Source organism: Solanum verrucosum, unplaced genomic scaffold (genome assembly GCF_900185275.1).
Source record: "Solanum verrucosum unplaced genomic scaffold, falcon-dt-bn FXZP01000125.1, whole genome shotgun sequence".
In the NCBI taxonomy this organism is placed as follows: domain Eukaryota; kingdom Viridiplantae; phylum Streptophyta; class Magnoliopsida; order Solanales; family Solanaceae; genus Solanum; species Solanum verrucosum.
In genome coordinates, this window is record NW_026019923.1 from 1,493,701 (window position 1) to 1,617,919 (window position 124,219).

A 124,219-nucleotide genomic window follows, 5' to 3' on the forward strand; every position below is an offset into this window, starting at 1 on the left:
CAAAAATTGTGTGTATTTTGGTGGAGTGTTAGAACAAGAACAACAATTAATATTGCAGCATACATGCTTCACAAAAGGCAATTTACCTTTTAGGTATCTCGGAGTCCATTAAGCTCCAAAAAATTGTCAATAAACTAATGTCAACCACAGCTAGACAGGATGCTAGGAAGAATCAACACATGAACTGTGAAATTTCTATCTTATGCATGGAGGCTCCAGCTGGTGTAAAGTGTGCTAACTTCCATTCAAGCATTTTGGGCACAAATATTTTTACACCCAAAGAAAGTGTTGCAGCAGGTAGAAGCTATATGCAAGAGATTCCAATGGAATGGTGATACACAAACTAAAAGGAAAGTTCTTGTAGCATGGGATACAATTTGTTGTCCAAAAGTTGTTGGAGGCCTGAATATTACAGATGTGTATATGTGGAATAAAGAAGCAATACTCAAGTATCTGTGGGATTTGGCTAAGAAAAGGGATAAGTTATGAATTGTATGGGTTCATACTTACTACATCAAAAATAGGAGACCATGGGAAGTACAAGCTAATCAGGCTTCTTAGGTTGTGAGGAAAATACTACAAGCAGGACATTGGATCTCAGAAGCTGGCTTACAAGTGACAGAGGTGATGGAGGCAGAAACTTTTGCAATCAAGGATATGTACAAAAAACTTAGAGGTGAACTAAGCAAGGTGTCATGGAGAAGAATGATTTGCAATAACCAAGGTAGTCCTAAATGGACCTTCATCCTGTATTTGGCTATACCAAGGAGATTGTACACAAAAAACAGGCTAGACAAATGGGGGATTCACACTGACTCAATTTGCTCACTGTGTAAAGCAGAATCAGAAACACATTAGCACCTATTTTTTGTATGTAATATGGAAAATGTGATATGGCAAAGGTTACTTCATTGGTTGTCCATCAACAAATGTAGTGCAGGGTGGAATGAAGAGCTAGAATGGACTACACTGTATGCTAATAGGAAAACTATACAAGATGAAGCATACATAATGACATTGGCTGCAACTGTTTACTACATTTGGCAAGAGAGGAATTACAGAATTTTCTTCCAACAAAGGGAGAGGACCATAGAGGAGATTACAAAACAAATCATTCAGGAAATTCATTGTAGAAGTAGCATGATTCTTAGAATGGCTAATGCAATGCAGAATTTAAATTTCTATCCTTAGTAGATTTTCTAGCATAAGAGCGTGGTTAAGGCAAGGGTGATGGGCTTTGAGACTTGGGAATATGTCCATGTCATTGTTTTCTCTTGAGTTGCTGGTATGCTTTTACAATAGATTTGTGTACTGTGATACAAGCTAGCTATTGATTATTAGGTTCTGTATTACTTAATTTTAGAATAGCTATTGATTATTGGGTTCTGTATTTACTCAATTTTAGAATAACTATTGATTATTGAGTTCTGTATTTACTCAATTTTAGAATAGATCTCTATATTGTGATACTAGCAAGCTATTAGTTATTGGGTTATGTATTCACTCGATTATAGAATTGATCTCTCTATTGTGATACTAGACAACTATTGATTCTTGGGTTCTGTATTTACACAATTGTAGAATAGATCTTTGTATTGTGATACTAGCCAGCTGTTGATTGATTATTGGGTTATATATTTACTCGATTATAGAATTGATCTCTGTATTGTGATACTAGCCAACTATTGATTATTGGGTTTTGTATTTAATACGAGATTTAATCATTAATTACTGACTGCATTATTGACTTTGACATAGGAAATATACCTATCAATAATTGATTATTGTGTATTTCTCAGCTTACGATTGATTTTAACAGTTGATCGTCAAATTTCTTACAGTTTGAACTTGAAACATGACATTGTAAATTTACCTATCAATAATTGATTATTGTGTATTTCTCAGCTTACAATTGATTTTAACAGCTGATTGTCAAATTTCTTGCAGTTTGAAATTGAAAGATGACATAGGAAATTTACCTATCAATAATTGATTATTGTGTATTTCTCAGCTTACGATTGATTTTAACGATTGATCGTCAAATTTCTTGCAGTTTGAAATTGAAAGATGACATAGCAAATTTACCTATCAATAATTGATTATTGTGTATTTCTCAACTTACGATTGATTTTAACAGCTGATTGTCAAATTTCTTGCAGTTTGAAATTGAAATATGACATAGGAAATTTACCTATCAATAATTGATTATTGTGTATTTCTCAGCTTACGATTGATTTTAACAGCTGATTGTCAAATTTCTTGCAGTTTGAAATTGAAAGATGACATAGGAAATTTACCTATCAATAATTGATTATTGTGTATTTCTCAGCTTACGATTGATTTTAACAATTGATCGTCAAATTTCTTGCAGTTAGATATGGGACAAGTTTAAATCAAACAAAAGATGGTGTCTTTTGTTGGAGGGATTTTCTCAAGTTGGTTTGTGACCCTCTTCCTCAAATCCTTCCTTATTGACATTCTTCTCCCACTGATTTTAGGTAAGATGAAAAGTTCTTTTAGTTTATGCTATTAGGGTCGTTTGGTTTGGAACAAGTTATTCCAGGATAACTTATCTCATTATGTATATATATGGATAACTTATCATATCACTATGGTGTAAATGGTGGAATAAGTTATACCAAACATGACAGCCAAACAAGATACCAAAATTTTATCCTTGAACTATTTTTTTTTATCCCAAGACTATTTATTTTTATCTCTTACACGAAACGACCCCTTAATGTATATAAATTGAGCTCAAGTTTTGCAGCAACGGTAATATAATCTTCATTTGATTTATAAATCACGAGTTTGAGTAATGGAACCAGTCATTGAAATTTGCGTTAAGATAGATTGTTAACATATATCATGTCCCTCTAGCTAGGATATAACCATATGTAATTGTAGGGATACTTCGTGCATCGGATTGTCTCTTTTTGTTTGAAATAAATTAAGTTGGAGTCTTGGAGTAACGGTAAATTTATCTTCATGTGATCTATAGGCCACGATGTTAAGCTGTAGAATCATCTTTTCACCCTTACATCAAAATAGGTTTCGTATAAACATCCTCTAGGATGGGGCCCTTCCTCAAACCCGATGTAAACTCACAATACTTCATACACCGGACTGTCTTCTAAACATATAAATTATACTCCCCCTATCAATTCTTCCATTATATATTCTTCTTGCATGGTTATCACTATAAGCAAAGGGTTACAATCCCTAGTCTTAACAACAAACCATGTACTAGATAATTTGATCATGATGTGATTGTATTATATTATATTGTAATTGTCATAATCATTATACTCTCTGTTTTAATCTATTAGTATTTTTTTTCCCTTTTTAGTCCATTTAAAAAGAATGGTTTGTTTTTTCGATTATTTTTTAGTTTCAACTTTTTACATGATATAATTAATACCATAAGATTAAAAGATATTTTGATACAGTCTACATGGTGTATCTTTTAGTTTAAACCACATAATTCAAAAATATTTTTTATTTTCTTAAACTCTGAATCGTGTCAAAATCAGACAAATAAATTAAAATGAAGAGAGTATAACTAAACAAGATTATATAATTCTTTTTAACATTTTGTATTGAATTTTAAACAGGGAAATGGCAGTCACATACTCAAAAGAGACCAAAATCTTATTTATAAAGTTAGTGAAAGCCATCCTAGAAAGCCTTGGAACTAATGTTGCAACAAAAAACAAGACACAACAAAATGATGATGAAGATGAAATGTTAAAAGAATTTGAAGATGGAAGCCAGCTAATGGCTGTTAATTTTTATCCACCTTGTCCTAAATCCTGATTTGACACTTGGAACGCCACCTCATTCTGATTATGGATTCTAACTCTTCTACTCCAAAATGAAGTTAAAAGGTTTACAAGTGAAGTGCAATGATGATTGGGTCACTATTCAACCTATCCCTAATGCTTTTGTGGTCAATGTTGGTGACCACCTCGAGGTACGCGATATTTTTTTGAGTTTAATTTTTATATGTTGACGTGACATCTGACGTATATTAAAGGTCTTATAATTACAATTTGATTGCTTAATAGAGAGATTAAAGATTTAAATTATATAAGTTTTGTCTTTAGGTAGCTAGGTTTTTGTTGCTGAACTCGTTAGATGTTAGACCACCTTGAGGTACGAGATGTTTTGAAATTTAACTTCTATATACTGATAACATGTGAAAATTTATAAATCATCAAACTGCTCAACAAATAACTACAGTTTATATATACAGAAGTGAATTTAGAATTTAAATTTCATAAGTTTATCGTTTAAGTTCTTAATGTTGAACAAATTTGACGTTTGAAATTATGGGTTCAAGATTTCAAAAATGCCTCCATAATATTTTGATAACTCTTTGATTTCAATATTTCACGTGATAGATTTAAGATTAATTCAAAATCTTCGTAATTACTTCTTCTAATCCAAAATAATTTGACACAAAATCAAGAATGTATTTGTCAATTCTTTTTGTCAAATTTTCCCTAGACATATTCCTACTTCAATAAACAAATTTCATTATGCCAACTTAAAGAAGAAATCATAATTAAGAATATTTTAACAAAACTCCTATTAATTTTTGGAGTAAGTGAATCCTATAATTCATGTGCTCAAGCCTAAAACATCAATTATTTTAGATGGGAAGGAGTATTATCTTCTATTTCATCGTCAGTCAAATCAAATGGAGTACTATTACAAACAATAAACTATTAACTCCAACAATTTTTTTGAACTTTAATTTTCATTTAAAGTTCCAATTTCATAATTTTTTGACATGATTTTTTTATTTTATTTTCTTGCAGATATTTAGCAATGGGAAGTACGAAAGTGTGTTACACAGAGTTCTTGTGAACTCTTTAAAGTAAAGAATTTCAGTGGCTTCTTTGCATAGTCTTCCATTCAATAGCATAATAAATCCATCACCTAAATTAATTAGTGAAACAAATCCAAGTCTTTACAAAGACACAAATTTTGCTGCATTTCTTGAGTACTTAAAATCTTGTGATTCCACCAACAAAAGTTTCCTTGAGACAAGAAAGTTAACATGAAAAAAAATAAAATCAAACACTACTAGACAAGTTCGATTTTATCCGAATCTTCATAGAAAAAGAAGAAGTGATTCACCAGTCACTACATTCTAAATTCCATCAAATCATTAAACATGATGGTTGCTCGCTCTTGGATGATCAGTGATTAATCGACTACCAGATCGATGAAGAGTCTCTCTAAAATCTGCTCTTTGATCAGAATTCTTTTGTTGCAATTTTGACAGTTGACCTTTTAGAGGAAGGTTACGACAAGACGAACTATTTATCATAAGGATAGGTGTCAAATGAAAGTACAGTGAAAGAACTAGAAGAATTTGGACAAGTTTTGTGTATTTTGACTTTTTCATTATTAGTTACTATTTTTCTTTTGATTGGTTAGATCAATTATTATTAGATATTATTGGTTTGGTATATAGTTCACATCAAGTTAACGACATATTTGTATTGAGAATATTATAAACGCATATACAATAGCTCTAGCTTCTTCCAAATTATATTGTATTTACGAGGAATCTTCCCTCTTCATTAATTTCCTTTGTAATTGGTGCATGCTATTTTATTACTTCTTGTTCATGTATTTTGAAATTTATCAACCATATATTTATAATTCGAGAATCCTAAAATAAAGCACTTTCCTTAATTGGTCTTATATATCGGTGCGTGTTTGGATATATTAATATAAATCATAGTTGTTTTTGAATTTTTATGAGTGAGTTGGAATGAAAATTATAAACTTGAAGTCGAATTTCCACTTAACCCGAGGGTATATCAGAGGAGGGGGTAAAGATTGCGTACATACTATCTTCTCCATATTAAACTTGTGAGATTACACTAGGTTTGTTGTCGTCCAATTTAAAGTTGAATTTATAAAAATTATAACAATTCCATGTTCAAGCAGGTTTTCGAGAATAAACAAAGGAAAAAAATTCAAGCCAAACGGGCACAAACGTCCATTTGGCAATATATTAAGAAATTGAAAATTCGAGTTTTTGAGAACTTGAAAATATTTGAATATAAACTATTCAAAATTTGATCAAATTTCATAATTAAACAGATATTTGAAGATATTTTTTTCAAAATTATTTTCAAAATTGATAACCAAATGCTAGATTGTATTTGGTTTTTAATACAAATTGAAGTTGTTTTTTACTTTTTGTGAGTAAAATGGAATAAAAAAGTTGAAAACATCTTTTAAGTATTATTTTTCAAATTCTTAAACATTCTGAAATGCAATCTTAATATGTTTTCCGGAGTTTTTTAAAAAAATCATAGTAAAACCCTTCACTTTTTAAGTTTTCAGTGCCTGTTGAAGAGGATTTTGTCATTTTACTATTGGATCACATTTCAACTGAGTTGGACACAACAAAGTGACGTGGAATATCAAAAAGTGTTCTAAATTTGTTCTTGTTATTTATCCGTTTAATATAAAATAATTTTAATTTTCAAATATTGTTTTTCACTTTATAAATAAAAATTATTTTTTAAGCAAAATTCACCATGAAACATGACCAATCGCTTCAAGCTCTATGTCAATTTTGGAAACTTTAAAAGAATATTTTGTCCTTATATATGTTCACAAAGCAAAAGAATGATCAAGAAGCTTTGAATAGAACTCTCCATTTAAACCCAATAAAAACATTATAATAGTGGTTATATATATTTATTTTTTGGTATAAGCCATCACACTTTTTCATGTTTGAAAATCATGTTTAGATATTTATTTGGATCAAAATGAATATATTTGAAAGACATCACACATGTTCATTGTATTTTGTATCATTTGGAGATAGTGTATACACATACAAAAGTGGACAAAATATTCACAATTACATGTATCTTCAAACAAGTTTAATTAAATTATATACACTATCACGTCATCTAAAATACTGGCAAAAACATAATTATAAGTTATAACAAGAAGTTTTGATATATATATATATATATTAAAATTAAAACGAGTAATTTTGTATATGCAATGTAATTTTTCGAGTAGCCCAATTGGGAACTTTTATGATTTAGTACTAATAAACTGATTAATTATGTAATTAATTATGATTGAGTTAACCCACGTGTGATGTTCATTTCACTTGGTTAGTGTGAAAATAAGAACACGACCAAGTACTTCACCTTATTTTTCCTCGTCAAATATTTGTTTTTTTTTTACAATTATTTATCCTTAATCAGTATCACGTTCAATTCTTAAAAATAAAGAATTTTTAAATATTAAGTTTTTGAGTGTTTTATCTCCCCTAGCTCTCTTCACGAGTTGAATTTAATAGTTAAAGTTTATGAAATCCTACATCAACCTTGCGGGGTCATTTGATAAGAAATAAGTTATTCATGTATTTATTTTTGTATAACTTATACGACATTTGGTAGGTAGATAGGAAATACGTTATTCATGTATGAAATTAACACAATGTTTGGTTTTTACAATTTAGAACGTGCATAACTGATATATGTATAAGTTATGAAGGAATTTATGTATTATTTTATGAGGATATTAGATATATAATGAAATAACTAATATATACATGTATAACTAATACATGAACAACTAATCCCTCATAAAATAATAAATAGATTTAATTATAATTAATTAATTAATTTATATATTTCTAATATTAGCATAACTCTAACCAACTACCAAATGACCCCTAATTAGTTAATATACAATACAACTGGATTAACAATCTAATATTAGTGTAATATATGGACACAAATTACTCGATTCACATGAACCCATAAATGATACTCTAAATCCGTTCTTGCTCCAGTCGCCCTCCTAGCGGCAAAAGCAAATCCAGGATTTGGACATTAAACTTTCGAGTTTTGAATCCTGCTACAATTCATTTTAAATAAATAAAGACACAATATCACATATTGCAATACACAAACACAAATTTTATTTTATTTTCTTCATGATTCAACAAAATTATTAGCCATGGAAAATATAGGAGCTCCTCTTGCTTTTTCATCAAAATCTTTCAAAGTCTCTCTTATTATTTCTATATTTTGCACTGCCTTTGCCATAGTTATTTACCACTTTATTTATTTAAGATTTTTCCAAAGGAGAAGATCAAATATTAGAAACAATAATATTGGTCAATCATATAATTTAACCATTGGAATAGACCAAAAAATTATTGAATCAATCCATCTTTATGTTTATTCAATTCATAAAGAACTCTTGGTATGCCAACAATAACATTGGACCTAAAAAGTATATATACTCACAAACAACTTCATAATTAAAATAATATATATATATATTTTATTTTTATTTTTTTTTTAAAAAGTAAAGACTAACCAGGCCAATGGCTCACATTTTATCTTTCAATCCAAATGCAGCATCTTGGTCGGGACAAGTTATAATAATTGGAACTTGACAAAGGGTTTTTTAGAAAGTAATCAAAAGAGTAGTATCTGCGAGTGGCCAAACAATAAAAGACTCCCTTGTCTTTGTCATGATACATTGGGAAATATATCTTGTTTTCTAAACCACGTGCAACACATGGTTTCAAATAGGAACCTTCAAAGCTTACAAACAATGTTGTATTTGTTGGGTTATGAAGGATGATTAGGGCGTCATGCGGAAACTTGCAATTTGCAAATCATATGGTTGATAAATCAGATAACAAAAACTTATACTAAAAATCAAAATATTATTATATTAAAACTAATATAAAGAAAAACATTGAAACTTTAGAGAGAATAAATCTCCCCATAAACAAGAATCTTAAACGACTACATTGTGGATGTTATTGTTATTGTGTTAGAAGAAACAAACCTATATTTATAGAGTCCTAAAAACCTTTTCTTACTAGAAAAAGAGTCCTAAAACCTTTTCTTATTAGAAAAAGAGTCCTAAAAGGAGAGAATAAACCAAATATGAAAGAAAATTATTTTTCCTTTCAGGAAAAGTAAAAACATTTATGTTAATGTTTTGTCTTTTCTTTAAGGAAAAATAAATCTTAAATTATGGTAAGAAAATCAAGGTAAAACCCTAACAAATCTCCCCTTTTGGCTGGATTTTCTTGACAAAGCTTGATCTGTCTTTTTCATTGCATGATAATCTTGTTCTTCACAAAATCTTCATCACTGTTGCTCACCATGGTTAAAACTAAAATTTAACTTCAAAATTTTATTTTTTCTGCCCGATCCTCCACCCCCCCCCCTCCCCACTACCATCCCCCCATCCCCCCCAAAAAAAAATTTGAGTTTGTTTTTAAAAAATATTTTCAACTTCAAATTTTCATTTTTTCACCCCTACCCTCGACCCCCCACCCACCCCCTACCAGCCCCCCCCCCCAAAAAAAAAATTTAAGTTTGATTTTAAAAACTACTATCAACTTCAAAATTTCATTTTTTCACCCCTACCCTCGACCCCCCATCCCCTACCACCCCCCCTCACCCTCCAAAAAAAAATTTAAGTTTGTTTTCAAAAAATATTTTCAACTTCAAAATTTTATTTTTTCACCCCTACCCTCGACATAAATTGTGGTCAAATTGTATTCCATCTGACATACTCGAATTAATATCATCGCGTATCTCCTCGGATTAATATCATCACGTATCACATCTTGTTGTTGATGAATACTTTGTTTTTCGTGCCATTTGTAAACATTGGCACTACGCGCTCTAATGCCGCCTCCTCCACCACAATCATTTTCGGCATTGCCTTGTTTAATGAACTTGCAAAAAGAAGCAGGCATGGTAGAATTCTTTGATCCGGTGTACAATGGTGACCTACTCAGAAAGTGGATATTCCAAAATTTAGGGATGCCCAAATTCGTAGCTCAAAAGCTAATTGGTTGCTCATGAGTCATGGCAACCGCGGCATGTTCTTTTTCAATACTATTAGCAATGACATAATTGAACTCCCTGATCTACTAGAAGAGAATGAAAATTCTTGCTCTACTTGGACATTTTCGTTTCCTCCTGACTCATCATCATCATATTGTTTTGTTGTTGGTTTTGAAACCGGTGGTTATGTCCCAGATTTATACATTATCAAATTGGAGATATTGAATGGACGTATCACTACTTCAGGAATCATCGAGCAAAATTTCAAGCCACGGAGTGCAATAATTTATTATTTTTCAAAAACAATACTATCTACGTACTGGGAGATAAAGGTAATTTGAGAACATTAAGCATAGAGGAAAACTCAGCTGCAAAAGAGACCTAAATGGAAATTTTATGGGAAACACTTTTCGCGTTCAAAACAAAGATCAATTCGAAAGGCATACACAACAGAAGATGTCGATAATGAAGGAATGTTAGTTGTGTTTTTGAGTCGTGTAGAAGGGGATGTAGAGGTTTGGAGATACAAATTGAACGGGGAAGTACTGGAATGGAAAAAAATAACAAGTTTGGAAAATAATAAAACATTGTTTGTGAGCTTTGGAGGATCGTACTTGAGAACTTATGTTGACAAGGGGCAAGGAAACAAGATATATTTGTCAATGTTTCACGACAACAAGGGTGTTATCTATTGTTTGGTCAATCACAAATATTACTCTTTCGATTACTCTGCCATCAAAGCTTACTCAAATTCAAATATTTTTAACTTAGTTCAGTCAAGATCCTACATTTGGATCGAAAAAGAGAGTGATTAATCATTCTCTTTCTTTTGTTGTTTATTTTTTCATTAGTTAGCAATGCTTTTTCTAATTATCAATGCCTCTTAACAATAAGTAAAATATGTCTATACACTGTATATATTTTGCATATTAATATAAAGTAAATACTTATACACTGCATAGATATTTATACATATTTTTTGTACACAAGGTCTCTATATAGTTATTAAATGTTTCTTCCGGTTGGAATTAGTCATTTATCCACAATGTATATTTGTACACATAATTAGATGGATTCAAATTTTTTAATACGATTTTCCATAATCATTAAGAAAAAAATCATTTGGAGTATAATAATAATGATGATGATGATAAGAACAACAATAATAATAATATGGGGAGATTTTCTCTACTATAGGTTAGTACTAGGCTAGAACTTATTTAGCGTTTATTTAATTTTGGGGACTTTAAATTTTTTCTATTGAGGATCCAAGCTACCATAAGTGTTTTCAATAGAAATTAATAAACGAAACTTATTTACGGAAATTCGATTTCAAATTTTGAAGCTTCAATCTTCTATTGAGGCCAAGCTATCATAGGTGTTTTAAGTAGACATTAATAAACAAAACTTATTAACGGAAATTCGATTTTCAAATTTTGAAGCTTCAACCTTCAGCAATGACTGCATATAGTTTCAATGAAATGTCTAGCACATCATAGTAACTCCAATATCAAAGAAAAAAGGGATATGACACAAGTACCCCCTAGATTGTCATCGAAATCTCAAAGTCACACCTTAACTAAACTAAGGTTCTATTACCTCTGAACTCATTTTTCTTTTGTAATTTTACATACCTTTTGGTTTACGTGACACACTCCGTGACTCCACGTAGTTGAGGTGCGTAAGAGATGTTTGGATGTCATGTAAATCAAAAAGGTGTACAAAATTAAAAAAAATGGATCGTGTGTGTGGGGGGGGGGGGGATAGGACCTTAGTTTTGTTAAGGTGTGTCTCAGGGATTTCGTTCACAGTCTAGAAGTACTTTTACATTATCCCACATAATATATAGATTTCTCCGTAAATAGGGGAGATTACCAATCACTCAACTATAAATACATATGAGACCATTTGTTTCACTTTGAACATGTAAAGAAAACACATTAGTTAATTACCGCCATCAAATCGCTACAATAGTCAGCTCCATCAAAAAAAAAAAATCAGCTAATAAAATCACATCTGAAAATTTCAAAGAATAAAATGTGAAGGAGAGTGTGTATGGTGTAGGAAAGAGAGAGGAAGAAGAAATATATATCAATACATTAGTGGTTAAATTTTTAATAATTTTGATCCATTTTAGTAATATATTTGAACCATTATTAAATCCAAAAGTTGAACAAGAGTTGAAAAAACACTCAAAATAATGACAAGGTACATAAGAACTTATTGGGAAAAAGGTAAAAAAAATAAAAACAAAATAATAATAATAATAATATATTTGAACCAATTGTACTTAAAATAATTATCTATTTAATTGAATAACGATCCTAACAATGTATATTAAATATTAATGCTCTTGCCCGATATTAGTTGGCAGTTCAAATTTCAAATGCCTGGTGAAAAAAATTTCAATCTGGTCAATATATATGAGCTCTTTCCCATTGAGCCTTCTATTGCCAAATAAAATGAAAAAAAAATTAAGTTTTGATAAATTATTCTACAACAAAACATATTTACAATAACACTTCTATAGAAACTAATCTAGTGTTGAGATAAGTTCAAATGGTCCAAGAAAGTGGCCATATGGGAAAGGGGATTTCAAACTTTTTGCCATATAAGTGTTGCCTTGTAAGTGGATAGGTCAATGGGTGGTAGCTACTCTGAGTTTTCTGTAGAATGATCCGCTGGGATTTTATCGTTCTGAATATGTAATTAAAAATGTACATGAAAAATTGTTGTACTAAAACTTGATTTTCTATTTAGTTAAAAAGAAGAATCTTGACAGTCTTACTCCACAATTTTCTAGTAAAAAATTCAAACTATTAACAGAAAAATTATAGGAATGACTACTTCATATTAAAGCAACATGATAAGATCAAAAGATATCATCATGAAGATAGTTTGCATAGGAAGTACTTTTATTGCTAGAGTAACCATAAGTAGCATATGGAAAAAGATTTTATATTCAAATCAACCTTTCAAATAACCAAAACTAACCCTTAGATTGAATAGTCTTTCTCTTTCCAAGATTTTGTTAACCATCGTGATAATGCCAAACAGATTCTCCCACTTATGTAGACTGCAGTGGGAGAGCCAGCTAATTCAAACCCAATTACAAAACAATTTGACAAATTCGGCGAACTCGTAAATGTCCAATTTGTGCAGTAGTTATCCGTGTAATCTTCTGTCTGGAAGAGAAATTACACATTGGTTCTAACATTAAAAAAAATAATGTTAAATCGCTGACACATAAAAACCCAGTGTCCCTAGCGCTCAAAAGCTCTAATCCACCAATTTTGGAATATGTGGGTTGAAAGAAATAGGTATGGTGTTTAGAAGAAGATCGAGATTTGATGGCGCCAAGAATATCTTTGGGAGTACTTGCCCACAACTCGTTAACATCCACCTTTCTCATCATCTCTGGACCATGCCTCAGATTCAAAGGGTGATACAAGGTGTCTATATAGTTATTAAATGTTTACGTGTGGTTCGAATTAGTCATTTATTCATAATGTATATTAGTGCACATAATTAGATGGATTCAATTTTTTTTAATACGATTTTGCATAATCATTAGGAAAAAAATAATCTTTTGGAGTGTAATTTAGTTAATATACCTCTTGTTAATCTTTTAACCATTGTTTATTTATGTGTTAAGAATAAAATTTAAAATGAACATTAATTTTTTTCTTGATTTTTTAAATGGACAAACAATTGAAAAAAATTAGTTTAATATTTATGACAACTAAATAAGAACTAAGTGGTGTTAAATTTCATTCAAAGATACAAATGTTGACGACGAAAATACTTGATATTACACGGAATGAAATTCATAACCTTCCCTGGGATAAATGGTTACAAGAAGTTAATTAGAAGAAATTGAACTTCATCATCAATGGAGGAATATATATATATATAGTAATAAAGATGCTTAAATAATAATAATAATAATAATAATAATAATAATAATATGGGGAGAATAAGTTAGTACTAGGCTAGAACTTATTTAGGTTTAATTAGTTTTGGGGACTTTAAATTTTTTCTATAGTGGATCCAAGCCATCATAGGTGTTTTCAATAGAGATTAATAAACAGAACTTGTTAAGAAATTCGATTTTCAATTTTTGAAGCTTCGACCTTCAACAGAGAGTCCCTACAGACGTTGAGGTGCGAAAGCATGGGGAGCGATAGATACCCTGGTAGTCCATGTCGTAAATGATGAGTGTTTGTCCTTGGTCTACGTGGATCAGGGGCCAGCGAACGCGTGAAACACTCCGCCTGGGGAGTACGGTCGCAAGACCAAAACTCAAAGGAATTGACGGGGGCATGCACAAGCAGTGGAGCATGTGGTTTAATTCGATACAACGCCCAAAACCTTACCAGCCCTTGACATATGAACAAGAAAACCTTGGCTGCATATAGTTTTAACGAAATGTCAATAGTACTTCATAGTAACTCCAATAACAAATAAAAGAAGGATAAGACACAAGTACGCCTAAACTATTATTCAAAATCTCAGAGACACACATTAACTATACTAAGATAAACTCTAGTAAACTCACTGAGTCAAAGTCACTGAGTAGAGAATTAATATGATTTTTTAAACCTAGTGTTACAAGACGATTTGGAGTGTATTTGAACCGATCAAATAAGTTGAATGCATAAATAGGTTATTGTTTGTGGGGAAGTCACACAGATGGCCGTAGGGACAAAAAATATTCACAAACTCTCGTCAATATACATATATTATACATTTGTCCTTAAATTTTTGAATGGACAATTTTTTATGTTAATTCTGAAAGTTTAATAGGTTAAAATGAGATAAACTATAGGTCATAATAAACTTGCACAACTATTACAAAATTTTAATTTGTCTGTATTATAGCAATATATTGGGCAAGCGCTACTTGAGGTAAGTAAAAATTATCTCTACATATTTTTGCAATAATCTTGCAAGTCATTATTATATCAACAAACAAATGAATACGAATTGTGCAACAAAAAAATTGAATACTTCAGTTAATTTAAAAGAGTCTGAACAACTTTATATGTCTTTAATTAATTGTCAATATCTAAATCAAGGATATATTTAATTGATATTGAACAAAACAGGTTGGTTAGAGGTACGTGGAACAACTTTATATGTCTTTAATAAACATAGAAAACTCTTTTGTGCTAAATAAACAATTTACTAATTTTATGATCAAATTATTAATGAAAAAAGGTCGTTAGTTTGTACATATACCTAATCCATTTTACAAAGCAGATTTAATGTCCCTATTAAGTATGATTGATGTCATAAGGTGCATTTCTTTCCTATACCGGCCACACCAAAAGTACTTCCCCCAATTTCTTCCTTTTTAGCTCATTGTTTAATTTTTACGATAATCAATAATGTTTTCACTTATCCTTGTAATACCTTTGATGATTGTTTTTTATTCCATGTCACTAACATCTTTTCTGTACTTATGAGCTATGAAAGTTGATCGTTTCACTTAAGTTATGAGTGTTTGTGTATGTCTTATTGTATCTTTAGCAAGAATGTTAGTTCTGAATGTTTATTGAGGGTTGAATTAGTATATGATTGATAAAATTAACTTTGATTTGACATTTTAGTCCAGTCAGCTAAATGCACATTTGTAAGCAGGATACCTAAGTCAATTTTTATATATTGACGGTTACTCTAATACACTCTATTAAGGCATCTATCGCACGCCAATCATTTCACTTATATGGTATTCATCTGCTAATGGTCTAGCATCAACTCAGTTATCTTTATATTTTTTGGTGTGTTAGTTTTTCGTTTTTTTCTACTGTCCTTCATGATCAAATGACTATGCAAATCATTCAAAATTAACCATTGGTAAAAGTATAAAATGTTGGGCATTTACTCACCATGGATGCCTCTTTGGTATATATATACTAGGCTAAACCCATCGGTAGCCCCTTAAAGTTGGCACCAACTTTCACTTAAACACCTTAATTAAGCTTTGTTCATTTTAGACACCTCATGTCATGGTCCATTGTGATATTTGGACACTTTTTTAATTATCAATCAAATATATAAAGTGATTGTAATACACTCGCTGATGACGTGTCAAAATGACGAATTAAATAAAGACACGTGGCAGACATATAAAAAATAATTCTCAAATAATGATTTTTAGAATGAGTGAATGACATGTGGAATTTTGGCCAAAAGACTTTAAACATAAAAAAACCAAACCCCACCCAGATCATCTTCTCCACCCCACCCACCCCGAGTCCTGCGTTTTCTCCACCTCTACCCACCCTAACCCCAACCCCTTCCCCACCCACATCATCTTCTTGAATAGAATAACAAACCCACACATATCACTACTCAAATCTAATTTGAGATTATTCATGAATTCATGACTTTCCATTTTTCTTCTTCTTACGATAGCAGGGGTCTTCACATTGTTTTCTTTTAATTCTTATTATATCATTATAGTATAAGTCCATGGGTTCAAATTCATTTTTTTTTTTGTCTGTAGCATTATCAAATTTATTTCTCCATAAAATGAGTTTAAGTTTTGGGAGATGATGGCTGAAAAATGAGGAAGAAGATGAAAAAAAACGATTAAATAAGCCTTTCACGCGCTGGTAATGAGTGTATTACACTCTCTATGACATGTAAGCAAAAAGTGTCAAAATGACATAGTGGGATATGACATAAGGTTTTTAAAATGAACAAAGCCGAGTTGAGGTGTCTAAGTGAAAATTGGTACCAAATTAAGGGGGCCACCGATGGGTTCCCCATTTTATATAACAATCAATTAATCATCATCCATACAATAATTTTAAAAAGATAAACATGTACTATATCTTGAGCATTTATTGTGTGCTAATTAAAATGTAAAATCTTGGAGGATATAACAAGACTCCATTAAAAAATTTCGTTGCCATGAGAGAAAAAAAATGTAACAAAATGCTTCAGCGAGAACGAGATATGTCCTTTAATTAAAAAAAAAATGAGAACGAAATATTGAAAAAAAAAAATAGACAGAAATTCTCTATTAACAATCACAGTATGTTGAGTCGCTCTCATCCCAAAAACATAAACACACTCTCCCATTATAACCTGTCGTAGTTTCCAGAACTTATGAGCAACCAATTAGCTTTTGAGCAACTACTCCTTAATTTTGGATATCATTGTTTTAAGTAGTTAGATTATCGAACAAAAAAAAAAATTACAATGTCGATTTCTCTAAGTAAGGTCATCTAAAATCAGTGAGTGGCAAATAAAATGAAACATGAATCTTATTAATCTAGATTTTTGTAGTATGATTTCTAACACTTATATTTTATTTATCCCACTAGATTAGTTTCAATAAAAGTATAATTATAAATTTATTTTATTTTAATTTTGTTTTAGAATGATTCACAAATTCTTTTAAATATATATAACATTATTTTCCAACGAAGAGTGTCGCTTGACCACCCTTTAGGTAAGGATGGGTCCGCCCCTGCACGTTACATATGCACACGAATCTCTATGTATGTTATTGATTTAAATAAAGTCAAAATAAGTAAAATAAAACAATGCTTTTGAGCAAATTTTGATTGTTCATCGTATGTTTAAATGTCACCAAATCAGACTTACAAAGCAAACATAAATTTTCATACACAAAAACATGGTTTATAGAAAGTATTAGGTGAAAAATAAAAGCTTGTGCCACACCACTCTACATCCACATGCAACACACGTTTCGTGAAATTAATTTTACTAAACATGTAAAAAAAATAGAATACTTGAGTTAGTTTGAAGAGCCTGAGCAATATAGATAATAAGAATATCTTCGGTTACCAATTGTTTCCAACTTTAAATACAAAGCAGTTCGAGCCTCCTGTACTTGTGCTTCTTTCTTTTCAATTAGTTGCTTATTCTCTGTGGTGTCTTTAATTTTTTTACTCTTTTTTTTTGCTTAGAACGGAGGAATTTTATTTATGATAATTAAGAATTATCCATACGAAAGGGAACTAATTTGTATAAACAGTTCCAACGCAAGATCCTCCATCCGCTGGAGTAATGACCTGCAATCAGTTCGAATATGTGAGTATAAAGAGTTATTACTATATAGGGAGTTTAGTAATACCAGCGAATCAGTTTCCACCTTTTGGCAAGATTTAGGCCATGTAGTAGAGCCATCAATTCCGCATGATAGGCCATCACGCTATCCGCTTTTATTTTACAAGCAAAACCTATTATTCATTCTTTGAGTTACTTTCTATGTTGGTGAGTGTTTGATTCTCTACCTGATAATCCTTTCTGATCAGGGCCGACTCAACAACATTGGGGGCCTAAAGCGAAACTTAAGAGAGGGGCCCTAATTTATCCTTTTTCATCATATGTACTTTTATTTAAAATCTACTTTTCTAGCTATTTTAGATGCAAAGTTATTAAGTATTGTTTTATAATCAATTTATTTTAATAATTCCTTTTCAAATGATAATATAGTTAATTCATTCAATGTATCTTTGAGACATTATTGATATTTAAGAAGATCTAATCAATTTTAATTTCGAAAAAAAAAAATCGGTTGAGGCAATGATTACAGGAACTGTTAACATTATCCTATAAACAATATGTGTATTTGGAAAAGAATCAAGTCTTTTTATTTGATTGAGTATTTTCATTACATCATTATCTTCTACTTGTATTATTTCTCTTTAACACTTTTAATTCAAAAAATAAATCTAAACCATCAATATCAGAATAACTATTATGTGTTAAAGAAAGTTCAAGATTAAGACAATATTTTTTTAAAAAAAAAATCATCATCTAGTAATCTCAATATTTTACCACTAAATAAGAAATCAAAAATACTTTTATGTGCTTCAATAGGTTCAAATCTATTTTGAAGTGAAAAATAGTTTGATCTACTCGACATATATAAAGTAATCAACTCTAAAGATTCTTCAAGGGACTTAGTGATTTCGTTTTATCAAATTGTTTCTTACGAAAATCAGATTTATATTCATGTCATATGCAATTTTAGTAGAAATCATAGCACTAATAATACATATAAATTTTTTTTAAAAAAAAAAACAAAACATACATAAGATTGTTTTTTAAAAATGGGGGGCCCCATGAGGCCCCAAGCGATGACTTTATTAGTGGCCTAGAAGTTAAGACGGCCCTGCGGCTTTCTCTCATTTTTGATCTTTCCTTACCCTCTCCCCTCCCCCAATTTTTTTTTATTATTTTCTTTTTTTTTAAAAAGTCGGAAGTTGAAAAAAAAGTTTCTCCCTATAAACACTTTTTAGAAGTTTGACTAAACGGACGAAAGTTATACTATGATACAAACAAAAGTACTTTTCTAATGAGTAATTTTCATATGCCCCAAGCTTGCTGCAAATGTTTTTGCAAGATGTGCAAAAATAAAAACAAATGTTATATGCTTTTTTAAAAATTTCAATAAAGACAAATACAAGTAAAAATTGTATAAGTAGAGACAAATCAGCAACAGAATCCAATCAAGTCGCCCTACTAAAAAAAATGTAATTTATCAGTTTGCGGCCATGAGCGTTAACCAATATGAGTGTGGATTTGTCATAGAAATATGTGGGCAAGGAAGGGATACCGATATACTCTGCGTTTCCAAATTGAAATGATAGAGATAACAGCCCTTAGTGAAGTAGATAGATTCTTTTTTAAGATTTGTACCTCTTGTACAACAAGTTGTTCCTGCAGAATAAGGACCTGTTCCTCCAGAATAAGGACCTAAGAAAATTACAGTTTCACCAATGCTTTTCACCTCTTCCCACACTTGATTTACAAAATCAAATCGGAATACTATAATTTTGTAAACATCCTCAAGCTCCCTTCCGTAGAACAAGATGTAAACGTATAACAGCTCGTCTTCAGATTGAATGAGGTAATTCTCAAAGCGTGGCATGTCTAAGTGTTCTGTGAAGTAAGTATATGGAGGTTGGTTAGTCATTGGTGTAGCTGATATTGTTCCTGATGAATCATCTACATCCAAACGGAGTAGAATACTTGTCTGCATTGTTAATACATAAAAATCTCCTTTGAATACTGTCCATCCCAAAAATACGTTATCTCCAATAATTGATTTCAGATCTTGCTTATGAAATTCTTCATTATAACCTGGCTTGCACAAGTAAAGTGCAGGCAGAGGCGCAGTCTCATCATCATCACCATCAAGATTGTCATCGTTTGCAACATCATCAAGATTCTCATTGTCTATGTCATCATCATTAGAATCTGTGTTGTCATCATCATAGGGATTCTCATCATCACTGGGATCCGTGTCAGCATCATCATCATCTTCGGGATTCTCATTGTCCGTGTCATCATCATTGGTTTATGTGTAATCATCGGGATTCTCATTATCATTGGTATCTATGTCATCATCAGGAGGAGTAGTCTCATTGTGTACGTCATCATTAGAATTCTCATCCTCGTCATCATCAGGAGGAGTTGTCTCATGAATTAGGAAGAGAACGCAACATTGAGGATCATTGGGTGGTGCAGACAAGAGACACAAAAGATTGTGGTTATAAGGGAGTGGTGGGAGCTGAATTTTGTCGTTTGAAATAGGATTCCAAAGGTAACAATTAGTAAAATCAAAGTCTTCTAACACGAGCCACTCTTGAGCAGAAGCACGTATTGTTGTGTTTCCAAGCTCGTGTATACTTCTTTCATAACATCGATCTTCTGATATGCTGAAAAAAGTTTGTGTTTTCCCTGACGGACATATAACAAGCCAAGGGTGTGGTTGTAAAGGAAGAGGTGGCTTTTTGTTCTTGTTCTCTTCCGATCTCATCATCATGAGTTCTACAGAATTCAACAACTTAGCCTAGATACAAATTACAAACTAAAGTTTAGCTAGTATGTCTAACGTGTAGTTAAAAGAATCAACTTCAAATTAAATATAACAATAATAATAAGGAAAAGGAATTAGAGTTGCTCTAGGCCCACGAAATTTGTTTTCCTTTCCTTTCTCGTAAATAATTGGGATTCCATAAATAAATAAAATAATTGGGATTTCCATAAATAAATTATGGTAAAAAAACAGTTACAATTCTATTTCTATTTAAATAGGGTAATAACAAGTCCTTTTTCCGATACAATTAATAGTAATTTCCACACTTTTTAATCTCTCAACTTCGAAGCAAAATTTTCTTATTCTAAATAATGGAGGAGACACATTATGATAAATTGTGGTCACATGGTATTCCATCAGACATACTCGGATTAATATCATCACGTCTTGTTGCTGCTGAATATTTTGTTTTTCTTGCCGTTTGTAAACACTGGCGCTACTCTCCCTTAACACCTCCTTCTCTTCCACCTCGTTTGATGACATATTCACCAACACCTCGTTTGATGACCTTGCGGGGAGAGACAGGCATTGTAGAATTCTTTGATCCACTGTACAATGTCGTAACTATCCAAAAGATGGATATTCCAAAATTAAGGGGTGCCCGAATTCGGAGCTCAAAAGCTAATTGGTTGCTCATGAGTAGTGGCAGCCGCGGCATGTTCTTTTTCAATCCTATTAGCAATGACATAATTGAACTCCTTGATCTACTAGAGGAGCACGAAAATTCTTGCTCTGCTTGGACATTTTCATGTCCTCCTGACTCCTCATCATCAGATTGTTTTGTTGTTGGTTTTGAAACCGGTATTTATGTCCCAGCCGTATATATCATCAAAGTTGGAGATACTGAATGGACGCATCACTACTTCTTTAACGCATGAGTGTTTGCTACATCAGATTGCAATAATCCGTTATTTTTCAAAAACAATACTATCTACTTACTGGGAGATAAAGGTAATTTGGGAACACTATGTATCAAGGGAAACTCAGCAACACAGAGACCTAATTGGAAATTTTATGGGAGACATTTTCCGAGTTCAAAACAAACATCAATTCGAAAGGCATACACAGCCGAAGACGTAGATAATGGAGGAATGTTAGTTGTGTTTTTAAGTCGTGAAGAAGGGGATGTAGAGGTTTGGAGATACAAACTGAAAGGAAAAGTGTTGGAGAGGGAACAACTAGCAAGTTTGGACAATAATAAAACATTGTTTGTGAGCTCTGGATGATCGTATTTGAAAACATGTGTTGCACAGGGGCTAGGAAACAAGATATACTTCCCAATGTTTCACGATAACAACAAGGGTGTTTTCTATTGTTTGGCCAATCACAAATATTACTCTTTCGATTACTCTGTCATCAAAGCTTACTCAAGTTCAAATATTTTTAACTTAATTCAACCAAGGTCCTGCATTTGGATCGAACAAGAGGATGATTAGTCGTTCTCTTATATATTTTTTCATTAGTTAGCCATGTTTGAGGCTTGAAACTTGATATTTGCCTATTATCAATGCCTCTAACTATAAGTAAAATTTCTCTCTCTATATAAATATATATAATTATTTATTTTCTTGAAAAGATTCTCTATATATTGTGTACATATTTTGCCTATTAGGATAAAACAAATATTATTTATACTGTGTTTACACATTTTGTGAATGGATGTGAAACGTATTGTGCAGGATGAACACGTCAGCATAAATTATTATCAATGCTAGTTACTAAATGCTCGAACTAGTCATATATCCATCATGTATATTTGTACGGGTAATATTTATTTAAATACGATTTTGCATAATTAGATCTTATTTAGCGTTTAATTAGTTTTGGGGACTTAAAATTTTGTCTGTTGAGGATCCAAGCTATCATAGCTGTTTTCAACCGATATTAATTAAAGGAAAATTTTTAAAAATATACAATTAGCTAACTTATATTATAAAAATGAAAAATTATCTAATTATACAATCTTTTTTCACTATATTTTCTAAAATTTCTTACCATTTGAGAAAAATACAAAAATTCTTATTTTTCCCTCCCTCTATGCTGGATCATCATTGGAATTGTCATTGTTTGCGTCATCATCACTGGGATCCGTGTCGTCGTCATCATCATCATCATCTGGATTGTCATCGGCATCATCATCTTCGGGATTCTCATTGTCCGTGTCATCATCATTAGTATCTGTGTAATCATCGGGATTCTCATTGTCATTGATATCTATGTCATCATCGGGATTGTCATTGTGTACGTCATCATTAGAATTCTCATCCTCATCATCATCATCAGGAGGAGTAATCCCATGAATTAGGAAGAGAGCGCGTCATCAGGAGGAGTAGTCTCATGAATTAGGAAGAAAACGTGACATTGAGGATCATTGGGTAGTGCAGACAAGAGACATTCAAGATTGTCATTATAAGGAAGTGGTGGGAGCTGAATTTTGTCGTTTGAAATAGGATTCCAAAGGTAACAATCAGTAGAATCAAAGTCTTCTAACACGAGCCACTCTTGAGCAGAAGCACGTATTATTGCGTTACAAAGCTCATGTATACTTCTTTTATAAAATCGATCTTCTGATATGTTGAAAAAAGTTTGTGTTTTTCTTGACGGACATATAACAAACCAAGGGTATGGTTGTGAAGAAAGGGGTGGTCCATCGTATTCCGAGTTTTCCTTCTTCTTCTCTTCCAACCTCATCTCCTCTAACAGATTGCCAACATACAAATTACAAATTAAATAGTAGTATCGCCTAATGTGTAGTTAAAAGAATCAACTTCAAATTAAATATAACAATAATAATGAGTTCAAATACGATAAGGAAAAGGAATTAGAGTAGCCTCTATAGGACAAGCAAATTAAATAATTGGGATTTCCATAAATAAATAGTATAACTTACATAAATTCCATAATGTAAAACTTAAATTATATTTTATCCCTAATTTTTTCTACTTTACAAAAAGTCATTTGGATACATAAGTTTCGTTTGGATACATCATGTGTGATACATTGCAAAAGCTGGCAGTTGCACCTAATAAGGGAAATAGTTGGTTGTTGCGCTTTATTAGGAAAATTAATCTAAAATTGATTCTAAATTCCACGATTCAAGCATAAGTGATTGCTATCAATCCATCTCAATCTTTAACAGATTCACATCTTTCAAAATTCAAATTTCCATCATCTCCATCAAGCCGCCATTGCAGTCCAAATCATGAAGAATTCAAATTACTCAACAAAATTGGCTGATACAATATGAATATATTGATTTTGTTGAGAGATTCAAGAATTTAGGTGAGCGGGATGAGTTATGAAGGATACAAAAGTGATGAAATTGTTGTTGGACAATCGATTTCATTTATGAATCTTAAAGCCGCCATTTCAGTCGAGTTGGAGATCGGTGAGATCATGTAAAACTTGGAAATTAGATATATCGTAGAAGGTAATACTCATCTCCATTGAAAATTAAGAACTACATGAGTGTAAAACTGTATTAAAGATGAAAAAACGAGCCTGAATTTGCAATATATAAGTCAGGGATACATTGCAAATTTTGATGTATCAAACATCTGATAATGTATCATAGTATTAAATTTCTTGTTGATTCTTGTTAGTATTAAGAATATTTTCATATGTGAGTTAGAGTTCTAAAACATCCTCCATTTCTTGCTGATTCTTGATAGCATCATCAATTTGTATTTGTAGTTTTAGAACAAACAATTGTAGCAAATATATTAATGAGTACCGTTAAATTAGTAACTTGCAGTGTATCTTATGTGTGTTCTGATGCATTCTAGTAAATTTTGTGTATCTGATACACATTGAATAATACATGTTTTGAATGATACACCAATGAACATTATTTTTGTATCAATAATTTCACAAAATTACAACAACTCCACACATGATACAAAAATGCCCACCAGTTGAACATGATACAAAAATTGTCCAATTCTTAAACATGATACAAAGAAAGGAGTACAGTTAACTTAGTAAATTGTCATTTATCTTATGTTTGACACATGATACAAAAATGCCTACCAGTTGAACATGATACAAAAGACTGTGCTGGTCTAGCCTTGAAATCCTTCGAATTCTGGCCATTAAATTCACCTCTGTATCTGGGTGCAGGTGCTCTAGCAGATGATGGAGCAGGTCCCTTTTGCCTTTGCTGAAAGGATGAACGATTCGCATTACCTTTCTGCTGCCCGGTCTCATTACCGGTCTTCGCTCTCTTATTTCTGAACTACTCTCTGTCCCTTAGCTTCTCTTCCTCAACCTGCTGCACATAGACCATCAACCTAGATATGTCCATGTCCCCAATAAACATTGCAGCCCTACCTTCCTTGCTTGACAACCAAGACAGCCCAACAACAAACAAACTCATTCTATTCCTCATGTCCGCAACCATCTCCGGAGCATAGTGGGATAGTTGTGTGAACTTCAGATTATACTCATGAACACTCAAAGACTCCTGCTTAAGTGTGAGGAACTCACGTACCTTGGCCTCTTTCAATTCTCGGAGAAAGAAACGCCCCAAGAAAGCTTCCTCAAAACAGACCCAATTCGCAGGTGGTGCATTCTCAGCTCTGCCCCCTTTTCACTGGTCGAACCAAGTTCTAGCAACATCCTTCAATTAATACGTAGCTAGTTCAACCCGCTCAATATCTGCCACATGTATCACATCGAAAATCTTCTTCAACTCCTCAATGAAGTTCTCTGGATCCTCAGTAGTGCTCGAACCCATGAAACTCGAAGGATTCATCCCCAAAAACTCACGAATCATTGACGTGTCAGCTCCTTCATGTCGAGCTCCCCTTTGCTGACCAATCTGATTAGTTACAGCTTGACTCAAAATTCTAATTGCCTCTCTGAACTCGGCATTAGAAACTTCCCCTTGCGGTTGCACTCCCGGGGCATAAGGTAACTCTTGCTCATCAACATAACGTCTAGGAAGATGCTATCTGCCAACTTTTCGTGGAGGCATGATTAACTAAAAACTCGCGCAAGCACGGATTAGAAAGAAACTTTTTAGAGATAAACTCTAACGCACGAGATGAGTATGAAAGAAGTGAGAAATCTTCCGAAATATTATAGCCTCCCAATTATAGATGTGCGCGCTTCACACCGATAACTAGGACTCTACATACACGGCTTCATATACTCCCTAAGACTATTGAACTCTGTGCTCTGATACCAAGTTTGTCACGCCCCGAGCCTACACCCTGGGCGGGACCGGCACTCGAAGACCATTGTTGGCCCCAAGCGAACCCTTGGTCTGACTTTCTTAACTCAGCGGAAACCTAACTCAACATAATAACTCCATGCAATGAAAGGGTCATAAAACAACTTAACTGATAAAATCTGGCCAAAAAAGGCAACTCGAGTCCCAAAATAGAATATTTACATATATACATAGATGAGAGACTCAAAACTAACTGACTGACTGACTGTCTATGAAGCCTCTATAACACTGAGATGGATGTTGGGACAAACCCCGCAACATCCTAATAAAACAAAACTAAGAGAACAAAATAATTAAGTCCTCCGGAATGCAAAGAGGCTCACCACTGACTCTGGAGTGCTCAGCTGGATCAACGGCGTGCTGGATGCTGATCCTGAGTACCTGTGTCTGCATCGTCATAAGATGCAGGCCAACTGGCATCAGTACATTGAATGTACGAGTATGCGAGCTGGAAAACTAAGCAACAACTTAAGCTTGAAAGGAGTACAAGTGAACACTTACCTTAGCTCTGTTCGACTCATGAATAACTGAACTCAAATGTAAAGCAATAAGACACATGCAATACATAAATAGCTTGAAAAACAATATAAACAACTTAGCTTGTTAATGATTAAACAATAACAAACTCAACTTTACTTATATAAAAGTAATATAACTTTAGTGGGAGATTCTATAACCGACAACCACCACTATGAGCCTTAGTGATGATACAACGTTTTACCTCACGTTGCCCAAGGAACATCCTATACCTTGCCGTGATATAGGACCTTACTTAACTTAGTGGATCCACTAGCTTAATCTTACGTGATCATCTCCCGTTAATTCTCATGTTTGGCTATATGGTTCTTATGGAGAGTTGAGTTAATATGAACTCGCATCCCCAATTTGGTGCTCAATACTACTCCCAAAATACTTTAGCTCATAAGTGTTTAAAACACATCTTTCTTTAGTTTGAGATAATTGCTCAAAATCTAGCCCAAAGGCTCACTTGGAATCGATGTTCCCTTTTCTTGAAAACTAGCCCAAAGGCTCTTTTGGAATCATAGTTCCTCTCTTACTCAAATGTGAAAACATTTATAAACTTCTTTGGGGAATACTTAGTTCCGTAATACTTTTGAGAAATGAACTCAACTTTAAACTCTTGACTTAACTTGAAACTCGATACTCTTTACTTAGCTTGAAACTTTATACTCTTTGCTTGACTTGAAACTTGAAACTTGAACCTTAAAACGAAGTTAAAACGTTCAATAAAGACTCTTGAACAACTTTGAAAACTTGTTTTGACTTACTTCTTAACTTCTAGACTTGACTCTAACTTCACTTGACTTTCATCCGAACTCACCTTGAATTGGATTATGGATTCAAGGTATATGATCACACGTTATTGGATGAGTTCTTGACGTTTAGACGTACCTTGGAGTGTTGGAAACAACTATGAAGCATAGACACAATGCCAAGGAACATGCATGAAAAAATGGGGAAAGAATGGGAAAGGTTGGCGCCCTTGGCGCTCTGAGAAGCGCGGGGCGCTAGACCACAAAGCTCAGAAGGGGACTGCTGGAGCTCTGCTAAGCGCGCCGCCCCAAGGGCTGGACTTCAGAGTCCCTTTTGGGGCGCGCTGGTAGGCACGACACGCCACCCCTTTTCCCCAAAAGCTCGACTTTTCTTCCTCCTTTGACCAACTCTAAACCACCCTAACTTCAAGGGTTTCAACTCCAAACACTAAGAATCATACAATCCCTCAACAAACAAGAGATTCAACTCAAAAACACAACCAAATCATGTACTAAACCAACAAGAACTTCAACAACACAACCAAGAACTTCAACAACACAACCAACAACTTCAACAACACAACCAATCTTTTCTCGGAAATAAAACGAGTTTGGCGTGTGGGGAAAAGAGCCAACCCAACACTATGAACTCACATGCCTAGTAGGGATCACCCCTGACGATATCCACGACGATCTTTGACGAAACCTTGCTTGATCTTCTCTTTCTCCTCTTCTTCTCCTCTTCACTCACAAACCCTCACTCTCACTCTTTTAAAAAGGGAAGAACTGATAAAAAAAAATCAGTCTAACACACTAATATAACCAAAAGAATTGGTTAGGGAAAAGACCAAAATATCCTTAAAATTTTCGGACTAATTTCCCTGCCAACTGCCCAACTTCCAAAGGGCATAACTCACTCATACGAACTCGGAATCGAGCAAACTCGGTGGCGTTGGAAAGATAATTCCACGAGCTTCGAAAACATAACTAGAACTACACCTAATTCTTACTGATATAGGAGTTATGACTGTTCAAAGTTGGCCAAAAACTCATTTTTTTTTCCCATACTTAACAAATTTCCAGATTTTTGAATTCTTTCCAAGAATGACTATTTCCACTTCTAAGCCTCTTCATAGATATTTCAAATTGCCGGATGTTACACGCGGCATGTTCTTTTTCAATACTATTAGCAATGACATAATTGAACTCCCTGATCTACTAGATGAGAATGGAAATTCTTGCTCTGCTTGGACATTTTCGTGTCCTCCTGACTCATCATCATCAGATTGTTTTATTGTTGGTTTAGAAACCGGTGGTTATGTCCCAGATGTGTACATCATCAAACTTGGAGATACTGAATGGACGTATCACTACTTCTTCAATCATCGAGCAAAATTTAAGGCAACGGGGTGCAATAATCCGTTGTTTTTCAAAAATAATACTATTTACGCACTGGGAGATAAAGGTAATTTGGGAACATTAAGCATCAAGGAAAACTAAGTTGCACAGAGACCTAAATGGAAATTTTATGGGAAATACTTTTCGTGTTCAAAACAAAGATCAATTCGAAAGGCATAGACAATAGAAGATGTCGATAATGAAGGAATGTTTGTTGTGTTTTTAAGTCGTGAAGAAGGAGATGTAGAGGTTTGGATATACAAATTGAATGGAGAAGTGCTGGAAAGGGAAAAAATAACAAGTTTGGAAAATAATAAAATATTGTTTGTGAGCTTTGGAGGATCGTACTTGAGAACTTATGTTGCACAGGGGCTAGGAAACAAGATATATTTCCCAATGTTTCACGACAACAACAAGGGTGTTTTCTATTGTTTGGCCAATCGTAAATATTACTCGTTCGATTACTCTAGCATCAAAGTTTACTCAAGTTCAAATATTTTTAACTTAGTTCAACCAAGGTCCTGCATTTGGATCGAATAAGAGAATGATTAATCATTCTCTTTCTGTTGTTGTTTATTTTTTCATTACTTAGCAATGCTTTTTCTTATTATCAGTGCCTCTTAACAATAAGTAAAATATATCTATACACTGTGTATATATTTTGCATATTAATATAAAGTAAATATTCATACACTGCATATATATTTTGTAAATAAATGGAAAATCTATTTATCCATAGTGTATATTTGTACACATAATTAGATGGATTCAATTTTTTAAAATACGATTTTGCATAATCATTAAGAAAAAAATTCATTTGGAGTGTAATTTAGTTAATACATCTCTTGTTAATCTTTTAACCATTGTTAATATATCCCTGGAATAAATGATTACAAGAAGTTAATTAGAAAAAAATGAAATTCATCATCAATGGAGGAATTAATCAACAAACAACTAAGGGAATTAAGTAATTTAGTTAATACATCTCTTGTTAATCTTTTAACCATTGTTAATATATCCCTGGAATAAATGATTACAAGAAGTTAATTAGAAAAAAATGAAATTCATCATCAATGGAGGAATTAATCAACAAACAACTAAGGGAATTAAGTCAACTTATTCCCTAATCATTTAATTAGTTTTTTTTTCTGTCAATTCTTAAACTTAAAATAGTAAAATTGTGTCCCTTTTTTATGCCCGGATATACACTCGTCCCTTCTGTCGGCGATGCCCTCCTGGCCTTAATTGGCCGGGTCGTGCCTCCGGCGTTGTTGCTTTGAAGAAAGTACCGAACAACAACAAAAAAGTACCATACTATATAGGCTTATGCTTTATTAGCAGCTAACATTAAAGCTAAGGCAATGTTGCAGTCTATTTGCTTGGCATCTCCACTTCACTCTCCAAAACTCAAAGACTCCATTAATGGCACTTCAGAAATCCCCAAATTCATTCGAGCTCAAACAAGTTGTTGCCTGGTAATGCTTTCTATGTAATATAGAAAATTAACTTTCTTTTATCAGAAAGTCAAATGTTTCTGGATTTGAAACAAGCAATTATATGCTTTTATCATGGTTGGTTATTGTCATTTGAGTACAAGAAAATTGCATCAATTAAAGAACTACCTTCAACAAGATTTCTCAAACAGCTATTCCATATAGCAACTTCTTGCTGATCAACAGAGCTGAAAATCTCTCCCAAAAGTTAAAAACGATTTGATGAACTTTTAATTCAATCCAAACAAGCTCTAAATTATGGCGCTTTATATTGGTCTTTTGTGACATGAGTTCTCAATTAGTAATTGATTATGGAATATGTTAGTGTAGGTGAATTAAGTTCATTGAACAAGGTATAAGTTACCCAAGAAAATAGGAGTAGTGAGAGAGGTTTATTGGTTTTGATGAGAAAGGCAACAACTTGTTTGAGCTCGAATGGATTTGAACATCATATCCCTTTTTTTTCTTGGACAAGTCAGAACAACAATAAAGTTTTGAGCAAACATTCACACACAGATCAAATTTGGAACTTCGACTTTGATGAAAAGAAAGATAGCACCAAAAAAAAACTCAATTGAAACATGAAAGAGCCTTACTTGTAGAATGCTGAAGAGAAGAACTGAACTTTGATGTGCACAGACGGTGGAGCATAAATGAAGAAGATACAAACAGAGTAATGTATACATTGATAACACGGGAGGAAGTCACGTAGGGAACTGAAAAGACAAAATTGATAACACTAGGAAGAAGACACGTAGTCATTAGGTGTACATAGGTTTGTTTGATTTGATTTTCTCATTAAAAAAAAAATCTAAATCAATTATATCGATTTATTAAATCTAAAAATCAAATTAAACCACGCAAAGTCAATTTTTTCGATTTCAATTTTAGTCTGTTCTTTTGAGTTTTTTTTTTTTGTTTTTTGGCTTTTTCGGCTTTTTACAACTATACGATGTTTGAAAAAGAGATCAAATATACTTTTCACTTAAATGAAATGTTAAATGAATAGAAATTTTCGTAAAGTCAGAAAAATTCACATGAATAAAACTCGCTGCCATGAGATCGAGATTAAAAAATAACAATAAAATAATATAACAAAACGGCTCAATGTATGTGAGTTTATTGAGAAAAAATTGACAGCTTTTACGATTTGTTAAATCAAAACACAAATAGCCCAAAGTTAGAGAGATTTGTTTGTTTTGATTTGATTAGAAAAAAAGGGGAAAATAACATTTCTATATTGAAAAAAGGGAAATTATTATAAGCGGCTATCCTTATTTTCATATCTTTCTAACTATTAAACAAATTAATTACAGAAAATGTCCCATTTCCTTGTAATTTTAGTTATTTAGCTTCTTTGTAATTCTTTTGCTTTTTATTCTCTACTTCTTCTTTTTTTCTTTCTATATTTTTTTGTTCATTTAATTTTTTTCGAATTAGTTTATTCTTTATTTTGTAGCCCATAATCTGACTTATTCTCACTATTTATTTTATGTACTTTTTCTCTCATTTGTTTATTTATTCGTTTATTTTTTCTCTACTTTTCTTTTCTCGTTTTTTTTTTTTTTTTATGAATTGTTGTTCATTTATTGTTTTTTCAAATTATTTTATTTTTTCTTTTCTTTTTATACCATAATCTAATTCATACTCAAATTTTATTTTATATACTTCTTTTCTCCTTTTTATTTTTCCTTCCTTTTCTATATTTCTTTATTCGTTTCTTTATTTATTTTTATTTTTTTACTTTTTTTTCCCTCTCCACCCCCCCCCCCACATTTTTTTTCCTCCTTTATTGATTTCTTTTCTCTCTTTTTTTTAAATCTTATTCTCTTTATTTTTTTGATTTGTGTATTTTTATGTTTCTTTTCTCTTTCTCTTTTTTTTCTAATTATTTTTTATTATTATTCTTCTTTTTTTATTCATTTTTTCTCAAAAAACCATAATATTCTTTATTTTTTCACCATAATTTAGTTCCATATTTTTGGTTTAATAATATATATATAGAGAGAGAGAGCGCATCTTTTAAATCTATAATACATATATGTCGAAAATTCCATGAGTATCTTTTACCATAAGTATTCAGACATCTTTACATAAGTTAAATGCTATGCCTAGAGCCTGTTTGACATTAATGTTGAGAGGCCAGAAGCGTTTTTTCTGTGATAAAAGCACTATTTTGAAAAAAATAGTGTTTGAAAGATTCTCGAAATTACTTTTAAATGAAAGCAGAAACAATTTTTTTGTTGTTGGGAAGAAACTAAATATTTCTGTTTCTAAAAAAAAAACAGAAGTAGAAGCAGAAAATTATTTTCTTGAATACTAACGTATCCCTCCCATATATATACATATTTACCAATATATCCCTTATTAATTAATTAACATATTCATAAATTTGGTTAAGTTTAAGAATTTATTTTTTATTTTTATATAATAAATTATTTTATTTTATGTTTATATACTATCATTATTATTATTTATATATTTATATATTATTTTACGTTTTATTCAGAGAATTCGAAATAAATGTAACAATAACATTTTTGTAGGATTAAAAATATGAATGCCTTTATTTATTTTTGTGGTGAATTTTTCGTATATAGTGGTCTAATTTGTGGAATGATTTTTAAATTTATTTTTCTTGATATTTTGAATTATATTTAAGTCATCATGGTAATCATATTACTATTTATTTATGAATAATATTGATTGAAAATTTCAATATGCATATTTTTATTTTAAAACATTTAATAGACATTGAAAATAGTTTTTATCTATAAAATATCTTTAATATTAAAAGTACATTTGATACTTACCCTTTTTCGTAATTTGACTATCAAAAAAAATTTTAAAAAAAGATTAGTCAAACACGATTTGCTTATCAAAAACACTTTTTAAATGAAATAGTCAAACATAAATTACTTTTTTCAAAAACACTTTTTTAAAGTCATTTAAAAAAAGTGTTTTGAGAAATAGGCAATTTTAGCCGCAATACAAGCTCTTAGTCTGATGGTTAAGGAATTCAAAAAAAAAATAAAAATCTGATGGTTAAGGTTGCGAAAATTAGTTGTTATATGGTTGCGTGTTCCAGTCCTTCTAGCCATATGACAATGATTGTCACGGAATACTGCGTTAAATTAGGGGGGTAAAAAATAGCGTATTTTTTCCTTTTGTAAGTTAAAAACCATTAATTAATATTATAGGTAAAGGAATACTCTGTTTTTCTTCTATAAATATAAACCTAAACCCTCCGCAGTCCAGTCATTGTGGAAATCAAAATTTTGTGTCTCTTGTATAAACATAAATTTTAATCCTTTCTGCTAATATGTTAGATATAAATCTTTTCAGAAATCATCCGGAAATTATTCGTGAATCTCAACGTCGTCGATTTGCCAATGTCGACGTTGTAGATGAAGTTATTCAACTTGACAAACAATGGCGTCAGCGTAATTTAACTTTCTTTTGAAATTTAGACCTTCTTTTTTTACTTTCGAAATTTGTGTTATTGGCAGAGGAATTAAACATATGAGTATTTCAGGGCAGTTTGAGCTTGATAATTTGCGGAAAGATTTCAAAAAGATCACCAGAGAAGTTGGCAAGCTAAAAAACGTGAGACTCTTTTATTTAGTTTTCCTTTTACATATATAATATAATATTTGTGACCTCGAAAACTAAATCATCGATTGATTAATAAAGTCTGGTGCGGATGCGAGTCATAAAATTAAAGACACTGCAGAGAAGAAGCAATTAATTGAAAAGAAAGAGACACAAGTAGAAGAGGCACGAACTGCTTTGTATTCAAAGTTGGAAATCATTGGTAACCTTGTGCACGATTCAGTCCCAGTTAGTAATGATGAGGTATGGCATATATGTCGATTTTGCTGCTTTGTAGTCACATATGCCAGCATGTTCTGAAAAGATTATTTTTGTAGGCAAATAATGCTATAGTTCGGTTCTGGGGAGAGAAGCGGACTGAGAAGGGTCTTAAGAGTCATGTTGATCTCGTCAAAGCTCTTGGAATGGCAGATATAATAAAGGGTAAACCGAATTCTTCAAATTAACTCAACTATTCTATTTTTTTTTACATACTAGGAGTCAGCGGTAATCACAAAAGGCCGATGGTTCATTCTTTGTCTTCACTTTGGATTTACATCAACGCAAATTTCTCTGATGGGAAATGCAATACATGAAAATTTGTTTGCTTTTCGTTCAACCCAGTGGAAGAAATTTGAGGTTGAATGTGGTCTGAATATTTGTTTGCTTTTCATTCAACCCAGAACCCAATGGAAGAAATTTGAGTTTCCATTAATGTCCATCTATTTAAGAAATTTGTGAAATTGAAACTAATCTAGTGGGATATATAAAATAGAAGTGTTAGAAATCATACTACAAAAATCTAGATTAATAAGACTCATGTTTCATTTTATTTTCCATTCACTGATTTTAGATGACCTTACCTGGACATTCTAGAATAATATCCTAACTAGTTCTGGAAACCACGACAGGTTGTTTTTGGGATGAGAGCGATCTTGAAAGCCTAACCTTAAAGTGTTCTATTTTTTCCTTGTTGAAAATGTTGTTGCTCAATTCGTATTTATTTGTTGGTTGATATAATGACTTGCAAGATTAATGCAAAATATATAGGAGCAAATGTCGCTGGAGGAAGAGGTTACTATCTGAAAGGAGCTGGTGTACGTCTTAATCAAGCGTTGATTAATTTTGCTCTTGATTTCTTGGAGAATAGGGGATATACTCCATTGCAAACTCCGTTCTTCATGAGGAAAGATATTATGGCAAAGTGTGCTCAATTAGCTCAGTTTGATGAAGAACTTTACAAGGTATATCTCTCTCAATATGTTTTGATATATTTTGGTAAATGGAGTTAATAGACACATATGGATAAGATAGAACCTCCGACGATTTAAGGGAGCGTTAATTATGCATTCTTGATGTTTTTTGATTTAAAATTATTGAAGGCAAGACGTACCTCATTTATCTTATGTGTTTGATTGATAGGTGAGTGGTGAGGGAGATGACAAATATCTTATTGCCACTGCTGAACAACCTCTGTGTGCTTATCATTTGAATGATTGGATTCATCCTTCACAACTTCCGTTAAGGTATTATTACTGTAACGGAACCAATCAACAGTATTGTATCCTCTATTGCCAGTTAGCTTTTATGGACTAATCTATGTCATCCACCAGGTATGCTGGATATTCTTCATGCTTCCGCAAGGAAGCTGGTTCTCATGGTCGCGATACACTTGGAATTTTTAGAGTCCACCAGTTTGAGAAAGTGGAACAGTTTTGTTTGACTAGTCCAAATGACAATGACTCCTGGGCCATGCATGAGGAGATGATTAAAAACTCAGAGGAATTCTTTCAGCAGGTAGATCTAATGGATTAACAACATTCATCTCACTCACTTTTACTATCTGTTATTAGACTAATCTCACTATCTCAAACTTGGCTTGACATATACAACTCTTTTTATTTTCACAGCTAGAACTTCCTTACCAAATTGTGGCTGTTGTTTCTGGCGCACTCAATGATGCAGCAGCAAAGAAGTACGATTTGGAAGGGTGGTACCCTGCATCATCAACTTATAGAGAGCTTGTGTCCTGCTCAAACTGCACAGACTATCAGTCCAGGAAATTAGAAATTCGATTTGGACACAAGGTACATATATAGTTTTGTTAAAATTGTTAGTTAACCGTGCAATTCAGCTTCATTTCTCAATGTTTCAGTTATTTGGTTTAACATGATTTTTTCCTTAGGGTAATGATCAAGTGAAGAAGTATGTGCATCTATTGAACTCCACCCTTACCGCGACAGAGAGGACTATGTGTTGTATACTTGAGAACTACCAAAGGGAGGACGGAGTTGAGATTCCTCAAGTTCTACGGCCATATATGGGTGGCAAGACATTCATGCCTTTCTCTAGCAAAGGGAATTGAGTTCAACTTAAACAAGTCAATTGATTGTTTTAACACAATAGATAAAAAAGGAATAGGTTCTGAGTTTTAATTTTTCCGCTTTGTTTGTTAGTTTGATACATTTTCTTACTTTTCATTTTTTTCTGCTTTCTTTGTTAGTTTGATACATTCTCTTGCTTTTCAATGATAATAACATTTAGCCATATATCGAAGCTAAACATAATTTAGAGCTCATACATTTGCTATCTAATTTACAAAATATGTAAGCAGCCTATAATAATAGGCAAAATATCTACACAATGTAGAGATAGTTTTTACTTTTTTTTTCCCCAAAAACTCCATTGATCATTGAAGATGTGAAAAAACTTACGAGTTGAGTTTGGCATACCAAACTGTTTACATGATCATTGAGGGGAATTAACTAAGCTATTCCTAGCCAAAAGTGTGACTATATAAACAAAACCTATGGAGAATCATAGTTAATACCATATTGACTAGTCCCCTTACTTGACTGGGAAGATTGTCATGAGAGTTGAAAACATGGATTGACTCAAAATTACGGCTCATTCTTGCCAACTTATCAGCAGGTCTATTGACTTCTTGAAAACAATGATTGATTTCACATTCATGCTCTTCAACTAACTCTGGCTTCTCGAAAACAATGATTGATTTCACATCCATGCTCTTCAACTAACTCTTGGATTCCATTGATGATGTTTATAATTGGCCAATGCACTTTCCATTCCCTTCTAATACATTTGGTAACGAGGAGAGAGTCAGTTTCTCTCATGATCACACTATGTCCATTATTTACACACCATTTTATGTCAAACAACATTGAAGCCACCTCTGCCATGTTAGATGTTCCTGGTTCCAGTGGTAATTTTTTCTTCTTATTTTATTGAGACTTGACAGTCTCTAAACAAGGCCTATCAATAGCCAACTGAAATGAGCAAATACAATAAGGCAATAAAGTTATTGGACTGAGTAAATACAATAAGCAATAAAGCTACTTTCCGTTACAAAGAGAATAATATTTCCGTTCCAAAACAAAAAGGAGAGTTTATGTAGAATGTGATGTAATGGCCTGTAATGCTATTAACATTCACAATACATTATACAAATTAACTCTTCACTTTGAAACTCCTCTTGTGCAAATCCTATATAAGCATTGCCTTTTGTGAACATGAATACACAACCAACAAAAGAAAAGAAAACATTTTCCTTCTTTCTTTTTATTCTTAAAATATTTTTTGGACAATTGGTTTTGGGCAACCTCCAAACTTTCAGCCAAGAGTGTATGTGTTTGAGAGTGTTGGTGTTTTTTTTTAAATGGGGCAGCACAAAAAGATTGAAAATTTCTCTCAATGGATTGAAATGACTTTCAATAGCTTTCAAATAATTTTCTTAAGCGTTGAGGGGCTTTATAGAGCCAACAAGAAATACATAATCTGCATAATTTAAAATTTAAACAACCTAAAATATCTCAACAACATAAACAAACTAACTAAAATTCAAAATTCAAATTTATTTCAAACTAAATAACTTATTTTGCTAAAAACTACTGCAGTAACTAAAAGCAAACTTCAACACTCCTCCTTTGTTTTAGATACTGCAATTTAAAAAAGTTGCTCCTGTCGATTTTTGCTTCTACAACTTGTCCTTGAAGATTGTTCTTCAGCTTGCATACTTTTGTAACATGACCGGCTTGTTTGCAATTTCCACATATTGCATCAGGTCTCCACCAACAAAAAATTTCCAAGTGTGTTTTTCTTTTGCAGTATTTGCAAAGAGGATAATTACCTTTTCTTTTCTGTTTTGTGCATAAAAGGCACCCTCAGTAACATTATCTTGCCTGAATGCTATTCTCTGCTCTTGTGCTTGAAGAGCACTTATTAGTTCTTCAAGATAAATTGTAGAGAGATCTTTAGACTCTTCCAGAGATGAAATTTTAGATTCGAATCTCTCTGGAATTGTCACAAGAATTTTTTCTACTATTCTGTCATCTTTGATATCCTTGCCAAGCAACCTAATTTTATTAACAATAAAAGAAATCTTGTCAGAATACTTAACAAAGTTTCATCCTCTTGCATCCTAAGAGATTCAAAATCTCTTTTCAAATTCAAAATTTGCATTTGCCTGACTCAGTCACTTCCTTGATATTCTTTTTTTAATTTTTCCCAAGCTTCTTTTTCCATCTCACAAGCAATGATTTTAGAAAAAAATGAATTCGCAACTGAATTTTGAATTACAGTTTTGGCTTTGAATTTTTTCATCCGAATGAGATTTTATTTGAACAAGGGTAGGATTTGCAGGGAGAGGTTGTAAGGGTACATCTTCCATTACAACTTCCCACAAATCATAGGCTTCAAGATATGATTTCATTTTCACTGACCAAATCTGATAGTTTTCACTATTTGGGGAATTAAAGAGAGACTGTTGCTTGCCATTATTTTGGTTAAAAATGATTTAGAAAAGCCTGTACGTTGAAAAAAAGCACCGGTTGAAAAGGTAGACTTGATGAGTTAATATGGGTAGCCCTGATGGGTTAAAAAGGTAGCCCTTACGAGTTAAAAATGTATGGTAGTTCTATGTAAGATTTCACAGATCCCTTAAGATCAATGAAGCTCTTGATACCACTGTTGGTGTTTTTAAAAAAAATGGGGAAGCACAAAAAGATTGAAAATTTATCTCAATGGATTGAAATGACTTTCAATAGCTTTCAAATTTTCTTAAGCATTGAGGGGCTTTATATAGCCAACAAGAAATACATAATCTACATAATTTGAAATTTAAAAAACCTAAAATATCTCAACAACATAAACATAATAACTAAAATTCAAAATTCAAATTTATTTCAAACTAAATAACTTATTTTGCTAAAAACTACTGCAATAACTAAAAGCAAACTTCAACAGAGAGTAACTGTGGAACCTTGGGGAGCAACCGGCTACTATGATTTGCACCGGAGTTGGGCCGAAGTCGCTTTCAAGGCAGTGGCTTGCCACGACACAGTATTTGTACTAAGTTATTCACTACTTTGTAATCCAATCCAATATCAATATTGTAGTATTTTTTTCCCAACAATCTGAAAACGATTTTACTAACATACAATATTGATAATGACTTTCTTTGAACAAAACTTTTTCTGATTTGTCAAAACTTGAGCCTTTGTGGATAGAATCAATTTTAAACGTTGGTCACAAAAAAAATTAATTTTCTTTGAACAATTAGAAGTTGATTATGGTTTATTTGACGAACATTCTATGAAAGGTTCTAATACTTCTATTGATTCTAGCAATGTTATGATTGTTGATGATGTTGCTAAAAAGAAGTTTGAAAAGGATAACAGAACTATGAGAGGACATTTTCTAAATGAAATAACTAATCCTTTATTTGATATTTGTTACCAATAAATCTGCTAAAGAAATATGAGATAGTTTGGAAAAGGAATATGGTGTTGATGATGCAGGAAAGAAAAAATATTGTCGGTCAGTGAATTAAATTTCAAATGGTTGATAATAAACCAATAATGAAACAAGTTCATGAATATGAGAACCTGACTGCTGATATACTCAACGAGAACATGAAGATGTGTGAGATTTTCAGGCTAATGTTTTACTAGAAAATTTTCCGTCATCTTAGATAACTTATAGAAATCAATTGAAACATAAGATAAAGAATTTAACTCTCCAAGAACTTATTAGTCATATAAGGACTGAAGAGGCAAACCATCTCAAAGATAAGATGGAAACACTTTCTCTTAATTCTTCTAAAGCTAATCTTGTTGAATCTTTTGATATTGTTGTGAAAGACAGGTTCAAAGGCAAATAAAAGAAAGTCTTGAAAAAGGAACATATGAAGAAGAAAAATCAACGGAGAGACAAATTCAAAAATTAAGTGCCCTTGTTTTGTCTGTGGAAAACTTGGTCATTTATAGGGTTGCCAAGTGCTATCAAAGAAAGGGGAGGGAGTCAAAGCAGGAAGGACAAAGTGATGTCCAAGCTCATCTTGATGAGGGTAATGAAATGATTGTTGTTGTAGTCGTTGAGTCAAATATGGTGGCTAACAAAACTGACTGGGTGCTAGACACAGACGCTTAAAGGCATTTTTGTGCCAATAAAAATTTATTCCATGACTTTGAGGAGTCCACTGATGGAGAGTTTGTTTACATGTGTAACTCCACTTCTGCTGGAGTTATGGGTAAAGGAATTTTTTTACTTAAATTAACTTCTGGATAAAGCTTATCTTTGAACAATGTTTTATATGTTCCCTCCCTCCGTAGAAACTTAATTTCCGGAGCATTTCTCAACAAAGTAGGCCTTAAGCTTGTTTTTGAAGCCGATGAAATAATTATTTCTCGTGGAGAAGACTTTGTTAGGAAGTGATATCTTAGTGGATGCTTATTTGTACTGATCATTGTTCAAGAGATTGTCAATAATGTAAATATTTCAAATTCTGCTTATATTATTGAGTCTATTAATTTGTGACATGGTAGACTAGGTCATGTTAATAATGCTTCTATTAACAGATTTAGAAAAATGAAACTTATTCCTATGATAAAAACTTATGACTTTTCTAAATGCACTGTGTGTAGAAGCAAAGCACGCCAAGAAACCTTTCAAATATGTTATTAGTAGAAAGACTAAATTGCTTGAACTAATACATTCAGATTTAGCAGATTTCAAAAACATTGTTAACAAAGGTGGAAAAAAGTATTACATTACTTTTGTTGATGACTTTTCTAGATACACTAAGGTATATCTTCTTAAGTCTACAGATGAGGCTGAAAGCATGTTTTTGAAATTCAAAGCAGAAGTGAAAAATCAATTAGCCAAAAAAATTAAGAGATTGTAATGACCCTCCTGGTCATTTTTGTGTCTTGCCTTTTGTGTGTCGTTTAGAGCGTTCCAGTAGCGACCCCAAGTCATTTAGGGCTTGCTGGGACTGACAGTTCGGTCACCTGGTCGTTCGTTTGGTTTTGGTGCGAGTGTTTGTGTTTTGGAGCTTATCAACATTGAACGATCATTTTTTATCAAAGTTCAAGAAGATGACATCAGAATCCATTTCTGACGATTCCATCGGCTCCAGAAGGGTCATTTTAGGCTAGTAGCATGGTCAACATGACTCCCGAGGTTTTCAGTGTGAGTCGATGCGATTAGGCATTTTAACTTTAAGTTTAGGCCTAAGTTTGACTTTGGTCAACATTCTGAGTAAACGTTCTCGGATGAGAATTCCATCAGCGCGGTTAGCTCCGGAATGTCAAGTTTGGTCTAAATTGACCTTTCTTTTGTGTCTCGAGATTTTCAATAATTTTTTAAGCTCTTTTGTGATTTTTGACTTAAAATGGCATTTGGGTGTGAGACCCACTTTTTGTCAAGATGAGCTTGTATGGAAATTTTGATTGTGCAGTTGAGTCCAGAATGTCAATTTTAGTAGGGTAGTATATCTGTTTTATTTTTATCAGGTTCCGAACGAATTTCGAGCACCCCGTCAGAGACTTTGAAGAATTTAGCCAAAGCTAAGATCTGGTGCAGCTCTTTAGCGACCAGAGTTTGGTCCTTTAACGACTAGTTATAGGGTTTTAGCGACCGGTTTCGCCCTTTTTAAAACCCCAACTTAGCTTTATTCCTCATTTTAAAAGTGTGATACCTTGAGGTATACAGGTCCGATCTGGCAATTCAAATGGCAAAGTTGTGAGATCTTTCGAGGAAAACTGGTTGGTGAACTCGGAATCTGATTTGGAGTCCCCGTTCGAGGTAAAAAATCACAAAATACCAGCTGCCACGACCCTTTTTGTGAGCTTGATTTTGGAAATTTTTTATACCTGTTTTCTCAACCATTTTAGGTCCGATTTCAGTGATTTTTGAGGCTATCTTGAGTGGTTTTTCGAGGACAACATCGTGGTGTTGTCGCAATTCACGGTAGACCTCCAGTTTCTGTTAAATTTACTGATTCAGCTGCTGTCCCATTTCTAGTTCTTGAGAAAAATTGGGTTTTGGTTGCATGTTGATATTGTGTGATTTCCGAGCCCCGAATTGTGTCCCATTTTGGAACACAAGTTTGGGGAGCTGTTAAGAACCTAATTTTTGGGTAATTCTGGAATTTTCAGCGCGGGTCCCACGATTCCCGTTTTGACCCCAAAATTGACTCGTCTCCGTTTGTTGTGATTTTGGTGTCTAAACGACCGTAATAATGTTGTGACTCTATTTTTGATAGCGGGGCAGCGTTTCGAGGACTTTCGGAAAGAGAAAGCTACGGATAAGTGATTTTGGAGCGCGTGTGATCGGCCTACAGGTAGGCTACGATTTTCCTCTTTTAGATTGAGCTTGAGAGTGTGAATGTATGTTGATTAGTTGGGATTTGGTTTGGTAGTTATTGAATCATGCGTAGGTGTTTAGAAATCATATTTTCGGCCTATTTCGAGAATTATCGGGTAACTGTGAGCATGCTTTGTGTTATTAATTGACCCTCCTCACTATGTGAAGTGCTTGCATGTTTAATTACTGTTTATTTGAAGAATGTTGGGCCTTAGTTTAGGTTTGACTAGGGCTTGCCTTAGAAATACATGATTTGGATTCGATAGGCCTTAGTTTTACCCCGACGTCACTCGGCCGGCTTAGATCCCTGTAAACTGGAGTAGCAGACTTGAGTCTGATAGTTTGGACCTTAGCTAGGCGATACGCTTTCTCCGACTATAGTTATCTTTATTTTCCCCGATGTTACGGCTTCACGAGTTACGTCGGCGACGCTAATTCTGCTTTGCGATTTGAATTTGATTTTCGATTCGATTCCAAGGACTTACATTGATTGTGTCACGCCCCGAGCCTACACCCTGGGTGGGACCGGCACCCGGAGACCATTGATGTCCCCAAGCGAACCCTTGGTCTGGCTTTCTTAACTCAGTGGAAACTAAACTCAACAGCACAACTCAATACAATGAAAAGTCATAAAATAGCTTAACTGATGCATAACATGCCAAAAGGCAACTCGAGTCTCAAAATAGAATATTTACATATATACATAGATAAGAGACTCAATACTAACTGACTGACTGTCTATGAAGCCTCTAAAGTACTGAGATGGATGTTGGGACAGACCCCACAACATCCTAGTAAAACAAAACTAAGAATACAAAACAACTGAGTCCTCCGGAAAGCAAGGAGGCTCATCACTGACTCTGAATTGCTCAACTGGATCAACGACGTGCAGGATGCTGATCTGGGGTACCTGTATCTGCATCATAAAACGATGCAGGCCAACTGGCATCAGTACATGGAATGTACGAGTATGCGAGTTGGAAAAGCTAAACCACAACTTAAGCTTGAAGGGAAAACAAGAGAGAATACTTACCTTGACTTTGTTCGACTCATGAATAATCGAACTCAAAAATAGAAAGCAATAAGACACATGCAATATATATATATTTATCTTACAAAACAATATAGACAACTTAGTTCGTTAAGGATAAAACGATAACAAACTCAACTTTACTTATATAAAAATAAGATAGCTTTTGTGGGAGGTTTTTTAACCGACAACCACCACTATGAGCCCTAGTGATGATACAACGTCTTACCTCACATTGCCCGAGGACCATCCTATACTTTGCCGTGATATAGGACCTTACTTTTGCTTAGTGGATCCACTAGCCTAATCTTACGTGATCATCTAAAAAGAATGATACGTCAAGTCCCATGTTGGCGCATGGTTCTTATGGAAAGTTGAGTTAATATGAACTCGTGTCCCCAATTCGGTGCTCAATACTACTCCCAACTCGGTTGGGGACGTGAGTTCATATTAACTCAACTCTCCATAAAAACCATGTAGCCAAGCATGGGAATTAACGGGTCATTCTTTTTAGATGATCACGTAAGATTAATCTAGTGGATCCACTAAGTTAAATAAGGTCATATATCACGGCAAGGTATAGGATGGTCCTTGGGCAACGTGAGGTAAAACGTTGTATCATCACTAAGGCTCATAGTGGTGGTTGTCGGTTATAGAATTTCCCACTAAAGTTATATTACTTTTATATAAGTAAAGTTGAGTTTGTTATTGTTTTATCATTAACGAGCTAAGTTGTTTATAGTGTTTTTCAAGCTATTTATGTATTGCATGTGTCTTATTGTTTTACATTTGAGTTTAGTTATTCATGAGTCGAACAGAGCTAAGGTAAGTGTTCACTTGTACTCCTTTCAAGCTTAAGTTGTTGCTTAGTTTTTCAGCTCGCATACTCGTACATTCAATGTACTGATGCCAGTTGGCCTGCATCTTATGACGATGCAGACACGGGTACCCAGGATCAGCATCCAGCACGCCGTTGATCCAACTGAGCACTCCAAAGTCAGTGGTGAGCCTCTTTGCATTCCGGAGGACTCGGCTATTTTGTTCTCTTAGTTTTGTTTTATTAGGATGTTGTGGGGTCTATCCCAACATCCATCTCAGTGTTATAGAGGCTTCATAGACAGTCAGTCAGTTAGTTAGTTTTGAGTCTCTCATCTATATATATATATATATGTAAATATTTTATTTTGGGACTCAAGTTGCCTTTTTGGCCAGATTTTATCAGTTAAGTTGTTTTATGACCCTTTCATTGCATGGAATTATTCTGTTGAGTTAGGTTTCCGCTGAATTAAGAAAGCCAGGCCAAGGGTTCGCTTAGGGCCAGCAATGGTCTTCGAGTGCCGGTCCCGCCCAGGGTGTAGGCTCGGGGCGTGACAAACTTGGTATCAGAGCACAGAGTTCAAGAGTCCTAGGGAGTCTATGAAGTCGTGTCTGTAGAGTCCTAGTTATCGGTGTGAAGCGCGCTACATCTATCATTGGGAGGCTACAATATTTAGGAAGATTTATCATTTCTTTCATACTCATCTCGTGCGTTAGAGCTTATCTCTAAAAAGTTTCTTTCTAATCCGTGCTTGTGCATGTTTTCAGTTAATCATGCCTCCACGAAGAGTTGGCAGAGGGCGTCTTTCTAGACGTTATGTTGATGAGCAAGAGTTACCTTATGCCCCGGGAGTGCAACCGTAAGGGGAAGTTTCTAATGCCGAGTTCAGAGGTTCGAGCACTACTGAGGATCCAAAGAACTTCATTGAGGAGTTGAAGAAGATTTTTGATGTGATACATGTGGCAGATATTGAGCTGATTGAACTAGCTGCGTATCAATTGAAGGATGTTGCTAGAACTTGGTTCGACTAGTGGAAAGGGGACAGAGCTGAGAATGCACCACCTGCGAATTGGGCCTATTTTGAGGAAGCTTTCTTGGGGCGTTTCTTTCCCCGAGAATTGAAAGATGCCAAGGTACGTGAGTTCCTCACACTTAAGCAGGAGTCTTTGAGTGTTCATGAGTACAGTCTGAAGTTCACACAACTATCCCGCTATGCTCCGGAGATGGTTGCGGACATGAGACATAGAGCACCTGAACCCAGATACAGAGGTGAATTTAATGGGCAGAATTCGAAGGATTTCAAGGCTAGACCAGCACAGTCTTCGGGTAGTGTGGCACAAGGAGGTAGTTCGATTCCTGCATGTGCTAGGTGTGGTAGAACCCATCCCGATAAATGTCGTGATGGCTAGACAGGGTGAATTAAGTGTGGACAAGAGGGTCACTTCATGAAAGAGTGCCTTAAGAATAAGCAAGGTAGTGGAAATCTTGGCAGTAGAGCCCAATCTTCATCAGTTGCTCCCCCAGACAGGACGACACCTAGAGGAGCCACTTCTAGTACCTGCGGAGGGTCAAACCACCTCTATTCAATCACCAGTCGCCATGAGCAAGAGAAGTCTCCAAATGTTATCACTGGTATGATCAAAGTCTTTGCTTTTGATGTGTATGTTTTGCTAGTCCCATGAGAAAGTTTATCTTTTGTAACCCCTTATGTTTCAAATAAGTTCGATGTTCTTCCTGAAAGACTTTGTGAACCCTTTTGTGTTTCTACACCTGTTGGGGAGTCTATTCTAGCAGAAAGAGTTTATCGTGATTGTCTTGTTTCTATCAATCACAAAAACACCATGGCTGATTTGGTTGAGTTAGACATGGTAGATTTCGATGTTATTCTAGGTATGGATTGGCTTCATGCCTGTTATGCATCATTAGACTGTAGAACTCGAGTGGTCAAGTTTCAGTTTCCAAATGAGCCAGCCTTAGAGTGGAGTAGTAGTTCAGCAGTGCCTAAGGGTCGTTTCATTTCATACTTTAAGGTGAGAAAGTTAGTTTCAAAGGGTTGTATCTATCACTTAGTCTGAGTTAATGACTCTAGTGTTGAGATACCTCATTTTCAGTCAGTTTCTATAGTTAGAGAGTTTCTAGAAGTTTTTCCTGATGATCTACCCGAAATTCCTCCTGAGAGAAAGATAGATTTCGGCATAGACCTTATTCCAGATACTCGTCCTATCTCTATTCCGCCATATAGAATGGCACCAGCAGAGTTGAAAGAGTTGAAGGAGCAGTTGAAAGACCTCCTAGATAAGGGTTTCATTCGACCAAGTGTCTCACCTTGGGGTGCTCCGGTCTTGTTTGTGAGAAAGAAGGATGGTTCCTTTAGGATGTGTATAGATTACCGCCAGTTGAACAAGGTTACCATCAAGAATAAGTACCCTCTTCCGAGGATTGATGATTTTTTCGATCATCTTCAAGGTGCCACTTGCTTTTCGAAGATTGACCTCAGATCAGGCTATCACCAGTTAAGAGTAAGGGAATGTGATATTCCAAAGACAGCTTTCAGAACCAGATACGGTCATTACGAGTTTTTGGTTATGTCGTTTTGTTTTACCAATGCACCGGCAGCTTTCATGGACCTTATGAATAGAGTCTTTAAACCTTATTTGGATTTGTTTGTTATCGTCTTCATTGATGACATACTAATCTATTCAAGGAATGAAGAAAATCGTACTAGCCATCTCAGAATAGTTCTTCAGACTTTGAAAAACAAGGAGTTGTATGCCAAGTTCTCTAAGTGTGAGTTGTGGCTTAAGTCTGTGGCATTCCTAGGCCACGTTGTATCTGGAGATGGAATTAAAGTTGATACTCAGAAAATTGAAGCAGTGCAGAATTGGCCTAGACCCACATCTCCAACTAATATTAGGAGTTTCTTGGGTTTAGTTGGCTATTATAGAAGGTTTGTAGAGGTGTTCTCGTCTATTGCATCTCCTTTGACCAAGTTGACTCAGAAGACAATGAAATTTCAATGGTCTGAAGCTTGTGAGAAAAACTTTCTGGAATTGAAAAAGAGGTTGATTACTGCTCCAGTTTTGACTTTACCAGAAGGTACTCAAGGTTTTGTGGTGTCTTGTGATGCATCTAGAGTTGGTTTGGGTTGTGTCTTAATGCAGAATGGCAAGGTTATAGCTTATGCCACCAGACAGTTGAAAGTTTATGAGAAGAACTACCCAACCCATGACTTAGAGTTGGTTGTTGTAGTATTCGCTTTGAAGATATGACGTCATTACTTGTATGGTGTGCATGTTGATGTTTTAATTGATCACAAGAGTCTTCAATATGTGTTCACCCAGAAAGAGCTTAATCTCAGACAGATGAGGTGGTTAGAATTACTCAAGGATTATGACCTGAGTATTCTTTACCACTCAGGTAAGGCTAATGTTGTTGCTGATTCTTTAAGCAGGTTGTATATGGGTAGCACCACCCATATTGAAGAAGGGAAGAGAGAGTTAGCAAAAGATGGGCACAGACTGGCACGCCTGGGAGTCAGACTTATGGATTCCACAGAAGAAGGTATAGCGGTGACGAACGGGGTCGAGTCATCATTAATGTCAGAAGTGAAAGAGAAACAAGATCAAGATCCCATTTTTCTTGAGTTAAAGGCAAATGTTCAAAAGCAGAGAGTATTAGCTTTTGAACAAGGGGGAGATGGTGTTTTGAGGTATTAAGGTAGATTGTGTGTACCTATGGTAGATGGACTCCAAGAGAGGATTATGGAGGAAGCTCATAGCTCCATATATTCCATTCATCCAGGTTCCACAAAGATGTATCGTGACTTGAGAGAAGTTTATTGGTGGAATAGCATGAAGAAATGCATTGTTGAATTTGTTGCTAAGTGTCTAAATTGCCAACAAGTGAAAGTTGAACACCAAAGGCCCGGTGGTTTGGCTTAGAGGATAGAACTTCCGGAATGGAAGTGGGAGATGATCTATATGGATTTCATTACAGGGTTGCCAAGGTCTCGTAGACAACATGATTCCATTTGGGTAATTATTCAAAGAATGACAAAGTCAGCCCATTTTCTACCAGTAAAGACTACCCATTCAGCAGAAGATTATGCCAAGTTATATATCAAAGAGATAGTGAGATTTCATGGAGTTCCAGTCTCCATCATTTCAGATAGAGGTGCACAGTTTACTGCACAATTCTGGAAATCTTTTCAGAAAGGCTTAGGTTCAAATGTGAATTTAAGTACTGCCTTTTATCCTCAGACAGATGGTCAAGCAGAGCACATTATTCAGACTTTAGAGGATATGTTGAGGGCTTGTGTGATCGATTTCAAAGGTAATTGGGATGATCACCTACCTCTCATTGAGTTTGCCTACAACAACAGTTATCACTATAGCATCCAGATGGCCCCATATGAAGCTCTCTATGGGAGAAGATGTAGATCTCTTATTGGATAGTTTGAATTTGGTGAAGCAGGGTTGATAGGACCAGATTTAGTTCACCAAGCTATGGAGAAGGTGAAAGTGACTCAAGAGAGGTTGAAAACGGTACAGAGTCGTCAGAAATCCTACACTGATGTTAGGATAAAGGCGTTAGAGTTTGAAATAGACGATTAGGTATATTTGAAAGTTTCACCCATGAAAGGGGTTATGAGGTTTGGTAAGAAGGGTAAACTCAGTCCCCAGTATATTGGACCTTACCGCATAGCCAAGAGAGTTGGCAATGTTGCTTATGAGTTGGAGCTACCACAGGAACTAGCAGCGGTTCATCCGGTATTCCACATCACCATGTTGAAGAAGTGCATAGGCGATCCTTCATTGATCCTACCAACTGAAAGTAATAGGATCTAGGATAACTTATCCTATGAGAAGGTTCCTGTTCAGATTTTAGATCGCCAAGTTCGTAGATTGAGAACGAAGGATGTAGCATCAGTCAAGGTCCTTTGGAAGAACCAATTTGTTGAGGAAGCTATTTGGGAAGTCGAAGAGGACATGAAGAAGAGATATTCACGTCTCTTTGAATCCGGGGAAAATGCAAATTTAGGTATCAATTTCCTTCTTAGTGCTCTTTAATTTATAATAAGCATGTTGTTGTTATTGTTGTGTTTGCATGGTTGTTTGTTGGGTGTTTGAATTGATGTTACACCCTTAGCCTAGTAAGAGTAACCTCAATCGAGGACGAATGTTCCCAAAGGGGAGATATTTTAACATCCGGCAATTTCAAATATCTATGAAGAGGCTTAGAAGTGGAAATAGTCATTCTTGGAAAGAATTCAAAAATCTGGAAATTTGTTAAGTATGGAAAAAAAATGAGTTTTTGGCCAACTTTGAACAGTCATAACTCCTATCTCAGGATGATTTAAGTATAGTTCCAGTTATGTTTGCGAATCTGATGGAATGATCTTTCCAACGCCACTGAGTTTGCTCGATTCTGAGTTCGTATGAGTGAGTTATGCCCTTTGGAAGTTGGGCAGTTGGCAGGGAAATTAGTCTGAAAATTTTAAGGGTATTTTGGTCTTTTCCCTAACCAATTCTTTTGGTTATATTAGTGTGTTAGACTGATTTTTTTTTTTGATCAGATCTTCCCTTTTTAAAAGAGTGAGAGTGAGGGTTTGTGAGTGAAGAGGAGAAGAAGAGGAGAAAGAAAAAATCAAGCAAGGTTTCGTCAAAGATCGTCGTGGATATGAGTGATAAGGACCTTAAATGGGTGGAATTCGTACGACAAGGCCTACAAACCCAGGGACTTTCACCCAGGGAGTACGAGGTCCCCTCCGTAAGTAACTCAGTGAGAAGTAGCTCAGCGACTACTTTCTATGCCTATCAAAGAAAAGGGATAGACCAATGTGGGTTCCCAAAGTTGATTTACCGTTTTGACCCTACAATATTACTTAAATATTAATTTATTTTAAAAAACTTGCTGATAATCTCAGCCCTAATTTATTTCTCCAGAAACGTATAGTTTCTGTTCAGCGTCCCTCGATCAGTGTAGCAGCCTTTTTCCAACGCTCAGCGTCCCTCGATAGCCTTTTTCGAACGCTCAAGTTCCATTCCTTTGATTATCAGTTGATCCAAAAACTTTTCAGATTCTTCACTCATCTATTTAAATGTCTCCAGCAACATGTGATTATCCATTAATCTGTGCCTCATTCAAATACATTAGGTAAATGTTTTTTTCTTCTCTTTATTTATCAAGACTTGCTCTGTTTTCCTATTTACTTAGTGTGTATGTCTTTATCTAGCTTATTTTGTTTCGTTCTCTTTGTATCATGTCTCTTGTTGATATATTTATTTCTGTGATATAGTTATTTAAGCCTAGAAGCTATAGCTAGAGGCAAACTGCATTTATGGTTTTATGAACTCTCCTTGGTGCTTGAAACCTTTGTGTCTTGCTAATTCTCTGCTTGACTACCCTCAATGGCCTTTTCGACTGAGGGCTGAGCAAAGGCATAATACACATCAAATTATTTAATTTATTTTCATAAACTTGCACTATTATATATTTTTATTTAACAACTCAAGACGTTTACAAATATTAAGTGATTTTCTCCATTAGTATGGGATACACGTGCATCAATTTCAGCTCAATTATCCAACAATATATAAATAAACAAAGAAACAAGTGAATACCCCCTATAAGTTCCTTGTCTAGATGAAGGGAGTAATATTGTTATTTCTATTATGTCACGTAAATAGATTAGTTCTTATTTATTTCAACCTTCAAGTACTATTAAAAATAATTCATCACACATTTTGTTGTTATTTTTAAACCAACCTTTGCAAAAAATTGTTAAAAGTTGAATTACCAAATTATTCTTTACAAGTTAAATAGTCATATTTAAATCATTTGTAATACTTGATATGAGACTCAAATATTGTATTCATTAAAACGAATATTAGGTGAAGCTCCTCCAAAAACGTGTGAGTGAGAAGACTTAGCGGAACTATCTAAAACAATTGCTGATGGATGAGATAGATTTGGGTGACAGGTCTGATAAATAGGATCCAAAAAGCCTTTGTGTTTATCAAAAGAACCGATCGAGGAATAAACAAGGCTTTAAACAAGGTTGGAACTTAGAGCAAGAACCAATTGCCACAAAGGGATAACAAAGACATCCAATTCATGCTATTTTGTTTGAAAAATGAACTGAAATTGTTGTTCCATCGGACTGGAAATAAATAAAAAATAGAGGTGTGAAAAACATCCCCACTTTGGTATTAATCCGAATATGTTGGATGAAATACAATTTGTTATTATTCACAATAAGAAAATTTTGCTTTGAACTTGAGAGATTCAATTATTGTGAAAATTACTATTAATAGAATCTCAAAAATAACTCGTTATTACCCTTTTTAAGTAGAACTAGAATTAGGTGCGTGTAACTGTACCATTAATTACCTATATACACATCTTTATGTTCCATAATTCCCATTATTCCCTACCATTTCTAAAAATTTCCAAAATCCCTTATTTTACTCCCAAAATCAAAATTCTGGATACATAACTACCCACTCCCCAAACCCACATTTATCACTTTCTATTTTCACTCCACAAATCTCTCCCAATTTTTATTTCCATGATCTTTTCAGTTAATTGCTCCATTAGTTTGAAATTTCAAATCAGTCTCTTTCCTTTCTAACAATTTCTCTCAAAACTTTAACTGCTCATATCCCCTCTTTTGAGCAATCACAGTATTGTGTCAATGAATACCGACGCCAGTTTATATTGAAATTCAACAACCAAATCTATGTTGCTACCGGAGATTGGGTTCATGCTATCGATGCCAGTTCAAATCGGAATGTGATAGATAAACTTGTGTTGCTACTGGAGATCGGGTTCATCATTTGTTTTCAATTTTTTTCTTCTTCAACCTGGAAAGCAAAGGTTGTTAAAACCACCAAAAAAAGGGGTCAAAATTTCTGAAATTATTGATACAAAAATAATGTTCGATAGTGTATCATTCGAAAAATGTATTTTTTCAATATGCATCAGATACAAAAGTTTGCTAAAATGTATCAGATACAAACATAAGATAAATGACAATTACTAAGTTAACTGTACTCCTTTCTTTGTATCATGTTTAAGGATTGGACAATTTTTGTATCATGTTCAACTGGTGGGCATTTTTGTATCATTTGTGGAGTTGTTGTAATTATGTGAAATTATTGATACAAAAATAATGTTCATTGGTGTATCATTCAAAACATGTATTATTCAGTGTGTATCAGATATACAAAATTTACTACAATGTATCAGAACACACATAAGATACACTGCAAGTTACTAATTTAACGGTACTCATTAATATATTTGCTACAACTGTTTGTTCTAAAACTACAAATACAGACTGATGATGCTATCAAGAATCAACAAGAAACGGAGGATGTTTCATAACTCTAACCCACATATGAAAATATTCTTAATACTAACAAGAATCAACAAGAAATTTAATACTATGATACATTATCAGATGTTTGATACATCAAAATTTGCAATGTATCCCTGACTTATATATTGCAAATTCAAGCTCATTTTTTTCATCTTTAATACAGTTTTACACTCATGTAGTTCTTAATTTTCAATGGAGATGAGTTATTACCTTCTACGATGTATCTGATTTCCAAGTTTTACATAATCTCATCGATCTCCAACTCGATTGAAATGGCAGCTTTAAGATTCATAAATGAAATCGATTGTCCAACAACAATTTCATCACTTTTGTAACCTTAATAACTCATCTAAATTCTTGAATCTCTCAACAAAATCGATATATTCATATTGTATCAGCCAATTTTGTCGAGTAGTTTGAATTCTTCATGATTTGGACTGCAATGGCGGCTTGATGGAGATGATGGAAATTTGAATTTTGAAAGATGTGAATTTGTTAAAGATTGAGATGGATTGATAACAATCACTTATGCTTGAATCGAGGAATTTAGAATCAATTTTAGATTAATTTTCCTAATAAAGCGCAACAACCAACTATTTTCCTTACTAGGTGCAACTGCCAACTTTTGCAATGTATCACACATAATGTATCCAGACGAAACTTATGTATCCAAAAGACTTTTATTTTAATCGATTTTTGTAAAATAGAAAAAAGTAGGGATAAAATATAATTTAAGTTTTACACTATGGATTTGTGTAAGTTATACTTTATAGGAAAAACTACTTAATTAGACATACACCACTATCATATATACTAATTTTATCTCTACTTTTAAACAATTACATATATTACCACTTTTAATATTGTATACCATATATTTTAAAAGATACAATCAAATAAACAATTCCATAAAACTAGGATTTATTAATACCAAATTTGGAGTAAAATACATTGAGATCAATCACTTTAAAATTAACATAAAATAGAGTCCTCAATTATTTACTCACTTAATTCTCTCCATAATTTATACCTTGACACCAAATTAATTATTTCTCTTCCACATTTTTTCTCCTAGCGTCACTAACACTCCGATGGCCATCCCAACAGAGAAGCTAGCAAGACCACAAGTAAGATCGGAGGAAAGGTGAGGATATCTATCAAAAAGATACTAGGAATTGATTTTAGGGTTAACCCATGTACTAATTAATAATCACAACTATGATTAATTCATAAATATCCAAAAATCCAGTCATAGCAACCAACACAATTGACTTCATTATCAACTATGGCGCACAACATCGAGGAAGTCGAAGAAGGGAGCCATTTCATTGCCGCTAAAATTGGACATTTTTTTGTTGGTTATAAGATAAATAGAAAAACAGTTTAGGTGCATAGAATGGACAGATCAATACATCTAATCATTAAATATATATTAGATACATAGAAGAAACGTCAGATACATAAAAGAATAATTTAGATACATATAATGAACATATCATATACACAAAAATTCAAATTTTAAAATATTTTCTTATGAGCCTTATATACACCAAAGATGTTATACGTGTGATTTCCTCCTTAATTTATGTATTTCAGTTACATTCCTTATTTAAATAAACTTAATTATATGTATCTGATTAATTAACATGTATTCGAGATACATGTATCAGTTACATTCCTTATTTAGAAACAATTATCGAGATACATGTATCAGTTACCTTCCTTATTTAGATGCAATTATCAAGATACATGTATTTGAGATACATGTATCTAGGGGCATTAGATACGTATATCCGCAGAACAAATTATGATAGGCTTGATAATACTGCAAACTCATGGGAAAGAAGGTAATTAGCTCCTAAACTAGTGGGATTTGTGTTGTTTTCCCTTTTTATACATGATATAGGGATCAAAATTTAATTAAAATCCTGAGCGAGGTTCAAATATTGTTTTTCCCTATGGAATTATGAGTCAATTTTAAAGTTTTAAGTAAGATTCGAAATCTAATTTCATATATATTTTGGAATTTTTTTGGATATTTTTGGTAATTCGAAATCTACTGTTACATTTGAAAAATATGAATCTTATGTTATATGTATAGATTTTTTTTCTCCATAGGAAAAAAATTTTAAAAAAAATTATCACAGGCTTTTGAAATACCATCTCTTTCATTCTGCATTAATCTGTCTATTTCATATATATTTTTTATTTTGTTTAATAAATATAATAAGAGTAATTTGTTTTGAATATTTCCAAGTAAATAGCGACAAAGACGTGCAATAATTTCTCGATCAAAATTTATCTAATAAATAGTAAAATATGCTACAACCCATTATTAAAAAGAAAAAAAAAAAAAACTGATTTTCTTTCCCATGACATCCTTTTCAATTTCTCAAAAATCAGCACATCAAGTATGGTGATTAGTTATTATTTTACAATCCGACATAAATAAAATAAGTATGAGTTAATTTATGTATTATTAATTTTTAGGAGTAAAAATAGAATATCTAATCTCCGAATATACTAATTTCTAAATAACTCTAACCAGTGAGAGACCGAACACTTATAAACGGAGAACTTCAGATTTTTAATTGATGGGTTGTTTGAATTTCAAAAATTTGACTCCACATCTTATAATTTCTTAATTCATTTTTCGTTATAAGATTCAAGTGATATTTTTGATATATTATACATATGATATATTTTTAATTTAAAATTACAAAATTTAAAAGTCATTTTTACTAATATTTTAACCTTTTAAGCACCAAACATGTTTTAACTTTATACATTGTGTTACACTTTACTAGCAGAGTTTTGTATTCTTAATAAATAATAAGCAGTCTCTACCCTGATATATGCCGCTTTCCTATAATCAAAAGATATGAAAGCATCATTTTCCTCAAGTTACTAGGTTATTTTGTTGAATTCCACCATCAAAACAGAGATATTCAATAATCATAGAAAAGATAAATTAAATATTATTTGGGTGAAGAATACATATAAAAGAAATCTTTAATTACTACTTTTTAGAAGAATATTGGACGTTGAAAGTGTATGATTACGACTTCATTACAAACTTCTAATGGTATCATTTCATGACAACTAAAGTTAAAATCACTATAATTTTAAACTGCTCCTACATTTTTAATTTTTAATTTTTAACTTTTAACTTTTCATTAAGTATTACTTATTTTGAAATTTGAATAATTTAGAATTATATAGAAAAAAATTGTTTGAAAGATAACACTCTCTGTTTTCTAACAAATACGATTTATTTTTCAAGATTCAATCATGCAATTTTGAGTTGGGTGAAACTATAAGAACACATGCAAAATTAATTAGACGAATCCTTTAAACCTCAATTTTGTCCCTATCGTAACATAGATTTCACCGTAACTTATGATTTCACCGATGAGAGCAATGGAAAGAAAAATAACAAACTAAAGACAACACATATCATTAAGGTTAAAAGAAATCATCATTTTAATTTAATAAAGGCATTAAGTTACTACATGCTTGATTCTTCAATAATATTAATCTTATTTCATTTCTAATCGAGGCATATTATCGATTACAATAGAGTATGATGAAATGAATGAGATTTTCCACTTTAAAGCAGAGACACAAACTCAAGTTCTAAACACAAGAAATCTTATAGACAGGGTAGAGGTTAACTCAGAGATACAAATCTAAACCACTAAAGACATAGGAGTATATAATAATTAACATGTTAAAATTGTATTACATCTCTATAATTTAGAATAAAATATTTAATAATTAACATGTTAAAATTGTACTATAACTCTATAATTTAGAATAGAGTATTTAATAATTAATATGTTAAAATTGTACTATTACTCTATAATTTAAAATAATAATTTCAAAAATTTAATCATTTTAAACCAATTTGATAAGAACCAAAAGAAGTAGCTATCAATAATTTATGGACCAAAGGTCCAATATTATCCCCTTGCGATTATATTCGATTTCCTTCAATCTTTTTGGTTCATATTGGATTTTTACTAGCCATAACTTCTCTTCATTCACACAATAACAACTCCTCTTCTCTTACTTTTCTATCGACCTGAATTATGATGAGATAATTCGAAATCTCTCCATCCTTAATAAGAAATTTCGGATTGGAATCTTTGGAAATGATAAAAAATTATTAGACCCAACTTTTCAAAATGAAATATATAATGGTTGAATTCGAATTTAATAAGATCTAAATGTAATTATTGGACACAAAATAAACAAAGAACTTTATAATTTTATGTATTTCCTTTTTTATTTAAGAAAAAATTATTCCAAGGACCACATGTAATATCTTGAAAACTAGTAAGCTTAACTAGAGAGTTCTAGAGCCTAGTTTGAGAGTTTTAGAGTTTGATAGGAGGGTTAAGTTCGTAAAATGAGTTCCCGAACTTAGAATGGAGGTTTTTTAGGGGTTAAACTTCAAGGTACGACTCCCCAATGACCAACCAAATGGGTCCTTGAGGAGGACCCCAAAACAACCCCTAAAACTGCCCAATAAGAGCCACATATGGTTGGGACTCACGCCCCGTAGGTGGGGGTCGTGGGTCAAGGCCTGAAATGTACACCCCCAGAACCCATCCACACTTGACCAGCACGATCCGCGGGCCGTGGTCTCATGGGTGGGGGCAGTTTGAGAAATTTTATTTTAAATTGGGGACTTAGGGGTTAGTTGGTAATTAGTTTGGGGTTATGTGGGGACATTTTAATAGTAATAAGACCCCTTATAAATATCTAATAGACCTCTAATTAGATCATTATTTTAATTCATCTAAGAACTCAACTTCCTCTCAAGAAATTCTCTCTCTAGAAGAAAAGAAGAAGAAGAAGAGAAGCAAAACCTAGGTCGAAATTCCTTCATTGTTGCAAGTTTTGTGAAAGCTTTGAGTCAAGGTATGTTTAGCTCATTCATCTATCGATTATTACATCCATAGAACCCCGCAAATTTCCCCTATTTGTGAAGAAGAACCCCAATCTAAGCTAGGGACGTTTCTTTCAATGTATGGATTTAGTAGGGTATGATTCCAATTGGTTGGATAATACTTGGTTATGGTCGATTTAGTATTGAATTGTGATATTATGATGAATTTATGTGATTTCCATGGTTAACCTTAGTTTAATTGATGAATTTGAGTTATGTGGGTTTATGCCAGGAAAGATGGAATTGAAGGTTAATAAGTGATCATCTAAGACTGATGTTATGAGTAGTAATTATTAAAGAATATAAGCATACAAACATGAATTGAACTAGATCTTAATAAACATGATGGATCTTGAGTAGTAATGATTGAGAATAGGGCTTGTGGTTATGAAGGGGAATCATTAGGGCTTTTAAGAGTAAAGCTAATGTGATGACTAGAGTCTAATAGGTAGAATTGTGGTGAAAGACCTATACTCACCTAACCTACCTTATAAATGCTTGAATGTATAAAGTGATGAGATCACTTGAACATGGATGAATTGTCAAGGACACTCTTCCATGAAACATGAATGTTAAGTAAGGCTTAATAGTGAAATCTTGGAGGTATATGCTTAGCCCCAAGTGGATATTGACAATGAGATGGAGTGGTAGGGTCCGGGCTCCAAGTTGAAAGCAGAACCACACCTAATTGATGTGAGGACTATCCAAGGTAAAGGGGAACTCTTACGTAGTAAAGTGTGGGTTTTCCCAAAGCTAGGTCTTATGAGATGGAAACTTTCACATAGTTAAGTTAAGCATTTTAGTAGCAATCTCCATATCCAATGAACTAAGACATACCTAAAGAAGTATCTCCAAGTGTTCAAAAAGCATTAAATGGACTTAGATATGCTTAAAGAGGTATCTCATAGGGTCCATCTAAATTAATGAATTTAGACATGCTTAAAGAAGTGTCTCATAGGGTTCAACCTACTAATGGACTAAGATGTGCCTAAGGAAGTACCTCATAGTGTTCCAAGGTTTAAAGAGAGAGATTAGATCAATTTCCAACCAAAAAGTAAGAGTATAAGAACCTAAAGGTTGTACTTAGTATGATTGGTAGTATGGGCTGTCATTCAAGCATCGCACAAGTATGAATTAGGGTTAATCAAGAAAGTGTCCTCTTATAAAATTTATGTTTAGATATGGTTGTACTATAGTTGCCTTCCAAATTGTTAGCATTGACTAAAAGTGAGAGATTCCTAAAGTCATGAGAGTTAAGCTAAATGACAAGATCCTAAGGTGATTAGTATGATGGCCAAAAGTATTACTTAGTGTGGATAGTATTATGGGATGTCATTCCTGCATTGCACAAGTATGACTTGAAGTTACTTATGAAAGCCTAAGACTTGACTAGGTATAGAGACTATGTTTGAGCTGACCAAAAAGGGATGCTTAGCTTGGTGGTATTATGGAATGTCATTCATGCATTGCACAAGTGTATCTTGAGGTTACTTTGGAGCATAGTGTTCTTATGATATGAAAACCTAAGTCTTGATTATGAATGTGGACTATGCCCAAGAATAACTAAAAAGGGGTACTTAGCTTGAATGGTATTATGGGATGTAATTCATGCATTGCACAAGTATGCTTTGAGGTGGCTTGTGAAGTAGTTCTCTTATAATACGAAAGACTAAGGGTTGAAGAATGTTAATAAGAAGGTCCAAGTAAAGACTATGCCAGGAACATGTTGTATCTCTTATGCTCATTAATTATGCCTTATGATGCTTATGTTAGAGATTATGCACATGACCATTTATTATCTCTTATGCTTATGTCTTATGTTGACTAACCATTTTTGAGATACTCTTATGATGTTGTGCTAGCTAGCATATTTAGTACATTTTGTACTAACACATACTTTGCCTACATTCTAATCAAATGTAAGGTTTGGAGATTGAGTTTCATTCTTGAGGATAGGTTTTCAAGGAGCACGGAGTAGAAGACTTTGCGAGTCGTCATAGCTTCGAGGACAAAACCACTATTTCCATTATGTCTTTTACTTGCATGTTTTCAGACCATTGTATGGGTTGTGACCCAAGAGTTTATTCATAGTTGTATTAGATGGTTTGAGACAAAGTGTAGTAAGACTTCCACTTGCATTTTAAAGGGAAAAGGCATAAATTTACGCTGAACTTGTCTCAAAAAGTCAGTTACACGGTTAAACTAATGTGGTAACCTATTACACACCTCTACTACTAAATAGTGAAATTTTTACCCCTAAGACGTGTTGCATCACTTTCACAATGGGAGGTGTATCACACTTGTGTCATGTCTAATTTTGACTAAAATTCTCCATACCATTCAATTGTTTCTTCTTCAATGAACACCACCATAAAACCACTATCATCTGTAGACAACAAACTAAAGATCATTCTAAATGCCTATACTAACATGTAGTTTAAAATAATAAATGTTGCAAAAACCTTAAAAACTTAAAATTAATCATGCGTTTAAAATAATTATTGTTACAGACACATTTAAAGTAATTACTGTTATTATCAAGCACAAACTAGAAGTAACAAGTATTAGCAGAAACCCTAAAGTTAAAAATTAATCATGCGTTTAAAATAATTAATGTTATTATCAAGCACAAACTAGAAATATTAAGTGTTGCAGAAACCCTGAAACTCAAAATTAATCATGCATTTAAAGTAGTTTCTGTTATTATCAAAAACAAACTAGAAATAATGTGTTGCAGAATCCAAAAACTCAAAATTAATCATGCATTTAAAGTAATTACTGTTATTATATAAATTTATATGTATATATTTGACTCAAATAATGTGATATTTTGAATTTCAGCCAGAGTTCCATAATACATATGAGGATATAAACGGAACAAAACACAGAATTCACCACAACAGAGATGGAGATATAGACGCAACTAAACAGAATTCAGCAATTTCCATCGAGTAACATGTCACCTTAACCATTATACATACTTTTAAAGTAATTATTGGTACAGAAAGCGTTAAACACATAATTAACCCTGCATTTAAGGTAACTATTGTTTAAGAGACGGTCGAATACAATTAAACAAATATGCCACAGAAACCATTATACACATAATTAACCTGCATTTAAATTAATTATTGTTATAGAGACGGTCAACCACATTTAAACAATTATTGTTACAAAATTAAACACAATCATGCCTTTTTAAGTTTTCTTACAAAATCAATCAAACTCAAATTGAAGTTGCAAAAACCCTAAAACTCAAAATTAATCATGCATTTGAAGTAATTAATATTTCAGATATTATAAAGCACATTATTTAACACGCATATAAAGTAATTCCTGTTATTATCAAGCACAATGTTCAACAAGTTACAAAATCTATCAAACTCATTTGAAGTTGCAGAAACCCCAAAACACAATTAATCATGCGTTTAAAGTAATTAATGTTACAGATATAAGCAAGCACAATATTTAACACGCATTTAATGTAATTATTGTTATTATCAAGCACAATATCCAACGAACATTAAAGCAATTACTGTTACGAAAATCAATTAAATCAATGCATTTAGCGATTGAATATATATCCAACAAGCATTTAAAGCAATTACTGTTACGAAAAACAATTAAATCATTGCATTTAGCGATTGATTATATATCCAACAAGCATTTAAAGAATTTACTGTTACAAAATCCAATTAAATCAAGGGTCGAATGAGAGGGATGAAGACACCTATTGTGGATTTGGATTTTTTCTCACCACGCCGCATGTTGTTTTGGTATTCACCGCCTAGAATTAGGGTTCTTTTACTGTTGATAAACCCAATGTAATTGTTTCAGATTGGTCCTTAGGGTTCAGGTTATTTACTGTTTAGGATATGTACTTGTAATAATTGACGAATTTGGCCTATATATTATAAATTAATATTTTAACTTTTATAAAAATAAAATGGTATTAAATGGATTATATATATTAATTGCTAATACTAGTTATGGCTGGAAAATAATAGTCATTTTTTAATTTCAAAAACTCTTTATGAAGTTGTTTTGCACTGCAATCAATAAACATTGTAGAATAATTTGAATTGTGTCTATATCTCCATCTCTGTTGTGGTGAATTCCGTGTTTTGTTGCATTTATATCTCCATCTGTGTTATGGAACTCTAGCTGAAATTCAAAATATCGCATTATTTGAATCAGACATATACTTATAAATTTATATAATTACTTCAAATGCATGAATAATTTTGAGTTTTGGATTTTTGCAACACATTATTTCTAATTTATTTTTGATAATAACAGTAACTACTTTAAATGCATGATTAATTTTGAGTTTCAGGGTGTCTGCAACACTTAATATTTCTAGTTTGTGCTTTGATAATAACAACAGTAATTACTTTAAACGCATGATTAGTTTTGAGCTTTAAGATTTCTGCTAATACTTGTTACTTCTAGTTTGTGCATGATAATAACAGTAATTACTTTAAATGTGTCTGTAACAATAATTATTTTAAACGCATGATTAATTTTAAGTTTTTAAGATTTCTGCAACATTTATTATTTTAAACTACATATTAGTATAGGCATTTAGAATGATCTTTAGTTTGTTGTCTACAGATGACATACCTGTGTGAGAACTACAAAAAGAGATTTGACTCAACCACAAGTTATGAACAATTTAAGGAGCACAAGACGGCCTGCAAGGTAAAATAAAAATGTTAAGTTAATGCGAGCATGAAAAATGCTACATAGTTCTTAGAAGGGTACCCCACAATCTTCTTCATGTTGGGACACAACAAAACAACTTTTGCACTCTATTACAAGTACCCAACTGCCCTGAGTGACCGCCCAACGGAGATTGATGTAGGGCATCCAAAATGAGGGATCTAAGTTGTGCAAATCTGCCCGCAAAAATTTTCTGGTCCTTTCTGATAATACCTTGATGTAACAAGTAGTTGAGTAGTCGGGAAGGGTTGGTAATAAACTCCAATAAAAGTGTATTAGCTATAAGGTCTTCCTCATAGCTAGAAGCAATTTGCTGCATCCAAATAGGATCAGCAGTGGTGATATAAAGAGGTATCCTCACCCCTTCTAGATAAAAGGGTCAGCTACTCTATTTTCAGTTCCCTTCTTTTATTAGACTTTATAGTCCAATCCCAGTAATAGTAAGCCCTTAGTAGAGTAGTGATTTTTTGTTCAAGGAGATTGATGGTCAATCCTAATAATGAAGTGACCCACTTGTAGGTAGTGTATTCATGTCCACAGCAGCCAAAACAGCCATAATCTCAATTTCATATATATGTGTATTGTTGGTAATCCTTACAGTTCAATTGTTTCAGAAACTCTTTTTCATATATATGCGTATTGTTGATAATTCTAATAGTTCAATTTGTTTCAGTTGAAGACAGAAAAAGAAAAGGCGGCAAGGGAAGAAAAAAGGAGACAGATGAAGGAGGAGCATAAGAAACTCAGCAAGCATCAGAAGAACAACAACCATCAGAAGATGACCAAAAAGAATTTCATGAACTACCACTAGAGTTCAAGTATGTTTTGGTTAAGACTGATTCTGGATTACTAAAATAATTGTAATGTTTTGGATTCTGAATTACTCTTTACAGTATTTACAGACTCATGAACTACCACTAGAGTTCAAGTATGTTTTGGTTAAGACTGATTCTGGATTACAAAAATAATTGTAATGTTTTGGATTCTGAATTACTCTTTAGAGTATTTACAGACTTGTGAAGTGAAGTGAATTCCTGTATAGACATGTGTTAGGAACTATTTACATAACTATTTCGATTTCATTCTGAATTAATCTTTACAGTATTTACAGTCTTGTGAAGTGAATGCCTGTGTAGACATGTGTTAACAACACAGTAGACTGTGAAGTGAATTCATGTGTTTGTGTCTGCAAGTAAGGAAGTGAATTCCATCTATATTGATTTCTTAGTTTTAAATTGCAAACAAGTTTGGATCCAAAACAAAACAAATCTCAACAACCGACTAATTATTTCAAATATAAAAAAATTAGATTCAATCTTTATGGTAGTAAGTATGCATCAAAAATTAAACAAAAAAAATTGGTACTTCGTCGGAGAATTAAAAATTGACTCTTGTTTTGGTTAAAAAAAAACACTTTCTTGTTTCTTTTTCTTTTTGAAATTCCAGAAACATTCATTGGATTTGAGAAGAAGCAAAAAATTAAAAGATCAAAAACAATAATAAACAGAGAATCAACCATTAAAATCAAAAGAAAATTAGAGATTAACAATGGACATACCGTGGATTGTTTTTGCTTGTCAATGGAAAACATCAGCGTTCATCTAGATCTATTAATTGGCTAGATCTGGGAGAGAAAAGATGTGTTTTTTTGAGAGAAAGAGAGGGAGAGAGAGAGACAAGTAAGATGAAGAGATTAGGTTTACAAATAGTCTACGGCTTGTGATTGTACTTCTTTTCTGAACTTAACCTACAATACTTCCGTGCGTTTTATTATTTATTTATTTTGCACTACTTTTCTTTTTCTAAAAATTAACTTAAGCCCACCCCGCCTTTATGTATATGTATTAAGTACTTTTTTATTTTAATACCTAGTTAACTTCGTAGTATTTTAAAACTATTTTGTTCGTTTACCGTAAAAAACGCCTCGTTAAAAACAAACTTTTTATGTGATTGGACCTAACATGACTACTTTAATTTTGATTGAAATTAACTACGCAGCTTTTTCAGAAAAAACAGAGAATCCAAGAAGATGGATTTTGGGAATAGGTAGGTAGGTAGGTAGGGTTTTATTTTATTATGGGCTTCAGAATTTTGAAGCCCAAAATATTTCTTTTTCATTGAAAAATATTTTTACTATATTTTCTTATTATTATTATTATTATTATATTACATATATAGTATGTATATAGAAGAGAGACGGAAAAAATTGGTTGACTCTCAAAAATTCACATGTATAAAATTTTTTAGACAGAAAAAATAACTTAATAAATTAGGTCATTTTTAAAAAAAATCAAAGGAGTATATATTTTAAGTGCAGCAATATTTAAGACCCGTTTATTCGTATATATTTTCATCTCACCTTCACTCAACGGTAAAAGAGAAAAAACCAATTTAATTTTGATTGGACCAGAAATGTCTCTTTCAAAAAAAACTGAAGTTTAAAAGTCCTATCTAATTTCTTATTTATTCCCTAAAAAACCTTACCTTCAGTAAATCTACATTATTGGATTCTCTGCAATCTTTACATTTTATTGATTATATATTGACCAATATCAGCATATAAAAACCTGGATGTCTTCAATTATACTTTTGTTTATTTTTTATGGTATTATTTTACTTGAAAAAGAATAAATTGAAATTCAGAGTTTAAAATACTCTCTTAGTTTATTTTTACTTATCATTTAGAAGCCGTCTGGATCTATTTAAAAAATATAATTTTTAAGTCAACCTCACATTTATATCTACTAACCATTTGTTTCATATGTAAATAAAATTTATGATCACATCATTACTTTTTAAAATTTATTATTCTCACCGACATAAAATTTATTATTCTCACCCACATATAGTCATTTTAACTCACACCTCACGATTGTGAACTTTTCAACATTCACTTGAAACAATTAACCGGCATATTAAAATAGTTGCCGAGGCTATTAGTAAGATAGCACCAACATTTATACAACCAAAAACTATGACTTGTGTACATTCCAAAATTCGACATAATACTTGATTTTGGCCTTGGTTTAAGCTAAAATTTCAATCACATTAATAAATTTATTTTATGGCCTTAATAAGTGCACATTTATATTTTATGTGTAAGTTATTAGTATTTAGTTACATATTTCCGCCACATGGTAACTTTAAATTACATCCTTAAAATAAATATTATTTATTTACACAAAACTGTCTCATTTACGTCACATGTGCTTTTTGTAATTCTTTATAAAATGTTTTTTGGTAGATAAATATTATGTTGTTGATGCTGGTTTCCGAAACACAAAAGAATTTTTAGTTTCATACAAAGGACTACGCTATCATTTGCAAGATTATCGAGAAAGTGAAAGAGAGTCTCAACATGTCAAAGAACTATTTAATTATAGGCATTCATCTCTACGCAATGTGATTGAACAGACTTTTGGAGCTTGAAAAAATAGATTTAGAATACTGAAACAAAGCATGAATCATTAAGATATTGATACACAAGTGAAAATTGTCATAGCTTGTGCAGTGTTACATAATTATTTGCGAAAATATCAAAGTAGTGATGAAATATTTATGGTCTATGAACATGAAGATATAGTTGCGGAGGATATTGACCAACAAATGGCTCAAAGTAACAATGTTGGTTCGTCTTGTCGGTCACATGATCGAGAAATGCAAGTTTAACGTGAGAAAATTGTTTGTACTATGTGGGAGGATTATATTAAAGACTAGTACGCTACAATTTATGTTCAATTTTTTTTATTAAATTAAAGTTAGATAAAACAATTACTTAAGTGGAGAACAAATAATTTTGTAATAATTTATTATGCAATTTTATAATTTTTTATTTATTTGATAAGATTGAATAAAAAATTGGGGTTATTTTAATAGTTTTACAATTTATGGGATTTTTTTGTTTATAAGAAAATATACAACACAAAAATTATATATCGCATGTCCAAACAAACCTTCAATTTCATCTCATGATTCCATATCATAATACCATATCATGATACCATATCGCATGGCCAACGGGCCCTAAGTGATAAATATTGGTTGTTACGTTAGAAAAGCACCAAACCTAACATTGGAACTAGAATTTAGGGACGACAACAATATTGTGGCGGCTCTACAGCTTTGAAAAAAAAGTACCGCAGCCTCAAAATTTGAGCGGCCTCATTTTTTAAAAATACAATAGGTTATACATATTATTTTTTTTAAATATCGCGTATAATTTGTAGAAAATATATTTTTTTCATAAAAAAGCAAAGAAGTAATAGAAGTTTGACAAATTATGAGTACTATGTCTCAAGAAAGATTAAATAATTGGCTATAATAAACTTCATAAAAAATATATATTCGAATTTAAGGCCTCCATTCGGATTTTGCTTTAGGCCACCGATTTATTAGAGCCGCCCCTACAACAACATATAAACATTAGAGACGTATGTAATACGTATTATTCTACCATATATATACGTATTATGATAAAATGCTCTTTGAGGACATTACTTACAAATTGAAATTGTGATGTATTTTTATTGGGTTTTTAAAAGTAAATAATAGATTAATTAGTAGATTTCATCTCACAAATAATATTTTACATCATATTCATAAATAAATAAGTTTTAGAAAGAACATTGAATATATGAAATTTGAAAAATATTAAATTTTTGTACAGTATATAAAGATGTTAGTTGGTTTGCCCGGAAGATTAAGTGGAAGACGTAGATCTTTTGCATATAAGTGTGCACGATTATTTTAATATTTTATCAATCATAATTTTAAAAATTTAATATTACTTTCCGAGATAGGGCAACACAAATTAGTATCACTCTCTTTCTATTGCGATATTCTTTCTTTTCGATATAAATTCTCAATTTATTACTATTATTTGTATTTTTGTGAACACCGTGCGTATATGATTATATGAACATCTTCTTATCGGCTAAACTAAAAGTTGAATCGTGAAGGATCAAAAATCAATTAACTAAAAATCGATAATAGATATCTTATTGATTTGATTATCGATTTAGCTTATTCACAAATCAAAAACCAATAATTGATCCATGTTGCTCAAGTTCTCCAATAAATGTTATCAAACTCGTGTTGGATCCTTCAAATGGTGCGTCCGCGTTGTCTAAGTTGATTTCACTTTGACCTCTCCTGGAATTACTTTCTAGTTGGCCGAACAACAGTCATAAGTTTGCTGCAGAATTTAACCAACTTAGAGGTACTGTTGTTTGACAACGCGGACGCACCATTTGAGTTACCTAAGAATTTCCTTTTTCACATTTTCCTTAAAGATATTCGCTTCAATAATATGCTTTAAGGAAAGAAAAAACATAATTCGAAATATTTATCTTTCAGTATTAAGTTATTTTGCTCAGACTTTTTAAAAATATCAAAGGATGTGTGTTTGGAATTGAATCCTTTAAAAATAATACATTTTTTGGAGGATCCAACACAATGCGTCAACATTTTTAAGAGTTCCGACAAATAGATATTAAGAATATCTTCCACACTAAGTAATAAATATTTGTTGTTACGTTAGAAAAGCACCAAACCTAACATTGGAACTGGAATTTAGGGCCGACAACATATAAACATTAGAGAGACGTATATAATACGTATTATTCTACCATATATCTACGGCTTCAAACTTACCATTTGCCTAACTTGTACACTCCAATTGACCAATTTCTTAGGTTTCTGCTTTCAATTAGGTATAAATTAAACTGGTATGCAGACTAAAGTATCTCAAGATTATAGTCCTGAATATTTGATTGGCGGTATAATTTATACGGCTAAACAAACATGGTATAAATGAGATAACAAATTTAATTTTGGATGTACCACGTTATTGTGCGTAGCAATACCAAACGAGATTACAAATTATCAAGCTTAAACTGCCCTAAAAATTATATATTGTTGGGGAATAAGAGTACATATTTATCTTTTTAATGATTGACAAAGTGTTTTGATGATTAACAAAATAAAGAGAATGAAAAGCAAACAAATATTCACAGAACATTCAACCTCAACTTTTCTGTCAATCATGTTATGTTGCTAGTTGTTGCTCTCATCTTCTTTTTTTCTAATATATAGTTTTTTTTCTAGAAATTCTTTAATAAAAAAGCGCGTAGCAATACCAAACGAGATCACAAATTATCAAGCTTAAACTGTCTTGAAAATTATATATTGTTGAGGCATAAGAGTACATATTTATCGTTTTAATGATTGATAAAGAGTTTTAATGATTAACAAAAATAAACTAAGAGAATGAAAAGCAAATAAATATTCACACCACATTCAACCTCAACTTCTTGTCAATCATGCTATGTTGCTAGTTGTTGTTCCTCATCTTTTTTTTAATATATTGTTTTTTCTAGAAATTCTTTAATAAAGAATATATATAGTTGAAACTAAGAGAGACTTTATAATTAAAACTTATATATGTCCTTTGCACGTAATTAATAGTACAAAATAAAATTATCAACTCATCCAACATAGATAAATTGTTATTTTCCATTTGCAAAATGGGAAATTTAAAACAAACATTAAAATTTTAAAAAAAAATCTAGAACTTAGTTTAATAGTTGTTTTGATTTTTATCATCATTAGTCTCCAAATTATCATCATCATTAATATTAGGTTCATCACACATGGGAGTTGTGTAGTAGAAAGGGCTAAGCACATATTTGAGCAAGTCCCGGTAAACCACCGTCGGACGGTGGAGCTTTACACCGGATTTTCCTCCGGCGAAGTCGGTGGCAATATTGCAAACAGGGTCAGGTGAAGAAACCAATCTCACAAAGCAATTTTGTGGCTTAATTGTTTTGCCATGACAAGTTTGGTTAACAATTAAGTCAAAAATTCCAGCTTCATCCGTGAGGTCACTTCCGTAATACATCACTCTTCTTCTCTCATCCAGACACGTCAGAGATACTATGCTACCTGCATAAGATTCGATGCAAGTTACAAAATGAATGTGATCTTATATGTTAAGTGTGACAAGACGGGTCAAAATGGGTCGAATTTATAAATAAGTTATTGTATGTCGTTGCTCAAGCATTAAGGGGTTGGTTGTTCGGCCAAAAATATTTATAACCTCTCGCCGATATACATAATATATACATATATTATACATTTGCCGATAATTTTTTGAGTGAACAACTATTTATATTAAATTTTCAAATTTTAATATAATAAGTAAAAATAAGTTAACCAATGGGTCATAATACAATTCACACAACTCTAATGTTATGCACTTCAATTCATCCCCATAGCATAAATTGATATTTTCAATCCGCCCAGGGCCAGCTCTATGCTTTGGGAAATAAGGCTTTTGCCTTAGGCCTCAAATTTTAGGGGCCCAAATTTTTATTAAGAATAAACTATGTGTTAAAATTTTTATAGAAAAAATTAATTATTTATTATAAAAAGTATATTTTAAAAAATATATTATTTTATCCACTTTTGCATTTTTTGTACTTTGTTAAAAATAACAATCAATAGTGAAGAGTGTTGAACGAAGTGAATTACAAATTCTTTTTTATTTCTTTTTAAACTTTAGTTTCAAGCATTACTACAAGCATATTAAAATGGGGTATACCAAGTCATCAACTTTTTGAGTCAAATTTTATGGTTCTAACTCTTATCTTTATTTAATATTTGTCAACTTATTACTTATAGAATTATGTTAACAATTCATATAATAATTGCCTCACTGAAAGGATGTTTTTTAATGTTGAATTGATAAAATCTTACCTAAAACTAATAACTGAAAAAACAATTTAAATACTAATAATTTTCATCTAAATAGTGTAAGAAAAATATATTTTTTTGAATAAATACATATATGAAGTTTGTTTATAATTTAGGCCTCAAACTAAAATTTTGCTTTAGGCCCCCAATAACATTGAGCCGCCCCTGAATTTATCCGCCCCATATAGATAATGTTTAATTTTATATTTTGCGTTCGCCCCACATAGATAGTGTTAAGAAAATCACGTAGACGATAGAGTTAAATATACACTTATGATTTATGTACCTATTCTTTGAATTAATTCAAAATTCGTAACGTCTAAATTCAGAATCTATCACGATAAATTACATACCTTTGATGGCTTTGGCACCATCAACCCATTCATTCCATCCTTGAGTACAATCTTGGCAAAGAACTTTGCCAGCAATATGCATAACATCCATTCCATCTGAGGCTTCAATAAAATTAGAAAACACCAAAATCAATGAGGCTATGAAAACAATCTTCATTTTCATAATTCTCACTTAATTTCTCTAAAGAATATTTGTTCAAAGATAAAAGATAACATGTATGTTTATGAATTTATATATATATATAGTGGTATTTACATAATTTTTAAAAGAATTTTTTAATAAGAGTTATATATGTCATGGAAGGTCACTACTTATGACGTGCAAACCATAATTTTGCATTACACCTAAACGCTTCTTTCTATGTGAATGGTGTATTAATTTAATATTCTGGTATTTCAATTTATGTGATATTTATTTTTTTATTAGTATATTTTTTTTAAAATAGTTATAATACATTTTTATATTTGAAAATAATTTAATTTTAAATTTTTATTTTATTTTTAATGAATGTTTTTAAGTCATACAAATATTATGTCATGTAATCATAGGGGAGCTAGCTAGAGTGTAGGTTACGAGTTCAGTTGAATGGAATAGGTTTGAAAGGTTTAAACTTTGCATTCGTCTTAAAAAGTTCATTATTGATCTGATTAACTTATTAATTTAGAACTTAATAACTTAAAATGATGAAAATCTCGATTGAAACCATAATCTTCACTCATGACTCCGCCAATGATCATGACTTCGCTTATTAATTAACTCATTTAATTTATAGAGCGTTTAAGATCCCACAAGTTTTAAGAGATAAGTTTTAAATTTTAAAACTTTGTATCGTTTAATTATATTACATAAATTGAAATAAAAGAAACAGCTAACAACATAAATTATTGCTGTTTCTAGAGGTATATTAAAAGAATAACTCTTAGATATTTGGTAATTTTTTTATCCCACAGATAATTTTAATTATTTGATTATAATTTGGATTATCAAAAAAAATAAAAGTAATTAAACTCACACAAAAGAATAAACCATGAGTGACTCTCACGATCTAAGTCAACCGTCTTTTATTCTAGTTTATTGGATTCTAAAATTTAGACAAAATAATTTTAACTAAAACTTCGGACAAGCTAAAATTTTAATTATGAATTTAGATGAACTCAATAATCTGCATTTGTCTTAAAAATTAAAATGTTCATTTAATATGCATATTATTAATTTAGGATTTGAGATCTTACAAAGACAAAAATTCCGACCGCATAAATTTGAATTTTTTGTCTATGCTTCCCAAATAATATTTGCGGGGAAATTTGGCAAATAGTGTTTGTCCATATAATTTGTCATTTTTTGGCAAATATTTTTGGCAAATATCCCAAATTTTCAAATACTAGTTTTTTCTAGTATTTGGGCCAAATCTCATTATTTGGGATCTTTTGAAAATTGAAATTTTACACCAAACTTTTATCTTTTACAAAAACACCATCTATAGTAGTTGTTTGTGTTGTATTACATAATTTTTTACGTGAACACCAAAGTAGTGATGAAATATTTAGTGAATATGAAAGTGATGATATGGTTGTTGATGAAAATGATGAACAATCGGTTAAGGGTAACAAAGTCATGTGCTTTGTCTACTTCACGATGTATGGAATGATGCTTGTTGCACTCACTCCAAACTACCACATTGCTCTAGTGTCATGGACACTACTTGTTATTTGTTGCAACGAAGATCCAATTGACTTGTAATACAATCTTATGGTTAGTTTTGATAGTTTTTACAACTTATGGGTATAAATCATATTTTTCTAAAAAGTGAAATATATTTCCCAAATACTATGACCAAACACATGGTGAAATTTCACCCAAATTTTCAACCAAATAATATTTGCCAAGAATATTTGGAAATCTATGGCCAAACGCTAGCTTAGAATGTTCATATCTTATAAGTGAGCATTACTTTCTCCGTTTAATTTTATGTATCATACCTTTTTTAGTTTATTTCAAGAAGAATGTTATACTTTTTATTAAAAACTAATTTACCAAGTTTAAATTTAAAAAAAAAAAATTGTTCCAAAATACTTAATGTTTTAGATTTCTATAAGTCATTTGTAACTTTCCTTTTATTTTATTTTTCAAATTTAACATTGTTGATCGCTGATGGTTAATTAAGTGAAACGTTAAAGAAAATAAAATGATAATATACTTAAATACCCTTATAATAAACACGATTTATCTCAAGAAAAAAGGAATGAAGTTTAAAAATTAGGCAAAGTACTGTGGGACAACAAACAAAAGCAAAAAGGAAATATGTCTCAATATATTAATTAAATACAATTCATAAGGTGCAACGTGAAGTCATAGTAATTTGATAATCTTTCCTTGATTTATTATCAATATTTTTTTATCGTTCACAATCGATATCTATTTTAGATGTCGAATAATATGAATTCGCGCTAAGAAATTTTACTTTAAAGATAAAATATTTTCTATCAAAAATGATTTTATATTTAGAATTTAAATCAGAGACCTCTTTTTAAGATGATTTGATAAAAAATTATTATTTATATTATGAGTAGAAGAAACTCTTTTTCACCTTGATTTATGATAATTATTATGCAAAATTGTGGGACAGGAAAGCACTTTTTTCAACCATTGGAATGTACTTCACATGAAGAAATTAGAAAGTGGACCATGGTTTTCAAAAAGTGTATATGATTAATAGAATAAAGTCTGTTTTTGGAAACAGTTAATTAATTATCAGTTAACAAAAAAAGAAAAAGGCCCAAATAAAAAGAAGAAGAAGAAGAAGAAATAACTCAATTAGTATTAATGTCAAAGGATTTAGTCGATTTCAAGAATTTCTTTATGGGTTTTTTTACTAATTAAATTTTTTTCTTAATAAGGCAGGCATTCTCGATTCATCAAGAAAATTCAATGAATTTTTCAATCACTATTAGTTACTATATTGCAACAAATCTTCTTTTTCTGCAACATTGCTTTTATGATCATAGGAGCACGGACCGAGATGGCTCAAACGGAAGTTACATTAAAAATTGCTTTCACATGATAGAATTTTCTCAAAAAATATCAAATTTTATGACCTTGATATTGAATCGTGAATCGAGCGTAAATTCAATTTTTAAAAAAAATATAATCATGTGAATTAGTGAGATCAATACTTTGCCAACTCATCAAAATCAAACTAACTAACTTAAAAAATGCCAGCAAATTTCAAGCACTTTAATTTTTTATTCATGGAAAAGTTGGTAGGGGAACATGATAGTTGAAACTCTAACAAGAAGTTAAAATAAAGTAAAACAAATTGAAGAAATAAACTTTTATTAACAATATAATCTCGTATGTTACAGATATTGCTATTTTTTCATATTATTTTCTTTTCTTTTTTTTTCTACAAAGGTAAATAAAACATAGTATTAAAGACCGCAAGGATAAAGTTGAATCTTGCTGAATTGAAGAACATATTCAAATTCATAGACAGTGCAACTATTCACAAAAAATTCCAAATTCTTCGTGTCTCGAATTATAATATCTTCTTGAAAATCATCGATGAATCGCTTGAAAAAAGAAGAAGACAAATATTTTCTTTGAACCTCGTATTTCAACTTCTCTTCGCCCACGTACACAATAAAAATTGTGTTCTTGCATTTCTTTTGTAATTTCTTGGCACTTATATGTTTTTTCTTGTTCTTATTCATGAACATCTCTTGAAACTTTTTGCATAAACCAAAAATTTCCATTGAATCTTTTTTAACGATGAGAAGAAAAATATTTTCTAAGTATTTTTTTCTAAAATTTAAGAGGGCATGTATATATAATGAGTTAAAAATTATAATCCTAATAAAATTAGGATCAGTTAATTAGACCGTCTACGTACATTCCAAATTCTTTTTGGTAATTTTTCTAATTACTTTTTTTTAAAATGTGGTTAACAAGTTAATCCCTTTTTTTTTGTCTAATTGTTATTATGGAAACAAGTATCCTAAAAAATAAAATAAACTATCCTTTTCGATTTGATATTTTTTATTAAAATTAGTTGGGTTTAAAAAATACTTTTCGATTTGGGTGACTTTTTTTAGTCAAATAGAAAAGATAAGTGACTTTCCTTATATACATATATATACAAAAAAAAAAAAAAACTAACTTTTCTCACTTATTTCACAACAAACTCGGGAAATTTTTGAAAGAATGTTGAACAATTATTACTTCAAATTTCTTATTTTGTTTTTATTTATTGTTGAAATGACTGATATGCACCTTGACTTTTAGATTTTTGTTCTTTCTTTTGCACTTGTCTCCTTGGATCATTTCGATTGCAACGATTCTCCGTACACACGTATTTACGTGTTATAACTTTAATTTACTATGACCTAGCATGATAAAATGCTCTTTGAGGACATTACTTATAAATCGAAATTGTAATGTGTTTTTAATGGGTTTTTTAAAGTAAATAATAGATTAATTAGTAGATTTCATTTCACAAATAGTATTCTACATCATATTCATAAATAAATAAGTTTTAGAAAAACATTGAATATATGAAATTTGAAAAATATTAAAATCTTGTACATTATATAAAGATGTGAGCTGGTTTGCCCAAAACTAAAAGATCTTTTGCATATAAGTGTGCATGATTTTAGCATTTTAGTATTACTTTCGCGATATGCAACAGAAACTAGCATCACTATTTTTTATTTCGATATTTTTTTTTCTCGATATAAATTAGTATTATCTTTTATTTTATAATTTTAAATTTGATTATGATAAAGACAAACAATAAATGTTGTTTTCTCAACTTATTGCATGAGTCTTTAGAAGGAATTTGAACAATTATGTCTTAAACAAAATTGATCAATGTAGAAATTTGTGTTGGACCTTTATTCTTGTTGTTATTTCTATTTTTGTGAACATCGTGCATATATGATCATATGAACATTTTCTTATCGGTTAAACTAAAAATTAAATCGTTAAGGATCAAAACCCGATTAAACAAAAATCGATAATAAATATCTTATTGGTTTGATTATCGGTTTAGCTTATTCATAAATCGAAAACTGGTAATTGATCCATGTTGCTCAAGTTATCCAATAAATATTGCCGAACTCGTGTTAAATCCTCTAAAAGTAATACGAAACACACTAAGCGATATAATCTTTCATTAAATAGAATAAAATAAATTGAAGAAATAAACTTTTATTAACAATATAATCTCGTATGTTACAAATATTGCTATTTTTTCTTACGCATATCTCTTAGTTTTTGCTTTTTCTTTTTCCCCATAAAAAAGGGGTGGGGGGTGGGGTAAAGTTGAATCTTGCTTAATTGAAGAACATATTCAAATTCATAGACAGTGCAATTATTTACGAAAAATTCTAAATTCTTCGTGTCTCGAATTATAATTTCTTCTTGAAAATCATCAACGAATTGCTTGAAAAAAAAAGAGCACAAATATTTCTTTGGAACCTCGTATTTCAACTTCTTTTCGCCCACGTACACAATAAATTTTTTGTTCTTGCATCTCTTTTGTAATTTCTTGGCACTTACAATATTCTTCTTATTTTTATAAATGAACATCTCTTGAAACCTTTTGCATAAACCAAAAATTTCCATTGTAATTTTTATAATGATTAGAAGAAAAAATAATTTTTTGAGTATTTTTCTAAAACTTTAGAGAGAGCGTATATATTATAAAGAGTTATTAAAATTCTAATCCTAATAGAAGTAGGATTAATTAAGTTTCCAAATTGTGTTTTTTGGGGTGGTCTAATTTTTCTAATTACTTTTTTTAAAGCGTGGCGTGGGTAACAAGTTAAATTATCCCCTCGGAATTTAATTAAGATTTTCGGACATTTAATTACCATATAAAAGGATTTTACTATTTTTTGGACAAAAAGATCAAGTGGCATATCATTAAAAAAAGAAACTTTCCTATTTGCTTGGCTCTTTGAGTGAAATAGTAAAAATAAAGTTACTTTTTTTTATATCCCTTGAGAAAAAAATAGAAAAGAAAAACTAAGTTTATTCACTTATTTTCAATAATTTGATAATCATTTAAACAATAAATTCGAAATTTTTGGAAGAATTTTGAAAATAAGCTGCTTCAAATTTCTTATTTTGTATTTATTTTTTTTTGGAAAAGACACTTTTGATTTTTTGTCCTTTCTTCTACACTCATCTTCTCGGCTCACTTTGAAGGCAAAGAATTTTCCTTAGGCGCACGTCTCAGCAATACAAAATGAATATTTTGCGTGATATAAGACGTTACAATGATCTAGCATGATAAAGTGCTCTCTAACAACATTATAAAAATGAAATTGTAATCTGTTTCTAATGATTATTTAAAAGTAGATTATTTAAATGTAAAAGTAAAGTAATAATTTAATTAGTATATTAATTTATACCCATTCATAAACAAAATAGATTATATAGTTTATGTATGATTAATTGAACATTAAGCTGGTTTGCCCGAGAGGTTAAGGGGGAAGACTTAAGATCTTCTGCACATAAGTGCGCATGGGTTCGAACCCCATAGCCAGCAAACTTTTATCACTTTTCTTTTTGATACGTTTAGTTAGTTTTTATTTTATTCATATTGAGGTCCACAAAGGTGATTTTATATTTGAGCTCGAACCAAATCTCTAGTTAAGAATGAAAAGTTAAGGTACTTACTATTCCACCAGATTACCAGAACCTTAATTTGTTAATTTGTTTGTCATATTTAGACTTCTCTGCTATAGAAATGACAAGACACAAAGATATATAATACATAGCTAGCAAATTAAATTTATCACTTTTTTTTATACGTTTAGTTAGTTTTTATTTTATTTGTATTGAGGTTCACAAATGTGACTTTATATTTGAACTATCTCTAGTTAAGGATGAAAAATTAAGGCACTTACTACTCCACCAGAACCTTAATTTGTTTGTCATATTTAGACTTCTCTGCTATAGAAATGACAAGACACAAAGATATATAATACATAGCTAGCAAAACTTTTATCACTTTTTTTTTATACGTTTAGTTAGTTTTTATTTTATTTGTATTGAGGTTCACAAAGGTGACTTTATATTTGAACGCGAACATGATATCTCTAGTTAAGGATGAAAAATTAAGGTACTTACTGCTCATTTGTTTGTTTGTCACATTTAGACTTCTCTGCTATAGAAATGAGAAGACACAAAGATAATAATAATAAAAAAACGCTCTTGGTCTCCTTTTGTCCTGACTAGGATGAAGAACTAACAAGGAATCTTTATATTTAACCATTCAAAATCAAGTGAGCGACTAAATTGAAAAAACATTTTGAAAAAAATTAATTGTTCATGCAATATACGATCAAACTAGTTACAATGATAACATTTGCTTGGAAATTTCATGGCTACTAATTACTATATTGATACGTTGGTATATATGTTACTGATATTTGACATTTAAATCTCATTTAGCTTGTTATAAAAAATAGATATGCTAAAAAAATGGTTGAGTGAATTTGTGAATCAAGAAGAAGGAATATATTTGTTAACCAATTTAACCTAGAACAAAAAGAGTGGATTATAATAAGCTATAATGAAATAATTTTATTACAAATAACTATTTTAACGAGGTCTGATTGTAGTCCCTATAATAGAAATAAGCTACCTCACTATTTACCCATTGTTTGAATAAGTTGTTGGTATACCTTGAGCATTTAACTTTCCTATATACAAAAAGAAGTCAAGCTAACATAAATAAATATATTCGTAATCATTAATCAGATTAGATAAACAAGATACTCATAATTCAAAACTTCATTATTACGATTCAAATCTAGAAGTGTATTGCTAATTAGCCTGTGATGATAGTATTTAATTTGAATAAGTTGGGAAATTAAGTCTAAATTGGATGTATTAAATTATGGGACAAGTAATCTTTTGAAAACTCAAAATTTTGTTCACTTGATCATGTTTGTCAAAACTTATACTCAAATTATGGAAAATGTTTTGGAAAATAGGCTCTACTTAATTTTGAAGCCACGTAGATTATATGAAAGAATGGTGAATGTATAAGTGTTTTCTTTTTTCATACAAAATATCCCTTCCAAATAATTAGTTGGATTGGTTTATATATTTAACAAAACATATAATCACTGTATTTTTTATAATAAAGAAGAAAGAGAACTTGGAATTCGAGATAGAGCCAAAATTTAAAATTTATGAAATCTGAATTGTTATATTTCATTTTAGTTATTGAGTTCGTGATTAAAATATTTGTGCATATTTACAAATAGATTTTCTAATACACATTATCAATGTCTCGTTATATGCTTAATTGAAAAAATAGTGCAAGTTTTGTTATATCGAAACCTAAATGTTATGTTAACAACTTTCAAATGTTATTTTTCCAACGCATTATCTTCTGAGAAATATAGTCATAAAGATGCACGTATTAAAAGGAAAAAAAATTTGCTCGAAAATAACACTCGAAAGTAAAAAAGTGAAATTCATTTGAAAGAGTTTAATGGTCTTAAAAATAATTCAGGTAGAGTACTCTCTTATGAAATAACTAAAATAGAAAATTTAGGATTTGAACAAAGTTATTAAATTAATCTTAAATTTCTAATTCGTAAGTGATACTCTATAAATTACAAATATTAAAGAATATTACTGTCCTTTTAATAAAAATGAGTACTAAATATTTTTTTAAAACTTGAAAAATCATAAATAGTAGAAAGTTGGTCTTTGCCTTCTCATTAATTGTTTATTACGAGGATATATATATATATATATATATATATATATATATATTTCTACAACTTTGAAAGAATATAAAAAAATATTTGTAGATCTTGCAAAAAATATTTTTATTCTGAATGTTGGTCTTTGCCTTCTAATAAATTAGTCAACTGTCAACATTGTGTCTCCTGCCTATTGTTATTTTATATTTTTCACATAATATTTTTTAAATTTTATTTTATATGCAGTTAAATGAGATGTGATTGTGATCTAACAAATAAAATAATCTTAAGGTAATATGGTGCCCAAAGTACTACGGATTTACATAAATTTGGAAAATAATTAATAGGTAGGGTGGTCAACTTAGAGGGCGTCCGCCTTCAATTTAGAATTTATATGTGTCTTTGAAAATTTGATGGTTTTTCGCCTCAATCTAGTTTCAACAACTCTCGTTCGTCCACATCTTCTCTTTGTTTTTCGTGCCTTTAACAAGTTAGAAACAACGTTCGAAAATATCAAATATTTGATTATTCTATCATATCTATAATTGAACTGTGTTACATCTTTTAAGGAAGTGTGATATAGACAATCCATCTTAACACGAACATTAATGACCTCTTTTACGACTCAACTTTGTAACTTATAAATTACACGAAAATAATTTTACTTTTATTTCAAAACTCATCTCGACTAACAAATTAAATGTGCATTTTGAATAACTCCAAAATCCAATTAAAATGTAGGGCCAAAATTTACTCCCTTTTACTGTTTTGTACATGTCCTCGTGCCTATTGTTGTCTGCCCACTTAATTTTTTATTTGTTAAAATAAAATAATATAGATTTTCAACATTTTCTTTATAAAATTTTGTGACTTATGTAAATGTTTTTATACTATTTCATTTTCAAAGCTAGAACACGAAATTAGATTGTTAATTTATTTGTTTGACTAATTTAAATTTACGTTAACTTACATAATATTAGTTAAAAATGAAAAATATAGTCCCAATTAAAATATCTTCATTTTCGATGGTCGAATATGAAATTAATTAAAAGACAGATTTGTTTTTCTTCGTATTAAACCTTTATCCATAATTAACTTTATGCTAGTATTATACTATCAAACAATATTCCTCAAATCAATGATTCGTAAAAGAAAAAGGACGCAAAAAAAGGGAAAAAGAGATTTCATTTACTCGCAAAAATTGAAACTCAAATAATTTTATTCGTGATTGATTTGAATTTGTAGTGCATATGATTCATTAAAAGAGAAAATGCTCTGTATTAAAAGTTTTTCACTTTTAAAGCACAAATGCAAGACTAGTTAACTTATTTTTTTATTTTTAATTCAGTGTTTGATATCTACATTGAAATTCGATTAAATTCAAATTTACCCCAAAAAGTTCCATATTTGAAGTAAAAATGTTACCTAACAAAGACAACTTTACATTAAAAGGGACTCAAACCCGAAACTTCCAATTAAGAATTAAGAAATACTTACGCCTCTGTCACAAAGTCGTGATGGTAGCCTTATCCATAATCAACTTTATGCTATTGCCTATGTATCACATAGTATTCCACAAATCAATTATTTCATAAAAAAGAGGGGGGAAGAAGTTTCAATTTACTTGTAAAGTATAAACTCAAAATAGTTTCTCAACTTTTTCCTACGTAATTTCATAAGGTTAGCACACGGCAAAAAAAGCGTATGAAATACGCACTCATCTTTTGACATTGATCCCACTCATGACCTCTATCCACATTATCAAGAGCGGAGAGTCCGATAAAATCGAGGGGTTCATTCAATTTTTTCGTAACAAACTATTTTATTTATTATGATTAAAATTATGTCTTTGTGTATATATAATAAATATTAAATCTCTTTCAATTTTTCATGTGTTTACTTGTTCATATTTTGAACCTCCTATATGAAAATTCTAACTCTATCACTGTCCATTTTGACATTCTGCTTCACTTCATGACTAATTTTTACTTGTGTATGTTCTCAAGTAAAAATTACATAAATAAGTTAACCACTTCAAATATATCTTTTTTTAAAAAAAATAATATATTTTAGTCCGTGTAAACTATAAAATTTGCTTAGTCTAAAGGTTGATGTGTATAACTAAGATGTATTTTATATAGTTAATTTATTTATGTAATGAGTGTTTTTTTTCAAAATTTGAGTTTGAGTCTAAAGTATTTAGTACGAGTACTGTATTATGTACTTAGATGCTCAATAGAAACGAGACGTAATTGAGGTGAAATTTACATGAACAAGATTTTATGTAATGAGTGTTCTTTTTCAAAATTTGAGTTTTGAGTCTAAAGTATTTAATACGAGTATTGTATTATGTGCTGAGATTTTCAATAAAAACGAGATGTAATTGAAGTGAAATTTACATGAACATGAACGATGAAAAACAAAATTCCCAATATACCCTTGTAACAACTCTCTAATCAAGCATGCACACAAGCCCCATTTTTGACAGTTCAGTGGCTCCACCATTTGATTACTCACTGTCTTTATACACTAATAATAACAGTATATATTTATTTATTTTTACCGTGGTTTCCGGGCGTCGCTTTGCGAACCCGACTAATAATAACAGTATATAAAGTGTTGTTGTTCATGTAATTTGCATTTTTTTTCAGTACTCACATAAACAAAAACATAAAAACAAGACAGCCTCTTTTCTCTCTCTTGAAAGCACAAATCCCAAATAAAGATTACTGTTTTTGTTCTTGTTCTTGTTCATCCATTTTGTTGTTAAAAATCCAATCTTTTTAGTGTTTCTTGAAGTGGGTTGTACTTATATTTGTATAATTTGTAGAATTTCATACATATTTTAGCTTTTTTCAAGAACTTGTTTTTTTTTTATGGGATGTCTGGCATGAAGTTGTTGACTGTTGTTTTGGTGGTGGCTGCCGCCGCCGCCTCTTTGGTGGACGCCGGAGCTGAGAAATTGCCGGCGGGGGTGCTTAGTTTGGAGAGGATTTTTCCGGTGAATGGGAAAGTGGAGCTGGAGGAACTTAGAGCTAGGGATAAAGCTAGACATGCTCGAATGTTGCAGAGTTTTGGTGGTGGTATTGTTGATTTTCCTGTTGTCGGTTCCTCTGACCCTTATCTTGTCGGGTAATTGTTTCACCATGTTTCTTGATTTTGAGAGTTTTGGTTGGTTGATATTGAAAGTTTTGATGGGGAAGTTTGGTTCTTTATGAAGTTTAAACTTGAACTTTCTGTGAAATGTGTGGAAATCATGGCCTATAGTGTGTTTTGTGTTATTTGCTTTGTGAATTTGGTGTCATGAAGTGTGAGGTAAATTGTCTGTTCTTTGGTTTGAGGATTTAAGGATTTGAGAATTGAACTTACATCTCTATGAATTCTGTTTGAGATATTGATATTCAATCTAAAGTACTAGTAGGTGAGTTCTTCCTGTTTATCCTAGAGTTACCCGTTACTTGCGCTGGTGGGAGGTAGTAGAGGTGTGGAAAAGCTGGTCAGAAAATCATGGTTATGGGAAATTTTTCAGTGTATTGAAGTACCCGTAGTGCAACGAATTGTATCATGCTGTTTTTCTTTTCTAGGTGGTTGTCAATTGGATGTTGATGTTAATGTTGATGTAGTAGTGATAGTACTGTTTGCTTCAAATTGTGTTGTTTCCTATTCTGATGTAAGATATTGAAGTAAGAATGATAAATTTTGTGTTGCTAAAAGCCTAAAAATACGAACATTAGCTATATCGTTTCAGTCTTGGCATTTGCCTTCTGCTATTTAAGGATGACGGGCAATGCTATTGATTTTGAGGGCTTACTATACTATGTAGATGTATATGTCGTTCTACACTATCAGTTTTGTTGACCATCATCTCTCTTTCTCTCGTTTTATACTTTTGTTGTGTTTGTAGCCTTTATTTTACAAAAGTGAGACTGGGAACTCCGCCAAGAGAATATAATGTGCAGATTGATACTGGCAGTGATATCCTGTGGGTCACCTGCAGTTCCTGTGACGATTGTCCTCGAACAAGTGGACTTGGGGTAACTCATCCTCCCTTCATCTTGTTATGAATGTTTACTCCCATAAAAAAGTGTGGTAAAAAGAATTACCTTCTGTTACAAGCTTCTGACAGTGTTATGTGCACGCAGGTTGAACTCAACTTCTATGATGCTACAGTCTCATCAACTGCTTCTCCCATTTCTTGTGGGGACCAAGTGTGCGCCTCTATAGTTCAAACTACCTCTGCTGAGTGCTCTACAGAAACCAATCAGTGTGGTTACACCTTTCAGTATGGAGATGGGAGTGGCACCACTGGTCATTATGTAGCCGATTTATTATATTTCGATACAGTCCTGGGAACCTCGTTGATTGCCAACTCTTCAGCACCAATTGTTTTTGGGTGAGCAGCTATTTCTTAGATAAGACTGTAAGCACGTCTACTCGTGTGAACCAAATCATCAATATCTATTTTTGTTTTTAGAATATCAATCAACAATATCTATTACTGAACGAAGAAAAGATCCTGGAGTACTAGATAGGTATAATTAGAAGAATAAGCTATGGATAAGTTAGAAGTAATCGAAGTTAGACATGTGATGGAAATCTGTTGTTAGATATACCATATGTTGCATATAAAACGAGTATCAACAGACTTCTCATGTATAACTTAATTGGGTTTGCATTTATTAAAAAATCTTCTATTTCCTTCATTCTTTTTGATTTATTTAATTATTTTTCTTTATCTGATGAGCTCAGTTTTGTTTGATCATTGAGATGCAAAAGAAGGATCGTCTCAATCTCATAACTGATCAAGTTTTGTAACTAGGTATCACCTTAGTTCACTCCAACACACCTCATCTTCACCTCACCCACCATAGCCCCCACCGCTACACCCCACCTCCACCTCTCATAATAATTATCTAAATTGTATACAAATGCTTTTAGGATTATATTTTTTTGCTTACGTACTGAATACAAGAAAATAAGAAAGAAATCCACTTATTTTCCTCAACATTTTCCATGGAAAACTTTTCCCTTTGTACCGAACACACCCTTGATGTAATGCTTTTGACGTGCTTCGGTGCTTGTATCCTTTAGATCATCATTATTCTATCATGGCCTTAGCTTCTACTCTTTTGCTTTTTTATCTTTCTCTTATAGATGTGGCTTTAGCTGAATGCATATTCCTTTTACCCAAAGCTTATACTTGTATCTGAATCAAAACAGGTGCAGCACCTCTCAGTCTGGGGACTTGACCAAGACGGACAGAGCAATTGATGGGATTTTTGGGTTTGGTCAACAGGGACTTTCAGTAATATCTCAATTGTCTTCTCGTGGGATTACTCCTAAAGTATTTTCACATTGCTTGAAAGGAGAGGGAAATGGTGGAGGTATACTAGTCCTTGGTGAGATTTTGGATCCGAGAATCGTATATAGTCCCCTTGTTCCGTCACAGTACGTATTGTTACAGTACAATGAAGTTTCTATTCTTGCTTATGACGGATATAGAGATTCTAATAGTTTCATCTTTAATGTGCCTTGTGCTACATGATCTAGCAGTTGTGTTCTTGATAGTTTATGATTCATCTTGAGCATGTGAATTGTACCAAAATCATTTCATGCTTTCTACATCCTGAGTTTTATGTTACTTTATCCATATATTTTTTTTTCCGCATATATAGATTCATAGTCTTGGGTTCTTGCGAAGATGATACCAATGAAGCTTTACTATGTACACATATAACTCAAAAATTATGTGAGATCCTTATTCAGTGTTCTCATTGTTATTTTCTCTCTATTCTCCACAAATAGAATAGTCGATGTATGGACACACATGTTCCCTAATTAATATTAAACAGCACTCACTTTCAACCATTTACTTAAAATAAGCATGTCAGGTTAAACTAGGACTATCAAACTGAGAAGGAGGGACCGGAGTATCATATCCTGGTTCTGTGTATTTTTATGTTTTTTCTACATTATTCGTTTTTCAACTATAAGAACGGAAAAAAACAACAAAAAAAGCTATAAGCACGGGGATGGGATGGGCACCAGGAAAGAAAATGGTCTTTAGCTAGCTTTATTTATCCGCTCTCCACTCTTGCAGAGCGCATTACAATGTATATCTGCAGAGCATTGCTGTTAATGGACAGTTGGTGCCTGTTGATCCATCAGTGTTTGCAACATCTGGCAATCGAGGAACTATTGTGGATTCTGGTACAACTTTGTCTTATATTGCCGCAGAAGCTTATGATCCCTTTGTCAGTGCTGTAAGTTCTGCAATTACTCTCTCCTTCTCAACTTGAATGTCCAACTGCTCTCTATATCTATACCAAAATTATATCCACATCTCTTAATTGGGATAATCTGACCACATACTTGTCAACAAAATCTGACTGCATATTTTTTAGAGAACAAAGTTGTGCAGGTCCATAGTGTACATTATAATGTATTCACTTCTAATCTCTTCAACTAGAGAACAAAAATAAAACCAACATTCACGCCATTGTTATTAAACGGTTCATATCCTGAACTCTACTATTAACTCTTGTTCCAATTCAAAAGGACAATAAAGTAGCAATAAACTGTGTTGTCCGTTTTATTGTGGATTGTGTATATCTTTTATAAGTTTGTATAATATTCTATATGAAAGGATAACCTGCAACCATACAGTGTTTGTTACCTTTTACTTCTGGGGATAAAAATAACATTTTGACTTGATGACCTTCAATTAAAGTCTACTCCAACTCCAAAAAGGGCAGCCCAGTGCACTTAGCTCCTGCTACGCGCAGGGTCCGGGGAAGGGCCGGACCGCAAGGGTCTAATGTACGTAGCCTAACCCTGCATAAGTCTACTCCAACTCCACTTATGTTAAACGTGATATGGATTTAGGCTCAAGTATCCACATAATAATATAATGTTTTCTTTTACTGGACTATGGAAGAGTAGATTAAACTTTGTTTTTTCGTTTATCCTGATCAAAATAGTTCATAACCCTACTTAAGTCAACACTGGGGAATGTGCCTTTACTAAGAAGGTTATAGCTGATTTAGCATTTATCCTGAAAATTGTTTTTATCATATATCTGCAGATAACTGCTGCTGTTTCACAATCAACTAGGCCAATCATCTCACGAACAAAACCGTGCTTTCTAGTGTCCTCAAGGTTCATTCTTCTATAGTTGAATAGATATTTACTTTGAGGCTTGATTTCTTAACAACAAAAATACCTTTACCCAACTGCTTTGGTGACTCGAATGTGACAACCTTTTTCTTTCTGAAACAGCATAGCTGAGATATTTCCCCCAGTTTCTTTGAACTTCGATGGTGGCGCATCAATGGCTTTAAGACCAGCAGACTACCTTGTGCATATGGGCTTTGTTGTGAGTACCGGTATCTGTATTTGTGTTTGAATGTCTTCTTGAAATATCATCTGAGACTATATCAACAATGCTATAATGCTGCCCTATTGTCTTTTTAATGAATTACAAATCTAAACAGTAAGTGACTCAATTGAATGTTTCTAACAGGAAGGCGCTGCTATGTGGTGCATAGGCTTTGAAAAACAAGATCAAGGTGTAACAATTTTAGGAGGTTGGTTCCTTATTTACTATAACATCTATGCCTAAACCGTGAGCTGGTTTCATGATTAATTTATCAACAAATCTGCTAGGATTATGGTTACTTCTCATATATTCTGCATCATTCCGTGCGTTAGTGTCTTTGTGGGTGCTTAAGCATTCCATCACTCAACCAACTAAAATATAACTTGGTGATTGTCTGCTTAAACAGAATCGTGTACCTTGTTAATTGTATGCTTGGATAAAATCATCATTCGTGCAGTATTGATGTTGATGAAACATGGCCATCCATTTTCTATTAGATATTAGGACATAATTTTGCAATTTGAAAGTTTGTAGCTAGAAAATTTCAGTCCCTTGGTCTTTTCCTTTTTAGCATCAGTTCTTTTATTATGGTTGATCAGAAGATAGGTATACTTGCGGTACCAGTGATTGGGTTAGATATGTTCCAAAGTATGATGCGAAATTCATATATCCAGTTTTGCCTAGTCTTCCGTTTTTTATGTCAAATTTACTTGCTTTGGGTTCATTTGCTATTGGTTAGAACGCTCAAAGGTGGATCCAGGATTTGAAGTTTTTTATGGGTTCTGGATTCTAGTCCTTTTGAGTCACTCACTGGGTTCGAAATTATATATCTGTACGTATTAAATGAATTTTAAGACAAATATATGATTAGGACCAAAGCTTCTAGGTTCTGCTAAACCCTTACTTTCTACTCTACCTCCGCCTCTTAGAATGCTACATTGTTTTTGTTGATCCCAAGTGTTCTAAACATCTCGGAGCATTACAAAGATATCTATTGTAGCTTATTAAACTGAAAGGTGGGTGTGGGACGGTTCTAAATCTTTCAAAGGCCGTGATTGCTACTTTGATGTTGAAGACATCAGATGTGGAATTCATTGAAAGTTAATACATTGAAAGGTGTGTTCGACTGGATACATGACTGCACTCCTAAACTAAGGTTGGAGTTGCATCAAATGGGCCTATTTCTAAAGGACATTCTCATTCATGACCTCAAGATTTTATGTTTAGAACACGTTTACTAGACAGGGTGCACTGTTCTCATTCATCTTTAGTAATCATGCTGGTTGAAAAATAATTTAAGGGGTGGGTGAGTTTGTTGGCAATCAGAGGCTTCTGGTTGAAAACTAGATTTAAGGGGTAGGCAAGAGTTTTGACCATCAAATGTGTGGAGCACTTGTGAAAGTAGAAATAAGTCAAGTCTATTACGTAGTTATAAACAACTTCGATAACACATTTTTTTTTTTAATCAGCACAAAAAGCATACTTCTTAGACATCCAAACTAGGAACCTTCTGTATGATCTGTTGTTCCTGGTCGATTTTGACTTTTAACTCGTCTGAAATGGGTGCCATAGGCACTAGGATTAAGTTAACCACGAGTTTCGAGTTGTGTTATGTTCTTTCTTTTTCCTTCCCCTGCTGGCTAAAACAACTTGAAGAGCTGAGTTCCAAACTGCTTCAAGGTGTAGCTCTATTATTCATGCCTGCTAACTTCTTAGTGAGTGTTCGATCCCTAATCCTCTCTCTTTCCAACTTGCACATGCACACTCACACACATATATGCAAGACATCTACAGTAACATAATTTATGAGAAAATTTAAGTGAAAGGTATTAAACACTGTCTATTTCTTGTTTGCGTGTATATATAAAGTCTAAACCGAGCACAATGTTATGCCAACGTTAAGTGAACTATGTATTGATCTTCTATTTTTGTTTAGGTTGCGGGGTGTGGGTGTGGGGGGGGGGGTGTGTGTGTGTGGTTATGTCCGTGTTATGTGTGAGTCTTTACTTAGTTATCTGGTAGGATAAATGGTGAGGTTTCATGATGCATGCTAACTGCAGATGACAGTGTTAATTAGCAAAATTAATCAAATCTCCATGGTGAAGTACTCTATATAGCAAGTTTTTAGAATAAGTACATGCAAGACACTATCTAGAAAATGCAAGTTCACTTTGCATCCCTGCCTAAAAAGTATTAAATGTGAAGCGATAGTAGATAGAATTATGGTGCCTTGATGCAGACAATCAAGTTATCTGCGCTCAAATCTTCCAGTAGAATAGCGAAATTTCGAGGAGGAAAGGACACAAAAAACTAAAACATGTTGGTTGAGATGAAAGAGTGTTGCGTGATTGTTCATTGTTGGTTGAGGATAGAATGATTCCCAGCAAATTGAAAATAAGTTAGTATAACAGTTTTGGGACCAATAATAATAATATATAATGAGTGGACATGTAAAGAGTGAACATTACATGTCCACTAATTGAGTGTCGTAAAAATGTGGATGTTAGATGGTCCTGCAATCATACAAATTAGTTGAAAAGGCTTGATTTTGTACTACTGAGTCCAGTGTTTGTCAGGAGTCTTTATAATTTCATTAGAGATACTTTTGTTAGTGTTGGTATAAGTTTGATGTAGAGTACTCCTAATTTGTCTTAAACTAAAAATGTGTTAAATGTGCTAAAATGTCCTCTGAATCCGGTGGTCTTAAAAATGCCAGGTAGGATGTTGGAATTAAGGTGTTACTAAATGTAGAAGTGACATTCTTTTTGAAGTAGACTTCCGTAAGACACATAAGTTGAAATAGGGGGAGTATCTACTATTGGAATGAAATAGGTCAAACAGAGCAGAATGGTCACATATGATTTATATATTAGACCTTAACTAGCTTGGAACAGAGACATAATTGAGTAACTAGTTTGGAACAGAGTGAAATTGATCTATTGATATGTGTCCTGAGTGCAAGATTTATTTGTCATGCATATGCCTTTGAGCTTTCTTCCTCTTCCCTCGTAGACATTCTTCTAAATTTGGCTATTCAATTGATCTTCTGGTTTATCGGTATAAAATCCCATGTTAGCTTAAGTTAGGAGATTTAACCTTTTAACACCACTAGCCCAAGGTGAACCGTTTCCACGAATCAACTTTTCTATATGATCTAAAAGTATAAATGCTCAAAAAATTTCCATTTATTCTTTGGCATTTGAACCTTTTATTCCTTGTGAGTTGACTTATTGCATTGCCCTGCTTCTTCATTTCTCCAAGTATTCCGTATCTATAGATAAACAAGAAATCTAGGTTGAACTTACTGTATTTTTTATTATTTTTTTCAGATCTTGTTCTGAAAGACAAAATCATTGTGTATGACTTGGCTCGGCAAAGGATTGGGTGGACAGATTATGATTGTAAGTACCCTCTTCTCATATCTGATGTTTATTATTTTTCCACTCTACTTTTTTTGTGGGGTTTTTTCTCTTTGTGCGGCATGGCTTGCTTCCTCGGTTCTTCCCTCTGAATTTGTTCTTTATTCTTGATGTTTCTCATGACTAATGTCTTTGTCATAGGTTCCTCATCTGTGAATGTGTCCATAACCTCTGGCAAGGGTGAATTTATCAACGCTGGACAGTTGAGCATGAACGGTGCATCAGGCTGTGCAATGTTCAGTCTGCAGCACACGAGAGCTAGTGCTCTTCTGCTATTAGTGGTGCTTATGATTGGTTCCTCATTTTTAACTTAATTCAGTTTTGACCACCTTTGGTAATTTATTAGTTTGCCAACTAATATTACTGTAGTTGGCTAGGAATTGTGTCATTACTAAATTCCTCCCTGAGCTTATTCCTGTCTCATTGAGGCCTCTACCTTCATTCTGACCTCAAAAAGATTCGTCCTTTAGATGTCTCTGTCCTGACTTGCACATGTATAGAAGAAGAGGCCTCTACGTTCGTTCTGACCTCAAAAAGATATTTCCTTTAGATGTCTCTATCGTGACTCGCCATGTAAATAACCTCTTAGTGAAGGAGGGTAAAGTGAAGATGCGTGACTAGAGGCGAGACGAGAGCAATTTGTGCTTTTTGCTTCATATTGGTCAAGCTATTGTAGAAGTATTATTTTTTCTTTCAAGGCCTGGACTTCTTGTCAAACACTGGTTTCTCTGTATGCACATTGCATCATTGTAAAAGCAATTTGCTGCTTGTTAAAATTTTCAGTTCTTATTTGTCTTATTGGCAGTGTAACACATTTTAGAATGTTTCAGTATAATGGAAATTGTTGAGTACTATACTAATCTGCTCCCCCACCCAACCCTCCAGGGCTCTCGTATAACTTTGTGGACTCATTATTTATACTCCATTTCAGTTTAGATGCATTTAACTATAAATGTTTCGCTTTACCTTTAACGAGAAGTCTTATAATCACACAAATGTAATGACATGTTTAATGTTTGTGCGAGTAAAATAATGTTCTTCTTAACATCTTTTTTGAAAGCTCAACTGTGTATATACATGTGTGCAGGTGGTTGTGCTTAGTGGTCAAATGTTTACTACAACTAGAGCACTAATGAAAAGAAAAACACAATTTAATGAGCAAAGCATAATGTAGCATATTGGAAAGTTGATAAATTATTACTGTTGTCAAGCTACTTGTGTGTGAAATTTTGTATCTCTTGCCACCAAAATGAAATATCAATGTCACAAATTTTCTTCCATGTAGAAAAAACTAAACGAGGGCCAATTTTACAAAATTACTAAAAGTACAACTTAGCCTAACTCCCTAATCTAAGAAGATTGTGTTAAAGTGCCAAAAACAATTGGTTGAGTACTAAAACAATACAACGGTTGAAGGAAGTGTAATGGCTTTGGACTCGCCTCCACTTTGTTGATTGAAAGGCTCACCTCCACTTCTCCTGTAAATCTTTCCTCTCAGACCAAATCCACGTTACGAAAATTGATATAACTAGGGCAACTATGGTAAGGAGAAGCAAAGCATAATTGAAATCATCGGTGAGAGAGTCGTATGTCTTTGAAGGAGCAAGCCGAGTGAAAAAGAGATCAACTCCGTGAGCAAAGATGAGGGTGGTTGACTCTAGCTTTGCCGGTATAGCTATTATGCTTCTAAGGCCTTCCACTTTAAGGGCGTGTGTAACGAAAGCCTGCGAGAGCAACCATCAAATCAATATGAAGAACCAACTGTTAATAGTTGTCCCATATAGAATACAAGACTTGGATGACGATTTATGATATGCCTTTTGTTCTTAAGAGTTAGCAGTTCCTGAATTCTGTAAGCATGCAATTCAAATATCTCGAAGGACAACTCAGTTTTCCAGACCAACATATGATGTAAGAGAGAGAGATGTATTTTCTCATTTCTTATTCCTATCTAAAAAATTGTAAGATGCATGTAAAACATTACCATGAAATAAATCCAGAGAAATGAGAAGAATAACATAAGTTCTGAAGAAACACATGCAAATGAGTCTCTGTTTGATCAAAGAAACTTATACTAGCATATAAGATATCCCATCAAAACTTAGTTTAACTAGTTTCAACTCGTATTCATGTGAGTATGTGACCCGATATAAAAATTTAAAATGGTAATGAGAGCTACACAAAGAACAAAGACATGAGAATACAAATCTCTGTTTGATCAAAGACCTTTCATATATCAGCATAAAAGATCACCTATGTGCCAACTGACAAATGAGACTCAACCTACCCTCAATCCTAGCCAAAAAAAGCGCCAATAAAGGCGTAAAAGTGTAACAAGGTCTAAAAATTTAAAAGAGTGAAAGCATCACCAAGACCAAACAAGTTTCATGATCTAGAGTGGAAAAGATGTCAGGTTCCTTCAAATGATGTGATTATTTCTCTCCATAGAGAAACTAACTCGGAGTAGATTCCTACACGTTCTTGATGTGCAATATGGTACTACACATTAGTATTCCTAGTCTAGAAGTAGATTTAATATCAAAAGCTTCAAAAAACTAGCTCATATGTTCTAGAAGTAGATTTAATATTAAATGCTTCAAAAAACCAGCTCATATGTTCTAGAAGTAGATTTAATATTAAATGCTTCAAAAAACTAGCTCATATGTTCTAGAAGTAGATTTAATATCAAATGCTCTTATCTTAGAAACAACACTGACTAGGATTATTATGATCACTAAGGCCTATTGACTGGCCCCGTTTTGAGATTCTAGCCAAAAGGCTCTATAAAGAAAATATGCTAATAAATTTGGTTACCAAACTCTACGTTTCTGAGTAGAACTGCCACTTGATGGTTAGCATCAGTTTGATCTCTAGCTTTTATCAGACATGGTTGGACAACAAAATAAACATTATTTATTAGCCAAAGCAAAACATAATCGCTTAATCTTTGGTTTCTAAATGGGAGGAGAGAGGAAATGATTTACTTCCCCTTGGTGAATTATTGATGATTTTCTTTGCGGTATTTTGGTAAAGTTGCAATTGAACTATTGAAGCAAATATAATATACTCCCTTCCCATTCAGTTATTGAAAAATCTGACATAAAAGAGTACCCAACTCTTTAACGAGAAAAAAAAGAAGGTACCCAATCATTTACTCTCTTACCCTATACTGAAATGGCCCATACCCACCACTTTTAGCCCTCCTCCTGCCCCTCCTGTTTTTACTCCAATCAAACAAAGGCATACATAGATCAATAAATACAGATTCGCCGAATTTATCACTTCAATCAAGCAGCTATATTTCTCTATGCATATAAATGCACATAATGGAAATATTTCGTGACTATGCTGTTCCATCCATCAAAACTCTTGTTAGAATAGTTCCATCCATCAAAACTCTTGTTAGAATAGAAAAGGAAAACACAATCCTACACAAACTAGGAATAGTTTATAGTCTCCTATTTGATAAGGAATTGTATTATATAGTGTCTATAAATAGGGTTCTCTATGTAATTATTAGAACAACAATTCAATAATAATTTCTCCATATATATTTCTCACATGGTATCAGAGCATTGGTGAAAAAGAAAAAAGAAGTCGGAATCCGGTGACTGTCAATGGCTGGTTTGCATTGTTGTCTTGTTTTCCAAGTGTAGTGCGACAACCCACACCACCATGAGGTGCGGAACACTCAGGCGATAAAACCCCAGTGAGCTCCTCTGAGTTTCACCGAGTCACGCGCCCTCACGCGCCGCCAGGAGTTCCTGGGTCGCGTCACCACGCGCATCACACGCCGGCGCGTGCGACACTTTCCGGCCAGTTTTTTCGACCAATTTTTTTTTTCATTGAGGTCGCCTCTCCATTCCGAGGCAGACTGTATATTTATTTTCTTATTCCGACCAATTTCGGGCAGTCAGACCTAATTCCCGGCGACTGCACCCTTCTTTTCTTTTTTTCCAGATTCTGACCAGCCTTATTTTTTTTAATTTTTTTCCTCTCTCTAAATTCATAATATGTCTTTAGGGATTGATATTTTTGGCTCCAAGATTATAGGTAGTTCAAGTGTTATGATCACTTCAAAACCATTAATGGGAAGCTCAAACTATTTAGCCTGGGCTTCCTCGGTTGAGTTATGGTGCAAGGGGCAAGGCGTTCATGATTCACTTAACCAACAATACTTGTGTGGTAGATGAAAAGGCAAAGGCTAGTGAGACAGATAATAACGTCAAAGCACAATGGGAGAAGGTTGATGCTCAATTATGTAGTCTCCTATGGCGATCTATCGATTCCAAGTTGATGCCCTTGTTTCGCTCATCCCAAACATGTTATTCAGTTTGGGAAAAGGCTCATGCTTTATATACTAATGATATATCTCGATTCTATGATGTGATATCTAGAATGACTAGCTTAAAGAAACAAGAATCCGATATGTCTACTTACTTGGGTCAGGTGCAATCAGTCATGGAGGAATTTGACACGTTGATGCCAATCACTACAAATGTGGACAAACAACAAGAACACAGACAGACGTTGTTTCTAGTTCTTACACTTGCTGGACTTTCTACTGACCATGATTCAGTGCGTGATCAGATTTTAGCTAGTCCTACAATTCCTACAGTTGATGATTATTCTCTTGTCTACTTCATATTGCCGCGCCTCCCAGCCACAAAGTAGTTTCATCACCGACCTTTGATTTATCTGCTCTCGCATCTCAAACCATAGAAAAACGAGTATATCAATCTATGGAGAATCGACGAGGAGGAGGTCGTCTTGGAAAACCTCGATCCAAGTGTAGTTATTGTCATAAGTCTGGACATATGTCATAATTTGCATGGTCCACCACCCAGTTATGATTATGCTACTCTAAAGGAGTATAATGAGTTCCTTCGTAATCGTGCAAGTAAGCATACATCTTCACAAAAAGCATTTGTTGCTCCGCCTGATCGACCATCCCATAATGCTCATATTGCTCAATCAGAATATGATGAGTTCCTTCAATATCGAGCAAGTAAGCAAACGTCTCCACAAGTAGCTTCGGTTGTTCAACATGATGTTGCTGTTGCGGGTAATTCTTTTGCTTGTGTTTCACAGTCTAATACTCATGGATCATGGGTCATGGACTCAGGCGCTTCTGATCATGTTTCTGGTAACAAATCACTTCTGTTAGATATTGTTTATTCACAATCTCTTCCTGCTATTACTTTGGCCAATGGGATACAAACAAAACCAAAAGGAGTTGGAAAAGCCACACCCTTATCTTCTGTCACTCTAGACTATGTTCTTTATGTCCCTGGTTCCCCTTTTAATCTGGCATTTGTTAGTCGTTTGACACGTGCCCTACATTGTGGCATAACCTTTTTTGATGATTTTTTTCACATGCAGGACCGCAGTACGGGACAGACGATTGGCACAGGACAGAATCACAAGGCCTTTACTATCTTACCTCTTCAAATTCCTTCACAGCATGCTCTGTTACAGATCCTCCGGACCTCATTCACAAACGTTTGGGACATCCGAGTCTATCTAAACTGCAACAGATGGTGCCTAGTTTATCTAGTTTGTCCAAATTAGATTGTGAGTCGTGTCAACTTGGGAAACACACTCGTGCCACATTTTCACGTGGTACTGAGGGTCGTTCAGAGTCTATTTTTTCATTAGTTCATTCTAATGTTTGGGGTCCTAGTAGAGTCAGTTCCACCTTAGGATTTCGTTATTTTGTTAGTTTCATTGATGATTATTCGAGATGTACTTGGGTTTTCTTAATGAAAGATCGTTCTGAGTTATTTTCTATATTCAAAAGTTTCTTTGCTGAAATAAAAAATCAGTTTGGTGTTTCTATTCGTACTTTTCGTAGTGATAATGCCTTAGAATACTTATCATCCCAGTTTCAGGAGTTTATGTCTCACCAAGGAATTATTCACCAAACATCTTGTCCATACACTCCTCAACAAAATGGTGTAGCGGAAAGAAAGAATAGGCATCTTATTGAGACTGCTCGCACTCTCCTCATTGAACCCCATGTTCCGTTGCGTTTTTGGGGTGATGCAGTCCTTTCATCTTGCTATTTAATTAATAGAATGCCCTCATCTTCTATTTCGAATTAGGTTCCACATTTCATACTATATCCACAGTCACATCTCTATTCTATCCCTCCTCGTGTATTTGGGAGCACATGTTTTGTTCATAACTTAGCCCCAGGAAAAGATAAATTAGACCCTCGTGCTCTTAAATGTGTCTTTCTTGGTTACTCTCGAGTTCAAAAAGGGTATCGTTGCTATTCACATGATCTCCGCCGATATTTTATGTCTACCGATGTAACATTCTTTGAATCTCAACCTTACTACACATCTTCTGATCATCTTGATATCTCTGAGGTCTTACCCATACCTCAGGTCTTACCTGTATCGACTTTTGAGGGACCTACGGTATCTTCTCCATCTCCAGTTACAGTGCCACCACTCCTAATTTATCATCGACGTCCTCGTCCAGCACTAGTCTCAAATGATTCATGTCATGCGCCGGACTCTGCTCCCACTGTGGCCTTGCCCCCTGCTAGCCAATCGATTGCACTTCAAAAAGGTATACAATCTACTCGAAATACTAATCCCCATTATACTTTCTTGAGTTATCATCGTTTATCTTCACCCCATTATACCTTTGTATTATCTTTGTCCTCTATTTCCATCCCTAAGACTACAGGAGAAGCACTTTCTCATTCTGGATGGAGGCAGGCTATGATTGATGAGATGTCTGCTTTACATTCGAGTGGTACTTGGGAGCTTGTCTCCCTTCCTACAGGTAAGTCTACTGTTGGTTGTCGTTGGGTTTATGCGGTCAAAATTGGTCCAGATAAGTCGATCGGCTTAAGGCTCGCCTTGTTGCTAAAGGGTATACTCATATATTTGGGCTAGATTATAGTGACACTTTCGCTCATGTGGCCAAAATAGCATCAGTCCGTCTTTTTCTATCTATGGCTGTCGTTCGTCATTGGCCTCTTCATCAGTTGGACATTAAAAATGCTTTTCTGCATGGTGATCTTAAGGAAGAAGTCTATATGGAGCAACCACCTGGTTTTGTTGCTCAGGGAGAGTCTACTAGCCTTGTATGTCGATTGCGTCGGTCACTATATGGTCTGAAACAGTCTCCTCGAGCTTGGTTTGGAAAGTTCAGCACAACAATTCAGAAGTTTGGCATGACTCGTAGTGGCGCTGATCACTCTGTGTTTTATCGGCATTCAGCACCAAATCTGTGTATTTATTTGGTTGTTTACGTTGATAATACCGTTATCACCGGTAATGATCAAGTTGGTATCACTAATTTGAAGCAGTATCTCTTTCAGCATTTCCAAACTAAAGACCTTGGCAGATTGAAGTATTTTCTTGGTATTGAGGTTGCTCAGTCTAGATCAGGTATTGTTATTTCTCAACGCAAGTATGCTTTAGACATTCTTGAGGAGACAGGAATGATGGGATGTAAACCCATTGGCACTCCTATGGATCCGAATGTTAAACTCCTTCCAGGACAGGGGAGCAACTCAGTAATCCTGAAAGGTATAGACGGTTGGTTGGAAAGTTGAATTACCTCAGTGTGACTAGACCGGACATCTCTTTTCCTGTGAGTGTTGTAAGTCAGTTTATGACTTCTCCTTGTGATAGTCATTGGGATGTAGTTGTTCGTATTCTGCGATATATAAAGTCAACTCCTGGTAAAGGACTACTCTTCGAGGATCAAGGCCATGAGCATATCACCGGATATACAGACGCTGATTGGGCAGGATCACCCTTTGATAGACGTTCTACATCCGGATATTGTGTTTTAGTTGGAGGTAATTTGGTGTCATGGAAGAGTATGAAACAAAGTGTGGTTGCTCGATCCAGTGCAGAAGCAGAATATCGAGCAATGGCTGTAGCAACTTGTGAGCTAGTTTGGATCAAACAGTTGCTTGGAGAATTGAAGTTTGGAGAAACCGGTCATATGGAACTTGTGTGTGATAATCAAGCGGCCCTTCATATCACATCAAATCCAGTGTTTCATGAGAGGACTAAGCACATTGAGATTGATTGTCACTTTGTAAGAGAAAAGATACTCTCAGGAGATATTGTTACCAAATTTGTGAAGTCAAATGATCAACTTGCAGATATCTTCACCAAGTCTCTTACTAGTCCTCGTATTAATTACATTTGTAACAAGCTAGGTACATATAATTTGTATGCACCAGCTTGAGGGGGAGTGTTAGAATAGAATAGGAAAACACAATCCTACACAAACTAGGAATAGTTTATAGTCTCCTATTTGGTAAGGAATTGTATTATATAGTGTCTATAAATAGGGTTCTCTATGTAATTATTAGAACAACAATTCAATAATAATTTTTCCATATATATTTCTCACAACTCTCCCTTGGTGTAAAGGACTATTTCTTTTATCAACAAAATGTAATGTGTTTTTCCTTTGCGGCAAGCTTAGAAAGGAAGTTCTCACCTGTGGCATGATTGGCAATGTATCAGTAAGAGGCATAATCCCTTCCTCCTTTTCAGCTTGAGTAGGGTTCAGTGTTCGACGAGGATCAAGAAAACGCTTGTCAAGGGCCAAAACCTGCATTATACCAACATATGGAGCATGATATGTCTAAGATACACGCCAAATAACAAATGACAACTCCAATTAACCAAGAGAAGATAGCATGAAAGTAAAACTAAAAGTGTTTGGACAAGAGATAGCAAATCTGACCTGATCACCAATTGTGCCAATAAGCAGTTGTTTAGAAGTGATGCCTTTTGCTGTTGAGGTAACTGCTACTGCTTTCACACTGTGTGTGAAAAAGTAAGATTGAGACTTGGTCATGATTTCAGGACGCGAGTAGGAAGAGACAGGCGCACTAAGATTATGCTTTCCAAGAACAAGCTTCAAGACATCTTTGTTGTCCTACAAATATTTAAGTATGGTAAACAAGGGTTACAGAAAGAAAAATAAGGGCTACAGAGAACAAACTGAAAGATAACAATTGGTGAAAAAATGTACCGCGCGAGACTGGTCGTAGATCTCAACAACAGACATCTCATATCTGTGTGCACGCAGGTTGAAGTAGTGATAGACAACCCAATTTTCGCTAAATACCTTCACACAGAGAGGCATGTCACGATACTTGGTAACTTATCAGTAGAAAAGAACATCAAGATAAAAGACTATTATCTTTACAAGCAAAAATTATTTTAGTATTACAGGGTTTGAGTCAAGGAACACTTACTGCATGTACAGGTCCCTGACAGCCATGATGAGACATACGGAGCAGCACTCGGCCAGTTATTGTGTCAACAAGATAAACAAAAAGCCAGGAATCGTCAGGGGTCACTGATCCAATGTCACCCATTGCTTTAGGAGTAACAGTGGCCAGAAACAACAAATTCTTAGATATATATTTATACAATACATCCTGGTCAGCGTTAACTTTAGCTTGCGTATGAACCACCTGAAAAGAACGAGATGCAGAAAAAAGAAGAATATAAAACTACAATATCAAGGTTCAGCAGCACAATCTGTGGTAACTTTAACCAAGACACCTCTCTTAATTTTCTTTGCTTAAGTTGCAATGATCTTTTAAAGAAGAGCAAAAGATTACCTCACTTAATTTTCTGGTTGAAGTTGCAATGATCTTTTCGGAATCTGAGGGGAATATAACAGACCAAAGGTCACTGGATTCAAAACAGTAGTCATCAGCTATCTCCTTTTTGCAATTTTTCTTCACCACATGCCCCTTTAAGAGATTATTGTTTATATCAACTGAATACCAATATATGTTTCCCAACTCCTTTTGAAAAATGTCAACTGCCTCAGGAGTTCTAGGGTACAGGTGGCCATACCCCTCAGCATCTATTATTAGATGTAGACGTTGCTCAGTTGAATCAGTAAATGGCAGAGGAATAACTTGTGTAATGGAATGAACAGGAGCTAAGTAATTAAGCTCCTCTCCTTTGTATGCATCAACAAAGGAGAGAATACCAGATGCATCTGAATTATGTCCACAAGTTCCAACTACAAGAACTGATGGGTTCTCATCTAATGCATGATGATGGGGCACCTGCCACTGATGTAACTTGATCCCCCTTGGACTTTCACAAGTTCCTGATTTATGGAAAGCATTCAGTAGTCGAGACCAAACAATTCGGCCATCTCCTGTGTGAAGTGCAAAAAGTTTCCCTGCTCGTGTAAGTACAATGAGTAGCTTCCTAAATCCATTGTGGTCTCGGGTCATCTTACTTTTCTCAGCACTTTGTAACCTTATTCTCTGAACTGCTGCTACATCATCAGGAGTTGCAAGCATTAAAGTAGCTTTTAGTTTCAGCAAATGTCCCTTCCAACAAAATAATATAGAAGTGAAACGAATCAGGTACTAAACAAAATAGAAAGATAACAACACCAAAGTAATTATCAAATCGAACAACACAAGTTCACACTTTTTTTTGATAAAGCACAAGTTCGCACTTCAATGTTTACTATCCAGCTATGCCTATTGTAAGCAAACACCAAGGATGACACACTAAAATTCTTATACCAGATATTATGACCTCATGTATACAGAAAACTGATTACATAAACTTTCATGAACTGCCACAAAACAGAGTTTCACATGAGGTCCATAATAAAAGCAGAAAAGAAAGTAAATAAACGAAAAATCATTATATGTTTTTTTTCTTAGAACAGTAATAAAGAGATCTGCATAAATTACAAGATAGATTATAAATTTGGGCAAATCATGATTCTTTTGTGATTTATCAAATTCAAACTTTTTCACATGCTTCATACCTTAAGCCACTCAAAGAGGTTGTGCTCCACTTTTGCAACAGAGACACCATCCTTTTGTATGGGCAACTCTGAGGTTGTTACATCTATAATAGATGCAAGTGCATCTTCTCTATTCCAGACAACGGCACCTTGTTGTAACAACAATAGTGAATGGTCTTCCATGACAATCAATGCCCTAAATCCATAAGTTCGATCTGTTCGGACATAGATGTTGATGAAGACCTTGTGCACAAGTCCCCTTTGTTGGTCGAATTCAATACTTTCCTTGAGAAAATGGCTCTTCCAATCATTACTAGACTTAACAGAAAGTTGAATTTTACGGCCATCTTGCTGAATCAGCCCAAAAGCGGTCTGGCCTTCAGCAAAAGACAAAGAATCACTTACAGCTTCAACATGAGGGACTGTGTCAACTACCTCCAGTGTGCCTTCATCTTTCAATTTAACCAACAACAAAGATCTGTCGATTTTTATGGCAACCATTCCTGCAAGTTTGGAAGGTAATAATACTGCTTCTCCTGAGTAACCCTGAAGATCAGAAATCTGGAACTCTTGAAATTTAATTTCTCCACCAACAAAGCTTACAGAGACTAAACTTGACTCAGATGAATCAAGCACGACTGCTTTGTCACTTGTAGGTAATGACAAATCACCAGAAAATCCACCAGGAAACCCCTTGCTACTGTGCTTCAGCAGTTCTCCATTTCTAACATTGATTACATATGCTTCAAACTGGGATGCCTCACCAATTCCTAAAGCGTATATTGTGTCACTTTCTTCAGGATGAACCAAATGTTGAACGTCAATGCTGCACTTTGAGAAACTACAGATTAGATGGACCTTTTCATAAACTTAGGTCAAAAGAACGGTAAAATAGTTTTATAAGGTTCCCTAACCCGTTCTCTGCTAACTCCTTCTTCCAGAGGATGTCACCGTCAATGCTGGAAACAGCATGCAGGCAACCATTGCCATAAGCCAGAATAACATTGTCCTTGTCAGCTCCGAAATTTGTCTGAAAAGAGAAAATAACAAATTTGTATATCGGTCTCACTGACTTCTCAGCCTCTTCATCGACATGACAAATGACATTTTCTTCAAGTATGTTCGGAAATTACTAAACTTAAAATCATCTCTAAGTTGAAACATGCAAAGGATAGGTTTTTGGTGTCGTACACATTTCACAAATTTGTAATAGGGATAAATAGTAAATCAGAAATCTTTGCACTTACTGGAGTCAACAACAATGATCTTGAGGGCTTTGATCCAAGAAGGAATGACTCCCACACCATCTGTCCATCAGGAAGGTTCCAAGCTCTTAAGACACTTCCTCCCGATGATAGGGTGACAACGTCTGAAAAGAAATAATAAGTCCAGTAGCTATAAGCATTCAGTACCAAATAATATTATAATATTACAACTTATAGAGTTTATTGTGAATATTTGCTCCACCAACAAATTAGGATGCACGCCCTTCCCTCCAAAGATTAAGGTGCATCAAGCTAGGAAAATTTTCATAAGAATCAACTGAATTGAAGTTTTAGGATAGATGAACAGATTAAACATACTGACCCATCAAAAGTAACAGTAAAATAAATTACTGATGGAAAAAAGGACAATTATTTCATTTTTTTCCCGAGAGTCCATGATGTCAAGACTCCGATTCTTAAACATTGAACAGAAAACCTTTTTTTTTATGAAGTAAGGATATTTCATTAGAAGGCATCAAGAAGATGCAAGGCAAAAAATTACAGCAAAAGAAGGGGTCTGCTCATGTACAAGAATTTACTAAATAACTAAAGAGCAGACATAGTCCAAAAAAAATTCATCAGTGGTTACAGGGGCCTGGTTGAACCAGCTATATAATAAGACCAAACAGTTGGATTTAAGAATGTGGTAGGAATTGAAATCCCATCAAAACATCTCCGATTACTTCATTCCAGATGCACCAAAAGATAGCAGCAGGCACCATACACCATGTTTTTTTGATGGGTTTCCCAACTCTCATAGGCTTCTTTAATGGTAATGGTATTTGAACAGAAAACTATTCCGGTGAGTTCTCTAATAAAAGAGAATTAGTCAGTGGTAAGGATATAGATATCTTTCTTTCTCCAAAGCAGGGACACTAACAGATTAAAGCTGCTTACTAATGTCTAATAACAGATATAGAGAGAGAATTCAAGTAACATGAACGATTATAGACCTAATTGTCCTTCTAACTCTATCCACATAAAAGGTCTTCGACATTGTCCCTCATTAATGATTCAGAGGCATCATATTCAACTATCTCAAGTTGTTTACTTTTTGCATAATCCTAAATAAAACCACTTAGATTACCATATAAAAGGAGCATATACTTGTAACTCTTCATAATTGTGTCTAGAGCACACAGTTGAGTATGCAGACAAACTTTATACCAAACAAAAAGATACTAGCAACCTAGGCTCAGTAAGTAATCCAAGTAGCATGAAACAAACATAGCAAAAGAGTAAATCTACTCGCTCAAAATTCAATTTTCCACTAGCTCAAACTAATAAGATAAACAAAAAAAAAAGTAATAGTACATTTTCCCAAGGCGATATCGATTTCATCAATGACATCATTGACTCCCAAAATCTGCCTCCAAACTGCAAAAAACACAAATCCATTTCAACAAATTCGCATCGGAGGATAAAACATAACAAAATCACTTAATTTCAACAAACAGAATCCGATAATAACTCACAAATCTCGCCGTGACGAAGATCGAGAGCAGCGATTGCATTCTCTTCAGTAGATACCACAACACGCTTCCTACCTGCCTTCTGTGTTTGAAACACTGCCTTCTTCACTTTTCCAATATACTGCTGATGCCTACACAAATCAAATCACTCAAATACTTATTTAAGCACATAATTGAACATCGTTTACCAAGTATAATGATAAAAATTGCAAAAAATTACCAGTCCATGAGTCCGACTTGATCTTCATAGAGAGCGAAAGACGTGTAAGACGATGAAAACAATATGATACAGAGAAGAAAAGCTCTAATCGCCATAGCTAATGGCGATTAAATTTAGATCTGAGAGAAGATTTTTTGTAGTAGTTTTGTTCCAGCTCTTTTGGGGGCGGAATGAGAGTTCAGAATGGGTTTAACTATAGCCGGCCTTCAGTAATCACTACTCCTTTTTTTTTCTTTTTTTTTTTACGTCATAAAAATATTATATTATGGGGAAAATATGATTTATGTGGCGGATTACGGTAGAAAGTTAATAAACAGCAGGGAAGTGTTTAAATAATTTAAGACTATCTAATACTTTCAATTAAACGTAATTAAACGTGAGATAAAATAATTCTACATTTTACTTTGGAATTTTTATATCTTATACATCACACCAAATGATTCCTTAGTGTTTGGCTTCAAGTTTCCAAATATTCTTGGCGAATAATATTTTTGCCAAGTTTGGAGTGAAATTACACCATGTGTTTGTCCCCAAGTTTTACCAAGAATATTTGTCTATTTTAAAAAAATATGATCTATATCCATAAATCCTAAAACTATTTACCCATAAATTTGTAGTATCTCAGTTAAAAAATAACTTTATAACATAATTGATAACAATCAACAACAACAAAATAGCAATATATGCAAGAGCAATACATTAATTGCATATCAAACTTGTCATTGATTCGGTTATAATTATAATCCATTAAAACAAATTGCTCTTTTTTATTATTTTTATCATTCAATTTAGAACTTTAACATTTTCGGAGGAGGTAGTAACAAATATTAGTTAGGCTTAATAAATAATGAGTATTTTTTTTATAAAATATAAAAGTTTGGGGTAATTTTCAAAAAATTTAAAATTTTCAAATATTATAACTTGGGCCAAATACTAGTTTTTCTAGTATTTGGGAACTTGAGATATTTGACAAATTTGTCAAGTTATATGACCAAACTCCATTTCCCAAGTATTCTTGGGGCCAAACGAGTCTTAATGTCTTGCTTTTGCTTTCTACCCCAATTACTTTTACGGTGTTTTGTCATTATTTTGATATTATTTGCTATATTTTCTGCTCAATCACTTTTCTATACTCGAGTCGAAGAATCTTCTGAAAATATTCTTTCTTCCTTATGGTCTTTTAGAAACAACCAATCTACCTCGCAAGATATGCAAACACTCCACCCGTATATTGTTGTTATCGTACTTCACGTATCTCATAGGTCATATTTATGTAATATAAAAATTTATTATACACTTTATAAATGGTATACATTATTGATTATACACTCTATACATTTGATACATTATATATAATAATTTTTCTTTAGATAAAATATTATATAATTGAACAACTTTCACATATAGCAAACACAAAATTCATATTTGTATGTTATAACAAAGTTTGCATAATTGCGCTTCATAGCAAACATATATATGTATAATTCGCTATACATATATATAAAAAAACAGTTGTATAATTTGCTATACATATACAAAGAAAACAGTTGTATAATTCGCCATGCATATACAAAAGAAAGCAGTTATATACAAAAGATCAATTATATAATCTGTGTATGTATAAAACGAGAAAGAGAGAAAGGCAAAAGAAAACTGGGCAGAAAAACATTTTTATTGTATAATTATAAGTGTATAGGACGAAGATATATGTATTTGCATGTGTATATATAATTTTCTCTCGCTTTATACAAACAGAAGCGCAATTTATACATTTCGTTTCTGTTTGTATAAGCGAGAGAGGCGAGGGTGGCGAGCGAGATTTGGGAGAGTGGCGAGCGAGATCTGGGAGAGGGGAGATAGGGGAACGAAAATATATGTATATATACAATTTCCTCTCGCTTTATACACACAAATGCATTTTATATATTGTGTTTGTATAAAAGCGAGAGAGGCGAGCGAGACTGCCACCAAACGAGAGTGGCGAGCGAGATTCCACCAAAGAGAGTGGCGAAAATAGCAATAGTTTGCTATAGGATACAATTAAATCAAAGTATATTTATATCATTTAATTTGAATTAATAGTTTGCTATTATATATAATTTTTCCTATATAATATTATACATTTAGTTGCGAGGTGTAAATACTTTTGAAAAATTATTTATATATAGTAGTAATATTTATTTCAGACTCCAATTTTTGTAAAAAAATATTCATTATTATTCAACAACTTTTTGCTTAATAAAGAGGCGTTTTCCATTCTTGAATTTTGTGCAAAATAACTTAGGGCCGTTTGGTTACTGGTTAGAGTTATGCAAGTATTAGTTATATATGTATTAGTTATGCAGGTATTAGTTATATAGGTATTAGTTATGCAAGTATTAGTAATGTAGGTATTAGTTATGCAAATATTAGTTATGTAGGTATTAGTTATGCATGTATTAGTTATGTATGTATTAGGTATGCATGTATTAGTTATGTAAGTATTAATTATGCAGATATTGGTTATGCATGTATTAGTTATGCATGTATTGATTATGTAGGTATTAATTATACAAATATTAGTTATGTAGGCATTATTTATGTAGGATTTAGTTATGTAGAAATTATAATACATATATTATTACTTATTGATTGTTTAATTTATTGTAAATTAATATACGTTTTTTTTAAAAATAGAAAATTATAAAGCTTGTATCCAAGATAAAATGCAACAGGGGGGGGGGGGGGGGGGGGCGAGAAATCTATAGTGTGATGCGCTGCAGAAATCTATAATATGATGCGCACAAATAATAAAATGGAACAGTTCGGGTCGAAGTCGGGGTTAAACGCCAAACAGTTTTGGGTTTGTTTGTGTGTGGTGTGTGTGGGTGGGTGCGGGGTTGGGGGGATCACGAAACTAAAAAAATTTGAGTTAGGCCAGTCCTTTTTTAAAAAAAGAAAAAATTACTCATTAATCTTGTGAATTAATATTAATATACATTATTATTTAGAAATAAATAATTAAGTAAACAAATTAAGGGTAAATATGTAATTTTATTATTTTAATCCATGTATAACTAATACCCTCATAACTTATTCCATCTTCTATCCCGCATAAAATTATACATAGATTTTATCACAAGTTATGTGAGTATTAGTTATGTAGAATTACAAAAATGCAACCAAACACCACATAAATCAATACATGAATAATTTTTATACAACATTTGGAGACACACCAACCAAACATTGTATAAAATTTATACATGAATAATTTTGATTCTATTTACAAACCAAACATGGTATAAAATTAATAGATGAATAACCAAATTATTCATGTATTAACTTTGCCCTTATCCAGTAACCAAATTGCCCCTTAGTACTCTCTCCATCCATTTTTATTTGTCATGTAGCACTTTTCGAAAGTAAATTTCACTAATTTTCAAAGTTAAATTAGATTACATTAATTCGATATCTTAAACAAAAAAAAATAGATATTTAAAAACTATACGAAAAATACTATAAATTGCAATTTTTTGTATATCAATATGATGAAAAAATACATCGTAAAATGTTAGTCAATTTTTTTATAATTTGACCCTAAAAAAGGAAACTATGACAATATAAAATAGACGAAGGTAGAATCAGATAAGATAATTCCACTTTCCTACGATGTATAACGAGGAAAATAAGAACACACCATTTTTTATTTTATTTTTATTTTTGTAAATAGTTATGCTATTGATAACAAACAATAATAAGTATTTAAAAGTGAACAACTCAATTCACATAATCACTTTATAATGTAAGAATTTTGTTGGGATTAGACCTCTAAGCACTTAGGGGTCGTTTGGTTTGAAAATGAGTTATGATGGGATAAATTATGTTGGGATAAGTTATGTTGGGATTAGTTATGATGGGATAAGTTGTGTTGGAATTATTTTTTATTGAGTGTTTGGTTTGTTGTATTCAAAATAATAAATTTTAAGAACAATTTATTTGTTTACAAAAATGCCCTTCATTAATGTAAAAAGTGATATAACAAAAGGGTTGAAAGAGACATTTTTGTCATTTACCTATTTTATCCCGGGATAAGTTATCCCGGGATTACTATACCACCCCAAGAGAGGGATAACTTATCCCGGTATTAATTATTAATCCCGGGATAAGTTATCCCGAACTTGCCAACCAAACAACAAAATAAGCGGTACTATAATTTAATCCCGGGATTATTTGGTATTATCCCTCACACCAAACGACCCCTTAATGACACATTAAAGATTGAACAAAACTCCTACTATATCTATACATTAATTAATGATATTTATCGTAAGCTGAGCTTGAAATTTGATAGGTTTTGCAAAATTGTTAATGACTTAAGTTATCTGCGGCCCTTTAAAGTTATTCGCATAATTCATTTAGACACCTTATTTGAGACTCTTACCTATTAGACACTTTAATATTAACGAATATTTATCTATTGAACATAAAATGACAACTAGCATTAAAAATATTGTGCATGTAATTCACACACATTATCTTGACAAAATCACGAATAAAATTACGATACGTGGCACATGGGCCCATAATTTTAATTTTGAAAAATAAAAAATAATTTTCAGCCTTTAATAATATAGAAAATTAAATTGACAAGAAAAAAATTCTCCCCCACTCCCACCTAACCCCCCACCCCATCTAACCTATTGCCCTTTCTCCTTCGTCTTCTTCTCTGTCACTCCGCCATCGCCATTCACCATCGATTTCTCCGGCGATAAAAAAAATATATATCTCCCCCACCCCTTCCTGAATACACCCACCAAATCCTTTCCTCTTTCTTTTTCTTCCCGTGTTACTCAAAATAAGAATAATCGACATCGATAAATTATTTCGAAATTGAAAACGAAGAGAAATCAGAATTATAGCAAAAAAATTTATAACATTTTTAATAAGTTTAATGAATGGTGATGGTTGCTCGATCGAAGTTATTGAAAATAAAGATGCACAAATATTGGTCGACTTTTTAACTCCAATGGTCGATTTTTTTTCTTCTTCTTGCAAATTCAACAGACAGTTTGTTTGCAAATTTAGCAGGCATTTTGTTTACCAAAAATGAAGAAAAAAAAAAGCCAAAACAAAAGACAGAGAAATTTGAAGTCTTGAAAATGATGGGTTGAAGAGGAAGAGGACTTGTACATGGGTATGAGGGTGGGTTTTTTTTTTTTTTTTATGAATTAAAAGATTAATGTTTAATTAAATTAATTTTTCATTTATTTAATCAATGCATGCCAAGTGTCAAGAAAGTAGGTACAAATTTACTTTAAAAAAACAAAAAAAACATGTATTCACGTGCTCACCAGCAGTGAGATACACTTATTTTGCCATATCAGCGTTTTGTGTTTAATAGGTACATGTCTTGAACAATTTAGGTGTTCAATAGGTACAAGTCTTAGTTCACGTGTCCAAATGAATTATGCAGACAACTTTAAGGGGTCGTGAATGACTTAAGCCATTGTTAATTGTATGGAGCATACATATGTTGTTATAATAGTCCCTTTAGGAGAGTTTATATCTTAATTTTGATAATGTTTAGTGAAAATTTAAGATAATTTTAAAGAAAATTGAAATTTATACTCAGGTGTATATTCAAATTTAAAAATAACCTATAATTTATACTCTCTTCGTTTCATTTTATGTGAGGTAATTTGACTTGGCATGGAGTTTAAGAAAGAAATGAAGACTTTTAAAACTTGTGGTCCAAAATGAATGATAGAAATTTGTGTGACGATAAATCATTTCATTAAGGGTAAAATAAACATTTTATAGTTAAATTGTTACTTAATATAAAAATGTGTCATTCTTTTTGAAATCACTAAAAAGGAAAGTAAGTCGCATAAATTGGGATAGTGGGAGTACTAAATTGATGCATTATATTATCTATATCTTCTAAAAGAACTTAAAGAACTTGAAAGAATCAATTGAGAGATTATTATTTATTTCAATGCAGTGTTATTGTAATAGATTGACTCCTTTCGAAAGAGTTTATATTTCATTTCAATTAATTCGAGGAAGTTTGGCGAAGAAATAAAATAATATAGGATGAATTTTTATATTTGCGTTTTAGGTTGAGTAACTTATAAATCTCATATTTATGTTTAAACTTGGGTTTATAACAAGCTTATATAGCTATATTAAACCATATGAATATACTAAATGCTAATTTATATAAATTCTAATTCAGTTTATATAAACATTTTGAATGTGCTTATATTATCTTCCTTTTAGGTAAAACAACACCTTATAAATTGTTCATGATCACATTTTTTTTCGATTGTCAAAAGTGCATCGTGATCTATAATATATTTTAACCCAGAAAAGGAAAAAATTAACAATTTGTCATTACCAGTAACAAAAAAGTATATATTAGATTTATGTAATTTGTGAATTTCCATCCAAATCCCACCATCTAAACTGTTTTTTCACAGTATATATAAAGCACGATTTTCCGCCCCACTCACTATCTCTCTACTATCAGAATTCGCTAACGCACTTTCTCTCTCTATAATTTTCAGTTTGCTGCAGCTGCATTCCTTTGTTATACAAAAACGTAACTGAATTTTCCGGCGTCGTTCTTTGCCCGGACAATGGCGTCGCTATACGTCGGCGACCTTCACGACTCTGTGACCGACGGCCAACTCTACGAAGCATTCTCAGAGTTCAAAAACCTCGTTGACGTTCGCGTCTGTCGCGACTCTTCTACCGGCCGTTCGCTCTGTTACGGCTACGTTAACTTCATTTCTTCTGAAGACGGTATATACTGTATCTTTCAGTATCTCTTGCACTGTTAATTTTTCTGTTCGGTTTTCTTCGTTCGGTGCGAAATTCAGTTTGACATTTGTTTGCATGGCGGATTCCGATGAGAATTTCGTGTTTTGGATTTTCTATATGACTGATTAATGCGGAATTTGAGACTGAGATATGTATTTACGGAGTAGAACTATATTTTATTCCTAAGCTGAAGTTTTACCAAGACGGTGTATACTGTATTGTTTTGTATCGCTTGTACTGTTAATTTTCCGTTCGGTTTTCTTCGTTGGAAGTTCGTGCGGGATTGAGTTTGACATTTGTTTTCATGGTGAATTCATATAAAAACTGTGTTTTGATTTCTTATATAACTGATCAATGCGGAAATTCAAGACTGAGATATGTATTTACGGAGTTGAACTAAATTTTATTCCTAAGAAATTGTGTGAAATGCAGTTTTTCTTGTTTACTTATATTTTCGTGTTTCTGTATCTGCCTATGTGTATCCTATATGTGTAATGTGTGTATGAATTTGTTCCTTGGGGCTAATTGTGGAATTGACTCGAGAACCTATTGGTTTAGGTAAATATGTTATCCACTCGGTTGTGAATATACAGTTATAAAACGAAAAGGACAGGGTTAGATTCCTTTATTATGGAAAAATAAGGAGAAGTTGGCGGTTTTTTGTTTAAGTATATGAAATATGAAGGACAACGACGGGATTGGATTTCCACTCGTATGTAAGGAATGTAAGATTTCATTGATGGAGTTGTATTTAGTGGTAATAGGATGGTGTTCAGACTCCAGAAATGAAGTTTTGATAGTGAGCCCTCCCCTGTCTGGCTGGATTAATTTCATTCTGAATCATTGAGAATAATCAATAAAACACAGTTTGTCCGAGAGTGAGAGGAAGAAGCTATAGTGCTGGTTGGCGAGTTCTTTGATTGGTACTAGTATTTGTTTATTTTGTTGTGGTTACTCCTGCATGCTATTTTTTCAAGCTATGCGTCTACTTATATAATTGTTATATCTTGCACTCGAGGGAAGATATAACTGAAAATCTTGAGGATTTTATGATGTTGATTAGTAATGGAATGATCTTCTCTGCTGTGAGTCATTTCAGTGGACTATTGCTGAAGTTATTTTTACTATGGATTAGTTGATGATGTGGTTAAGGGAATAATTAATTGTAATTTGAGATTTTGTTGCTATAATTGATCAAATTGTTTGTTTTGTGGTGTGAGTCATCTGTGTAGTTCTTTCAATGAAGTCCATCAGTGAGTAGTGTGGTCTTTTGATGAATTGTTACTTCAGCCTTGATGTTTTATGGAACCCTGGCGAATTCATTAAATGAAGGTTATCTGAATGATTTGCCTTGGTCTTATTTATTTTAATTTGATTGATTTGTCGTCTAGTTTCTGTTTTGTGGAATGTTGAGGACCAGTGAGTTGCTCATTTTGTCACTTAATGTTGTTTCCGTTCACGAAACATTGTCCGTATGATCTGATCTGTGATTTGTTATCATAAGTATGAGCTAACCTTTTAAAATTGTACAAGTTGTATCATCTTTTTTCTTAATTGCCTGAGAAAGCTGTGGTTTTTCCTGCTCTGTGAGCGCAACAGATCAGCTCATGACTTTTTTTGCGGTTAGCATTTATTAAGCTTCATGCTCTGGACCAGTGACTCAAGGGACAATGATTGCAAATGCAGAACTTTTGTCTATTTCTTTGGTTGCTTATGGTTTGTTATTGTGTACGTCTGACTTTCTTTTCCTCGAAATTCTGTGTGAGTTTATTTTTCACTTGGAAAGATTCTACTGTCTTTTAAACTGTGAACAGCTGTGCGTGCTATTGAGGTGAAAAATCATTCCACCCTCAATGGAAAAGCTATAAGGGTTAGTTGGTCCCGTCGTGATTCTGATGTGAGAAGAAGCGGAACTGGAAATGTATTCATCAAGGTACTTTTTAAGGACTGGATAGCTGTCATTCATTTTGAGATCTTAATAGGTTTTCTTTTTTCCTTATTGCTTTGATCCTTATGTGAAACTGATTTGGGATTTTACTGCAGAATCTAAATGATACAATTGACAGCACGAAGCTTGAAGAAATATTCCAGAAGTTTGGAAATATCTTATCCTGTAAAGTTGCCGTTTCTGAGGATGGAAGGAGTAAAGGATTTGGCTTTGTCCAGTTTGAGACTCAGGACAGTGCAAACACTGCTATTGAGGAGCTCAATGGATCTGCTGTTGGAGGAAAGGAGATGTATGTGAAATTCTCTCAGTTATAATTTATAGTGATCCCGATGAACTTTGATAGAGTATATAGAAAAAACTGTTTCTCTTGCACACTTTTAACCTTATTTTGTCCCCAATATTTTTACATCCATTATGGATAGGTATGTAGGAAAGTTCGTCAAAAAGAGTGACCGGATTCTGCCCAGCCCTGATGAGAAATATACAAATTTGTTCATCAAGAACCTGGGTCTGGACATCTCAGAAGAGCATCTTAGAGAGAAGTTCTCTGAATTTGGGAAAATTATCAGCTTGGTCATTACGAAAGATGAGAATGGATGTTCAAAAGGTTTTGGTTATGTGAACTTTGAGAATCCAGATGATGCTAGGAGAGCAAGGGAAGCTATGAATGGATCAAAACTTGGTAGGTTTTGACTTTATCTTGCTGTTGTATTCTCAGATGTAACTAACAGCTACAGTGTTCAAGAGTCTTTATATGACCTGTATGCATTGGGCAGGCTGCAAGATCTTGTATGTAGCAAGAGCACAAAAGAAAACAGAACGCGAACAGATATTGAGGCGTTTGTTTGAGGAGAGAAGGAAGGAGCGACTTATTAAGTACCAGGTATCTTTGTTTCTCATTTCCTCATTTAAAAGATATATGTTACTGTAGAAAAAATGTGTTACTGTATTGTATTGTCCATTTTTTTATCACGATTAATGTCATCATAGGGTTCAAATGTGTACGTCAAAAATATCGATGGTGATGTCAAGGATCACGAGTTGCGTGAATTATTCAGTCAATGTGGCAAAATCACTTCTGCAAAACTTATGCTAGATGAAAAAGGAGTCAGCAGGGGCTTTGGATTTGTATGTTTTTCCAGACCAGAGGAGGCCAATAAAGCGGTGAATACTTTTCATGGTAAGTTATATATCTTTTTACTCGGTCTAGATCATGGTGAATGCCAAGGCACTGAATGTTGTTTCACATGAGCTAGAACTTGCAATAAATTTTGGTGCTATCTAACATCTTCTTTCTTATTACGTTTTTGAGCACAGATATCCCAGCTTAAGTAAATAAGTAGTACTACTTTACACTGTTTTCTTTCTAAAGGAGGTGTCAGAAATAATGAAGTGTTACAGCATGGATAGAGTTCCTGATGAATGACTCTATCAATATGGATATACTCATGAAATTCAGGGTTAAGGGGTTATAGAACTCCAGAACTTTAATGCAGAAATGCATGTCTCTGTCAAATGCCTCAGGCCCTAACTTTAGATTCCGTAATGCCTATATGGGTATCATGTCAGGCAAGCAACTTTTTGTTTGGTTGGTCTAGTTGAGTTTAGGCTAATTGTCCCACATATGGTTCAGTTATAGTGCTTGCTGCACTTTGCCAATAGACAAGACCTTTCAATCATGTTAAATTCCAAACCTAGTTTTTCTTCTTTTATGGCTCCTTTTCCCATCTTTTCTCTGCGTGCACACTGGATTTTTGGTCTCTGCTTCCTTTTAATACCTCTGCACTAAAGGGTTTAACCTCTGACTAAGCTCGTGGATGGTACATATATTCTTCGTCATGGCATTTTCTAAGCTCTTATTTTTAATTACTATTCTGAAATCTGTGATCAATGTGTTTTCTAGTGTTGTAGCATTTTAATTTAGTTGTAAGTGAACTTTTGTGTGGAATAGTAAAACGAGGAATGAACACAGAGATCTTAGAAAAAACGAAAGCTGTTCCAAGACAATGCAAACAATAAACTTAATTTCTTAAAAATAGATCACTGCCAGGCTTCCCTAGATTAGTTAGTCAAGTACGTAGTGATACACCGGATTATGTTTTTATGCCATGTCATGCTTGCATCAACAACAATCGTCTCTCATGAACAAAATTCCTTACTGTTATTTTATGTGTCTTAATTGAACACAGAAAATAAAGGTATTCATTGAAAGAAAATTAACAGATGCCTTTCCATTTCGTTTTCCCTTCAATTTTCTCTCATATTATTCATATGTTCTTCAGTTTGACGGCTTATATTCTTCCAATGTTATATTAGAAGGTTTCTCTTAAGGTCCCTATTAAGTATATTGACGTTGTTAGACATTCCACAGGATTTATGTTTGGCCAAAAGCCATTGTATGTGGCTATTGCTCAAAGGAAAGAGGAAAGGCAAACTCAATTACTGCTTAAGCATGCACAAGGAATTGCAGGTCTCACCGGATCTTCCGCTTTTTTCCCGGGTGGATATCCCCCTCTGTACTACCCAGCCCCTGGTGATCTACAAGTATCTGAACAACCAGGGCTGCTGTATCAGCCTCTGATTATGAGGCATGGTTGGATGGCCAATGGATTTGCAAACTCTATTAGACCTTCTTATCAAACTTCCTTGGTTAGTCCAACTGTAAATTTTCATAATACTTCGGCAATTTTACTACTTCATAGAGTTGGATAACAGAATCTTGAACTTTTCAGCAGTAGTCCGGAGGCACTAAATTGCATGGGCATGTTTCAGGTTTAAACCTATGATGAAATTTCTTACCACTTTCGTCTCATTTTTCAGATTCCTAGTGCTTCACAATATAGGCAGCTTAGGGGAAAGAAGAACGGACATATGCCAGAGGTGCCTTACTGGCAGCAATCAGTCCAATCAGTGGCATCATCAAAGCAATCTAGCTATACTCAAAAGGTTAAACTTTTTGCTATCCTTTTTTCATAAATTGGAATTTTGATTGACTGAGTTTTGTATTTGTTGATCTGCACAGCGTAGTAGTTCAATATTCCATTTTAGAATGCTGAAGTTGAATGTTTTTTCTGAGACTCCTCCCTTGAAAATGTGTGACTTTGCCTTTTTACCTCAATGGAAAAAGATAATGTCTTCAAATGCCTATTCAGAATAGTGATTAATCATTTTGCTAGGATGAGGATAAATGTTGTTTTATTTGATTTTCAAGTTCGTGTACTGATTTATGTTTCCTTTTTTGGTGTTCTTCATATATTCTTTTTATCTGAATCTTCTGATCATTATTCATATATTTGAAAAACTAGGCCTTCACTTAACTAGTGTTAAGTATGTGATTTTTAGCCGGAAATTGTTTGATTGATTTGAATTATTGTTTCAACTGTAAGTCTGTAACTACAAGAATTACAGTATCATAAATCATTCAGCCCATATTTACTCTATCTTTTAACTCAAGCATTTTTTTTGGTTTTCTTAGCTTATATGATGCAAAATTGTTAATCTCACGTGCAGATTACTTAGTATGTGTATTTTAAAAGTTGAGATATTTTTCCATAATTCGGTTATCATCTTGTTACTAAACTTCTGCCTGCACTGATTCTTCTTACGATCCTGTCATGGAAAGAAATTGTAGTCTATTTCAAATTGTTGTAACCCATAACAAAGTGCTTCTTTTTTCATTCACTAATATGTGTACATTGATGAGCTTCATTGCTTCAAGTTTCCTACTTTTGGTGCATGCCTTCACCTAGGTGAGAAGTATCCTGGGAAAATTAAAATTTCCTTTTGCATGATGGATCACAGTTAAGCATCCCTGTTTTAGTAACCACACAATTTATGTATGCTTTGTAGGTCAAATATGCACCAAATGGTTGTGGTATGAAGAAAGGATGTGTTTTCTCTGCTGGCACCAGTACAAAAGGATCATTGTCTGAGGTTTCAGACAACCTGAGTACTATGCTTACCACTGCACCTCCTAAGCAGCAGAAACAGATACTTGGAGACCACCTTTATCCTCTAATTAGTCAACACAAGGTGAGCTTTTTCTCTATCCTTTATAATTGTCCTTTTCTCTTCTATAATAGCTACCCTATGCACTAATGCAGAATAATTTGTCTGCTGCAATTGTTTTGGTTCTTCATGGAGAATCCAAGGGGTAGATAAACACTTGAAAGAAGACTTGATCCATCTCTGACAATTTTACTGATGTTGGTGTGGGTGATCTGTCAAGAAGCTTTTTGAAGCCATTTAGTTTTGAGCTTCGTTATCCGTTGGTTATATAGAGCTGGTCTAGCTTCTGTATCGGTCTTGCTGTTACCCTGAGAATTAACAAAACTAATATGCTTTTTGTAGCCCCATCTTGCTGCAAAGGTTACAGGAATGCTCTTGGAAATGGACAACTCAGAGCTTTTATCATTGTTCAAGTCACCAGAATCTCTGGCAGCAATGGTGCAAAAAGCAGTTGAGATGCTCAACCTCCCCAAGACTGAAGTTTCCCCTCGAGATTCATGTCTTCCAAATCTTCTCTCTGCTAAGTTGCAGTCAACTTAGCAACGAATTATGCACAATGTTAGAGGTTTCCATCAAGTTTGTGTCACTAGGAAATAAATCTAGCTAAGTGTTGTTTGTATGGTGGCTACTTGTATCATGATTTTGTGGCTGTTATTACTTCTCCGATATGACATGATAGAAACAAAATCGTTGTACTTAATGATACTGCTATAACATTTGGGGTCGACAATGTTATGTTTGACAATGTGTTTGGAATTTCTCATTTCTTTACATGTTATAGTTGTATTCCATTTCATATTGACTTTGTCAGATGATATTTGAGAAAGAAGATTGATTCGAAGAATAAGATTGAAGTCTACCAGTGTGTTAGGAAAGATGAAACAACAAAGTTCCACCTCTTTCTGCAGAACTTAGACTCAATTCAATAAAGTTCCCCGCACATCGAGTTTTGTTTATTGAGTAATTTATGCACTACAAATGTTTTTGTGTGTGTTTGTATCGTCTTTGTTCTTTTGGTAGAGAGAATAACAATTATAGCAAGCAAAAAGAAACAAGAGCATAAGCCAAACTATTTCCGTTTTGTTCTTGTAGATCATGTTTCAGGGAAGACTTATAATATACAGGACAAGTAAATTGTGTTCTTTGTTCACCCAAGAGCAATAAGCTCTCAGAATACACTCACTTTTTGTAGTCTAGATTACAATTCAACTTCTAGTTTAGATGTCAGTAAAATCAACAAACCCTTTTTGATATCAGACTCAATGATTCCCTCCATTTCTCCAATGCCTTCTCAAACTGCAGATTATCAGAATTAGTTGCCCTGACACTGCTGGTTTTGGGTAAAAGCAATGCACGATTATCAGAATCAGCTTGTAACTCATAGTCATTAGAATCAACTCGTGAGTTCTTCCATTAAGCCCTGTAATTAGAGGCAAAGGCTAGCAGTTTGAGAAAAAGGTAGATGCATTTATTTCTACTGCAATTTTCTGTTGTATGGGAAAATCACCTGAGAAATATACTGCTCTGCATCAGTGCGCCTAATGAAAAGAATTGCATGACGAGCAAGGTTGGCTAATTGGTCGCTGAGGACCACATTACCAATATCATCAAGGACCCTCACCTTGATATAGGGATCTTTTGGAGGCACCATATCCTGTGAAAAGCAAAACATAAGGAAGCTAAGGTACTTGGCCAAGTCTCTTATCATTTGCACTGTGCGGGTCTCCCAGAGATTTAAAGTTTATAAGGAAAGCAGTCCCTTGCAGATTGATCAGATATTCTAGAAAACACATGGAGTGATGTCATATTTTTGCTTGTCAATGTAGTGTTTTATTTTAGCACATTGAACTTCTGATAATCGAGTATCTGTTTAATTTACTTAATGCACTCACAAGCCTTCGCATTGCTGCCCTAGCTTCGTGTTCTTTTCAGAGATAGTTCTAGTCCAATGATTGATATAGTTATCCGAAGCCTAAAGTCAAATGCAATGAGCAAATTTGATACTTCCTACTCACAAAAGAAAGAAACGGAAAAGGAAAAATCTGCCACCCTCCTAACAAGTCACCATCCACACTCCAATCCAAGCTTCTTTCTCTTGCTCCGATGGCACACCAACACTGATGAGAGTGCAACGATGGGGAAGATGTGCAGATATGCTATGGAGGGTGACATTCCTTTTGCACCCCACCTAGAGATAAAAATTACTTGTCGGGGAGCATCGTTAGGCTAGGACCCCTCAATGTTACAGAACTTCAAGAAATAACTTTAGCTTCAGATATATCAATTTTCCGACTTGCTGACACTTCATAAGAACCAGAGATCAATGAGATAAACAAAACAGTCACTATAGTTCCGTATCAACACAACGAAAGAAAAAAAGAACAAGACACTATTTAGAAGTGAATCATATGACGTTTAATGGACAGTTTCCCTTTTTTCTGCTGTTTGGATTCGAACAAATTTTGGTAATTACACATACTGCTCCTAAACAGTCACAGATTACAACAATTAACCTTTTGAAGGAGGGAAATGCAAATTTTTTTCTAGGAGATCATACTATAATGCCAAGAGTACAGAAAACATGTCCTGGTTTGGTTATCAAAAAAAGTAAACATGCCCTGGTTAGGACTTAGTAAGAGTCTACTTTCTGCAATTTCAGGCATAGTAGTATTTGTTAGGTGTAAAAGTCTATTCACTATAGTCTTTGAGCAATATATCAGGACACAAGCAAGAAGTTACGAGAAAAGAACACTTACCACCCCCAAATCAAGATCAAGTGATGACATGTATGATTGGATAGTTCCAGCATGATTCTTAAAATATTCTTTCTCTGAGGTACTAAGCTTCTCTTCAATTTCTTCTGGGAGGACACGCTCAAGGGTCCATCCCAATCTTCGAACAACTTCTGCTCGATTATATCTAAAGAAGGAACAAGAAAGAAAGTCGACAACGAACATAAGAGATGCAGGAAGATCAGGAATATATGACCGTTTCCCAAAGACAACTCTGAAGCTAACTGTTACTCACACATAAGCCATCAGACAGCGCTTGTTGCGAGTGAGAGACTGATGATGGATAAGCAGCCCATGGTAATTATCATCTTTGGGGAGCTCTGCATTGGAACTTCTATCAGTCTCAGGTGGCTCGTTGTCATCAGGTGATTCGTTATTTGAAACTGCGTCGTTCTGAGTTGGTCGGTTTGCACTTGAACTTTCAGCAGGAGTTTTTGCATTCATTTTCCTGTGTCAAACTCAAGATGGATAAGGTCTGAAACAAAGTTGTACTCCATTTGGCACATAGAGAAGAATACACATGCGTAAGGAAAGAATGACTTTTGTTGGGAAACACATTGTCAACATGCTGGATTTGACTCAATTTCAGAAATGAACCGAGACTAATCCAAGTTGATGTGTGATATTTGATGAAATTATATGCCTTTGGAATCTGGTGTATGGACATCAAATTTAACAGTTTGCAATTAGGACACTCATGCAGTATGATGTAGCCAATTAAATAGAAGGTATGGAAAGTGGGAGGACAAGCACCTAATGCTCAATACTGAATTAGCCCAGAAGCAGCAAAGTTGAAAGCTTCAGAAAATACAAACATAGCATTTGGCACTACAAGACACAGAAACATTCTGAGAGCTTAGTGCCTAGGCGCTAGCATGGCACAAACCTGGAGGCTACAGTGCCTAGGTGCCATCAGACAAATAGAACTATAGGAACACAGTGCCAAGTTGCTATCAGACAGATACTGGTTCTTAGACGTGTTCTTACATGAAAACTATAAATATACCCTACCAGGGCTGAACATGGCACAGCAGGAGGGAAAAAAGAGGGTTGGATCTATTTCAACTTGAATTCATCTTCTACTTCCTTTCCTTTTGGCTTTATCTTTTCATAGAGAAGATAGCTTATGGAATATCCTCAGTTTACAGAGAAAGGAATTCAGAAGTATTAAATTTCAAAGTGAACTCTATTTCTTTAATAACTGAACAAGATCAGTACATATATATATACAGGAAAGGAAAGAATCTTTTGTAACTACTTTAACTAACTATTTTCTATCTAACCTCTAACTTCTATTATTTACATAATGACTCTCAGCTTACTATGTAGTACCATCTTTAATACATTAAAGCAAAAACTTCAGAAAATTCAGCATGCTGACACACAAGTATTATGGAGAAGAAAAGCATATGATAGAGCACTGATGAAGTATCTATGTTCAAGGCCTAGATCAGAAGCAAACTGGACAAGAAAACAGGTAAAATAGGACAGTTTCAGGATATCAGTTAAGAAAATACACGAGGTACACTTGTTCTGTAAAATATTTGCAACAATAAGAATCACTAAAAAGCTCACCTAACTACTGTTACAAATAGCATGTTATGGGTTATACAACAATAAGGTTGCAGAAAGAGATGAATAACAAACAAAGAAAGCTTGGGAAACCACAAGGAACGTGTTAAATATACCTCACCAAGGAATTGAGGTGCAGGAAATGGCTGTTACATTCTTCAAGTACTTGTGTAACTAGGTCAGTCTGCATTGAACAAGAAACTATTCTGTAAGTATAAAACTCTAAGTAAATAGCAGACCAAATATGTAATGAATCAAAATGTTTATAAGATTCAAGTAGCAGCAAAGAAATTGACCCTGCAGAACATCAACTTTATTTTAATGTAAGAAGCACTCATGATCACTCATTTTCTAATAAAACTCCTTAAAAAGAAGAAGTAGAACTACATGTATACTTCTGTTAATAACAGGATCAATATCTTGGATGTATGAAAAACCCACTACAGCATTATGACATGCATGATAATGACAAACATCTACCTGGCTACCTTATTCCTCTAGTGTGAACCCATATATTATAAATGCAAGATGATTGCATGTTTATATTAGCATTAATAACAATAGGGGAAAGAAGATAACGTCAAATCTCAGTGACTCAACACCTATCATCTACACAATTTTCACAGCCTACATGGAAATAATGCAAATGATTAAAACTATCTGAAATTTAATTTCTAGTAAGCTGATCAAATATAGAATAAATTGCATACATTAAAAGCTGCAAGCTGCCCGGGTTCGCTCTCTGCAAATTCTTGTACTAATTCTCTCCCCTTCTTCCCATACATTTCTTCCAATTCAAATGGGCCAAGCACTGATCAATTTTTTCCTGCAGTCACTGAACCATTCCTCAAACACGTAAATCTGAAATCCCTAAAATTGGAAAATGAAATGGTACTTATACAACTAGTTTCTTATATTGGAATTCCTATCAAGTAGTTTTTCTAAGGTCTGAATAAGAGTTTTCCAATTTTATCGAATATTTTTGGCATAACTAATATCAAATAATTTCTCTAAAGAGTTACGAAAGTAATGTTTTTTCTTAAATGAATAATTCCAATCTAGTGACAGTAAATTGAGTTACAAATATAAAAAGAGAATGTTTGTTCAGTAAAAGGGGGGAAAACAAGTACAATTTACGGTTACTTGGGTGAAATGTGAGCTTGTGTTGGCTGTTCATGGAAGAAAAGAGCTCCAGAAATAGCTGGAAGGTAACATCACTCTACAATCAAGCTTTCAAATTTGCAAATTTGATGCATTTGAAAGCTAAACACATAAAAACCTCAGTTGGGTCATCCAACTTTACTTACAGAGTCAAATTTTAGCAACCCACATCGACTCGAAAGAAGGAACATGGATAGTAGCAACAATGAGTTGATCTTTTTTTTCAACTCGGACGAAACTCAGTGAGTAATTACCATAAGAATCACTAAGAATAAGTTGAAATTTCAAAATTTGGGGATCTGGGTTTGCTTTAAATCCTTCGAAAATCTCTTTGGGTGTTTCAGATTTAACAAAAAATTGTCAAAATGATGAAAATAATGAAAATCTGAGTTAACTGAAGCATTTCATCAAACATGTAATGTGCATAAACCCAGAAATTGCTTAAACGAAAACAAAAACGAAATCGTATTTACGCACCTTTTTTCAATTGAGTTCCTATACAAGAAAGTTGAATGTAATTTTTGTAAATTGATTTCTTCTTCGCCAAAATTTGATTCAAGAACAATTTTGGCGGGAGTTTCTTCAAGATTCCAAAATTAGCCGCCAAATGCAGAAACTAAAAAAAGGTATTATATAAATTTAAAATAGAGTCTAGAAACTACACTTGGACCTCATAAGTTTAAGAAAGAGGCAATAAGACCCACTTAATTCATAGAAGTATCCATTTTGGTCCTTTTATTCCTTTTTTTTTTTTCTCACTAGGGTTTGGTACCACTTAAATGTCTCCATTAGTTTGAATTCATATCACATAAAGGCCATTGAGGGAAGGGGGAGTCCTCTGTATGAAAAACTATTTTCGTTCTCGAGGCTCCAACTCGAGACATTCAATTAAAGATGGATAGATCTATTCATCTTATCATAATTCTCAGCTATTAGCCCTTTCTTCTCGTGAATAGAAAATTTCAATAAATTTTAGAAGCGAAAAATGCATTTACAATTATTCTCACAGGTCAAAAAGTATAAATTCTTAGGTATAAATGGTAAAACTATATAAGGTGTAAATTGTTTGTTTGCCCATACATTTTGGTGAGAAATCCAATTTAATAATTTAATAAATCAACTTGTAGTCTTCTTGCCTAAGAAAAAAGAAGTTCGATTGCTTAATCTTTAGGTAGTTATTATTAATTAAAAATCCAATAACACATTAACCATAAAATATAGTACTAGTATTAAGTAATGACCACTATATATTAAGCTAAACCATATCATGACTATACCACTTAGTAAATTTATTTATTTGTTTTCTCATTTTTATTATGTCCATTCTCAAAAGCTTATGCCTTTTCTTTTCTTATCACTTGTGATGAATGCCTTTAATTGTTTTGTCAAATTGTTATGATGAATATTTTTACTGTTGCAAATACTCTAAAAAAAAGGAAAAGATTGACCAACATGTATTGTGGTGGAAAGTTCATGATTCCTTCATCTTTAATTTGAGCTCTTGATTTCGAATTTTGATAATGATAATTGAAAAAAAGTCCTTTGAAGGAAGCATTTAAAAAAAGAGAGGAACCAACATGAATTGTAGTGCAGTGGTGTGATTACTTCATCCTTAACCAGAGGTCTTGGATCGAATCTTAGGTAAAAAATCTTGTTGGGAGCGCCACCCCAAATGGGCTCCGTAAAGTGCGATCCGGATTTAGTCGGAGCTCCAATGTGGATTCCGGACATCGAATGGGAAACAAAAAAACAAAAGAGAGGAAAGGATTGACTACGTGTCAAACTGCGAGTGGATACACTGATTTGTCTTAACATTAGCACTTCGACAAGTATTACAGTTTGTGGACTTGTGGTCCTCTCAAATTGGGAATCCACCCAAAAGTCCATAAAATATAAAAGAATTATCATAATTTTGCAGAGTAAATATAATATAAGTAAAAATGTTAGTTGACTTCTAAGTGCAAAGTGCATAACCAAATATACTAAATTCTATTCAAAATTCAAAACTATCACATAGTTGCAATCCATAAACTGTCTATCCTGCTTTTTGGACAAAGTAAGGCATCTGATCCCATCGAGAGTTATGGTTGGATGGATAAGACCCCTCCATCGATCAAAGATTTCAGGTTCTAGCTATGAGAATGAAAAAAAAATATTATAGTAGGGAGCTCATCCCCCACTTAATGGTCCTTGAGCGGCACCAACCTAGGAAAGTAAGGACCTCAATGTGGATTCTAAACACCGGCTCCTTGCAAATAAAAGGAT

At 33.1% G+C, this 124,219-nt stretch overlaps 6 protein-coding genes, 1 non-coding gene and 1 pseudogene across 7 annotated transcripts; 5 read left to right on the top strand and 3 right to left on the bottom strand.

Annotated features, from left to right (window-relative positions):
* Nucleotides 1–137: 137 nt before the first annotated feature.
* On the top strand, nucleotides 138–5,124 carry LOC125826692 (probable 2-oxoglutarate-dependent dioxygenase SLC1; annotated as a pseudogene).
* A 28,338-nt stretch (nucleotides 5,125–33,462) lies between these two features.
* Nucleotides 33,463–36,097, top strand: LOC125826275 (serine--tRNA ligase-like). The gene is made up of 9 exons (XM_049505600.1): nucleotides 33,463–33,583; nucleotides 33,676–33,746; nucleotides 33,834–33,995; nucleotides 34,070–34,175; nucleotides 34,782–34,975; nucleotides 35,154–35,257; nucleotides 35,345–35,528; nucleotides 35,642–35,818; nucleotides 35,917–36,097. The coding sequence occupies exons 1-9, from the start codon at nucleotides 33,463–33,465 to the stop codon at nucleotides 36,094–36,096; spliced, it is 1,299 nt and encodes a 432-aa protein (XP_049361557.1). The 3' UTR covers nucleotide 36,097.
* A 32,606-nt stretch (nucleotides 36,098–68,703) lies between these two features.
* LOC125824549 (pistil-specific extensin-like protein) lies at nucleotides 68,704–70,622 on the bottom strand. The gene is made up of 2 exons (XM_049503955.1): nucleotides 70,407–70,622; nucleotides 68,704–69,243 (listed from the first exon to the last, which is right to left on the bottom strand). The coding sequence occupies exons 1-2, from the start codon at nucleotides 70,567–70,569 to the stop codon at nucleotides 68,879–68,881; spliced, it is 528 nt and encodes a 175-aa protein (XP_049359912.1). The 5' UTR covers nucleotides 70,570–70,622; the 3' UTR covers nucleotides 68,704–68,878.
* A 6,252-nt stretch (nucleotides 70,623–76,874) lies between these two features.
* TRNAL-UAA (transfer RNA leucine (anticodon UAA)) lies at nucleotides 76,875–76,957 on the top strand. The gene has a single exon. It is a non-coding gene; the product is annotated as a tRNA-Leu (tRNA).
* A 4,784-nt stretch (nucleotides 76,958–81,741) lies between these two features.
* Nucleotides 81,742–90,696, top strand: LOC125826016 (aspartic proteinase 36-like). The gene is made up of 10 exons (XM_049505316.1): nucleotides 81,742–82,265; nucleotides 83,038–83,167; nucleotides 83,276–83,526; nucleotides 84,354–84,581; nucleotides 85,234–85,396; nucleotides 86,218–86,291; nucleotides 86,412–86,508; nucleotides 86,656–86,719; nucleotides 89,841–89,912; nucleotides 90,072–90,696. The coding sequence occupies exons 1-10, from the start codon at nucleotides 82,015–82,017 to the stop codon at nucleotides 90,242–90,244; spliced, it is 1,503 nt and encodes a 500-aa protein (XP_049361273.1). The 5' UTR covers nucleotides 81,742–82,014; the 3' UTR covers nucleotides 90,245–90,696.
* A 496-nt stretch (nucleotides 90,697–91,192) lies between these two features.
* LOC125826007 (uncharacterized) lies at nucleotides 91,193–103,893 on the bottom strand. Its single transcript, XM_049505304.1, has 12 exons — nucleotides 103,670–103,893; nucleotides 103,453–103,580; nucleotides 103,292–103,354; nucleotides 101,960–102,081; nucleotides 101,627–101,742; nucleotides 100,734–101,538; nucleotides 99,550–100,281; nucleotides 99,178–99,399; nucleotides 98,952–99,047; nucleotides 98,661–98,855; nucleotides 98,412–98,525; nucleotides 91,193–91,654 (listed from the first exon to the last, which is right to left on the bottom strand). Exons 1-12 carry the CDS (start codon nucleotides 103,762–103,764, stop codon nucleotides 91,394–91,396), a joined length of 2,949 nt encoding a protein of 982 aa, XP_049361261.1. The 5' UTR covers nucleotides 103,765–103,893; the 3' UTR covers nucleotides 91,193–91,393.
* A 6,290-nt stretch (nucleotides 103,894–110,183) lies between these two features.
* On the top strand, nucleotides 110,184–117,145 carry LOC125824404 (polyadenylate-binding protein 7-like). The gene is made up of 10 exons (XM_049503780.1): nucleotides 110,184–110,455; nucleotides 112,288–112,406; nucleotides 112,517–112,710; nucleotides 112,844–113,103; nucleotides 113,198–113,304; nucleotides 113,412–113,601; nucleotides 114,793–115,070; nucleotides 115,242–115,367; nucleotides 116,271–116,453; nucleotides 116,772–117,145. Exons 1-10 carry the CDS (start codon nucleotides 110,290–110,292, stop codon nucleotides 116,967–116,969), a joined length of 1,821 nt encoding a protein of 606 aa, XP_049359737.1. The 5' UTR covers nucleotides 110,184–110,289; the 3' UTR covers nucleotides 116,970–117,145.
* A 369-nt stretch (nucleotides 117,146–117,514) lies between these two features.
* LOC125824431 (uncharacterized) lies at nucleotides 117,515–121,646 on the bottom strand. Its single transcript, XM_049503808.1, has 6 exons — nucleotides 121,504–121,646; nucleotides 120,910–120,977; nucleotides 119,457–119,669; nucleotides 119,186–119,348; nucleotides 117,937–118,083; nucleotides 117,515–117,849 (listed from the first exon to the last, which is right to left on the bottom strand). The coding sequence occupies exons 1-6, from the start codon at nucleotides 121,576–121,578 to the stop codon at nucleotides 117,823–117,825; spliced, it is 693 nt and encodes a 230-aa protein (XP_049359765.1). The 5' UTR covers nucleotides 121,579–121,646; the 3' UTR covers nucleotides 117,515–117,822.
* Between the last annotated feature and the right edge of the window lie 2,573 nt (nucleotides 121,647–124,219).

What these genes read in the sequence shown, in the direction of transcription:
- LOC125826275 (XM_049505600.1), top strand. Translation starts at nt 33,463, where the DNA reads ATGTTAGATATAAATCTTTTCAGAAATCATCCGGAAATTATTCGTGAA. An exon ending in AATGGCAGATATAATAAAGG is followed by an intron (nt 34,176 to 34,781) that starts GTAAACCGAATT and finishes CAAAATATATAG; the next exon opens with GAGCAAATGTCGCTGGAGGA. An exon ending in TTGATGAAGAACTTTACAAG is followed by an intron (nt 34,976 to 35,153) that starts GTATATCTCTCT and finishes TTTGATTGATAG; the next exon opens with GTGAGTGGTGAGGGAGATGA.
- LOC125824549 (XM_049503955.1), bottom strand. Translation starts at nt 70,569, where the DNA reads ATGAAAATGAAGATTGTTTTCATAGCCTCATTGATTTTGGTGTTTTCT. An exon ending in TGGTGCCAAAGCCATCAAAG is followed by an intron (nt 69,244 to 70,406) that starts GTATGTAATTTA and finishes AATCTTATGCAG; the next exon opens with GTAGCATAGTATCTCTGACG.
- LOC125826016 (XM_049505316.1), top strand. Translation starts at nt 82,015, where the DNA reads ATGTCTGGCATGAAGTTGTTGACTGTTGTTTTGGTGGTGGCTGCCGCC. An exon ending in TCAGCACCAATTGTTTTTGG is followed by an intron (nt 83,527 to 84,353) that starts GTGAGCAGCTAT and finishes GAATCAAAACAG; the next exon opens with GTGCAGCACCTCTCAGTCTG. An exon ending in TGCTTTCTAGTGTCCTCAAG is followed by an intron (nt 86,292 to 86,411) that starts GTTCATTCTTCT and finishes TTTCTGAAACAG; the next exon opens with CATAGCTGAGATATTTCCCC.
- LOC125826007 (XM_049505304.1), bottom strand. Translation starts at nt 103,764, where the DNA reads ATGGCGATTAGAGCTTTTCTTCTCTGTATCATATTGTTTTCATCGTCT. An exon ending in TCTTCGTCACGGCGAGATTT is followed by an intron (nt 103,355 to 103,452) that starts GTGAGTTATTAT and finishes TGTTTTTTGCAG; the next exon opens with TTTGGAGGCAGATTTTGGGA. An exon ending in CATTGCCAATCATGCCACAG is followed by an intron (nt 91,655 to 98,411) that starts GTGAGAACTTCC and finishes TTGCTCTCGCAG; the next exon opens with GCTTTCGTTACACACGCCCT.
- LOC125824404 (XM_049503780.1), top strand. Translation starts at nt 110,290, where the DNA reads ATGGCGTCGCTATACGTCGGCGACCTTCACGACTCTGTGACCGACGGC. An exon ending in CTTCTTATCAAACTTCCTTG is followed by an intron (nt 115,071 to 115,241) that starts GTTAGTCCAACT and finishes CTCATTTTTCAG; the next exon opens with ATTCCTAGTGCTTCACAATA. An exon ending in AATCTAGCTATACTCAAAAG is followed by an intron (nt 115,368 to 116,270) that starts GTTAAACTTTTT and finishes TATGCTTTGTAG; the next exon opens with GTCAAATATGCACCAAATGG.
- LOC125824431 (XM_049503808.1), bottom strand. Translation starts at nt 121,578, where the DNA reads ATGTATGGGAAGAAGGGGAGAGAATTAGTACAAGAATTTGCAGAGAGC. An exon ending in GGCAGCTTGCAGCTTTTAAT is followed by an intron (nt 120,978 to 121,503) that starts GTATGCAATTTA and finishes TGTTCAATGCAG; the next exon opens with ACTGACCTAGTTACACAAGT. An exon ending in CAGAGCAGTATATTTCTCAG is followed by an intron (nt 117,850 to 117,936) that starts GTGATTTTCCCA and finishes CTCTAATTACAG; the next exon opens with GGCTTAATGGAAGAACTCAC.